The 144179-nt window shown below is 45.8% G+C and overlaps 4 protein-coding genes across 5 annotated transcripts; 3 read left to right on the top strand and 1 right to left on the bottom strand.

The window, feature by feature from the left end:
- Window positions 1–583: 583 nt before the first annotated feature.
- Window positions 584–27132, top strand: LOC119396738 (organic cation transporter protein). 2 transcript variants are annotated; one of them, XM_037664048.2, is made up of 11 exons: window positions 584–798; window positions 5177–5813; window positions 7157–7260; window positions 10588–10742; window positions 11311–11479; window positions 12425–12551; window positions 13378–13487; window positions 15167–15381; window positions 15707–15888; window positions 24559–24722; window positions 26840–27132. In XM_037664048.2, the coding sequence occupies exons 2-11, from the start codon at window positions 5400–5402 to the stop codon at window positions 26928–26930; spliced, it is 1731 nt and encodes a 576-aa protein (XP_037519976.1). In that variant the 5' UTR covers window positions 584–798; window positions 5177–5399; the 3' UTR covers window positions 26931–27132. The 2 variants fall into 2 exon arrangements, with proteins under 2 accessions (XP_037519976.1, XP_049273169.1); XM_049417212.1 differs by lacking the exon at window positions 584–798 and adding an exon at window positions 4593–4716.
- Window positions 27133–39166: 12034 nt separating this feature from the next.
- Window positions 39167–75744, top strand: LOC119397628 (glutamate receptor U1). The gene is made up of 10 exons (XM_049416626.1): window positions 39167–39182; window positions 43823–44013; window positions 49125–49295; window positions 51589–51695; window positions 56297–56384; window positions 60691–60849; window positions 62149–62302; window positions 63366–63595; window positions 73648–73907; window positions 75447–75744. The coding sequence occupies exons 1-10, from the start codon at window positions 39167–39169 to the stop codon at window positions 75721–75723; spliced, it is 1653 nt and encodes a 550-aa protein (XP_049272583.1). The 3' UTR covers window positions 75724–75744.
- A 448-nt stretch (window positions 75745–76192) lies between these two features.
- LOC119396736 (peroxisomal acyl-coenzyme A oxidase 1) lies at window positions 76193–93537 on the top strand. The gene is made up of 14 exons (XM_037664044.2): window positions 76193–76375; window positions 77428–77572; window positions 77791–77960; window positions 79487–79594; window positions 79671–79790; window positions 80577–80692; window positions 81407–81576; window positions 82331–82493; window positions 84025–84215; window positions 86084–86248; window positions 86881–86986; window positions 87431–87577; window positions 88634–88837; window positions 90240–93537. The coding sequence occupies exons 1-14, from the start codon at window positions 76252–76254 to the stop codon at window positions 90291–90293; spliced, it is 1983 nt and encodes a 660-aa protein (XP_037519972.1). The 5' UTR covers window positions 76193–76251; the 3' UTR covers window positions 90294–93537.
- Window positions 93538–96700: 3163 nt separating this feature from the next.
- LOC119396737 (inositol-pentakisphosphate 2-kinase) lies at window positions 96701–106162 on the bottom strand. Its single transcript, XM_037664046.2, has 14 exons — window positions 106012–106162; window positions 105430–105474; window positions 104981–105088; window positions 104770–104836; window positions 103937–104061; window positions 103756–103851; window positions 103515–103573; window positions 103078–103150; window positions 102682–102767; window positions 102073–102218; window positions 100335–100485; window positions 100127–100232; window positions 98923–98996; window positions 96701–98521 (listed from the first exon to the last, which is right to left on the bottom strand). Exons 1-14 carry the CDS (start codon window positions 106132–106134, stop codon window positions 98359–98361), a joined length of 1422 nt encoding a protein of 473 aa, XP_037519974.1. The 5' UTR covers window positions 106135–106162; the 3' UTR covers window positions 96701–98358.
- Between the last annotated feature and the right edge of the window lie 38017 nt (window positions 106163–144179).

Here is a 144179-nt window from a genome sequence, read left to right as displayed (position 1 = left end):
CGTTGTCATAACTGAATGTTTCGCTTGGGGGCAAGATTTTTTAAGAACCCTGTTTACTTGTAGACGTTTTCGAAGCGCCGTTTCAGCAATATCGTAACTGAAGCCATAACACAATACGTGCGTAATTCCACATTTTACGAATCCATGTTATATATTCTCAACCAAAATTTTTCGGTATACCACAAGCCAAAGCAGCGAACTGTATCTTGGTCGCAGCCAGTGAAGCTTTCTTTTTTAAAAAAAACCCACCCTGTATATGCAGAACCATCACTGACTCCCTTGGAGCAAGGGAGTCATCTATTTCATTCAGGAGCGTCGACCAGAGCATTGTGACTCCCCTTAGAAAAAAAGGTGGTCATCGGCTGCCACAAAGAGAGTCAAGCAGACGTGACTCCCTTTTGACTCTCTTTTTTTTAAGAGTGCACGTGCGCGGCACAAAAGCGCGACGAGAACGACGTTACGCTTGGGAACCTTGTAGTAACCGTCCGTGTCAAGTAGAGAGGCTGCAGCCACACGAACGAGATCAGAGGTCGACGTCAGGCTGGCGAACACGCAATTTCCTTATTCGAACGGCACAAGTGGGGGAGCCAATCGGCCACGACTCGGCCACAGTTTGCCCCGGAGGCGTACGTGCGTGCGCTCCCAAGACGGCATCGCCACGACCGTTTCTTTGTTTCTATACGGCACATTGGAGCCGCGTCCGGTGATGCAATCGTGGAGCAGTATTGGAAACCCCGGCTGAACGTCGGATCCGCCTGATCCGGCGTTTTGTGGATGAACATCTCAGCGACCCGACACGTAAGTTTTCTTTTGCTGCGTAACCCGCCGCGGTGGCCTAGCGGTTATGGCCCTTTACCGCTGACCCGAAGGTTGCGGGATCGAATCCCGGCCGCATTTCGATTGAGCGAAATGTTAGATGCCCGTGTGCTTAGATTTATGTGCACGTTGAAGAACCCTAGATGGTCGAAATTTCTGGAGCCCTTGACTAAGGCGTCTTTCATAATCATATCGTGGTTTTCGAACGTCAAAACCCTAACAATTAGTTTTTTTCTGTCTCGTGTTCTATTCGATAGTGAACGACCGTTTATTAGAAGTTACCCGGTTCACTGTAGAACGTGCGAACGTGACTGAACCATACGATGTAAGACACCGCACTGCAACTTCATCATAAGGTGTGTACCACCTGCAAAACAACCAGTAGTGAAAAGCAGGGTACTTCGCACCCGTGGCACGCGTGGAACTCTCTTGAAAGTGCGTCATTGCTAACTACACCGTAGTTAACGGGTATGCGATGCACGTGTCCATTAGTCAAAGCGCATAATTTACGGTTTACGCTCAGACAAGTGATGTTCGATCGCCACCCGCGTAAACTGTCAGTTCGCATCGTAGGACTTTCGCACACTCCTTCGAAAGACATCAGGGAGCATTAAAACATTATGCCCGCCAGATTTATAAATTACGCCTATCGGCTGTGCACGCAAAAGAAAGCAGGCTGGGTTTGGGATCTTCAGTAAGCTAAGCCGCCTCACCGAATATATTTCCTAAACTCACTTAAAAGATTGCTCCGCAGTGCGTCTTTTTATGCGCCCGCTTTTCCGTCGACAATTGCGGCACTAAATTAAAACAACGAAAATAAACGAGACGAACCACAGGGACGGGAGCAGCTGCTTGAACACATTTGCCAATAACATTTAAGATTCTACGTCTACATGTATCATGGCGGGTATCCACTCGTACCAGCCTTGTCCTTTTCTCAGGTGGTGCTTCATTATTGATGCGCTTTTAAATGAGAAGCATTTCCTAGCGAACCTTTGGAACTTTGAGCGTTTCTATCTATCTATATATCTATCTATCTATCTATCTATCTATCTATCTATCTATCTATCTATCTATCTATCTATCTATCTATCTATCTATCTATCCGCCTACGTCATGGTGCTCTCATGATTGCCTCCTTAACTTGGTGTAGACCAAAATCGGCATGGGATGGTAAGAGGATTTGACGAATATGACTATCGGGTCAGGACATGAATAACGTGAGCATCCTGTCGCGTACGTCGTCAGACCTTTTCCTCCAGATACCTGTGGCAAATACCCGTTTACCACGGGCCGCGGTGTACGGGTATGCGCCACAGGTGATTGACAGTTTATATCTAGTCAGGAACGATGATAACAGACATTGGTAATTTAAATGCGAGAGCGTTAAGAAAAACATGACATCAGCAGCGTTGACCAGACGAATGGAAATAATGAAAATTAGCATCCCAGCAGGAATCGAACCTAAGCATTCTGCGTGGAAATCAGGTACTCTACCACAGAGCCACGCCGGGTCTATAAACTGGTTTGGAAAAACAGCCTACGCAGGCGTAATGGCGATGCAACGTCAATTGTGGTTGTGGTGCTGGCTATCCAATTTTACCAGAAAGCAATTAACACTGCATATGTACGCCTACGATACAGGCATTGCATCAGATTAACGTCTGTGGTTCCAGTGTTCGCTCCGCTTTTAGAGCAGTGTAATAAACATCACACTTGTATTCCTGTGATTCAGCAAGCTATATAGAAGCATTGCTCGACCCCGGACAAATACATTAACGAAATTTACGTATGTTTTGGGACGTTAAACCCCAGATATTATTATTAAATTTACGTATGATATATTCACATGATTGCACCATAAAGCGCACATAGTTTCGATAATAATGACGTATGTACTCTAACGTGAGGGCTGACGTTAGGTCGTGCCATAAGTTACCCTTCAAAAGCCAGTGTTGTCGACGTGCCTGGTAAGCCCACGATGTGCGCACAGCTATTGCGCTTACAAAAACACGTCGATAAACCTCGTAACGCTTGGCTCAAAGCCATAAAATACAGCATAGAAGTACTCGCTGACTGCTTCGCATTGAAACCGATTCCCACAACGTGTGGGATCTGCCGAACCTTTTCGCTGAAGCAATGTTTTACGCAATGATTCACGCAATTAGACTGTCATATACGCAATCATTTGGGCGATAGAGGCCTTAACCTGGAGTGCGGCTCTCGAGTGCCGCCTCAGCTCTGTGTTGTATGTTCCCATAGCGCATTCCCACAAATAAAAATTTTATCCTGCCTTATTAGGCCGAGATCGTGCGGTTATACTACGGGATGAAAACAACTAAAAAACACGAGAGGAGACAAGGAAACTGTGAAGACTGGTTCAAGACATGCAATCGCTGCGTTTTATTGGCACTCAGGCATAAACTTTCCTCGTATTCGCAGTCTTTTTCGTTTGTGCCGCAATTCTAGCTTCAATGTTTACGCAAGTGGCAGGATGTCATCATCTAATCTCTAAATGTCGCTTTCTTAAAATGCTCTTTGAACGTGCAAACGCCGCGTTAAATCAGGAGAGGGGGGTATAGCATTCGCGCAGTAAATTAAGTACTAGATTTCACCTGATGGCCCCTCCCTGTGTGGTCCGACAAAAGTATAGCAATCCGCCGCATTTGAAGCACCTCGGGATTTTTACGTATCTAACCATTAGCACGCCCTGGGTAGTTGTCGCGCAATACCTCTAGCCGCCACAGTGGAGCAATGATTGTGGCATTTTTCCTTTTATGCACAAAACTCGATTCCCGACCACGGCGTTCGCATTCCGGTGAAGGAAGAGTACGTACAAGAACAGCAAGTGCAGTTGACAAGCATGAAATTCTATCGTCTGGTTAAGGGCTTAAGTCCACGTTAAAAAAAGCAGGTGATGTCAATATCCGTAGACCCAAACTCCACGGCGTACTTCACGGCCCTGTAGCGTTGGTTTGAGACGTTGAACCCCGTGAATCGAGCAAGTCGCAGCGTCAGCCGCCTAACCGGCACGCTTTAGTACAGTCTCAAACCTTGCTGGCTCAGCTGTCGATTATTTACTTCTGAATTCACTTGCGTCACCTTGAGTTAATACCCACGAGATTGTCAGAAACAACACTACAGAAAACAACCTCGACCTGACGCTCCCTCTACATTGCTTTTACTTAGTGACGCGTTATACGCGTGATTAACACTAATGCGCCAACTAACAGTTGCAGTGTTCACTCATATATTAGTGTCCAATGACTGCGTTCTGAACATCTCATATAAAGAGGCACTGTGCTCAAGCTGCAAGCCTTTCAGTGGCATTACCACACAAGAGCTTCTTTAAAAGGTTCGATAAGAGGTGTTTGTATGACTCCCACTCCGGAATACCTCATGAGAGATGCCCGGTGTCCTCGTTTCCTGATACGGACCTTTTGTAGACGATCATCTATCGGTGATTGAATATTTCCGAAGATCTCTCTCTCCCCTCTCTCTCTCTCTGTTTATTGATAACCGCAGCCAGAGCTTTTCGTTGAACGGCATGTTTAGAGACCAGAGTGATCATATCTCGACCTAGACAGCGCGTTCTTCTGTTGACTCTACCGCGAGGTTCGGCGACCATACGGTTCGTCAAAGCCACCTCTCACAGGGGACTCCAGGGAGAAGCAGAAAGAGCTCCGTACATCTTAAGTGGTCCGCTCCTTCTGAGCTAATCTCAGCGAGCGAGCTGTAATCGGACAGATACGAGCGCGCGTCAATAAGCGCTTGCCAACGGAGCGAGAGCTCAGCAGAGCCAAACTCAGTTTACGATGCGAGTCGCCAAGGCATTGCGGTACCCTTTCCGAGATCGCGAATGAATGTCACTGAGACGCATCTTATACTTCGCGGTGGCAAGTATAGATACTTTTTTTGTATAGAGCGCGTGCGGTGTTAACGTCCCTGTGTTTCGAGGTCATGTGATACATTTGTGCCCCGGAGACTCACTTAGAGTTGTCGCTACAGCGTCGGTACAGTGAAGAGAAGAGCGACCTTTCTGAACCTTCAAACCTTTTCAACCTGAGTTGTTCCCGGTGCAGTGACCTTGTTCTCTCCCTTTCCCGTTCTCTCACCCTCACACTAGCTCTTCGAAAAAGAAGAATATTTCACAACTGTTAGCCGTATGCGTACTTCTGAGCACGCAAACTGAACGTTCAATTACCCCTTCCTGATCGGTTCATGTTTTCAGTAAAGGCTCCCGTTTGACAGCTCGCTGCAACTAATCGACGAGTCATCTAAAACATCCCGTCCTCACTTTATTGTCATCTTCGACAGCTTTAGGCGCCTTCTGAGCTCAAAGGCACTTATCTGTTTCCAGCCCTTCCGAACACCTCCTGCGAATGGTACTGCCGCAACACGGCGACCGCACACAAGTCGTTGTCCTCCGTAGGCCTCTTCCAACAGGGCCGGTCTTTGAGTGCAAACGTCTGTTGCCGCTGGGCGTGAGACCACAAAATAAGAAATTTCCTGCCAAAATTGTGTCCCCCGTCGACATCCTGGGACTGCCTCGTGCTTTACGCTGTGTATAGTGTCGAATAGCCATGGAATTCGAAGACGTGATCGACAAGCTTGGAGGCTACGGCCGGTTCCAGCGGCTCCTCGTCTGGGTCTACCTGGCGCCGGCGTCCCTCCTGATGCCGGGCTACTTCATGAACCAGATCTTCATGCTCTCTGTACCCAAGCACTCGTGCGTGCTACCCGACCTGGCGCTCACGTTCAACTTTACGGACGCCCGCGAGCCGGATATACTTCGCAAGTTCCTTGTGACTGACGACGAATGCAGCTTGTACGCCTTGGACTCCATCAACGAGAGCCTGGCGCGCGGTCTCCTGTCGGCTGCGAGTGCCAGCGACACTGGCGCTAATGTCACCCGTCTGCTTCATGGTGTGGAGAAGATGGCCTGCACGGAGTTCGCCTACGATGACACCAACTATGAAAGCACAGCTTCCACGCAAGTAAGGAACCCCAAATTTCACCTATGGCATATTCCACAAGCTTTTTTGTACACAAGGCTTGGCACAATTGTCAACGTAATTACGGATTTTCTTATTATAGCACTCTGTAGCTTGTGCGCAGCCTTGAAGCGTTGAACCCTGCAATTCTCTAATGCTTACCACATTCATAGATTCAAGTGTGTTTTTATGTTGCACTAAAGCTACAAGCCGGAATAGTCCAGCAACTTTCTGAGATGCCCTTACATTGAGCTATGCTGCAGGCTTCAATTACCTGTGGGCAGTGGCGTAGCCAGAAATTATTTTCGGGGGGGGGGGGGGGGGGGGGGCGTTGGCGCGCCCTTGATCCGTCGTGGGGCGCGGGCAGGTAATTAAAGCATGGTCGAATGTCATTTTGTGCTTTGTATCCCATGGTAGAAAAAATTTCGGGGGGGGGGGGGGCACGAGCCCGGTGTGCCACCCCCTGGCTACGCCACTGCCTGTGGTACGTAACGTAAAATTTTGCAGTGAAAAGCGTCCATGACTGCCGAAGCCGTACAAACATGCGCCGAATGCCTATATTCCTGTTTCTACGTGGAGCACCAACTCTGGGCTGTCCAGCGAGCCGAGGAAGCCGCCAAGGGCCAGACACCCTTGGCCGAAGCTTAGGCGGCGTCCAGGCCCTTCCCACCAATTCGCAGGGTGCCTAATAGAGTTCTTTGATCCGATCTGTTGCTAGCCTTACATACAGTTATTGCTTACAATCATCGGTCCCACTGTGACGCAAGCACGAACGGTAACAAAGGCATCACGGCTTCCAACTACGCGCTTATAAGCTCTACCATTCTGTCAATGTGCTAACGCGACTGGTCTCATGACCATTCCCAAAACGAAAGGTCGACCAGCGCTTTGGGCTTAGTTGGCGCAGGAAGCAACGAAAGAGTTGCTGCAGTGTTTATAATGAAAAGGGAACGACATAGAGTGTCATATGCACTCCACTATTGGAGAGCAGCATGCCGTCCCGGTCCACTCGCATGGCTGGAAATAACAGTTGGTCAGAGACTCGGTGTACTGTGTCATGCGTGCACGAAGTTAGCGTTCTTCGTCCCTTTGTTTCTCTCAAGTTTACTACCGTTTCCTTCTCCCAGTGAAAAGCAGCAAACTACCCACGTCCGGTAAATTCCCTGCCTTTTGGTGTTTCTTTCTTTATCAAGACATTCTATTAATATACATCAAATTCTATGAAGTAACTGAACCTAGTCTAGTTTCTTCTTTGTCACTTGAAATCGGGTTGTGTTTCTGCGAGGTCCCACAGCTTACTGTCACTCCTTTTTCAATACGATTCAACATCAAACTCTTTACTTCAGTGGGACTTGGTGTGTGATCGAGCCCATCTCCCGAGCCTCGTCTTCACGCTTGGAAGTGTTGGCAGCGCCATAGGAACCGTCCTCTTAGGCACGTTATCCGACAGGTGAGTTCGCAGAGATCATTTTTTAAAATGAAGGGATTCACTATAGCGATACCGTTTTATTATTGTACGCCTTTTACGACACTTATTTACGACCCTGTGTCACAAACGAGCGCGTAATAAAGCGCGCGCGCGGCCGGTTTCAAACAGCAGCGCGCGAGCCGCTCGCCCAAGAAGCGCGAACGACGAAAAAATAAGCATCAAAAGACGCCGACGCGCCGCATCCTCCTCACCCACTCGAGCCAGACGCAGACAACGCGATCAAACGCCCGGCAAAGCCTGGAAGTTTCTAGAGAGAAGCGTGACGCATTGCCGAGCGACGCCGCCGCGATTCGAACCTACGAGAAAGCTCTCGCCCTTTCCCTAGCTTCGGCTGTGCTACACGCCGGAGAACGCTCCCGACGCTTCTAGAACCCTGGGGAGAGGAGATAAAAGCGTGCGACGACAATCAGGCAGACAGACAGAGAAGGAGTGAGTGAGTCAGTCGGCCCGGTGATGGTGAAGTTATGCTAAGTGTGGCTCCGTTAGCCAAAGAAGTCGTGTTTATGATGGTGTGCGGTCAGTCGATCGTCAGTCTGGAAGAAGTGGATGACGACGCCGTGTGAGCCGTGACAAGTTACGACGACGGTTGAGCTACGACGATCAACGCTGGAGCTGGCCTGAGTGTTTCCTAGAAGAGAAGCATTCGATTACCGTCCAAGAATTGTGGACTGGATACGCCGTTGTACGTTCGGGACTTCAACTGTGCTTCAATAGTTGTAATGCATGCAATTGCATCTGTAGCCTGTGATCTGTTTGTTTAGCTCCCGTTGTGTAAAGACCATCTGAGTTATATTGTGAAGTTGTAACTGGTACCAGCCGAGTGTACATGTGTTTGTAATATTTGTATTGCCTTAACTGATAATATATTTCATTTCCGTTTGTGTTATCGACTCTCGGCTCTGACTCGGTCTTTGGACCACAACCACCGTTCGCTGTCGCACCAAAAGGACCAACTCAAAATTGTCCGCGCTTTCGTGGTGCGTTTTCGGAGGGCCGAGACGCCAGCCCTTGTAATGCGCCCGGCGATTTCCAACCCGATTAACGGGATCAGTGACACCCTGTAACGATACAAAATATCGTTTGATTCAAGAATTCTATCAAATAACTATTAAGAAAAATGCAAGTACATCCTTTGCCGAGAAAAAGTTGGAACCGAATGCTTTCATTTTATTAGTTGTTTTTTTCCTCTGGTGCATTTCGCCTGTGTGTGCGTGTGGAACGGGGGGGGGGGGGGGGGGGTAGGACACTGGAATCGACAGAGTCGCGATCATGTCGAACGGTTTCAGTAATTGCCAAAAAGCAGTGTTTGAGCATTAAGTGCCTGACCAAATAAGCAGATGCCCAACTCACCCAACGATACCAGCTACTCTGAATTACGGAACCGGGAAGAGGAGATGATGCTAGTGGTGATAATGATTATGATAATGAAGAGGATGACGATCAATAATAACAAGATGTGTGACGATGACGACAGAGTGACGAAGCAAAGTACGCGCAATTATGGTTATAACCTTGACTTTATACTCGCACATATTTACATAATTTTACGTATGCCTTAAACGGTCATAGAACTAAATTTATAGTAGCTCCAAGGGCCCAACATAAACTACCTCTGAGAACGGTTGGCATGCGGTACCATCTAGGTAAACGTATCAGAAAACTTCGGTCCCTTTTCCATTTTATGAGGGCAATCACATCTCAATCAGGTCCTCAATAAAAGCCCAATAGGTCGTCTAACTTTAGAAACTTTCAGAACTTTAAGAGACCGTTTCGATAGCGATCAAGGTTCGAGACGTGAATAAATGTAGCGCGCCTAAGCACACGTGGTTGTACTTTGCTACGCGATAGAGGAAACATTCCCAGAAGGCAAGTCCCTGGTCAAACGACTAAGAGCCATGAAGTTATTACCAAGCGTAGAATCGGTTACCCGGAAAATTTGCAGAGTACACGTGGATTTCGGCCACCGCACGTTGCTGCTATGCTGTGCACTCGTGCTAGTGCGCGACCATATAGTCCCCCATCTTTACCGCAACACAGGCTCGAGTAAACATCAGCGTCTCTAATGATGCGAGAATCTTCGTCCGTCTTTGAGTCGTACTCTTTCTTTTCTTTATTTTCCTTCCTTTTATTCTTGGCTATTCCTTTAAAAGGAACCCGGGAACTTCGCCAGGCGCGACCCCGAATGGGATCTCAAAACTGCGCCGGGACGAAATTATTCAAATTCTCTCCCCGCGCATTTCAAACGGCGACGTCTTGGGCTTCCCGAAATGCATGCAAATACCAATCGATGGGAGGAACCAGGACATTCCTTAATAATCCCTGCAGTCTAAGAGACCCGAACATGGGAGCTCATGCAAATCAAATCCTTATGCAAAGTCAGACGTTGGTCCCGTTTTTCTTCAAATCTTTCGTGTTATCTTTTTTTCGTCCCTTGCTCACTAGGCTTCTGCGGCATTCAAAATATCAGGATATCGTTTTGCTTATCTTTTCAGTCGACTTCCTTACATTGTGCCTTGGCACGTGCAGTAAAACGACCGTATGATCCCTAGAAAATAGCCTGTAATAAGATGTAACTATCCCGTGGGGCAAGGGACCTACCGTAATATAACCCGCAAATACCAGGGCGGGCCACTTGGCATAATATTATTTAACATAATCCAAGCGCCAAGGGGTTCAGAATAAGGTTAATGAAGGCTTGGCTAGGATCCAGGGATCCACCGCTGGAGCTTCGACTTTTCTACGTTACAGAAACAGTACTGAGTGGCCTATCGGGGTAGTGGTACGGTTTAGTTGGTTTTCCACACTGATAAGGTGGTCCAACGTGAAGCAGGAAAAAAAGGAGATTGAAAAGACGAGAACGAGGCGTGGTGAAAGCGCTACATCACCCAAAGAAAACGCTGCAATTATTTGGAGCAACGTTGTAGGCGTGCGCAAGAAACCTGTTACATTCAATGATTTTCCTGCGAAGTTACTAGAGAAGACTGGCGTTGGTGTCTATGGAAGCAGCAAGCGGGAACTACAAGTTGATCGGATTCACTGCCCTGAATGCTTTGCCTAAGGTGCTCTCTTTTCCCTGCTTTTATATAGAGGTGGCCGATATTCACGATATACGTACCTTCTATAGTATATATGTCACATGCGCAACGCATACACTGTGAGGTTGCCAGTGTGGAACGGACGCGCACCGTACGTAGTGACGGCTAGAACCACCTGCTGCGTTAGTTTTGTACAAATACTTGACCTAACAGAACACTGAGAACCTGCCCGTCATCGCGTTGCTTATTCCAGAATCGGCCGGAAGCCGGTGTTTCTCCTGACCGTGTTCATCGCGACCGTGTTCGGACTCTCGTCCATCCTGGTGACAAACTTCATCGCCTTCGCCATGCTGCGTTTCATGAACGCCAGCGTCATGCCGCAGATATTTCAATTGCCCTACATCATTCGTGAGTTCACTTTTGCCTCCTAGCGTACCTTTTACAGACGTGTCTACAACTAAGTGAAAAAAAAAGATTTTTCTATCTAGCCACATTTACCTAGCCACCTTCGTCAACAAGACGCTTTAGCAAAAGCAGTCGCATAAAGAAGTTTGTCTCCGTTTACCGAACTCTTTGATGTTTCAAAAGCAACGGCAAGTGGACACCTGCAAGAGAACCCTTAAGCAGCGCGTTGACATATCTCGTAAAAGTATAGAAAACTAGACGAATTAGCAGGAATTCATTATGGAAAGTATTCAGCGCATCCACAAAAAAGACATTTTTCTGCCCAGGTGTTCGTTACGTCTTTGCCTGTTGCGTGCGCACTGAATACCTTACATAATGAATTCCTACCAATTCGCCCAGTTTTTTTATACTTTTACATTAGGAGTATGAGCACATCATCCAGAATTCGAGCGCGCTCAATCATGCCTCACCCCATGCACCATTGTCCAAGGTGGATGTGCAGTAAAGCCCGTGCATGCTAACATAGATGGCTACTTGTACAATCACTCCCTTACACTGCGCGCACGCGCAGTGCTGGAGCTTGTGGGTCCCGGGCAGCGTACCCTGATGCTGGGTGTCTGCTGCATCTCGTGGACCGTGGGCCTGTGCATACTGCCGCTCATCGCCTACCTGTCGCGCTCATGGATCCTGCTGGGCATCATCTGTTCATCGTGCGCCATACCGAACCTGTTCTATTACAAGTGAGCACGCCACATATCCTTGACAAGCTGCGCCGAGAAAATCTAGATTTTACTTAGGGTTAGTAATAGCGCCACGAAAGACAACTAACACAAGAGAGGAAGACAAGCGCAGTCTCTCATTCCGTTATGCTATAGTTGCCTTTTGTTATGCTATCCGCAACGGTGGCCTTGTGGTTGTGGTACTCGATTGCGGACACGAAGATCGTGGGTTCCAATCCCAGCCGCGACGACCGCATTTCGACAGAGGCGAAATGCTAGGGGCACGTGCACTTGGATTTAGGAACACCAGACGGTGAAACTTTCCGGAGCCCTCCACTACGGCGTCCCTCATAATCATATCGTTGTTTTGGGACGTAAAATCCTCAAAGTTAATATTTTGTTATGCTAGTTATTTGGTTACCTTTTGTTGTCAATCATACTATTTGCGGAACCCCCCATGGGCGCCATGTATCGAAATCCCGACACGCCATTGACCGAAACAGCGGAGACTGCTGATTGTCGCGCCAGCTGTAGGCGGTAAAACAAGCTAATAAATGACATTTTGGGGTGTTGCGTTGCACAAGCCCACAACGATGCCGCATTGGTGAAGCGAGCGGTGTGTTTACATTTGCGGCTTATATTTTGCAGATAATACTGCGGACATAGACCTCTCTTCCACCTCTCTTGAAAGCACTTCAAGCTATCTTGCCGCGGCAACTCGTGCAGTGACAGCGAAGTCTGCAGTGATCGCGGTGACGTAGCGTGTTTTTTGTCGTCGCTCTCAGGTGGCGCGTCAATTTGCTATCCTTCGCAAAGTTTTTCATGGGAATGTCCGGATTTCGGAACACCATTTCGCAACTGGAATTATATAAGAACTAAGGCGCTAACTTACTTCTTCCATCACACTTGCACACTAACTATATTAATTATTTTCTTACTCACCGTTACCCTTATTTCTCTCGACAGACTCATTCCCGAATCACCACGGTGGCTTTTATCCCAAAACAAAATCAAGGACACAACGGCCATTCTCAAGCGGATCGCGAAAACCAATGGCGTGGAAGTGCCGGAAGACCTCGCATCGGATCTCACGGTTAGCCAATAAACTTTATCCCGAGATCTCCACCACTCGTATATTCGCAGTGCCCAGCGTTGAAACAAACGCGCCATTTGTGAGAAGTATCTAACAAAAACAGTCACAGCTTTGGCGCAAGGCCGAAGCAATGAATGCGATAGCAACAAATTGGAATGTTGTACGAAGTAAGGCTAGCAGCTAACTCGTTTATGATTACGTCTCGCGTAACTCTATACGACTAGCGTGAAACGAATTTTGCTCAAGAAACAAGGGAAATGCCCTTCACAATAGATTAGCAGCTCGCCAACGCTCTGGCATAAGGGAACACGGCCGCTCCAGGGAGCGAAGCGGTTTTCGTGCTGCCTGTCGCCTCAACGCGAAGTAAGTGATAGGACCACGGCACGTGCAAAGATAGGAGCCGTCTACCAATATCTATCGAGATAGCGCGCGCGACCACACCCATTTGATCAAGGTTCACAGTTGCTGCCCACTGACGCAGCCCCCACCCCATTTCCCAACGGCACCCTTTCATGCTCCTTCGCCCGACGGAGTCGACCGGCGCGTTTCATCTGTGCTTGAGCCGCGCTCGTCTGCAGCCTCCGCAAGCTTTCGCTCGCATACAGAACATACGACGAGCGGGGCGATGTTATCAATTTGGACTTTGTACGGAACATGACGGCGACGGCAACAAGGCGCCTCGATTTTCCATATAATTGATATCGCAATAAAAATTTAAAGCTTCAATCGCCTATTTGACCTATTCATATATGTTGCTTTGTTCTGCTTCTTTCATTTACTTCTACTTTATACCTTAATGCGTTGTTCTTTTCTTCTTTCTTTCAAGAAAGTACAAAGAAAGATTGCCGAAGAGAAGGAAATCGCAGCCTCCAGGACTTTCGACCTTTTCCTGAAACCTCGCATCCGTAGGAACATTCTCATCATCACAGTGAGCTGGTAAGTGTGCACTTTAAAGTGATCGTTGTATTTTATCTCAGAACAATTTTTCGCGCCGCCATTCTAAATCAATTTCCACGCCCAGTTACTCTATCTTACGAACTTCACTCATAATATATTTTTTTCGCATATGTCACCCCTTGGAAGCGCTACGAGAGCTGTCGATTGATTCGCCCTAGCGCTGCAATCTGGGAGCCTCGTGGTTAGTTCAAATGGTACAGCTACGTCCCCGAAAAGGCATTGAAGGTCCCTGGTTCAAATCCCGGACGAGGACGAGTTTTTCCTCAACTGTGAAGCTTCCTTTCTGGGGAGCCTGTATATTGTTTTTTTTCGTAGCTTCAATCTACAAAACGGGTAGATACATGCATTCAAAGAACTTTATTATAGTCCTGAGGGACAAGATTAGAAGGGGATTTTTTAGGGGCGAAGCTCCTTATGCCGTGGGTCTGTCCATCCTCCGTTTGTTCATTTGTTTGTTTGTAGTAGCCACTTCTAGTTCGTGAGAGGCGCGCGCGCTCTGGTATGCAGTAGAAGAAGAAGACGACGTTGACAAGTGAGACTCTCGTGCGTGTTCGCCTGTGTGGCTTTCTTTCTTCTTTACTACGTCTCGCGTTTTCAACGACGCCCGAAGACAACATGTCAAGCTTGTAGACGATGTGAAACGGGACCCCACACTTACTGCGGTGGACGTTCTCTGTCATACCGAGACGTGGAACGCCAAAAGACCGTATATCAAAGGATACGTTCCAGTCGTGTGCATCGATCATGCAGAGCGTCCTGCAGGTGGTGTGGCCGCATACGTCAAACAAAAAGAAAAGGCACAAAATCTGAAACTACTACCAACGACACAGAGCCGCAACTGTGAATATGCTGCCATCGATTTTGATGGATGCATCATCATGACCATGTACCTTGCACCCAATTTGTCGAGTGGGAATATCAAGACATTCATTGACACGGCATTGTGTAATTATGACGAGTACAAGAATAGACCATTTGTGTTAGTTGGTGAACCGAATGTCGATATTACCGAAAAGAACAATGAGTGGTTAATACAACACACGGCAGCCGAACATGCTCTCACGTGCACGTCCTTTGATCATATGAAACCAACGACCATCCGACGGGCGTGTATAGACCTGGTATTTTCAAATTTCCAATTGCAACCCGTACAGGAACCGCTATCCCTTCATTTCACGGACCATAAAGCCGTGATAATGAAGGGACAACGCAAGCCAAGCATCATGTAATTAGGAAAAATAAAAGTTTGATATTTGTAATATACACACAGTGTTTCTCATTCTTTATATGATAATTGATGGGGCGTTACACAGAAGATTCACGGTTTACCGATGATTCCCTCCGGAGCTTCGCCCCACTCATCATTCACCACGTGGATATGCTGTGATTTTTTTCTTTCACGAACCTTCCTCTACTTTGCAGACTTACTGATTAACCATAACAATGCGAACTCTCACTTGTCCGATAAAACTTGTTTCTGGGCGAGTTTGTTCATACTTGAAAGGTAAATTGGCATGTACAAACTGTACACAAAGACGCAGTAAGAAAAAAAAATACGGACAAGCACCAACCATTCGCGCTTGTCCACGTTTCTTCTCACTGTATCCTTGCGTAGAATTTGAACACGCCAATTTACACCCCGCTTGCCACACACGCAGGGTGGCCAACAGTTGCGCCTACTACGGCTTGCACATTAACGTAACCAACATGAGCGGTAACGAGTTCCTGAACTTCTTCCTGCTGGGCCTGGTCGAGCTGCCGGCCTCGGTTGTGGGCTGGTGGACTATGGAGTATTTCGGCCGCCGATGGAGCAACGTGGCGCTACAGCTACTCGTCAGCGTCGCCTGCTTATCGTCCTGCTTCATACCAACCGGTGAGCATATTCCGGACGTTTCCTGTTCCTGATTATTAAAACGAGCACAAGATAATGTACCTGTCCTGTGGCCTTCTTTGTCTTGTCTCACGTTAGTTCGCGCTCTTTTAAATCCCCATGAATGACAAACTCGCCCAACAGTCCATTCTTCTAAGGTACATTTCTAGTCGCTTGGGCAACTTTCAGTGTTCGACGTTAACCGTTAACAAGTCCTGTTGTTGGTGGCCCCTTTCGTTGCATGTATTTTTCCTGTGGCCTTCTTTGTCTTATCTCGCGCTATTTGCGCTCTTTTCAATCACCATCATAACATCCGATTCCATTGCAGAGGCCGCGGTTGCCGGCGTCACAGCATCTCTGGTGGCTAAGTTCGCGTGCGCTGCCTCCTTCATGATCATGTACCAGCAGGCCGCCGAAGTGATGCCCACGCCGCTGCGCGCATTCGCGCTCGGCGCCTCTTCGGCCTTCTCCTCGGCGTTTAGCATCTGCATGCCCTACATCATATACCTCGTGAGTAACCCGCACCTTTTTGCCCCTATGCTCAATTCTCTGAACGTTGTACACCAAGACCCCTTGTCCCAAGGAGGATTGAGAAAATGCCGGAGGTGATATAAAGTCCCGGAAGTAAAGCCAGACCTCCGCCCTCTTATCATGGGCAAGCTAAAACGTTAGCTTACAGTGATTAAAATGTAGCTGATCCCTCACAGGCCCTATGACTTTGAGACAGCCCATTGTTCCAGACAGATACTGCTCAACGTGTCTATTTGTATTACTGGTTTCCTTAAGAAACCTCAGAGGCTTGGCAAATTTCATCAGCAATCACGGTACCCATACTCAACCGGATATATTACGTCGGGAACAGCGATCTCTTAATAATTAACTTAGCATCTGCGTTTGCACAAGAAAAGCACTTGATCTCTAATCGGTCTTCACACGCAAAGGCTACGTTTTGGAGGTTAACTACGGGCAAATGCTGACTTCACATTTGCCGCCAACAATTTGCGAGAGCTTCCACTCCAGTATTTCTTTAAACCTCCTTGGTTCAATCATGCATCGAAGAGTTCGACCTATAGTACGTATAGAACAAATGGTAAATGATTTAGAGAACTTTGTTATATGGGAAAGCCCTAAGCCATCCCGCTGGCCAACAAAAAAACTCACAGGGTCTCTTATGCACACACCTAAGACGACCAGAAGGCGAAAGCCATCTTTTCCTTCTCAGTCGATTTATCGTTCCTGCGCCGCCACCCTCCGAAAGCTTTCTGCACCTAATATGGATTTGCATTGCCTCCAGGATCGAAGGCACCTCACCTGTTTTCACACTGCCTCCGTGATCGGCCCAACGTTGACCAACTTAAGATGCGCGTGATGACGTCATCGTGTGAGGTCGCTATGGCATCATAATGACGTCCCAAACTGGCACCTCCTTGATCCGACATTGGGTCTGGGCAGGTCAGTGGGGTCGAGTGTCATTTTGTGCTTTGAATCCCATGGGAAAAAAAATTTCGGGGGGGGGGGGAGCACGGGCCCGGTGTACTCCCACCCACCCTGGCTCATGTGACGTCATGGTGACGTCATATGGCGAAGTCATCGCGTGACAATTCTTTTGCATCACTCGTGTGGACGCCGACGGGAGACGCCGACGCGGAACGCCGGTCAATTTTCGCGTTTGATGAGGCATCAATGGCTTTCGCCTTAAACAGGAGCAGCGATATTACAGTGCCATCGGTGATTGATACGAGCACAGTAAATCGCCGGAGGAATGACAGCAACTTCCTTTCTGCTCGTCTCCATATCTGTACCCCTTTTGCATACTCTTTCTCTACTTATTTCTCTCCCCTCTCCAGGACAGCCAACCGGAACTACATTTAGTTAACCTCCCTTCCTTTCTATACATACTCCCTTTATAAGTACACAAACCGAGGATTTATTTTATTCTTCCTCTCCTTTGCATTGCTTCAAACGGCGAAACTATACCCACTTGTCCCACGTGCCACAAGGAAACTCTTTCCATCGCCGCATCATTTATTCTTTTTCTTTCTTTTACTCATCCTTCTTCCTGCTCATCATTATCCACCTCCAAAAGAACTTGTTGCAACGTTCTTTTAGGGGCGAAGCTCCTTAAGGCGGCACCCGTTCGTCCCTCGTAGTTGTCGTAGTCGTAGTGAGTAACCAGTCGTAACGCTAGTACAAGATCTTGACCTCCAAGGTGGTGCCGGTGGGAGATCTTTCCTGTGCGTTGTTGAACAATAAAAAATTCGCAGCGTGCGCGTTAACTAAAAGCCGAATTCTTCTGTCTCTCATTCCCCATTAGCAGCCATTGGCATGTTCCAGTAGGAAACGTTAGTAGAAGTAGAAGTGTAAGTGTTAGCTCAAAGCCGACTTCTTCTGTCTCTCATTCCCATTAGCAGCCATTGTTTACCTCCAAGGTAGTGCCTGGTGAGATTTCTCCTGTGCGTGATTAAACAATAAAAATTTTGTTCAAAACGCCGTTGATTGATGAAATAAACCAACGAAAGACGCCAGATGTTTTGCTAAAAGCAAAACGAAAGAACGCCAGATGTTTCTAAAGCAAAACGAAAAGACGCCAGCTGCTTAACGAAAGACGCCAGATGTTTTCTAAAGCAATGGTTTTCTAAACAATGAAAATTCACAGCGTACATGTAAAATTAAAATGAGCTGCAAGTCGTCATAAGTCATCGAACCTTTAGTATAAACGCGCCCGATCTCACGTCGGTGATGATGTACTGGGCAGAATTCACGGAAGATTCACGGTTTACCGATGAACCTCCGCAGCTTCGCCCACTCATCATCATTCACTCCGTGGATATGCTGTGATTTTTTTTAGGGGCGAAGCTCCTTATAGCGGCACCCGTTCGTCCGTAGTTGTGTGTAACCAGTCTTAAAAACGGAGGGGGCGTGCACACATGAAGGCTCCCTAAAGACAATGCGCTGCGGACAGTACGTGATATGTATCGCCCTCTCCTCTCCTACGCTTCCCCCTCTTTCTCCTCTCCTACGTTCCCCCCCCCCTATCTTGCCTCGCGGCGCAGTGGCGCCGACGCAGGCAGCGTCGCGAGGCAGCGTCGCGGCAGCGTCTTGATTGAAAAAAAAATGACAGCATATCCACGGAGTGAATGATAATGAGTGGGCGAAGCTGCGGAGGTTCATCGGTAAACCGTGAATCTTCCGTGAATTCTGCCCAGTACATCATCACCGACGTGAGATCGGGCGCGTTTATACTAAAGGTTCGATGAGAGTTATGACGACTTGCAGCTCACTTTAATTTACATGTACGCTGTGAATTTTCATTGTTTAGAAAACCATTGCTATAGAAAACATCTGGCGTCTTTCATTAAGCAGCTGGCGTCTTTTCGTTTTGCTTTAGAAACATCTGGCGTTCTTTCGTTTTGCTTTTAGGAAACATCTGGCGTCTTTCTTTGGTTTATTTCATCAATCAACGGCGTTTTGAACAAAATTTTTTATTGTTTAATCACGCACAGGAGAAATCTCACCAGGCACTACCTTGGAGGTAACAATGGCTTGCTAATTGGAATGAGAACACAAGAAGTCGGCTTTTAGCTAACACTTACACTTCTACTAACGTTTCCTACTGGAACATGCCAATGGCTGCTAATGAGGAATGAGAGACAGAAGAATTCGGCGTTTAGTTATCGCGCACGCTGCGAAGTTTTTATTGTTCACAACGCACAGGAAAAATCTCCCACCGCACCACCTTGTAGGTCAAGATCTGGTACTAGCGTTTACGACTGGTTACGCACTACGACTACGAGGGACGAACGGGTGCCGCTTTAAGAGCTTCGCCCCTAAAAAACCGACCGCTCGCGCTGCACAACCGTTCACTGACCACCCCGTATATATAGGCACTGATTTTGACCTCCAGGTAGTGCGTGTGTGCGATTTCTCCTGTGCATGATTAAACAATGAAAAATTCACAGCGTACATGTAAAATTAAAGTGAGCTGCAAGTCGTCATAAACTCTCATCGAATCTTTAGTATAAAACGCGCCCCGATCTCACGTCAGTGATGATGTACTGGGCAGAATTCACGGAAGATTCACGGTTTACCGATGAACCTCCGCAGCTTCGCCCACTCATCATCATTCACTCCGTGGATATGCTGTGATTTTTTATGTAAACAAGTCTCATTCCCTTGACAGGCAATTGTTTTCATAAAAAACGAATAGCATGCGCACAGTCTGAAAATTGTGAAATTTTGCATGCCGGAATTGAGGTACGCCGTGTAAAGAAGTGTAACAAATTATTTTTAATCACCCTGGGGTCCTTTACGTGCACCTAAATTTACGTACACAGGTTTTAATGTACGTAACAGGATTCCCGGCCACTGCAGCCCCATCGAAATGCGACTGCAGTGGCCGAGAATCGCACCCGCGCTCTGGTGCTTAGAAGCGCAATGCCATAGCCCATAAGCCGCCAGGGCGGTTATGCACCGAGTGGGACGAACCGCATAATGATTTCAGTGTGTGGCACGATGACCGTAGCCGTCGCGGAATGGAAGACAAAGCCGTAAAGTGAAGGATGCTGCGAAAATATCACAGGAGGAGAGCACGTGCGCGCAAACCGCTCGAGTTGCGAAAGGTGCTCCTAAGTGTGAGATAGAAGGATAATGGGCAGAATGACAGATAGCCAGGCGAAGCTTGACGCGTTTCCTGGCTCCGCTCGCGCATTGAGTATTTGGAGTCGTCGCATAAGATATTGCGACAAAGGAGGAAATAAAGCATTGCGTCAAAAGGCCCCATATATGATAGCAAACATGCCGCATGGACACAGGAATGTTCGCGGAAGCACAACGCCGTTCAATAAAGTGCTGCTTATGACTGGCGCTGCAGGGTCAGCACGTCTCATAAAGCCGGTGTTGACGTGAAGCAGGAGAAACGCAGTGCGACGTCAAAGTATCTTGGGAGCTACCGTGAAATTTTGCCACAAAGAAGTGCTGGGACGACGCAAAATTTCTGCGACTTATTTGCAACATAATGACACTCCAAGCGCATGATTACATAAGCAGTCGGTGCAGATAGTTAACTCTGTTTTTCCTTCCAACGCTGCGATCTTAATCCAGGGCGTAGTCCTTGTAGTACTGTTCTTTGTTTAGCTTTACATCTGTTCCCCGCAGAATTACAACCCGGTCTCTTGAGGTGCTTAAACCTCTCTCTAAGCGCGGACTCGTATGTGCCCCTCATTACCCCCCCCCCTCCACATACACATCTAATGCTCATTTATACGGAGAAGACAAGAGCAAGCGTGCACACTTACGGGGTGGCTTCTGCCTCCTCTAATGAGTGAGCACAGTCTCGCCCATTTGTCTGCATGTACTGAGTTCACATGCAGGCTGCAGCTCAAGCATAAATGGTCGTTATGTATACGTATTATTATTCATTGGCCCTCGCTTCTGCTTACTGGACATTCGGTGCGACCTTTGCTCTTTTACAGCATTGTTGTGGCACATATTCGACAATATATCTATAGCTGAGAACGCTAGACGGAACATTTAAATCCTTATCAATGCCTAACACTAAAACGACGGCAACCGCGACCCCATTCGCGCACGCGGGTCGGCAGCAGATGCTGCGCCGCATCCTAAACAGCGTCAAGCAGATCGATGCATGTTTTACGCGAAACTTTAAGATGCAGATATGTTTCTTTACGCCTTGAAAGGTCTTTGAAGACGCGTATAAGCGTTCGCGAGTGCAATCTGCCCCGCGCCAGACATGCGGGCAATCGCGAGCGAGATACACGCAGGAACGGCCAGACGCTTTCGAAACGTAACGATCCATTTTGTCGAGACTGCCCCGCTATCGGATAAAAGAGAGAGGCGTCGCTGCACAAACAAAGACGAGTGGGCCAAGTTCTCGCGAAGAGCCAGAGACGGTGCGGAACAAAGAATAAAAGATAAAGCAAATGGCATCGTGATGGCCTCGGCTTATAAAAGCCTTTCAGGTCAAGAGGTCGGCACGAATGACATTCGGGACAGCATGGCATTCGCCATAAGTTTGTCCCTTTTATTTTAAACGAAGCTTTTATAACTCGCAGATTTCGGTAGCGGCGTCGTACGTTAAAAACCCGGCGCCGGCCAGCGCACAGATATGCGGCGCTCGAAGGTGCACCGGTCAAATGCGTTTGTATGCGCCGTTTTCCAATAACTGATGCTATCTCGATCGTGGTCTTATCGGCGATCGGCCGTTTCTGATATCGCAATCTAATCTTTTATCTAGGTGACTTGCCATTTCACGCTGCAACATAGCATTCTTGCCTGGATATGAACGCGTGACCATCGTTGTTGCCAGTAGCATCTAGAAGTGTTGCGCTGCTAAGAACGTGGATGATGGTCTGATTCCCGGCGTGGAGGAAGGAAAATTAGGAGGGAGCATTGCGCCATGAGAAAGAAAGAAAGAAAGAAAGAAAGAAAGAAAGAAAGAAAGAAAGAAAGAAAGAAAGAAAGAAAGAAAGAAAGAAAGAAAGAAAGAAAGAAAGAAAGAAAGAAAGAAAGAAAGAAAGTAGTACGTCAGGCACACACACGCAAAGCTTCGTTGGCCCCGTTTCCCCGATAGGGCAAGGGCTCCTGAACTTTAGCATTTAAATCGCGTCTAACTTTCTCTTTTCCTTCCCCTCGTGTTCTGTCGCAATCCCCACAACATGTGCTCTCACTTTAACACTGCCAGATAGGTATCCTACGTGCGATACACCCTGGCTCTCGTTAACTACCCAGCCACTCTTATAACCTTTACTGCGTGGCTTATCATGCAGAGACGCCATTATCCGCCCCGCCGTGTTCATACATGAAGACAGCCTGTCATTCGCATCGCACTGGTTGACTGTCCTTGCTTTCACAGCAAAACTTCGCCGTAGGTGACTACAAATAACATTTGCAGTAGGTGACAAATGCAGGAATACTATAATTATCGCGTCATACTGCGTGTTTATTTAAAGCACTCATCCTGATAATAAAAAAACGAGCTGTTAAATTAATAAAGTCCTGGGGTTTTAGGTGCCAAAATCACGTTGCGTTTAAGAGGCAAGCCGTAGCGAGGGACAGAAGATTCATTTCGATCACATAAAATTATTTAATCAGCGCTTTAACTATGCGGCCGTTCGTACATTTCATACTCCTTTTGAATGAGGTCGTCGTTGCAGGGAATCGAACACGCGACCTCGTGCCTAGTATCCCGACCGCGAAGCTGTTAATTGCCACCACGATGTATCATAACAGGCTCTCATCATTTAAATAATATTTATTATCATTACTGACATCTTTGTAGGGGCCATTCAAAGCGGTATATTGCTTTGAATGGCAACTGAGACTTGCCTTCAAACTCAGCTCTACAATAATAATAATTGTTGGGGTATTCCGTCCTAAAACCACGATGTAGTTATGAGAGACGCCGTAGTGGAGGGCCCCACAAATTTCGACCACCTGGGTTTCTTTAACGTTCACCTGAATCTAAGCACACGGGCCTCTAGCATTTAGTCTCCATCGAAATGCGGCCACCGCGGCCGGGATTCGCTCCCGAGACCTTCGTATCAGCAATCAAGCACCATAACCACTAGCCCACCGCTAAGGGGAAACTGATGTCTACATCTTTCTTTTTTAAGGTGGGGAGAGGAGGGTAAGAGTGTGAGGGAATGGTTCAAGGCTTTGCGTGCTGATACGGCGCCGATCTGTATGCATTGGCAGCGAGGGCGGGCGTAGTACGCCGTGTCGAGACCGGGTTACTGACGCTGGTGAAATGTAGGGCTTGCGTGTTGTGCCCAGCGCGCCCACTTCATTGCACGTGCAGGCGGAGAGCTTGTTTTTGTCAAGGCGAGACGAGATTGTGCGGCCATGCTGGAAGTTACACGGGACGCGAAAGCCAACGACACTGCTGCCCCGCGGCGCCAACCTTTCTTTTTTTTAACGAAAGTCGTAACGTCGCTCGCTTAGCTAACACCGCCTTTATGGCATCAGTAGTCGTGGCTTTGAAGCATTTCTTGCTGGCTTACAATCGTAAAGGTGTGAAGATTGTGTTCCGCAGTTTAACGGCCTTTATCATCTGCCTTCACGCCTGCCGCCGCCAAAGCAGAATTTTGCATTATTTTTTCCAGCGAGGCTGCTTCTGCGCACCCTGTGCCGTCGGCATCGTTGACTTGGTCACGCTAAAGAAGGTCACCTGATCAGGGTGCAGAGAAGGGGTCTTATGAGGGCTGGAAAGGAAAGGTGGTCACGTGACAAAGCTTACGTAAGGCGGGTGAATGAGATTGTGGTCTGAAAGGTGGGTCACGTGATGAAGCTTACGTAAAGCGGGTGATTCCTGAAGTGGACTGAAAGGTGGGTCACGTGATGAGGCTTACGCAAGGCGGGCGATTCAAAATGTAGATTGAGAGTGGGTCACGTGATGAAGCTTAAGTAAGGCGGGCGATTCACAGAGTGGATTGAGATGGGGCCAAGTGACGCAGCTTGCGTAATCCTGAAGGAGAGTGAGTGCAACAAAAGGGGGATCACGGGTACGATGGATGGTGAAGGGTGGCTTGACTTGATGATGATGGGATGGTGAAGGGCGGCTTGACTAGTGAGAACGAAAGAAAAGACTTGAAGATCGAATGAAAGGTGCAACAGCCTCGCTGTCCAACAGTTTTCACGGCGCGTAACTAGTTATACTATTTAAAGGACTATGTTCTTCGGAGGGTGGTATCAAGTGCACAACGCTGGTCAACTGACTTACGTTTAGCCAAGCAAAACTCAGTAGAATGAGGTCGACTCAAAAAACTCCAGTAATTTACACCAGTAAGGATGCGCTGAGGGCACAAAAAGCAAGCCCTTTGAGAACATCATACTACGTACAAAACTTCGCCAGCTATGATGAGTTCCTGTAGCTGTACTTCAGGCACACTTCAGGAACAATACATCAGAAAAATGTGTAGTTAACAGCTCGTTCGGAACACTAAGTGATGATGATGCTTCTCTCGTAGTACAGATATGATCCAATGGGGTGATTACGTAATATTTGATCACAATGAAACAATGGGTGACAGCTAGAACAGCTTTTGGTAGAGGAGCTCCACCATATACTGGCACACTGCATGTCCTGCCCTGCCTCATTATAATTACCTTTTTTCCCCCTTTACCATAACCTACAAGTTCATTAGTTCTTGCATATTTTTACAGGGCCGCTACGGCAACTGGATTCCCTTCTTATTTCTCGGTTTACTGGCGGCCGCCGCTGGCATATCGGCCGCGTGGCTCCCCGAAACCAACGGCTACGCGTTGTGTCAGACTATTGAAGACGCCGAGGAGTTCGGCAAGGATCAGCAGTTCTTCTCGCTCAACAGGTCAGTTTAGAGCAATCTGTAAATCGCCTGTATCTCATAATATCTTTATTGCGATAGCAATTATATGGACACTCGAAGCGCACTTTAGCCGTCGCTGTCGCCGTCATGTTTCGTATAAAGTCAAAATCGATAACATCAGCCCAGGTGTCGTAGGCACTATGTGCTAGCTTAAACTTACGAAGGCTGCAGACGTGCGCATTTTGTAGAGTTACGCCTGATTGGATTCTAATGGAGTTGGCTGCTAGCTTTACTTCGTATAAAATTCCAATTTGCTGCTATCGCACTCATTGTTTCACCATTGCGGCTAGACAGACTTTTAGATGCGAAGTATCTTAAGGCGGAGCTCAATCCGGTGGTGGTGGTGGTTGTGGTGGTGATGGTGGTGTGCGGCGTGACCACCCTTACTGCGCATGCGCATACCCTCTCCACACACCTCCTCTCCACTCACCCTCTCCCCTACCCCTCTCCTCATTCACTCTCCCATTCCCCTCTCCACTTTCCCTTTCCCCTCCCCCTCTACCCTCCCCCTTTCCACTCTTCCTCTGAAACGCGGGCTAGACATGCCGAAATTCTCTCCTGCGCAACGCCGCGATGAGCTCGAGCGCATGCGCGTCCCCTCCCCTTCTCCCTCCTCTCCTACGCTGCCCCCTCTCGCCCGCCTGTCGACCGCGTTCCCCGCTCGCCCTGTGAGAATTAACGGCCAGGCTAAATGGAAGATACGACGCGAGTAGCGTCCCTCTTCGCGTTCCACGACGCGAGGTCGGTAGCATGCCCAAGGAACGCCAACGGAACGCGATCGTGCAAGTGCTCCGGCTTCGCATCGCCTCATGGTCCCCTTTAGCGGGAGATGGTGTAATTTTTTATGTATATAGACCCCAGAGAAGACGCTAAAACCCTTTTTAGGCTGAAAAAGTATTTTTTCAGAACTTTTTCTTTGTATGTAGTATTGTGGTAACATATATATTGTGAGATGTACCACGGTTCCGGGGTGGTACATTGTGCGAAGTCCCAATTTTCGAATTATCTTGTGTTTAGCCCACTCTCCATGACGAAGAAAACGTTCTAAATACTTGCTTGGTTCATTCAGAATAAATGTTAGCTAAAAGAGAGACCACCATGACTCGAACCCGCTACCTCGTACACATCATGGGCATGTCGCAGCACTTGTACAAAGCCCCGAGCAGCTCTTTTTTTTTTCGGAAAAAACTGGTCTCCAACAGACGCCATCATAATGCCCGACGTCACGCGCCTAAATGGGAAAACTTGACGACGGCGTCGCCACCACTCCTTCGCTTTTGAATGACGTAGTCCCTTATGAAATATGGTGCTGCAGAAGCTCCACAATTACCCACGACACCTGGTTGCGAGTTAAAATTTCTGAGGGATGACATGCATACCCTAATGTTCCTTTAAGTTGCAAATGACATTTCATTTTCCCGGTGTCGATCATCTGAATTGCACTATGTGGAGCGAACCGCGAACTTCGAAACTGTAAACGTTTAATCACGTCAAGTCCTAAACCAATCGGTGCATCTGTGAAACTGCGAAACCAAAAAAGTCACGGGGTCCCTCATGCATTTGCCTAAGAAGACTCGAAGGCGAAGGCCATCCTCTTCTCTTTTTTTTTCTCACTCGATTGTATTGGTTCCCCCCCCCCCTCCTCGCCACACTCACGATATCTCTGAATCCAACGTGGTTTTGCACTGCCTCCGGGATCGGGGGTGTTGGAAGCCTTCGGCACTTCACGTGGTTTTGCGGAGCCTCCGGGATCGCGCCACCTTTGACCGAGCGACGATGTAATGTGATGACTTTAGGTTATGCGACGTCATAGTGGCATTATAGTGACGTCATGATGACGTCATAGGGCGACGTCATTACAGCATTTTTTTTCATAACTCGTGTTGACGCCTACTGCCACTTTTTGCGTTTGATGAGGCATCTAAGGCTTTCGACTTAATATGACCATGTTTCTGCAAACATAGTTTCTTGATGCAAACATAGTTGCATGTTCTGCATAGTTGCATAGTTTCCTGTCATCCCCGGTTACTAGTTAGTTGATCATGTTATTTTCCGTTCTTGTCGGAAGCGCCTTATTATTTTCCGTCTCTTTCTTACAGGTTGGAAGGCAAAAAGAAGGGCTACGACAACACCGCCCCCAAGGAAAAAGAAATGGAGCCCATGGCGAAGTCCTCAGACGTCAAAGCCTGATCGCATTTCATCGTCACCACAGTTTCCTTTTCGTGCAAGGTCCACAAGCTGAGCTGTGTACCATTGCACTTCGACTGGACATTGCGACACATCTGGTCATCTGGCTAACATCGACGCCTTCATAAGCGCACAATGCGGGACATGCGCTAGCATTTCGATGACACCATCGCAGCTTCATAAAACATATATATATATTCTTTTAGCGAACGACTGTCGATATGCGAATAAGAATTCAATGCGAGAAAAATGCGAACGAAATCATCCTCCCTAGCATAAAATACACCAACACATGCTTGAATCTACAAAAACAAAACAAAGAAGTTTCGGAGAACCCGCAGGGTAGCTTAGCGGCTGTGGTTTGGCATGCAGTATCTCAGCTAAGCTCGAGGACTGCTAAGTTCAATGAAACGGGTTCGATTCTTGGTCTTTAATAATAATAAAAATAATAATAATAATAATAATAATAATAATAATAATAATAATAATAATAATAATAATAATAATAATAATAACAATAATAATAATAATAATAATAATAATAAAATAATAATAATAATGATAATAATAATAATAATAGGTCCTTTATTTTTCATTGTGAAGATCAGAGAGGCTGGTAGAAAAAGCTGAGAAGCAGCTTCACTAGCTCCGGACCCTTCAAAGTACACTTTGGCGCGTTTACAGCAAACTGTGCTGCACGCAGTGAAGAATCAAAAATAGAATGATACAAAATGCAAAAAACGCCCGTGTACTTAGATTTAGGTGCACGTCAAAGAGCTCCGGGTGTTCAAAATTAATCTGAAGTTCCCACCTACTCCCAGTCCTCATAATTGTGTGGTCGTTTTTGCACGTGAAATCCCAGAATTATGTTGTTTTTAGTGGCTCAAACACCGAGTGACTCGTGTTTCTCTTGCAAGCACTTCCGGTCGAGCACATACTTCCGGTTTTCATAATATTCATAAACGGTCTTCTAAAAATAAAACTGGTACGAAATCGATTGTTGTTGTTCAGGTTAAGAGTTACATAGAATGCATATGATATTGGGGCACAAGTTTACATAAGATAAGCTCCAATTTACTGTCAGGATAATTAATCATTAATAAATGAACGAGGTCATTGAACGAGCAGACGGTTTTCGTGTGAGAAGCTTGGATCGTTGCGGCATCTGGCGGAGCAGACCTCAACCACGCGCTTCTTTCTTCGTGGCCTCTGAGATCCACTGCGGCAGCACGACGAAAGACAAAGTCAAACCAAGGAATACTCTAGCGCACACGAACGGCGACGCGTGAGTACCTCTAGGAGACTCCTAAGTCAAGAATTAGCATCGCCGCCTCCATATTTTTCGTACCTGCTGTTTTGATCGACACACGCTTTATTTTATTTACCTCATACTGCAGGGACAAACTGTCCAGTGGTATTCACCAAAAAGAAAATTCTCAACTATAGGACAACCGTGCGCCACAATCCGAATCAACTCTAAGGCAAGTTAGGTCACTTGTGGCCTCCTGCGTAACTAATTTTCATTACTTTGCATTTATTGCGATAGCAATTATATGGACACTCTCGGCTGGTTTCTGCCGTCGGCGTCGCCGTCATGTCCCATGTATGTATGTATGCGTATGTATATATATATATATATATATATATATATATATATATATATATATATATATATTAAGAAAAGCTATTGAGAAATACTGTCCGACGCGCGGAATCGAACGGGCGACCTCTCGCTACGCAGCGGGCGGCACTAGACGGCTAGGCCACGAAGAGCACCGTCTTTCGGCATGCTAACGGCGAGCTATTTATATACGCCATTCAGCGTGCTTTCTTGCTCACCAGCGAGAAGTGCGCGAGGGGCGCGCTTTAAAGGTCATCGCCCTGCTCGTAGCGTTGCGCACGGGCGCGCCTCCGTGCACTTCGCCCTACAGGGCGTGGTCACCTGCGTGCGCGCTTATCTCGTGGAGGGAGGAGGGGGGTTGTATGTCTTGTGCTTTCACCGCGATGTCCACGCTGAAGTTACAGAGCGTACGAAGGTCATTTCGCTCGCTGCAGCGGCCGCGTTTGGGAAACGAGCACGCTGTTCAAATTTAAATAAGAAACAACTTTGTCACTTGGTAGTTTGCGCTCTCCCTGTGTGTATTCTTTTCGTGCTGCTTTCCGTTCTTCGCGTTACATTTCAATTTGTTGCTGTCGCATTCATTGCTTCGCCGTTGCGGCGAAACTGACTTTTCTGCTCAACTCATTTTCACAACGTTTCTGTATTCTTTCATGTCGATTTTCAAGCAAAGGCACGAAATATTCTATTACATCTTGATTACACAGGCCATTAACATTATTCTCATAGCACAAGCATATTTAGCCGCTCATAGTTTGCTGCAGTACAGCAGTTTTTATCGTACGAAAGTTTTCTTGTTAAGTATTTACGGTCAGTCGAAATGTAATCCATGAAGACGTGTCAGTACTACTCCAACAACGCAAACAAGGTGTTGATATTCTGTGTCAAATACTTGGATTCAAAGTACGGCCTCCCACTTGACGTTCTCGTAATTTTTACTGGAACGAAATCCTCACAGAGAACAAAGAGTGAAATGTAAATTTCTGCTTAACCGACACCTGTCTCAAACGTATCTTTTTGCATTTGTGCACGAGAAACGTTTGTTTTTCACCACAAATATGACTTTTAAAAATTATCAGATTTCGGCTACTTTTATTGCTCACATGTCGTTTAGTTACAGCCGCAACTACTGCTGCAGTGTCGTCAGATTCATCAAGCATGTAAGCAGTAAGCTTCTGGGTGCTGTTGGCGGAATAGCGAACACATTGAATAGTTAATGATAGTTAGTGATAAGTGAAGTGCTACACAACCTTCACTATGTGTTCCTTAACGGTCACAACAGAAATTGAATGATAGCGACAGTCTAGAATCTTATCGCTTATTTTGTGCGAATATATGGCTTGCTTACGTGGAAAATTGCCACAATGCCTCACCGGTGCTACTCAATTGAATCTCCCGCGGCAAACTAGTTGAGATAATCCACCTATGACTAGCTTGGTTGGCGACTTAGTTTAGACTGCGGTAGGGTTAACTCTCGGTGAATCAGCCAGTGATGGCTCTATCTTTGTCTCTCTCACTATTCACGAATCTCCTATACGAAATGCCCATAAGTTTAATGTCGCGTTGATATTTGAGTATAAGGCGTAAAATATATTTGTGCACTATTTGTGGTCCTTATAGGAACGTTGTCTGCTGCCGCAGACACGTCAGATTCAAGCGAGCTTCAATGATTATACCCCTGTCACACGGCAATAATGTCTTTACAGCTAGTCATTTGCATTCATTTGTTTGCTGTCACACGGGAAACTAATATTATTTGTCGAATGAGTTCCCGAACACATCATTCGATTTCAGACCGAATGCGTAACGACGAGGGATTTTTAGGGAGATGACGTTATTATGTATACAACTTTTGTAATTCGTAAATCCTATTCTTCACTAGATTAAGTTATTACATAATCTTTCAACCTACAGCGGCTGCGCCGGCCATGTTTCATGTGCTTTGTAGATGCCTGATCGCGGGTTTCATCCGACGTTATAGTTTTCTACTGATAGTCCGCCGTCTGAAACCATTTGAAGCGAACAGGCAGTGAACCACAGAAGAAGGGAGGTTAGTTTGTGTCTGCAGCTGTGGCATTGTGTAAAACGGCTGCGTTTAATTTTCTTGGAGAAATGCAGAAAAGGATTTTCGAATAACGCTTGTTAACGCAAGTTTTATTAGGCAAGGGCTAAGGTCATGGTCAATTTTAAATGATATTTGTTTTCGTCGTGTGAAAGGCAGAAAATGACAATAAGTTCACTGCGCTTTTGGCGTTAGATTGCGTGTGACGGGTGATTACAGTTTCGTTGGTTGTGGTGGTGGCGGCGGCGTCGGCGTTGTACGCGAAACCTCCAGCGCCGGTGAGCGTACGATCGGCCCTCGAAGGTGCGCCGGTCACATGCTCATTGTACGAATTTCGGTGTGATACGAATTTTTCCTGTTGGTCCCGTCGCCAAGGTCCATTGGCCTCATGCACCGCACCGTGTAATGGAGTATGGTTGTTCAAGCGAACGAACGATTTTCACCGCAGCGACGTTTGATACGAACGTACGCTACCGCACAGATACGAAGAGGTGCTGTCCGCGCACTCGCGGAAGACGCACCAAGCTCGTGCGAGCGCGGGAACGCAAACGTGGGCATGCGCGCCGCACCGCCAAATTGTCAAAACCACGGTGTAAGAAAAACAGTTTTCTTACGGTCAGAATGAACCTTCAGGAGACACGTCGTGGCCTCCAAGATTGTGTGCGCGAATCTTTGAGGCTCTTATGTGACTCCGTGTGCCTTCGCGTTTAGATTGCGAAGGCGAAGGAGTCAGGCCTCACAACGTCAACATGCGCGACCGTTGAGGTCGCACTTGTGCGGGCACGGCCGTAAATCTCCCAAAAAACATTCCCAACACCTCCGGGATAATAAAAACATAACACAGGACCATGGTTCTGTAATTTTGTGGCCTTGATCCATCGCATCAAAGCGCTTCTTTTGTTACTTTCGCTGCAGTACTTTGTTGTGATGCAAGAAAGCATACTAAAATTTGGAAGGGGCTACTGCTGTCACGGGTCAGAACGCACCTGGTTCGTTAATTAAGTACGCGCGTACGGGCCGTATATTTACGAGTGCTGGTATGATTGCCGACATCTAAAAACTTAACTGACAATCATTCAGGGTTCTTCCTGACGTTGATGCGGCCCTGAAAAACAATAAATGAAAATGTACGCCAGCTTTCTTTTGTCGCATGCTAATTTTCCATGCTTTCTGGTGATACGAATTTCGGATGATACGAATATTTTAGGTTGTTCTCTGAGATTCGTATCAACGAGGTTTTACTGTAATTGCCATTCCCAAAGCTGACATTCCTACTAAAATCAACCGGGCTAAGTGGTCTATTGTAGGCACGTCATGGACAGGCACTCATGTTCCCTCCTGATGGCACATTGGTATTTCTCCTTTCTTTTCATCCCTTAAGCCCTTGTTCCTTGAAAAGGGGTACCAAACCGGAAGCTCGTCTAGTTGACCACTTCCTTCCTTCCTTCCTTCCTTCCTTCCTTCCTTCCTTCCTTCCTTCCTCCTCCTCCTCCTCCTCCTCTGCTTCGACTAGCGTCCCCAAGTAGCGCATCCCTTTTGCGTTCTCTCAAATATCGGTGCGCTCGACTGCTGACCCGAAGGTCGCGGGATCAAATCCCGGCCTCGGTGGCTGCATTTTCGATGGAGGCGAAAATGTGTGAGGCCCGTGTACGTTAAATTTAAGTGCACGTTAAAGAACCCCAGATGGTCGAAACTTCCGGAGCCCACCACTACGGCGTCTCCCATAATCATATCGTGGTTTTGGGAAGCTACACCCCAGATATTATTATTATTATTATTATTATTATTATTATTATTGCGTTCTCTCAAATATCAGTGGAGAGGGAGTCCCGTCCTCTCTCTGCATCCGGGTCATAGTTCGCGCTCCGGTCCCCTCGTCAGGAAGTACGTCATTCTGACGTAACAAACTCGGTGTCCCTTTTCATTTTCCTTTCCCTTCTGCTCCCCAGTACACCTGCGGTCGAGGCACCGAGCGCTCCTCATAAGAACAGAAGTCACGTGACAAGATCAGTGACGTTTCACGGCCGGTCTAGACCAATCTGCGCACGGGGACGCGTGACACCAGACCAGACGTAGACACTCCATGGAAGGAGCGCCTGCGACGTAGGCATATACGTCCGTGTGACCTTTCGCTGCCCCTCAAATCGCAGCTCCCGCAAAGGAAGGGCGCGCAGCTTTCTGTTTTAAACTTCAGCCGGGTGCGCGCCACGCAGGCGTTTCGTGGAATTTGATTACGCTATCGCTATTCTATTCTAATTCTGTCGCTATTCTAATGATCTATTCTGCATGCTTGGTGTTTGCCATATCAAAACCCTGCGAAGAGCCCTTGAGGTCATTTGGTCAGTGTCGCACAACAGCGTAACTTGCGGCCCTGCCAGCCGCTTCCGTCCTGGGGGAAAGCTTTTTAGTGTGAGCACTTTTAATGTACTTTATTTGTACGCATTCATCATTATTCGTTCGTTTTCGTCGCTTGCTTGACTGAAGTTTCCTGGATGTGGTTTCGTTTTTAATACAGGAACATTATCTCGCAAAAGGATTCTTATTTGAGGTACAATAGAGCTTAGAGTAAACTGTACGAGGAGAGCACTAGAGAGGACGAGAAATGTGACAAACACTTTATCTTGCCTGGGCGTCACTCGTACTCGGAGAATAATGAGCACCGACTGCCTATTGAACAACAGAATTTCAATATGTATAACAGAAAGGCCTCGTATAAATGTGAAATCAATAAAAGGGGAAAACAAAGAACGCGCGCGTATTCGGTTTCCTCCAACCACTTATCTCAGCTTCCAACGCCGCGGCACAAAAAGTAATGAATTCTTATCCTTCAAAAACCACCGTTAAAGTGACACGCCCCGCTGCCACTCCCCACAGGCATCGAGTGCTCGGCTTTCCTTCATTTGAAACACTGAGCTCCGATTCCTCGGCCTAATGATCTTGAACTAACGGACTCCGTGAATTAGACACGACTGCGGTACCTACTCCTTCCGCTATGGTCATTAAGACGAAAGAAGCGCTGTACAGTGCAGCCGCACTTGTTTCGCAAACTAACATTCATACAATATTCCGGAAACCAAAACGTACGACCCTGCCTTGTGCACGCTTCACTGCGGAGCTGCGTGATTTAAGCATATCCTCGCGGACCATCATTAATACTGGGGCCGTAGCAACACCCCGGTATTGCGAGAAGCCTCGTCTTACAAGGCTTTCCAGAGTCTACGAGTCTTGAGATCGTTCGCCGAAGTAAACAGTGGTCAGACCTAATAGCTGGGTGTATAGTCTATCGCGCCGCTAAATATTTAATTACAATACGCCGGGCATCGGGTATACCTGCTTGGTTTAACGAGCTCATTTAAAGTTTGCATCGCGACAGCCAATCGCAGGACGAGGCAATAATTAGTGATGCAAATACGAACACCCTTATCCCGGTTCGTTATAAAGTGTTCGGGCGGCACTCTTATTCCATATTTGAGTTGGACGTTGAGGAAGTTTGGCAGGTAGAGCACACCGAAACCTCATTGTCCTTATGTCCATACAATGAACGCATTCGCGTTATTTCTGCTGCTAATCATCAAGGCGTCGCGGGGGTTGGAAGGTAACACGTCTTTTCTTTTTTGTCATTATTATTCTGCACGTTCAATCTGTGCGTAGGGGCACTTACGCAGACGGCGGCCAATTGCTTTTCATTGACCGATGTACAACAAAGTTTCAAGAGTGCCAAACCGAAATTCCTGACAATTACGCGGAGTTACCGTACACGCACGCAACATACTAAAGCAAGTATTCCTGAGCAACTTCGTAAGCGTGTTTCGTTTATGTATCTATGACAACGCACGTTAAAGAACCCCAGACGGTCGAAATTATTCGGAGCCTATCAATACGGCGTGCCTCATGATCATATTGTGGTTTTCGCGCGTAAAATCCTTCAGATTATTAATTATATTTCATGTATCTCCGTTACGCAGTGAAAAACCTTTGATGTGTCAGTCTTATATGAGGTACAGTTCTCACGACATCGTTTTCGAATGCGACATCGTTTTCCTTTTTTTTATTTTAGTATAACGATTGCTGTGACAACCACGTCATATCGCGCAAAATCTGGCCTCTAAGGGTAATGTTGGCTCTGACGTGGATGGTCGAGTCAAAAATACTCCGACGTGACACCTACTGTAGACGCTGTAAACGAAAGTACAGACGGAACCATACATGTCTAGAGCGGTGGCGCGCGGGGCTATGGACACTGTTGTCCGCAGCTGCTACTTCACGTTAGTTACAACCTTCCGTTCATGCTTGAATTATAACGCAAAGACGGAGCATGTAGTATGACTATGTTAGTTGTCATTACGGCGTCTGTCTTTGTATATTGCTGCAGAAAACGGCAGCTGAAACGGCCGGCTGGGCGCTCTAGACAAGTGTGATTCCGTCCGTACGTGTATTGCTCAGCCCTAAATTTTCGCGCTTTAATCCGTGAGTACTGCACATCCTGCAATACCCTTTCTTTTCGTCCACAGCTGTTCACGGAGGGAAGGTTGCGCAAAACTGCGCTTTTCCGGCTAGCCTGGTCAGAGATGTTACCCTGAACATACTGCAAGCTTCGCACGTGGTGCTCTATGTCGGCCAAGACGCTCGTAAGACGTTCTTTCAAGCATGAAACGCCCATACGCAGCATCAACGAGGTTTGAGCCGAACTTCGCACGTATAGCGTTCTGGGTCTCATTATCTTTACTCTTTTTTTAATTATATGAGTTTAAAGGGGTCATAAACCGCTTTTCCAATTAATCATCGAATAACTTCAGTATCGCAGTTCATTGCCTTGCAAATCGATCTCCGCAAAAATTTCTCGAATCCATCAAGAACGAGCAGAGTTACGAGGTTCGTCGCGCGCCTTAAGTGCTTTCTCTCTCCTCTCGTCCCGACGAGCGCACTGAAAGCAAGGCAAGGAGGGATGACGCGGAGTGAAGTTACGTCATCGCGCATTTTGACCTTGAGCTCCCGTCATGAAACGCGGTCGCTCTCTCCCGTTATTTTTGGGCGCGAGTGTGGCTCACTGTGTAATATGTTGGTAGACTATGGAACCCTGCGCCGGCAAGTGGCGGCACCACGGGGCAAGAAGCGCATCTGATCCAAACGCCGCACGTGATTTATGCCGGCTATTGGCCATTGGCATGCTACCCGCTGTTCGACGTTAAACAGCGGCCGCCGGCAGCTCCTAAACGAGTGAGGAAGGGCCTCTCTATGAAAAGAGGACGCCTGAGAGGCAACTTCGCGCTCTGACTGTATGCTCTCCTTGCAGCGCACGACTGCAAGATTTGGCTGAGATGTCCATAACAGTGTCTGCTATCCGCAGGATGTGTTTTCTCACCAAGCCCGAGGAGTGGTTCATGATCCCTTTAAGCGCTAGGATCGGCGCCTTGTCGATTACTCAAGGCAAGGCAAGCAAGAGTGACTGAATAGGCAAAAAAAAATTACGAGAAACATTGCATAGTTACAGTATGAGGAACAAGATTACATGCAAATTACTGCACACGAGCGATGTAAGTCACTCAAAATAGCGTACAAGGTGTACGCTCATTTGCATACAAGGTGCGGTGCGTACAATGTGCGTACAAAGACTAACACAATGATGGTGACGACTGGCAGAAGGGGGACTAGCAGATTAGGCCAACTGCGGACAAGGACCCTTTACGATATATCAAGTCACCCGCATTCTGCATCAAACTATACCACTTCATTAACTGAACTTTTTCGTAAGCACACCCTACTGTATAGTTCTCTATGCACGTTCAAACTTTTGCAAATGGCCCTGTCTCTTCCGCAACCCTCCTTACAGTTGGGCCTTTTTTAAGAGGCGGAAATGAAATGTAAAATTTGAGCAAACGCCCATCAGGCGCACTTGCAACATATAAATGAAAGAACAAGAAAAAAAAACATGTCTGTGAAACATTTGACACTTCGCTAAACTATAGATATTCAATTCCATTGATTCGGAAGCATACGGATAATAGCTGTGTGCGACGTAATTACACGTAATTAAGAAATTGCCATTTCAGCGTATTTCGAGCCGCCGTCTGCGGCTGCCATTCTTCTAGTAACTGTCCCTGCATGGTTTCAAGGAATTCACGGGGTTTCTTTTTTTATTTTTTATTATCCCAACGAAAAGAAAGTAATTACTATGTTGAAGCGCACCAGACCATTTCTAACGCACGCACAAGCGCCGTTCCAGATATCGAGCCTACGCTTCTGAAGCAAACAAGCTCGAAAGACACGGACCGCGCACTCCAATCGAAGAATTCACGCCCCTCAATAGCAGCCCTGGATCGGAGCAAGAAGAAAATATGTCGATATGCCCCGCTCGTTGGAAGCAATACAAAAACGCCCTTACAGTTCGATAAGAGCGCTCGGTTCGTCGCTAGTTGCGGGCGTATGGTGATAAGAGGCCGTGCATCGAAAGATGATGGCCCTTTACGTAAACATCTTAGTCTTTCTGAGGGGTAAACGTTATCTGAGTCTTATCGTTCTGTTTGTGCGAACCAGAACCCGTGCATAGAAGGGAACAGTGGGGTCAGTTCGTATTTAGGCTATAAAGGCAGATACAGAGACAAATAAATGAAGGATTGGACTGGCAGAGTGGTTACTTTGATAACTCACTCCGTGTGCAGTACAAACAAGAACAGAAAGAAAGGGAGAGGGGGGAACATTGCGTTGAAGATTGTTCCCCCCGTCTCAGGAAATGTTCTGGAGTATAATAACCAGCTTTAGAACTGCATTGTACGAAGCACAGCACCAACAAAAAACAACACGAGACGACAGAACACAAAGTCCGTGTTGTCCTATTCTATGGTCCTCTCTTGCTTTCGAACTTTTTTTTTCTGCGACATAACGGTAAGTCACAAACAGAAATGACGTAGTGCTGTGGAACTGTCGACGCAAGCGTTTCAACAGCAACCAGGTAAACTCCTCACTTTTCATATGAGAGTGGTCGTGCCATCTGACGCGTTTCAGAATGATGAAATGGTCTTCTTGAATTAGTAAATCAATTAATCACAACTGATCTTTGTTAAACGATTCAAGAAGCGCGAGCGCAATACTTGTTCATCTTAGAAACGTCGAGCGCGAACTTTCACAGAGACAACGAGGGAGATGCATATGAACCAGCTAGCTCGTCTTTCGGTCGTATACGCAATACTTGAATGATTATAACCTGTGTGGCCAGTAACAAAATCACTATGGCTGCTGCATACGTCAGCGTTCTGTCTATAACCACATCCGAAAACAGTGAGGGTAAAGATATCAACAGACGTATACGAGCTTTGCAATAATATTACGTCGTAGATTTCGTGTTTGCGTTGGTTGCAACCTGTTCCAGATTCAAGAAGTAGCAGGCGTCACATATGTGCACCAACGTCTCATTATATCACACAAATATATTTAAGAAATACCAAACAAAATTGGCGAAGCTTGCACTAATCCACGCAAGGCTTGAAACAGCGAAACTGGACGATTCTGAAGACTAAATCTAGTTGCTTCTAGGTTGTTTATAAGCCTTAGCTAGGTGATGCAGGTTGCCTCTAGGTCGCTTCTGGGTCGTTGCTAGGATTTAGCTAGGTGATGCTAGGTTGCTTCTACGTTGATTATCACCGCAGGGAAGTTCGAGTTAAACCACAGACAGCCACAGACACGACACGGATGTCCAAACTGCAGAGACAGAACCTCGCCTGAAACCAAGCGTTCGCAGCTCTCGTAGATCTACGGGCAAGTCGTCGTTGGCATAGGCCTTCCATCACTTCGGGGTCTTTTCGCAGCCGCCGTTGCCCTCCCCGTTCCCCAGTATTCTCTCGTTTACGTACTAGGGGTCTTCGGCTCGCCGCCATCGCTTCGCAGCCATTTGTTGGGCGTACTGCTGCCTTCTTCATTTTTAGTGGACCAGTGGTGAGTAGAGGGATTTGCCCAATTTCTGTGGCAAGTATCCGTTTATGATGATGATAGTTGTTTGGTTCGCCGGATAAGGAACGAGTTGCTGAACAGCTTGGCTGTTAAAAGGCGAGGCTTGAGAACCGATAGACCACGTTTGAGCTTAAATTTGTTTAAACACGCTATCACGTGAACCAGATATCTTTCAGACGTTCTCTGAGATATTGCAGTCTTAGTATGCTTCGTTACAAGTCTACAATTACTCCATTTATGTCCTCGTGCGTGTATCCTTTATAATCTATTTTTCGAAATTACATGACGAATTTAGGTTAGAAATTTCGGTGGCGGCGGTAGCATCGTACGCGAAAAACCCTGCGCTGGCGAGTGTACAGAAATGCGGCCCACGAAGGGGCTCAGATCACACGCGCTTTTGTATATATGAACCGTCTTCCAATAATTCATGCTCTCTCGATCGTGAACTTGTCGGCAATCAGTCGTTTCCGATACCGCAGTTTGATCTTTTATAGAGGTCCCTTCACGTTGACACATTTCATTGTTGCCTGGACATTAACGCATGACAGTCGTTGTTGCCTGTATCATCTGAAGCGTTGCGCTGTTAAGCACGTGGGTGAAGATCCAACAGCTGGCATGGAAGAACGAAAAGGTCAGGAGGGAGTATTTCGCAATGCGATAGAAAGAAATAAAGAAAAAACAGCATATCCACGGAGTGAATGATGATGAGTGGGCGAAGCTACGGAGGTTCATCGGTAAACCATGAATCTTCCGTGAATTCTGCCCAGTACATCATCACCGACGTGAGATCGGGCGCGTTTATACTAAAGGTTCGATGAGTTATGACGACTTGCAGCTCACTTTATTTTACATGTACGCTGTGAATTTTCATTGTTTAGAAAACCATTGCTTTAGAAAACATGTGGCGTCTTTCGTTAAGCAGCTGGCGTCTTTTCGTTTTGCTTTAGAAACATCTGGCGTTCTTTCGTTTTGCTTTTAGAAATCATCTGGCGTCTTTCGTTGGTTTATTTCATCAATCAACGGCGTTTTGAACAAAATTTTTACTGTTTAATCACGCACAGGAGAAATCTCACCAGGCACTACCTTGGAGGTAAACAATGGCTGCTAATGGGAATGAGAGAAAGAAGAAGTCGGCTTTTAGCTAACACTTACACTTCTACTTCTACTAACGTTTCCTACTGGAACATGCCAACGGCTGCTAATGGGGAATGAGAGACAGAAGAATTCGGCTTTTAGTTAACGCGCACGCTGCGAATTTTTTATGGTTCAACAACGCACAGGAAAAATCTCCCACCGGCACCACCTTGGAGGTCAAGATCTGGTACTAGCGTTACGACTGGTTACGCACTACGCCCGAGCTGCGCTTGCCCTCATTTTCCCGATAGGAGAAGGGGTCCTACTTTTTTTTTCTATTCTTTCTTTCGATACGCTCATGTATTCACGCTTCGGGCACAATCTCCAAGTGCAAATGCTCATCCCGCGCGCCTTACAGGTACCTCTTCCCGATATTCTTCTAAATAAAACGCACCTTTCACGCTTGCTGCGACTGCAAGATATCAGCGTCGGCCCTGACAGCTTGACAAGGTAATCTGACTTCCCGATCTCATTGCGACAGCTTTGTCTACAACTCGGGATAGCGTCGTCACTTATTCATGCCACAGACCATGCACGTTATCCTATTCGACTCGCTATTGTGAAGCAGCCTTCTTCATTTCACGTCAGTGCGGGAGAGATAATGGAGAATTTATTATTCAGTTCTCTATCAACGTCATTCCTTCATTCCTGTTGGGCATTGTAAGAATGTCTTTTTAAGCACTGATGTATGGGAGAAGGCCATAAAGGCTACATACAGGTAGAAGAAAGGGGCTCAATTTCCTCCTCGAGTGAATGATTCAACCCTCATCAACAGCAGTGCATGGGTTCTATTTTTATTATTACTTTCCTTCTTTTTATTTATAGAGAGAAGCGTTCCTGTAATTACACGATAGCTGCGCTTGCTTGCACATTCACGGGTACAGAGCATCCTGAATGCGGATGAGAGCGAAGTGTCATTCGAGCAAAACCAAGATTATCTATGTGGCGATCCGCTCTTGTTGAGAGAATCGACAGAGGCAAATAAATTGATTTTCACACTAGAAACGAAGTATCGTTTATATACAGGCGCCAAAAGAGCAGTACGTACGGGATAGCACTGCAGGAGTTAACTCTTACAAGATCGTGGCGTCGTGCCAATATTTTTTTGATTCGCCTCTATTTTATACAGCGTGGAGAAGTCGCTAACTTATCACGTGACCACCTCTGTGACAACGCGCAGGAACAAACGACTCGTACGTCCATAGGTCGGCAAAAAATGTGGAGTTCACTGACACTCACTGAAGAAACATATTTTGAGCTCAGGGCTCACTCGGACTCAAACTCACCAATGTTTTCCTCAACCGGGCTCACTCAAACTCACAAAATTTTGTAACCGGACTCACTCCTACTCAAACTCACCAGAATACAACACGGACTCACCCAGACTCATGGCTCGGTGTGAACCTGAGTGAGTTGACTCATGAGTCAGTTTGCCGACCTATGGTCGCGAGTGCAGAAGAATGGACAAAGAAAATCAGTGCGAACGATGACAGCAGAGCGAGATCTCAGTGCTGGACTGCGGCGTTAAGACGATGCAAAATAAAATTGTTAGTGTACTGTGGCGGCTACTTCCTTGTTCGAACACAGCCTTGGCTACAACACCATTTCAAGTAATGCTCTCCTTTATTTGAGCAATTGTTTTCTTGTGTATTTTACATTGCGGACAATTTTTACAATGTTACTCGAGAAATTTTTTTGCGACACATATAGGCCAAAATTTAGCAAAATGGCACCACATATATTGGTGTAGCCTTATGTCATGCAGGCCCGGCAGAAATGAATGAATGTTTTTAGGGGCGAAGCTCCTTAAGGCGGCACCCGTTCGTCCCTCGTAGTCGTAGTCGTAGTGCGTAACCAGTCTTACGCTTTGACCTCCAAGGTGGTGCCGGTGGGAGATTTTTCCTGTGCGTTGTTGAACAATAAAAAATTCGCAGCGTGCGCGTTAACTAAAAGCCGAATTCTTCTGTCTCTCATTCCCCATTAGCAGCCATTGGCATGTTCCAGTAGGAAACGTTAGTAGAAGTAGAAATTTAGTGTTAGCTAAAAGCCGACTTCTTCTGTCTCTCATTCCCATTAGCAGCCATTGTTTACCTCCAAGGTAGTGCCTGGTGAGATTTCTCCTGTGCGTGATTAAACAATCAAAATTTTGTTCAAAACGCCGTTGATTGATGAAATAAACCAACGAAAGACGCCAGATGTTTTGTAAAAGCAAAACGAAAGAACGCCAGATGTTTCTAAAGCAAAATTAAAAGACGCCAGCTGCTTAACGAAAGACGCCAGATGTTTTCTAAAGCAATGGTTTTCTAAACAATGAAAATTCACAACGTACATGTAAAATTAAAGTGAGCTGCAAGTCGTCATAACTCATCGAACCTTTAGTATAAACGCGCCCGATCTCACGTCGGTGATGGTGTACTGGGCAGAATTCACGGAAGATTCACGGTTTACCGATGAACCTCCGCAGCTTCGCCCACTCATCATCATTCACTCCGTGGATATGCTGTGATTCTTTTTTCCTGTGCGTTGTTGAACAATAAAAAATTCGCAGCGTGCGCGTTAACTAAAAGCCGAATTCTTCTGTCTCTCATTCCCCATTAGCAGCCATTGGAATGTTCCAGTAGGAAACGTTAGTAGAAGTAGAAATGTAAGCGTTAGCTAAAAGCCGACTTCTTCTGTCTCTCATTCCCATTAGTAGCCATTGTTTACCTCCAAGGTAGTGCCTGGTGAGATTTCTCCTGCGCGTGATTAAACAATAAAAATTTTGTTCAAAACGCCGTTGATTGATGAAATAAACCAACGAAAGACGCCAGATGTTTTCTAAAGCAATGGTTTTCTAAACAATGAAAATTCACAGCGTACATGTAAAATTAAAGTGAGCTGCAAGTCGTCATAACTCATCGAACCTTTAGTATAAACGCGCCCGATCTCACGTCGGTGATGATGTACTGGGCAGAATTCACGGAAGATTCACGGTTTACCGATGAACCTCCGCAGCTTCGCCCACTCATCATCATTCACTCCGTGGATATGCCGTTTTTTTTTGTACGTTATCAAACATATAAAGGCATTCGGAATACGCCGTTTTAGTTCGCCCTACTTCACGATATTGCACCTAATATCTCTGTATAAAACCTGTGAACAGCTTTTGCTAGTTTCCAAATGCCCTATATATCCAACTCTATATGGCAGGCCTCCCGCGGTACAGTGGCACCCTACAAACGGACAAGGGGCTGTGAGGACTCCCATCACTGGACAGTCGCTCAGAGATGTCGGCCCTAATGGCGTGTCGATGATTACCACTGCGACCAAAATGTTCCCGAGTCAACGTGCCGATAGAAACGCTACAGTATATGTACACAAATCCGGGGCAAAACATATTGTAGGATTCCCACTAGCAGAAAGAGTTAGGGAAAGAGTTTAGAATGAACAGCTCGCGAAGGTGGCCAGCTTCTCCGCTCAGCAGTCAGTGGTCCCCCCCCCCCCTTCCCCCTCCCCCAGTGCAGTGCAGTGGCCTTCGCTGCCTTCCTCTCGGTAGACTGCTTTGAGCTGGGCAGTCGGGTCAGATCTGGACAGTACTGCCACCCACTGCCGTGAGAGGTTGTGTGTTATGGTTATTCCTACGTGTAGTGATGGCGTTACACTCACATGCATTACCCTTCTCAGAGGAATATGTTCAGTGCTGGAGCTTATAATAGATCGCGAACTCTGAACGATGCAGAGTAACTTGCTACTTGCAAAGTGTTTGTCAAAACATCGAAACTAGCAGTCCTTAAATTATGCACTTTTTTTTGTTCGCGTGGGCTGCAATATGTATTTTTTTCGTAGTTTTAATTCTTAACTGAGATCTACTGCATTTTCTGCTGGCCTCTACCTCGCAGCTGCGACATTTACCAAGGAGCACGTGTGTCATCTTTCATCATCAAAATGTTTTTCTGTTGCGCGTATACTCATTAATACGGTAGGCTGAAACCGACGTTTATTTGCTCGAATGCACCCAGTGACGCTATAAAACACCTTTTATTTTTTTCTTTATTTGCCTAATCGCTCGATTACGCCGACACCAAAATCGATGTGTCATTGAAATCGAGACAACCCTATAGAAAACGTTACTTTTGAATCTCTCGAACTTTATTTCAGATGCCGAGTGCACCTCCAACGTTTCGCATGCCCTGCACGGTGCCGGGGTGACAATTCTGTCGATGAAGCACGTCACTACAGAGGATGCCGGTCTGTCGTTGTCGAGCACACTCGACGCCCACGCCTTCGAACTGTCGAGGCTTGACATCCTGTGCTTTGTTCCCTCTCTTCAGTCGCCCGAAATGATACAGGTATACGTAAACTGTGCGATATCAGTATATCCACATAATAATGCGTACAGTATTGATACGCTTCAGTAACACAAAGTGGGGCGAGTTGCTCACTGTTCATGTTTAAAGGGACACTAAAGTTAAACAATGAATCCGTTTATACTGCTTAAGTGCACCCTTAAAACTCTATTCTCGTTAATTTCACCACAATAGGTTCATTAATAGAAGAGAAAATCAAGGTCAAAGTTTCATTTTTAATCCTTGCGCCGAAATCTCCGCATGTGGCGTCACGGATTTCCAAATGTTTCATTCGTATTTAGGCCACGCTGGCTCAACGAACTTTTTTGAAACCTGGTAGGCTAAGTCTCTAGCCCCCTCAGAAGACAATGTACTACATATTGAATGATTAGGAGCTAAGTAGGCTCTAGTAGACGCCTTCAAAATTTATGACGTCACGGCGACAAGTGCTGGAACTTCAAGGATGTGTCGTCAACCGCATTTTTTTTTTTTGCGTGTTTTCTCGCTTACCAAGCGTCTTCTCGCGACAACCGTAAGGATTTTGGTATTCCAACTAAAACGAGAAAAATCGTTTTTTCTCTTTAGTGTCCCTTCAAAACCTTCAGGGCGCACTGCAGTTTGAAGATCAACTGGCAGATTTCTTGCCCCCATAAATCAACTTCGGATATTCAATTTCTAGGTTTCCCTGTAATCTCAAAAACAGGACTCGCTGAATATTCATTTTTTGTTTCTATGCAAGTAAATGATTTAACGAGATACAATTTAATAAAAATTACCTCAAGAGCGTGAGCACGAACTTCTGTAATTCCTCTCATCGCATTTCATTTCGCGTCGTTCTCGTCTATTAAAATTTAATTATATGTTTTTTTTTCTTATCCTGAAACAATAGCTGCACAAAGCCGTCAACTCGTCAGTACTTTACCGCTTCTTTCGATACATCGTATTCCTGCCAGCGACTTCTGAGCCATTGAAGAACAGCTTGGGGGCTTGCAGACTGTTGGTCGTCACCTCCCTTCAAGGGGACCAGGTAAGCCAGCTTCGCGTTCAGGGTCATATATTAAAGGGAAAGTCTTGAATTAGTAAAGTGTCAGCCTCGGTGGTACAGTGATTACGGTGCTCGGCTGCTGACCCGAAGGTCGCGGGTTCGATTGCGGCGGCCGCATTACGATAGAGGCGAAATGCTAGAGACCCGTCTACTGTTCCGTGTCAGTGCACGTTAAAGAACAGCTGACGTTCAACATTTGCGGAGCGGACACAATGGCGTGCCCCATAATCACATCGTGTTTGTTGCACGCAAAAGCCACCATGGCGTGGTTCATGATCATATCGTGGCTTTGGCACGTAAAAGCCCATATATTTTTATTACTGTATTAGTAGAGTGCTCTTCGGCAACCATGGTCTCATTATTCTGACAAAAAAAGAAAATGGACTGGTTAATATACCAGAACAAATGAAGGCCGTATTTCTTTTTGAACTTCGCTCCGACACTTCAGCGAAGATCCGTTAATGGGACTTCAAGCGTTCCAAAAGTTCCTCTCACACATAAATTGGCAATTCTGAGACATTAAAAGTTCTGAAATTTCGCTATAAGTTGAGTTTTTTGTTCCTTTAGAATGTAATGCGGGGTGTGTCCAGATAAGATCGAACACGAGGTCCCGGTCACCATTCCCGATCGTGATGAAATTTACTGTAGGCCTAGGCATTACACCCAGAACAATGGTTTCGCAGTTAGTTTTACGAAAAAAAAAATTTGTTCGTCTGAAAAAAAATATATACAAATTTTGGCCGCAAAAAAACGCTTTCCCGCCAATTTCACGATTTCTGAATTTTGAGCGCACCTAGGGAAAAAACGGTGCATTCCTTCGTCACAATATTTATTCCCCTTGAAGAACGAGTGAAATACAGTCTTATTAATCTATTATTTCCCTTGCTTATCGAAGCACTTTTGAAGAAAAAAATCACAAACTAGGCAAATCGCACAAAATACCTGTATTTCAGGAATTTATTCCTGCAAGCAAGTTAAAGTGAGGATAATAAAAATCGGTACATATTAACTTTGATACTTTCGCTCTCATATAAAATAATTTTCGTGCTTTTATCGCGCTCCGTTTTACTTGATAATTGGGACGAAACGTAAGTGATTTACCAAAAACGCCGAACTTTGAAAATGATTTTCTCAAAAAGGGCATTTTTAATTTTTTTAAAAATCCCTCTGATTGAAGTCAAGGACGTCATCTACCATTGTGTAGAAAAAAATGTTGCATTATTATGATTGGTAACAAGTTATAGTGCGTCAAATGTGACCATGCCAGCCTAGCGGCCGCGTCGTTCGTTATGAGCTGAAACTCGGACATCAGTTGCTAAAAATACTTGTACGTGACATAATCACAAATTAGCAGCTCCACACCAACAAATGCGTAGCCCGGTGTCATGGCTCAGCAAGCTTTGTCTTGGGATCAGCCGCTTGACAAACCCGCAGCAGCGGCCGCTCGATGCTGCGGGCACTCACATTACATGAGTGCCACTTCGACTGCGGATTAGCTCCGCTTGCGCGCCAAACTACGCTCAGAGGACGAACGAGAGAAGGAATGCATCACTGTGAATGGAAAGGCCGTTAAGTGCCAACAAATGTCATAGTATGCAACAAAAGCTCTGCCGGATATTTCCCAGTGACCGCCTCCAGTAGTGCGCTCATGTGTTGCTTTCTCTCTTCTGATGGCCTAAAGATAATTAGGTTCATTCTATGAGCAACATATGACACAAAAGAAAGCCATTGACATCTAAAGAAAGCTGTCATACGTGCTTCCGATGGTTGAGCAACTCGAACTGCAGTTGTTCATCTCGTGCCAGAACACTTGTGTCAGACGGCTGTGAAAAGAAGTGTGTCCAAGTCCTTTACTTCATTAAAGAACCGCTTTTACAATACTGTATTGTTGTGCCTCCGCAGATAGAATATTCAACGCAAGTCGAGCGTTTCTCACGATATTATGCGGCTTCGGGCATAATAGCAGGGGAAAGAAATACATCCGTGCTGTATTGAAGGCGCTCACTGGGAAATTCACGGCAGAGTTTTCGTTGCATATTATGTCATTTGTTGGCACTTAACGGCCTTTAACTTTCACAGTGATGCATTCATTCTCTCGTTTGTCCTCTGAGCGTAGTTTGGCGCTCAAGCGGAGCTCATCCGCAGTCGAAGCGGCACTCATGTAATGTGAGTGCCCACAGCATCGAGCGGCCGCTGCTGCGGGTTTGTCAAGCGGCTGATCCCAAGACAAAGCTTGCTGAACCATGACACCGGGCTACGCATTTGTTGGTGTGGAGCTGCTATTTTGTGATTATGACAGGTACAAGTATTTTTAGCAACTTATATCCGAGTTTCAGCCCATAACGAACGACGCGGCCGCTGGGCTGACATGGTCACATTTGACGCACTATAACTTGTTAGCAACAAAAATAATGCGACGTTTTTTTCTGCACTTTGGTAGACGACGTCCTTGACTTTAATCAGAGGGATTTTAAAAAAAATTAAAAATGGCCTTTTTGAGAAAATCATTTTCAAAGTTCGGCGTTTTTGGTAAATTACTTACGTTTCAGCCCAATTATCAAGTAAAACAGAGCGCGATAAAACCACAAAAATTATTTTAAAAGAGAGCGAAAGTATCAAAGTTAATATGGAGTGATTTTTATTATCCTCACTTTAACTTGCTTGCAGCAATAAATTCCTGAAATACAGGTATTTTGTGCGATTTGCCAAGTTTGTGATTTTTTTTCTTCAAAAGTGCTTCGACAAGCAAGGAAAATAATAGACTAATAAGATTGTATTTCACTTATTCTTTAAGGAGAATAAATATTGTGACGAAGGAGTGCACCGTTTTTTCCCTAGGTGCGCTCAAAATTCAGAAATCGCGAAATTGGCGGAAAAGCGTTTTTTGCGGCCAAAATTTGTATATTTTTTTTTCAGGCCAACAAAATTTTTTTTCGCAAAACTAACTGCGAAACCATTGTTCTGGGTGTAATGCCTAGGCCTACAGTAAATTTCATCACAATCGGGAATGGTGACCGGGACCTCGTGTTCGATCTTATCTGGACACACCCTGCGGTCTTTTTTAAGTTTTGTGCCTGGAAATTGTAAAATAAAGAGTACAGCTGTTCAAAGCTGGTAAGACACCGTGAGCTCGAGCTTGGTATTGCTGGGTCCCAAATATTTTTTTATTTCTTGCAAAATCTGCTGTTTTCATTAATGCAGCAGCGTAGTGTACTATAGCACCACTGAACTCATTCATATTTCGTATCAAAGTGGCGAGTGTACTCGGTACTCAGAGAGATAGATAGATAGAAAGAAAGGAGAGAGAGTCAATTGTTAGGAAAGTAATGGTGATGAGTAAAGATAAACAGCAAACGACCTTCCATTCATTGTTTCAAGTTGTGTCCATTCTCGTGCAAGGATTCGAAGAGCACCTTTAGAACACCACGCCGAACACAGTGTTCTAAAGTCCAAACTCCTTATAGAACCCTTTCAGATAAACGTTGAAGGATGAATTTAGACGCACGTCCCGTTTTGAAACTGCAACATTACTGCACTAACGGCTAGATAAACTGAAAGCAGTCACGAATGCACGGACGTAGTAATAGCACAAAGCTTTGCACTAAGGTCTGTTTGGACAGTATGTGTGAATGCTACGCCCTTTAAGGAAAGGCCTATTGCGCACATGTCTTCGTATGTACCACAAGGGTTCCACTGTTGAAGTGAATACTTTTATGTAGGCAACGTCTAGATCTTGTTCTCTCACAAGAACACAGTCGGCTAGATTTGCAGCAGATAACTTATGTTTGGTAGTTCCGAATGCTTTCGACGCACATGTGCAATGCATGGGCACTGTTTCCACAGCCAGTTGCAGTTAGGGCGCCAGCAATATGAGATGCGCCAATTTGAATGCGCCCCTTGTTAGTGGATAGCAGTTCACTGGTCCCCTCATATTTCCTGCTTCGTCCACAGATGAAAAAAAAGCTCATGCACAGGCATGAAGAGTGCTGTGCGAGATAAAAGACGACGCTTTGGAATTGTTATCTGTAAAGCGTGTTACAGAAACCATCGTGTTCATAAAACGTTTCAGGTGGTGTTCGGCGTGAAGCGAACTGACCTTCTCTCGGAAAACTGCACTCAGCTGGACACTTATGCCCAGTGGAACGACAAGACGGGATTCGATAGGCCTGTGTCGCAGCTAGAGCTGTCGCCCATCGTACGAAATTATTGGCGAAAGCAGCTGCTAGTCGGATACGTAGAGGTAAGTGCAAGGAAGGCTAAGCTTTACGAGGCCAGCGCCGTTGTATGTTACCATGTCCTGTCCCTGTTCGCTCCTTCAGCTCGCGTTAAAGGGTCCCTAAACCACCCAGAAGTCGGAATTAAATTGTGTTGCAGTTGTGCGCGAAACACGCAGCCGACAGAATTTTTCGAAACGGTGCCGTAATATCGGAGTTACACGCGTTGGATGATCCAAGAGCGGCCCTCGCTCGCCTCGCTATTTCATTCGCTAAGCTCCGTTCATCGGCTCGTCTCTCCTCCTGGCCCAGTGCTCCTCCTCGCACGGCGAGGAGGAAGAGCGGCAAGCAAGCGCATTTGCGAGCAGACTAACAGGTTCCTTTTGTGGATGACATGACCAGACGCGAATTGTGACATCACGGCCAACGTTGGGGATACCGAAATGCCCGGAGCTAGGGCGAGGGTTTGTTTCTTGGAATTTGTGGCGCGCCCACAAAACGCGATTTAGGGGCCCTTTAAGATTTGTAGAGTATTAAAATCAGTCGTGACTATGTAAAGCAAAGCACTTTATGTATAGTTTCCATAGAGAAAGCAATAAAAAACAGAGCGGACGTTTACACGGTCTGTGGAACGGCAGTGTGAACGCTCAGTGTGCGGGGCGGTATGATGGAGGGCGGACGTGTACTGACAGAGATGCGATGCCGCTTTAGGGCCTATTCATCCTCAAGCCGCATACAAAGGGTGGTCACGCCGCACACCACCACCACCGGATTGAAGTCCGCCATAAGCTGCTTCGCATCTAAAAATATCTAAGAGCGTACTGATTCTCTATTGTCGACACTTGCAGCGCGTTGCTCAAGCACAAAGACGTAACAACTGTTACACTTGTTAGTTCCCGCTTGTCCTGTGTATGCCTGTGCGTTCTTTTCGGGCGTCCTTTGTGCTTCAGCGGCGCGCTGCAAGTATCGAGCTGCTTGTCGATCTTCGTATCGCATTAACTGCTTCGCCCTTGCGGTGAAAATGTGACATTTTAACCTTCTTGAAGTATTAGCTGCAACCTTCTGAAAATTTCACTAAAGGAAATGTTCTCCTACAGAATCAGTGTAGGTGTGCTCAATAGTCAGCATAGCGTCAAGTGACATTTTCACTAAATAACACAAAATGTATCCGGTTTACCTTGGTCATGTTTCTGGGCTATATAATGTGAATAGAAAAGCAAGGCATCCAGATAGAGACACATTTAATCGCTATGAATTCAGGTAGTCTAATCGTTGGGCATTTGTTCTAAACCAAGGAGTGTTCTAAACACACTCAACATTGCCACGGTAGAGTATGTACTATAAATAGTACTCGAGTTGAACTTTCTCCCCCCCCCCTTGCAGGGTTTCGGTTTGTGCCCACATTTTTCGACGGGATTTGAATAGTCATCCATTTTTCAAGCGAAGGTTGCTACGAGCAATACATCGCGGCCCTCGACGATTTCACTGTTGCCTGGATATGGACGCATGACCCCCCGTTCCGAAGCAGGACCGTGATTCACTTGGCAGGATGCCAAATGCGTAGGCGCGCCCTCACCCCACGCCCGCAACCAATTAGAGCCGTCTCGCTTCCACCGGGGATAGAAAGAAATACAGAAAGAAGCAATGATAGAAAGAAAGAAATTATTTCAAAACTGTTTTAAAAGTACGAACTACTATTGTGCACTCAATATAAAAGTCAAGCACGCACACGTCAAAGCATCGCTTGCCCCATTTTCCCAATACGGGAAGGGCTCCCGAATTTTTTTTTTCTAAATACAGCAAGACATATTCTCTCCAAAACTCCGAATGAATAGCGTGGTTACATTGCGGACCATAATGGAAACATGATCAGCATACGTGAGCTGGAGAGCGAATCTTGACAGGAATTACGTGCGTGGTTCTTTAATGAAAGCCAGCAGGTAATGAAGCCAAGGAAAGTATAGGGGACGTTAATTGTGCTTTTTTAAGTGTATGGTAGTAATTGTAATACAGATGGGAAGAAACTGAAGTGGACGAAAAAGGAACTTGCCGCCGGCAGGGACCGAACATGCAACCTTCGAATCCTAAAGGTTGCAGTTTCGGTCTCTGCTAGCGTCAAGTTGTCTTTCCGTCCATTTTACTTTCTTCAGATCTGTATCACAATTACTACAATACACTTAAAACAGCACAATTAACGTCGCCTACACTTTTCTTGGCTTCATTACCTGCTGGCCTTTCATTAACGTTGTGCCAAACAAAGAAACGAGCCCTAAATATTATCTTCCTTCATTCATGCGCGTGGTTCTTGTTCTGTTGCAGTACTCCCCCTTCTCGGTTTCAAGACGGCAGAAGCCGAACGGCACACTCGTTTATGAAGGCGTGGACTTCTCGCTCATCTCCAACCTTGCCCGTGCCTTCAACATGAGGTGACAGCAGCCTAATGTGTTATTATATTTTGGGTTTTTGCGTCTCAAAACCACGACATGATTATGAGACGCCATAGTGGCGGGCTCCGAAAATTTCGACCGCATGGAGGTCTTTAACGTGCACCTAAGTCTACACGCACGGGCCTCTCGCACTTTGCCTCCATCTAAATGCGGCCGCTGCGGCCGGGATTCCATCCCGCGACCTCCGGCTCAGCAGTCAAGCACCATAACCCCTTGAAAACCGCTGCGGGTGTGACAGTAGCTTCCAGTGTTACCATATGGTTCGAGTGTAATTCATATAGTAATATAAGTGGAGGATCGAATCAGCAATTCTATGTTCAGAAGAGACGAAGGGGCGATTTGGTATGATAAATGCCAAATAAGCATGGCAAATAAGATGTGCGATTTTGTCATGCCAAGCGTTATTTCTTTTCTGATGTTACTGCGGGGACGTTGATTGACATGTTTTGTTTGTTTGTTTGTTTGTTTGTTTGTTTGTTTGTTTGTTTGTTTGTTTGTTTGTTTGTTTGTTTGTTTGTTTGTTTGTTTGTTTGTTTGTTTGTTTGTTTGTTTGTTTGTTTGTTTGTTTGTTTGTTTGTTTGTTTGTTTGTTTGTTTGTTATCGTCCTGGCACTCCTTGTCTCATTGTGAGAAACGTGTCGGATATATAATCTTAAGCCCTGCATGTTAGTGTGCTCGATCCCTTCAAAAGCTAAGGAGTAGCCGGCGCCTTGTTTGTGCGCCAACACCTCCTTATATCATATCAATAAAAAACGGAGATAACTAACACAACACAAGCGAATGCACAAACAAACAAGTCGATTATTTACCACGTACATCTTATGTTTTTCGAAAAGCTTTGAAATAACAAGCGGTTGTTTTCACAAATAATGTAGAACTTGGTAATACGGAGCATCTCACTATTCATATTGGTAGCAACTTTCTGTAGTCACACTGATGCTTAGGTTTACAAAGCGTAGTTTTATTTAAAAGGACGAATTGAGTCTTATGCATAAGAAGATTGTTTTTTTTTTTGTTTTTTGTATGCACTGGATGCTTCAAGAAGTGAGGATGATCGCTCTGTAGGCGGTAACGTTCGGTAACCTAGGCGACTTAGTAATCATCTTCACTACGGAAGTTCCCATGCCCTGTGTCCATACGATATGTCTACGGATATGGAATTGATACACTACGCTGAGTTGGCGTTTTAAGTTGTTAAGAAGCTACTTCAATTTCTTTAGTTAAGGTCCCAATGTGTGAGAAATAGGCGAGGAACGCTCTCTTTTAAACTCTATAAAAAGAGCTGGAGAGCGCGCTTTCCATTTGAAACGGTGGAACGTGCGGTGATACCCACAAACCGTCGAACCCGACGTTTCCTGGCGCCATCTCTTGCTAAAGTGCGCTAACGATTTCAGAAGTCTACGGCCTCCGAGACTTTCGCGAGGTATTCTCGGAGTCCGGTAAAAAAGCAGTTTCCCTCAGCGCGCCAATTACAATCTGTCGTATGCTGTTTGCGCAGTTTCTTCGTCCTTGCTTGGAACCGAGAAGTAGAGAGGATTTTACTCGATACATGTGGGCGCGCCGCCACCTTGGTCCCTTCAACGAATGTTTTCCTACTTTTGTACATCGCGACGTGAAATAATGTCATGAAACGTCGAATGCACCAATCCAACCGTTTTCGTGCGTATGCGTCTGCCGTAGCACAGTTCCACTAGCTGTTTAAGATACAAAACGGCGGGGTTAACAGCCAAATATGGCAGCACCGCGAAACCCACCCGTAAAATAGTCTACACGCTTTTGATGAATAGAACGAGTGAGCAAGCTGTAACGTGAACGTCAGCCGATCTTGCCTTAACTGTAAGTGCGCGAACTTAATATAATATATATATATATTACTTTTTAATTTCTACTCCGGCGTCTTGACGTGCCAAAATGACGACATGGCTCTGAGGCAAGCCGCAATGGGAGGATTTCCAGTTTAATATTGACTACCTGGGATTTCTTAACATCCACCTAAATCTAGGTACACTGGTATTCTCAAATTTTAATACGGTCACTGCAGCTGCCGTGGGCCTTACACATACCACGGAAAGCAGTGTGCAGTTCTTAAAAGAGACGCCTCATCAAACCCGAAGAGTGACCGTTGGGGTTAGCGTCAACACAAATGCAGAAAATCATGTGATGACCTCACCCTACGATGTCACATGTCGTCAAGATTGTGACGTCACAATATGACGTCATCACAAGACATCGTCGCTTGGTCAAACGTGCGCCGATCGCGGAGGCACTGCAAAACCACGTTGAGTGCAGAAAGTTTTCGAGGCTGGAGGGATCAGTACAATTAACTAACTTAGAAGAAAAAGATGGCTTCGCTTTCGAGTCGTCTACGGTAAATGCGTAAGAGACCGTGCGACTTGTTAGCATCGGTTACGTTATGTTAGGTTGTTAGGTTACGTAAGGCTAGGCTAGCTAAGGTTAGTCAGTGCGCGCGTGCTTGCTCTTCCTGCCATCTTGTAACTAACGCTGCATTCTTCGCAATATTATACTCAGACGTTTCCCTTCTTTATCATTAATATTCCAAGTTCAGAAAAAAAAAAGCGACGTCACATTATACGTCACGTGTTGATCTGTTCACGTCAACGCCCTGCTGTAGGAAGTTGTCATTAGTACACCTGAAGCGTGGCATGAACGACGAGAATAAATGTTTTTTATTTGCCACATTCTCGTCTTTGAAAACAGCTCTCTATGGGTGTCTAAACGTTAATGTCTTGACTCTTTCACGCCATTCAGCCGCATCGGCCTCGGCATCCCTAACACTGTCCACCGCGGTAGTTGTGTTGATATGGCCTTAAGTTGCTGAGCTAGAGGTAGCGGGTTCGATTTCGGCGGGGCGTGTATCGTGCGCTGAGTGCACGTTTATGACGGTCTAAATTAATCCACGGCAGACTTGGCAGTAATGAAATTGCAGTAAGGGCATTACGGTAATTAAATTATTTTTCGCTGTAATGAGTAACGTAATGAATTACATTTGTGGACTGGTAATTTAGTAATGTAATGACCAGAACATTACTCATATTCCAATTACTTTCGACTAAAATATAGCATGTCCACTTCCCGATGGCACCAAAAAATGAAAGATAAATAACAAAGACGAGTTAATCTGGAAAAGCTCATTTGTAGGAGCGATGCAGCAAAGATCTGTGAGATTTCAATGTATATCATCATCAGCCTGTCTACGTCCACTGCAGGGCAAGGGCCTCTCCCATGTTCGGCCAATCAACCCGGTCCTGTGCTTTCTGCTGCCACGTTATACCTACAAACTTCTTAATCTCATCTACCCACCTAATTTTTTGTCTCCCCCTCATGCGTTTGCCATCTCTTGGAATCCAGTCAGTTACCCTTAATGACCACCGGTTATCCTGCCGACGTGCTACGTGTAAAAAAGGCCTGGGGTGCAGCCTCACTGGCGACCACAGCCAGCAATGCATTCTTTCACCAGAGCAGGATTGGCCACCCTGGTGTAGTACTTGGCCACTACCTCCCACATGAATACACCAATTAACCTCAATGTATATGTGCAGTGAATAAAACGTACAGGGGTGTTCAAAAGCTGCCAGGCCGCAACGCCCGGCCGAGGAGCAGCAGCTCGCGGCTATCGGGGCGCAGCTCACAATCACGCCTTTGCGCACGCTGGCGTCGAGCGTGTGAGTGGAGGGGGGGGGGGGGTTGCATCTCTCTCCCTTTCTTGCTCTCCTTGATAAGAAAGCGATGTATAAACTTGGTGCGTCATGTTGCCCTCACTGTCCGCTCTTCGATCCTTTACTACTGCGCAGCGTGTAGCCAGGCGGCAGTCTTCCGGAAAACTGACGAATCATGCTTGCGGCCACATTTAGCTCGACACCATGTACGTATTACCGTGGTTTCGGGCTTCATGGTGAACAGTTTAGTGCGTTTAACTTTCCATTGGCACTGCGGTGGCTCTCTCAGCCGTCTGCGCAGGCCAATTTCGCTGCAGTACAAACATGGTCGGAGCCCGAAATGTATTCAGAAGAGCTTGTGTTGGGGCTAGTAGGAACCTGTTAGTGGAATAAGCAGCGCTGCACGGTAGTAGTTTACACCTCGCTTTCTTATCAAAAGAGAGATAGAGAGAGAGATACACTATCCCCCCCCCCCCCTTGACGCACACGCTCGACGCCAGCGTGCGCCAAGGCGTGATTGCGATTGCGATAACAGCGCCCCGATAGCAGCGAGCTGCTGCTCCGCGGCCGGGCGTTGCGGCCTGGGAACTTTTGACCATCCCCTGTACATCAATTAGTGCAAGAATGATAAACTTTTGTAAAAGTAATTTCATTATACTTTTCGAAAGTAATACTAATGTAATGTCATTATTTTCGACCAGCTGTAATTCGGGATTTAATCTGGTTACATTGAACAAATTTTGGAAAAGTAATCAGTAATTAAGATTAATTATTTTAGGAGTAATTTTAGCCATCTCTGATCCACGGTGACGTACTACGATGTGCATCATAATCAGATCGTTGTTTTGGTGCGTAAAATTTAAATTGAATCATCACTGACACGCGATGCACTTGTTGAATGCAGCCTTGTTCCGGTACGCGACCCGGAAGCCACGTGGGGCGCAAAGAGACACGGACGTTGGACTGGAATTGCAGGAATGGTATCCAGAAGAGTGCGTACCAATTTTTCTAAAAATAAATACGTCAAATATCAATATGTTAGACAAACACACATTACGCCGTCTAGTTAAATACATCAGCACGAGTGATAGGGGCAAACGAGTGAGTGAGTGACAATCTTTATTCATCAAGGGGTGTGGGGGTAAAAAAAATATACAACGCCGCGCTGTGTTTGGCTTTCTTGGTTTGTCCTTGTATGTCGCGCAGTTATATTCAACATGAACCACATATATGTCAAGTCTCAACGCTTCACATGCTGCACAGACAGTAAAAGCTGCGGCGCGGGTCGTTCAAAGGAACACGCGAACTAATGAACAATGAACCAGATTACGCTGATAGAAAATCTTTTCATAACCTTGTTTTGTTTTTGTTTGTTTGTTTTTTTAGGGAAACAGCGCGAAAGACGAACGACCAGGTAGAGAAGGACACAAACAACAGCGCTGACTTACAACAAAATTTTATTCGTCAAACCACGCATTTGTTGTAAGTCAGCGCTGTTTCCCTCCAGTATGTCGTACCAACTCGCCCAAGCAACCACTTTGGCTGTTTGTTTATAATTTTATTGAAAACTTCTTTTCAATTATTTTTAAGTAAGTAGATCGGAAGGTATAGGCCACCTTGAGTCGGCGGTCCCAACGTAATGTGTAAAGTACCAAAAAAAAAAAATCTCACTGCGGACTCGACACACAGTCACAAAACACAAGCGCCAATACATGGTCACCATTTTAAAACACCATTAGAGAATGTGGTTGCAGTTGCTGCTGTTGTTGTGGTAGTCGTCGCCACCGCGTCGTAACCTTGTCACGGATAGGTCAGTGTGACGTCACCGATTTTACCGTATTTCTTTTTTAATTTGAGCGGTTTTGATCGTGAAATGTTTTATAAACGTTCCATATTGTCTCAGTCTTTCGCTCCTTCAGAATGCAGTCAATAAGCAACTAATTAGACGCGAGCATAATCCGTCAAAAATTTGTAGCATCATCGCGAATTGATGCGGAAGCTTCAAGGCGACATTGCCACCCCATGTGTCATTCTTACGTCTTGATGATGATGGTTATGATTGCCTCGATGAGCGACTTCTCATTTTGTTTGCTCTGTCCCGTTGTTTGCTCTGTCCCTTTTAGTTGAGTTTTACTACGTCTGTCACAGTTAAGCGTCTTGCCTGTATTTCCAAGGCCGCTTACAGGAGCGCGTGATTTGCCGGCGCTTCATATTCCGTCTGCCTGTCTCTGTAAAGAGCGCACAAGGGCGTGGCTCAGTGACGTAATCGCATTTCGAACGCCGTGAATAGACACGGAAACCAATAATGAAGCTCACGAATCCTCTCCGAGCCGTTTAGCTTCTGTCGCTTTTTTTTTTTTTCGTTAGTGTCTCCTTTTTATACGATATCTTTCTTTCTTTATTGTTTATTCATCGGAGAGTACGTTTTTCCTTACGCGACACTGTTTTTATCCCCCGTCGTACAACTCAGTTTCCTTCTGACAAAGTCGGCTTCTGAGACGTTTTCCTTGTACGCACCTAAACTCGCACGTATTGTTTTGTTCCGTGAGTAACTAGAACCGGTCGAGCAGGGCGACTTGGTCAGGTTAGCCTACTACAGCGATAGCCATCTCTCCGACCCTCTAGAGTTGTAAGACATGCGCCGTTGCGAGTGCGAGGTCATTTGTGTGTAAGTTTGGTTGTATACTGATGGCTTCCGCAAGCATGACAGATATATAAATTTGAGGGGGAAAAAATAGACGACAATCGCCGCACAAGGATAAACATCGCCAGACATGCGCCGAACGCGCAGAACAGTCACGTCGAAAGCTGGAAGAGTAGGCCTTTCTAGAGCTTGTTAACGCGATAGCGTTAAGAGCTCGTCTCGCAGAAATTCCGGTGTCGGCGTCGGCGTTGTTGGTTGTGAGCGAAAAATCAGCGTTGTCCGTGACCGAAAAATCGAGAAAGATGCATATAAAATAAATAATAAAAATCTCCGGCTTGAGTGAGATTCCAACCCAGGCCTTCTGCATGGCAATCAGGTGTTCTACCACAGAGCCAAGCCAGTGCTTGAAACTGCTTCGGAAAAAAAAACGCTATATGAATACCATGTAGTGGGAGGAGTCTCCTTAAAGCATGTAATATTGCGTGGCAGTAGCGTAGAATCGCGCCAGGCGCCAGAACATGTGAATGGCGCAACGAGTGGGTGTTTCAAAGGCACATCCATTACAAAGCTCTCAAACATATTTATTCATCATCAGCTCCAAAAGCATCAACAAAGTGAGCAGCTGCGTAGGTTCGTGCGTTGCCTTACGGACGCGTAGCGGACTCTTCGCTTATTCAAAATGTTGAATTATGGCGTAGTAGGCACCTCGCAAGTGTACCTGCAGTAGGTATTTAGGGTAGTTTGAAACGGCCAATGTTACGCGCACAGACGTTCGCTTCCTTGTGGCACGTTGAGGCATACACCGAGAACCGAAGTTAGGCTAGCAATTGAGAAGGCGATGCGCGTTCTACTTGAAGGCGAAGCTCAAACGTCCTCCAGGTTTTTGTAAACTCTCTTGGGGCGACTAATCAAGCCCACTTGCAAGGTATCCACTACGCCATAATTTTTATGAAGTAGGGAAGCACCCACTATGCCATTATTCGCCATTCTGCGGAGAAGCGTGGTGCCCGCTACACACCTGTATGGCATTCTGTGGACTTTGTGCTGTGGTTGATGACGATGAAGAATTATGGCTGAGCCCTTTGTAATGGGTTGGAAGCTTTCAACGACCCACCCGTTGCGCGATTCGCATTGTGTGACACCTGGTTGCTATCTTACTTTTCTACCCCGCTATATTACATATGTTGACGCGATTCGTTCTGCGACATGACGCTTGTATAGGGTCTTTTTGCGAAGGGATTTCAAGCACTGGCGTGGTTCTGTACTAGAATACTCGAGTGCCACGCAGAGGGCCCGGCTTCAAGTCCCATCTGATCCTGGATATGTTTCTTCTTCGCACAACAGCGGTTACGGACACCGGCGGCGGACAGCTACTGCACCAAAATCGGCTGCTGTTGTGATCGCATAACAGCTTTCGCTGTAAAACACAAAATCGTAGAATGTCAAATACCGCACCAGCCAAAACAGGAACTAGCCGCTTCGCACACGCGCAGTGAGTGAGCAAAAATAGATGGTCAGGCTATCTGGCACGCGTTCAACTCTGTGTGCTCAGATGGACAGGCGACAGGGGAGCAGGAAAACAGTCAGCGCTGATTTTGCTGCCTTGTCCGTCAAGTGTCCAGCTCACCAGGCCGATAATAATCAGAGGGCTATTTCGGCGAACGAATCTCACGGCAGGCTTCGACACGGCTAAATGTTCGTTATCATGTGTTGATCAACACTATGGGCAAACAATGCAGGCATCAAACAGGAATCGACTTCTCGACGATGGCGTCTGCAAGTGCCCTCGTCAGAACGTTGACAGACTAAGGCTTTCCTTGTTCACATACTGTCGATAACTGCAAGACTCCGTGCATAATTATTATTTCCACTTGCGAACATCCTACGGCCGTTCCATTACAGAATGTATAAATTACAGTTAATTATTACAGAGCACACAGTTGACACTGTCGCGATGAATCATCCTAGATAGAATTGGTCGGGCGCCCGAAAGTAGTTTTCCGCAGCGGAACCAAAATGGTATGTATATACGGCAGCTTTCGCTCAGAAACTTTTCATACGTGCAACATGACTGCTTATCAGTAAGAAAGCAAAAAATAATAATACTAAAGTATGAAAATCCTGACAGCCACTTCACAAGAGCCTACAAAATACTGCGCGCAATTTCGGAGCTGGAAATACAAACGCACTCGAATCTGTTTGTGCTGTCTAACTAATAGGTTATGTTTCGGTCTCACCCATAGCGAAGCGTTGGTGTCACGGTACAGCGCATATGCACTTATGTTTTGCCACGACTTCATAATGCAGAGCACGCGAACGCGCCAAAAATCTGCGACTGCCGCATGCGCGCGCCTGTTGTGGAAATTTAACTTATACGGAACTCGTATAGATGCGGGCTCTGTATGACTATAATTTTATAACCTATTTGGTGCGGAAAACAGCACATATATACAATCCGTATCATGCGGACTCCGCAATGCCATAATTCAGCATCCACGGGACCCTTATATATGGAGATTCGTTTTATACAGATGCCCTATATATAGACTCCGTATCATGCAGATTCCGTAGTATACCGTAATTGCGTATGTACGGATCCGTATCCTCCGCACATGCGAAATGTTTCACTATATGGTTACCTTGTCACCGCGCAGGAAGTGGACCTGGCGGTGAGTGCCTCGTTCCAGACTCCGTACCGCGAGGGAGTGCTGGACTACACGCACTACTATTACATCCAAGTGGTCAAGTTCATCGTGCGGGCACCGGCAGAGAAGCCGCGAGCCCTCGTCATCGTCAGGCCTTTCGCCGTCGAGGTGCGATTCACACGTTGCAACATAGCGAGCATTCGTTGCCTCTCGTTCATCGTGCCGGTTAAAATACACTAAGTACACTAAGAAAAAAAAGTCATTTGACTTTTTTGAGAGTCCTGACTTGCCACGTATATGACTCTCTTTAAAAAGACACGTGAACTCTCTTTGGAGATTAATGTACTCTCATCGGAGAGTCGTGTGACCCACAAAACAGTTAACATGTCTCTTTAAAGAGAGTCATATACGTGGGAAGTCGGGACTCACCGAAAGGAGTCACGCATGCTCCTTTCTTTTCTTAGAGTGCATAGCACACGCTGTTGAGCTAGTTGGTGCATGTTTAGTACCAACAGTAAACTTTGGCATCACTTGTGCGCGTCCTGTCTGTGTGTTCCTTTGTGTTCCTGCGTGGTCATGTTTTTGGCGCCAAGTTTACTGTCGATACTAAATCGGTTAACATAGGCGTGCGCACAGGGGGCGGGATGCGGCTGCCCCCCAATCATCTAAGGGGGCCTCCAAGTGTGTCCCATACCTTTACTGCTGGACCGGTCCCGCCATTATTTATAGGGCAGAGTTATCGTCATGTACCTTTATTGCGGTGATGGCCGCCTCGTGATATTTCATTCCAATAACTGTTTACTTTCCATTGCCACGGATTCTCCTGGGGAACACGATGTCTTCGAAGATCGAGTGTGCGAAATATTTCTTTTGCAGGCTGTGTACCGCCGCGTTTGTTTCCGTGATAGGCCACAGAAAGTCTAGGGGCATTGTCAGATGACACTTTCTACGTCACCGACGTGACCACCGATATCAGCGCAATAGTCCAGACCTAAACAACTAAGCATGGGGGTACGCCGAGTTCAATTCCACTCTGCAGTTGAAGGAAATGAAAAGGTAGACACGCGCGAAACGCTGTCATGCGCCTTAAAATTGAGAACCCCAAACCTTTTGCAGGACACTATCAAAGGACGCAATGGCTTTAGCACGCCGAATTTGCAAGCCGACGTTGCTTTCTACTGATTGAGAAAGGGACACTACAAAATAATTGCTGTGACCGAAATCTGAAGTTTAGTTAAGAAACTGGTTCGTTCTACTAATATACCACTTACCTAGAAAAATTCAACCGGTAATTAATGGAGTTTTCAGTCGGGGGAGGTGAGCGCACCCTTGTCGCTTTATAACTGCTCTTGGGTGAATATATAAGTGAACGGCCTCCACACAGGCGTTTGCCACCACCACAAAGTCCCACGTGTGTGCCCGTTCCTGTTAAGGACAAGCTCCAGTAACGGCTTGTCCTTGATGCAGGTGTGGCTCGGTGTGCTGGTTGCCTACCTGGTGTCCTTGGCGCTGCTCTTGGTCGTGATGCGCTTCGAACGCCGCCATGATCGAACCGGGAAACTAAGCTTCTTGCCGACCGGGGACGTTGCTCTGTCCCTCTACTTGGGAGTCATTTGGCAAGGCACGCACTACCGTGTTATCATATTCCGCACGTTTACCGCCAATCACGGCGAGGTCTTCTTCGTCGATTAGCCACGGGGAGCATCGTCGTTACATGTAGTTACGACACAAACATTGCGAGGGGCAAATGGAGAATTCTTAGCAAAGCGCCGCCTGCGCCATTATGTATAAATATAATTGCGTGCGTGCTGGAGACGGTATAGATATTTCTGCGAGCGTTCCTTTTCCCGCGTTTTCAGAAGCATAGCGTATACACTACGACAGGGGCTTCAGTTGAGTGGCACAAATGCGGGAAGTCTACGATTCATTAGTCGGGGCACGCTACACTCCGAACAGCGATTGTAAACGGATACATTGAAGCACACGTGAAATTGGCGACGATAGAACGGTCTTCTTTCTTGTAACACATCACACTTGAAAAACAAAACAAAACAAAGTTTCCGATTGGTTTTCTTTCTTCGCAGCTTCGCACTATGAAAGACAGTCGCTTCGCAGAGTGAACTGCGCAGGTCGATGAGGAATATTGGCGGAAATACAGCGCGAAAGTATACGAATACGTAAGCAACAAAGAAGAACAAATGATCAGACATGTAAATGTCAGCGGATCTAAAACATTGGACATCGAAGAATTCGAATGTCATCGCACACTAGAAAAACGCGCGTCGGTGCTGTTCTGGCCGACACGGGGAATGAATAAAGCATACCATTTAGGTGGCGGAGTAAATGGCTGATGCTGGCAGGCAGGCAGATGACGAACTTGTAGGGTCAAGAAAGTGCTTCACGTAGACGAAATTGCACCCGCAATGAACTCGGCATGGACAGAACGGCACTGGCGGCGCAGTTTAAGGCATCGTCAGGTCCACAGTCTAGAAAGGCGGTACGAGTCTTACGCGTTAAAGTTCCAGAACCGTAGACGGTGCTCCTACACGAGGGCCGTAGAACATCATTCGTGGTGCGCGCACGTTCAGAAAGAAACCCAGCGCTCGGGACGTTACCGCGCTCCGTTTGAGCCACGGATCGCTTCGAGTGTTGCTTTGCCTAAAATGCGCTGACTCTGAATGCAGGCTGCGACTGGCGCTTCTCGGCCAGCCCGAAGCGACGCCTGGTTGCCGCCGGTTGGTGGCTGTTGTGCACCGTCATCTCGTGCGCCTACTGCAGCTTGCTCATCTCGTTCATGAGCCACCCGGGCATGGAACAGGCGCTGGACACGCTGCCCAGGCTGCGCCGGGAGCTACTGAAAGGCCGCATGTTCGTCGGCACTACGCGTCACACAGAGATGGAGCTCGCATTCACCGTGAGTTGCTAGCCCAACGGCCGGCACGGCGCATGCGCTTTTTAGCGCGACACCACTGTGTTGCATGGCTCAACTACTTCCCAAGTGGATAATATCCGAAGCGCGCAAAGAAGAGCGTCCAAGGAAGAGTGACTACGTTCCCCAATGCCCACCCCCATTTTGAAAGATGCGCTGCGGAAAAGCAAAGGCATGTCGACCTGTAGTCAATAGATTTTGAGCTGTCTCGCTCACGCGTTTAGACAGGCAGAAACCGCGGGGAACATGCTTGCTACATTGTTTGACGTCAAAAGCGCAAGTCTGGTGTATGTTTCATGGAGAGGTTTGGTGTTGTTCTTGTCTAAACCGCGTACAACACTTATAATAGTTGTGTGCAGTGGCAGGAATACAGTGAATAGAGAGCGTTAGAATTAGGGAACCGAAACTCTGGGAAGTTCCTAGCCGCGTTGGGTATGCTATACATGGGCTGAGTAGCAGCGGAGTTTGAGAATTTGGTCAAACGCAAGCAGCGTTGGGCCGAGCGCTGGAATCTCGTTAATATTCTTTCAAGCGGTGATCACTTTACACTCGTTCGTTTGTTGCCCACAGAGCGTGGTGTCACAGAGGCGTGATTACAGCGGTTCACAGGCGGGCAAGTATATACAAGTTACCTCAGCGTCTGCAGCAATACACGCGGTAGAGGAAGCGGCCTTGCGTTGCTCTGGCAAGATTGCGGACCTAGTGCGTCGAAGGTCACTATAATCGAAGGCTAATAGCTTTGCATATGTCGTAATGACAATGCGTTAGCTAACCTACGCCAGCAACCGAAGAGGGACACGGGTTCTGCGCATGCGCATTTTAGGCGTGCAGTTATCTTGAGTCCCCAAGACGCTTGGGCAGCCTTGGATCCCCATCTCTCTTATGACTTCCGTATGTGACTCGTTTACAGGAAATATGGATTGATCCGCAAGATCTAGAGATGAGGAAAAGCGTACACTTCTTTAAGATGTTTTTGGTTTGTTGTAGTTTGTGATTGTGGGATTGTCCGCGCATCCTTGTTGCGTTGTGGTGAAGAGCGGTGAAATATGCATGGTTTCACGACGTTAGGTGCAGGGGCGGATACAGGATTTTTCCGAAAGGGGGGGGGGTCATATTATGGGAGGACCCGATAGGTGCTTTTTTTGGGGGTGTACATGGGTCAGGATATCCGGACCCCCCTCTGGTTAAGTGCACTTGAGGAAAAGTGCATTGTGAGCGCAATACAGTGAACAGGGGGAGGAGAGAAAGAAGAATAGGAAGTACTAGTAGTAGTAGTAGTAGTATTAGTATTAGTAGTAGTAGTAGTAGTAGTAGTAGTAGTAGTAGTAGTAGTAGTAGTAGTAGTATGACTATAGTAGCAGTAGTGGTGGTGGTAGTAGTAGTAGTAGTAGTAGTAGTAGTAGTAGTAGTAGTAGTAGTAGTAGTGCTAGGAGATGTAATATTTGCAGAGTAATAGTAGTAGTAGTGGTGGTGGTGGTGGTGGTAGTAGTAGTGGTTAGTAGTAGTAGTAGTAGTGCTAGGAGATGTAATATTTGCAGAGTAATAGTAGTAGTGGTGGTGGTGGTGGTGGTGGTAGTGGTGGTGGTGGTGGTGGTGGTGGTGGTAGTAGTAGTAGTAGTAGTAGTAGTAGTAGTAGTAGTAGTAGTAGTAGTAGTAGTAGTAGTAGTAGTAGTAGTAGTAGTAGTAGTGCTAGGAGATGTAATATTTGTAGAGTAATAGTAGTAGTAGTGGTGGTGGTGGTGGTGGTGGTAGTAGTAGTAGTAGTAGTAGTAGTAGTAGTAGTAGTAGTAGTAGTAGTAGTAGTAGTAGTAGTAGTAGTAGTAGTAGTATACATTCGTAGTAGCAAGCTTCTATCGCCCTCTCGTTATGACGTACGAGTGTGCACGGGCGAACCTGTGCAAATACAAGGAAGACCTGAGCTTCCTCTCCGCAGTCCACGCACATGCTCCTTCTTGCTACGAGATTTGAACTTTTTTATATTTATTTCTCTGCTCAGAATAAAAGTGCACGTACGTGTTGCAAGCAAACCAGTCGTTGTGCTCACGAACAAAGCTCACCAAGGGGGAAACGCTTTGCGCGAGTGGTTTTCCTCGAAACCTCGTGAAAGCAAGTCTCAAGAAAGAAAAATACAAGATGCAAATAATTTTTTTTTTTAAGTCCGCGTCACCAAGCCGCTTGTTCTGCGTCACTGAGGTATCCAGACTAACTACCAATTTTACCGGTACTAATGGAGGTTGCAAGAATGTGAGCTGTATTGTGTAACGAAAATTGTACTCTCATGTTGTCTGTAATCTCCCTTGCTGTATATTGTTCGTTTTTTGTATATGTGACATTCCTGATTTATTTTTCTGCTCATAGTTTCATATTTTGCGTGAAGATGTAGTTTGTTATCCGTATTTATAAATCGCAGAGTTCGTTGTGATAATGTATGCAAGTTTCTCTATGCCGTTCACCTTATGTTGTATTTTTCTTGCGCCTACTATATTTCTGGCTGCTGTTCTTGTGTCACTATGACGCTATAGGATCATAGTCAGGCGTGTTTCTTGGCCTTCAGTTCCAGCGCCACGTGCATCATGGAGTTTCGTGTATTGTTAGAAAAAGTAAGTAAATAACATGTGACGGCCGAGGCCTTTCGTACTTGGAAGAGATAAATGCATTTAGTAACAGGGGCAACAATTTGTAGGATTGTCTTCGATATAGCTCTAAATTGTACATTTTGTGTCTGAAATGCAGTGCTGAAGCTAGTCTGCGTAGTACATAGCTTTTGGCTTGAACAAAGTCTTTCCAGGCACTTGCGGAGGTTCAGAATTTCGGACTAGCTAATAACAAGTACGGTGTAATACGCCAAATTTCCCAAGGCTTGAAAAAAATATTTTAAAAAACTCGCAGGTTACTTTATGCATTCGCCTGAGGAGACTCGAAGACCCATCTTATTCTTTTTTTTCTCAGCCGCTGTACTGATCCTTACCCGCCACCCTCTGAAAGCTTCCTGCACGTAACGCGGTTTCACACTGCCTCCAGGATCGGAGGCATCACAAGCTTCTTGCACCTCACCTGCTTTTGCACTGCCTCCGTGATCGGCTCGCTTTTGACCAAGCGACGGTGTCATGTGATGACGTCATCATTTGACGTGGCATTACGTGACGTCATGATGACGTTAGACATTTCGTCAATCTGTGACGCCATGCTGACGTCATATTTTGGCGTCATCACGTGATGATTTCTTGCATCACTCGTGTTGACGCCGACGCTGTGGGACGCCGACGGTCAATTTTTGGGTTTGATGAGGCATCTAAGGCTTTCGCCTAGATAAATAAGTAAATGAAGTTATAATCCGTAACTTTAATAAAGCCCGAAAAAATGGTATCCGGCGTTCTAAAGGTGACACATACAGGTGACATCTGGGCATGCGTCGTGTGACATAGCACATCAGGGAGAGTTTTTTTTTTTTATTGCGATAGCAATTGTATGGACAATCTCGACGGGTTTTTGCCGTCGCCGTTGCCGTCATGTCCTTCCAGTATGTCGTCATGTCCATCCCCCCGCGCATTGTATGTTCTACCACGGATAAAAGCTCGCGAGCGAGGGCGACGAACCCGGCCGAAGCAGAGATCAAACGAGCCGGCCCATATCCGTCGCTCGGAGGGTGCATGAGATAACATCACCCCGCTCGGGAGGCCTGCAGTCGAAGCAGACAGGAAACGCCCCGCCCGTCTTTAACGACCATGAAAAGACACGAGGTGGGAGGCGGAGGGGGGTTGTCACGCGAGCAGCCACTTTGAACTTTGAATATAAGGGCGCGGTCGCGATCACTGGCGCGCGCGTTATCTCGAAAGCCATCACAGCGGGCGGCTCGTATACCTTTCTACATGCTGCGCTCTCAACGCGAAGTGACTATGCGGAGAGCATCTCTCCCTGGAGCGGCCGTATTCTCTTACACCAGAGTTTTTATAGTTACGCGAGATCGGATACAAAACAGTTAGCTGCCAGTTTCACTTCGTGTAACACTACAATTTGTTGCTATCGCATTCATTGATTCGCCCTTGCGGTGAAAGTGTGACTTTTTTTCCTCGGCTGACTTTCTCCGCTTACTTTCGCGCATTAACAAGTGCCTCTATTCGTGAATGAGAGCTAAGCGTGTGAATGTGTATCCGTGCTCCAAACAAACGAAGAAGAAAGCGCTTAGGCAGCAAGCACCTCGAGGAAGCTTATAGCGCGTCCGCGATTCCACGTTCACCATCGTTCATTGTTTGCGCGAATGAGGAAAATAAACGTGCTACTCCGTACAATTGCGGAACGCAGTAGGCAAAGAGCTGCCTCTTAATAGCCCGTTGCCGGACGCATCTTCTCTCGCAGTCACTGCTTTCTCCGCAATCAGGAAAAGGGAACTTCTCGCCTCTTGCCTTCCATGATCTCGCGGCTGCGTAGTAAGCGGGAGAATTCAGCGGTTGTATACCGAGCGAGCGCTGCAGGTTGCATGCGCCTAGGATGCGCCAAGCACTTCCCATAGACAAGTTGTCCGGAATGCATTGGCTCAGCACGTCAGTGACGCACGGTTGCTATTTATATACGTGTGGTGCCGCAGAAAGATACCTGATGTACATGACAATCTGTTTAGAAACACAGGACATCACATGTATTACGGATTGGTTCAGTAGCGACGGCAGTTACCGGGGCGCTCGGCAAGCCCCCCTCCCCCCCCCCCCTCCCCCCCCCCCCGGGGCCCTCTTCCTACCTCACCTCAGGTCGCAATTCTTAGCAGATCTAATTACAGGCCACAATATTTTGCTCTAGATATATGTGGATATAACGCTGGATTGAACATTGCCTGCATAAAATTCCAAACTGTGAATTGTGTATTTGGTATATTTGCGGTGCTTGATCAGCTTCTTGTTAGAAAAACCGGACCGATTTCACGAAGGGCAGAATAAAATGCGAGCCGATCTAGGAGGCAGCTAGGCCAATTCCCGATCGCCTGAATCGTGTTTCCCCGTCTGCTTATCACCGTAAGCGCAGATATAGTGCTTCACAAATATGGCATCCAGTCACACAAGCAAACCTCTTGTAATGTCGAGATATTTAGAGTACAGAAAGAAACGCGGGCAGAATTAAGAGAAGACACAACAGACGAAGCGCTTCGTCTATCACGTCTTCTCTTATGAACAACCATCTTGCCCAACGAATCACACCTGTTTTGTAACATTTTAACAAGACAAAAATATACAAAAACAGAGATATCTATATCGCACCAGTCGTTTTCTTCGCATTGTTCCGACGTCTACTTTTATCTATCTATCTATCTATCTATCTATCTATCTATCTATCTATCTATCTATCTATCTATCTATCTATCTATCTATCTATCTATCTATCTATCTAGCTATCTATCTAGCTATCTGATCTGTCTGTCTGTCTGTCTAGTCTATCTATCTATCATCTATCTAATCTATCTATCTATCTATCTATCTATCTATCTATCTATCTATCTATCTATCTATCTATCTATCTATCTATCTATCATTCGCTCTCGCTCGCTCTCTGTTTCCTTCGTGATTCTCTGCCATTGTTTAACTCTCGCGCATACAGGATGTCGCTATCAACGTTCGCCAAATTGCATGGCCCCCTTGCGGTGGCGTGGACACGTAATGAAGCCGAGAAGAATGACAGGAAACTTGTAAACAGGTCGTCGCGGAGGAAAAGAGAGAACTTGAACTTTCGTGCGGCCACAGACGAGGCCTTGGAAACAACGAGGGTATACCCCGTGCATGTCATTGTCGTTCTCTTGCGCACACTTTCCGGCGCATGCAAGAGATGCACGTCGTTGCCCGACTTCAGCCGCACAAAAGAGACGCCCGAGGAGGCTTTGTTCTGGCAGCTCAAAATGTGTGCCATGTGTGTTCTGCGTCAAAGTAACGTTTGTACGTAGCATGCTAACTCGAGTCATATTACTCATTTACACGTATTAAAGGAGCTAAAACAGGCTCCCTCTCTCTCGCTCTCTATACCGTGAGTCCACACCTGGTCAGGAAAAAAAAACTCATAGGGCTCCTTATGCATTCGTCTAAGACGACTCGGACGCTAAAGCCATCTTTTTAATCTCAGGCGATGCACTAATCCTCCTCCTCCCCCCTTCTCCCCACCCTGCGAAATGAACGTGACTTTGGACTGCCTCCAGGATCGGAGGCATTGCAAGCTTTCTTCCACTCAAGTGGCCTGGCAGTGCCTCCGGGATCGGCCCACCTTTGGTCCCGCTACTATCTCATGCGATGACATCATCATGTGACGTCACGTTATATGCGACACCATAGTGGCGTCACAATTACTTAATGATGACGCCACAAACTTCGGCGATCTGTGACGTCATTGCGTGATGATTTTTTGCGTCACTTGTGCTGACGCTGCCGACAGTCAATTTTAGTTCATACTGAAATATTGGCAGCGCAAACTAATGGGACACAGAAGGGGAACACAAACAAGCGCAGTCTGCGCTTGTTTGTGTTCCCCTTCTGTGTCCCGTTAGTTTGCGCTGCCAATATTTCAGTATGAACCTATACCAACTTGCCCGCCTTTCAACACTTCTGCAAGTCAGTTTTAGATTTTGATGAGGCATCTAAGGCTTTCGCCTTAATAATTCATATAGCTTACAGTTACAGCGCCTGTAGTAGTTTTCTTTGAGACGTTATACAACAAGCCCCATCAATCAATTAGCCCATCATTCGCCATTCGCAGCGTTTTTGCAAGCAGTTGTGAGTATCGTAGGCGCAGTCAGCTACACACGCACATGCACATAGTGGGGTCGGACCCCCACCCCACGAAAATATAAAATCCTGGCTACGCCCCTAGTGTATATACATTGCATACAACCCAGCGGCTTCGGTGGGAAGCTCGAAACACTGCCGCGCCTTCACGTGAAACATGCTCTCGCGCCCTGTGCGCGACGTGCAATGAGACGCTCTTCAAAGGCAGCCAGGCGTTTAGGAAAGAGGTAGCGCCGTCGAAGTAGCTTCGAACAATCGACATATACCGGCTTCATGGCGCCTGAGGGGTTCAGCCGCGCATGGCCGGCAAAGAAGGCTAACAGCACTCGAAATCGCATGCGTCAGCGCATTTTAAGCGAGGCACGATGCGTGCATCGTGTTACGATAGCGGAAACCTCCGAGGTCTTGTATAGTAGTCGCAAGGCAACCGAGCACCCTTCGGCGCTCGAGGGCACTAGCGCAACGAGTTACGTGCAGCCCTACACGCGGCACGCGCGTTGGTTGATGTATCCGGTTCAAGATAGGCGTGCGCAGGGTTCCCCATCAGGGAGAGAGGGGGGGGGGGAGGGCAAAGTTTCATCGCAGCCCCACATGCCCCCCCCCCCCCCCCGCCTTCGTTGGTCGAGTCCAAAGGACAACAGGATTTACAATTAATGAAAAAAAAAAGAAAATGAAGCGATGACGTGCTTCCCCCAATGGCCTGATATTTGTTCCATCTTTCCTGAGGGGAAGATGGGAAGTAAACAGTTTTTGGAATGCAACATCAGTGGTCCTCAGCCGCCGCTATCGTCAAAAACCTGTGTGGCCATAACGCTGCTCTTTAAACAATGACAGGGCAAGTCCGAATGAGTAAATGAGCAGACTTCGACTCCCCCCCCCCCCTTAGGTCATTAGGGGGGAGGTGGCTGCCCCTCCTCCCCGTCCTGCCCCCTTCGAGAGCACGTCTATGCGCTTCAGTCAGCGGCTGCTGTACAGTCTTTGTCGAAAGTTTAGATGCCACTGCGCGCATACTTGAGCGGATATTCCTGCCGTGCTTCGCGTTATGGGGACTCGCTATACATACCACTTATTACCCAAAAGCTCCAGAGATGGAGGGACAGTACCTCCTTATTTGTCATCCAATGCAATGACCTCGAAATTCCACGACGAAACAGGTTCGAGTGTGACAGACCGCGGCGCTGTGCTGCGTGTAGTCACTGGGTATAAACGCCTTTCGCGGTGTATTGATACAGTGGCCAATACACAAACGTGTATTGGCCACTGAGGCGCTGTACACTAACAAAAATATATATGTATTTTGCTTTTTTTGGTGAGTTCTGTCTTGTCGCACATAACTCTCTTTAAAGATGTACGTTAAGTCTCTTTTGGAGAATCACGCCTCCCACGACTCTCGAAAGAGAGTATAATCATCTCCAAAAGAGAAATAACGTGCGTCTTTATAAAGGGAGTTTTAAATATGTGCCAAGCGTACTCACCAAATAGAGTAATAGGTACTCATCTTTTTCTTAGACTATAGGTTGGAATAGTGCGTCGCGGCATATTTTTTGTCCAGTTAGCTTTTGTTTAGACGAAATTGGAGATGTTTACAACTATAACATCGAAGGTCGTACGTCGCCACTTTCGCAACCCTATACATGACGGAATAAAGAACGCACTACAGGAAATAGATGCAGTTTTCGGCGCGAATGATTAGAAGTAAAAATAAAGCATACTGCGTAACGTTTGCTAGTGAAACCACAAAGAAATGTCATGATTGGCCCTTTCAACGGACCGCTTGCAATTTCGAGGCGCTGCACGGAATTGCGGAAGCGAGACGCAGCGGGGGTAACCTTGCTTTCCTAAAAGCGGGCGCAGTTTGCGCTAGCGTGCGATATACATCTCAATTTGCGCTTCACGGTCGCATAGGGAGCGTTTTCATACTATTCGCCCGCTGCCCAGCAATTCCGCTTACGACGGGCGACTGCACCGATCCCTACTTCAGAAAAAGAGAGGTACCGAACTTTTCTATACACCGATTACTCCAGACAGTTTTAAAGGCTGCCATTTTGTTGTACAGCCAGCTTGAAAAGTTGCGCTTTACGTCAATGTGTTGATCTACGGAAGCACAGTGGCAGCTGCGCTTCGCGCCTCAAAATGGTGTATAGGCGTATGCACTGACGTCACGTAAATACGCCTATTAAAAACGCAGAAACTCGAAATGCAGAAACAGGAAGGCAATGTAGCGGAAATAAAACAAACCCTGGGAATTGAAGACAGGACATTTCGAGTGCCATATTCACAACTGGTTTATTTCTTGAAGTCTTCTTTAGATGACTGTAGTAATGTCCCAGCCTTTGAGAGTCTTCCAGCACACAGCTGTGAGGGTAGCACCCACCATGATGTCGTGTCAAGTTCTTCGTGTTTTATTTACGCTACTGCGGCTTTCGCAAGTACCAAGCAACCTGTTGGAAAACAAGCTGTTTTGCATTGTGCATTATAATAAGTTTTCGAAACTCTTGTCGGAGATTCTAAAAAATATTATACACTGTCCGCCAGTTCAATTTCATCAACATGTTACGCACTATCCAACACGTTCCTCTTTGTTAACGTTGTTAACAGTTTCACGTGCACGCACAAATTATGGAGCATTTTCTTTTATAAATACCGCAGCCAATCTTCGAATGCACTTCCTAAAGAAATAACTTCATCACCATCCATTCAGCATTTTTCTAACTCACTGCGCCAGTACTTCCTGTGCAATGCCTAAATTTACAAAAGCTTAGTTTCCTTTCGTGTATTGTGTACGGTTCAGCCTTTTTTTCTGTTCCTTTTCTAATCTTTTCTTTTACGTTTTGCATACTTTCGTTTCCTTTTACGCATTGTATAACGTTTTGTTTTGTTTTGTATACACCTATGTATAAGATCTTTTCACACGGATACAAATAGCACCACCTGTCATAGGGACCCCTTCCACAACTCACGTCGAGTTCTGGAGTCCCAAAAACTGTATAAATATTATGCACTGTACTCAATTTTGTTATGAATAAAACCTGATTGATTGATTGATTGATTGATTGATTGATTGATTGATTGATTGATTGATTGATTGATTGATTGATTGATTGATTGATTGATTGATTGATTGATTGATTGAGAACTTCCGGGGTGGCGATGAGATTGCGACGACGATGACGATCGAAAGAGACGTTGCATGATGTCTCTGCTGTCTCGCAGTTTTTTTGTTTTTTTTTTGTACACAACACGACGATAACGCACACAAACGTCCGACAACATACGCAGAGCGCCAAGGCGGGCATCATGCGCGACATCGGACGTCAGATGCTGGAGCATCCCCAGCAGACCCTGGTGGCGACTGACCGCGAGGGTTACCGCCGCTGCCTGAACTCCCGGTACGCCTACATGTTCCCGGAGACGGTGCTCAAGGTCGAGGAGGCCCGCACCGACGGCCGCCTGCTGGTCTCCCGCGACGCCTTCTACCACGCAATGGCCGTGTACACCTTCCCCAAGGGGTCGCCGCATGTGGCCACCTTCAGCTACGGGTCAATACAGTCGCCATTCTGCCTAACACTACGGTTCGAGTACACAGAGGCGTAGCCAGGGAGCCAGGATCTTACTTCAAAAATGGAGGGCGATCGTGATGATTATATTTGTATTGACCAAAAAAAAAACTATGGTCAATTAGCGCAAAACGACGAAAAAATGGAGGGAAGAGGAGCAATGCTAGCGCTAACTTTCGGCTGATTTATTGCAACATGGTACACAGGCTATAAACAACTATGCTCCTGCGCAAAGTGCCAAACAACATACATTCACGCATCACAACACCGTCAACATTATACATGGCGTTCGATGGCACAAAGGCCAACTGTGGACCTTTATGTGTACAAACACCTTTTCACAAAAGGCTCCCTGTGCGCCGCCATAATCCCCTCTTGGCTTTGGTAAATAGGCGTATGAGACCCCCAAAAATGCACTGCCGAGGCAGTGATGTCCGCCTTTGTACTCCCGTACCCCAGCCCAGAATGGAGGTGTTCTTTGTCTTCTGTGAAAAGGTCAACAGTAGATATGTCGAAGAAAGGGGGTGTTCTTTTCTCCATTTCGGTGATTTAAGTGCTTCGCTTCCGTGTCCCAAAAAAAAAGAATACCGGCAAGACATGTTCGATTCCTTTTTTTCATTAATGTTTAGAGGGACATCAAAAGGAATTATGTTATTTCTTATTCGACCTGTGTTCGTAAATTACCTTTTGCAATACTAAAAACACCATTGCATAATTGCGAAAAAACGCTTGATAAGCCACAGAAATGCACAAGAAGGAAACGACGCAGCTTCGAAGTGTGGTTCCTATTCGAATTCCCGCACCAGCTCGTCATATGACGTCATGGATATTGAAGGGGTTTGCTAGGGGTTAATTAATTCTTTATCAATGAAGATGTATTATATTGTGCTCTTACGGAGCCAAAGACTGCGTATGCCAGGTTCCTGGAACGTTTACCGATTCAACGCAGCCCATGTGCGGAAAAGAAGAAAGGAGATACACCGAGGTAACGTCACAGTTGCATATCGGCACTCTGTCCTCCACTTTCTTTTCTGATAACCGAGCTGTTAACACGCGGACTTAACGGCCACAGTACTTTGAAAGAACACTTTATCTATCTAAACTGGCTCAAGTTTAAATGAAGGTTCATAAGCTTCTAAATCTCAGACAAAAATGCCAGCCAGAGCATCCTAAACGATCTGTCGTATAGAGCAAGAAAAACATGCGCTATACTTTCATCTGTTATGAGCAACGACATATCGTACTCAGCAATGCGGCGCGACATTAACAAATTTTCCTGTGTCACGACGTCACGACAACATTCTTAGCTGCTAAATGTCATCCTCCATCGTACGCAGCATGTGGTCAGAGAATTTCTAACACCTAAAAAAACACGTGTCATTATTCAACTGACGCATCGCGTTTGCTGCTCATAATCTGATGTTCAGAGATTTAGAACCAACGTCTGAATTTGCATTTGGGCCTATATATCCTTCGCCCCGAATCAAACCTGTTACCTGTCTATGTCTTTTCGTCTTGCAGAATGAAGAATTACATGTTCATGGGCCTCGTCGAAAAGTGGTTGAACGACTTCTTGTGGCAGCTCCGCATGAACACCAAGCGTGATGAAGCCGAAGGAAACGCAGAGAGGCCAATCAGCGTCGTCGATCTCCAGGGAGCATTCTTTATCGTTGTCATGGGATACACCGGCGGCCTGCTAGCGCTGCTGACTGAGTCATGCTGCGCGTTTCTTACCAGGCTGTTCACTTCGACCATCAAACCGTACTATTCGCGAAGTCGTTCCGAGATCACGGGCTAAGAAAACGATGAGCCATTGAGACATGGCATGATATTACGCTTCTTTTCCTGCTATCATATATATCAGAGACGCGGCAGTTGGGCAACTAGGTGCAACTTCCTAACTCCACATCGTAGAGATTGCACGCACTTCGGCGTTAATTTAGCGCTTTGGGCCATGCGTAGTTGCCGAAGCGAGAGAGCAACACCCTCCGTTATGAGCACAATCAAAGCAATAACCGGTTTCCTCCAGCTGGCACAGAGAGTGGTCTATCACAGATAAAAAACTGCTGATCTCCACATGTTGTCTGTCTTTTTTTTCCTCTCCGACGCGATGTTGTCACCTTCGACTACTTTGTGTGCACAAACTGCCCCTTTCACTTGGCTGAGTACGTGACGAAACGCGTGCGCGTTCCTCCCTGGTGACCTCAACAGGGAAGGAGGAACGTCGGCCTCGAAATAAAACAAAAACGAAACAAGAACCACCTGGACAAGCAAGCGCCATCGCTCGTCGCAAACGCGCTCTAGCGCGTCGTCAGTCGTATCCAAGATGGCTTCAGGCAGCGTCAACCCGGAGTTAGTGCGCGAACGAGCGGCGGCCAGTTTTAATATTCGCGAATTGACACACCTCCTGGACGGCGGCAGCGAAAAGACTGAACGCAGGAAGGAACTAGGTGAGTGCTTATACTGGTCGCGACTGTTTTATTAACCGCTGAGCACGCGAAAGCACACGTGGCCTACTTTGACGGTGCAAGGAAGTTTTGTGCATACCCGCGCGGCGATGCATTTCTCGTGACACGTCGAGGTTTCGTCAGCTGATCTCCGCGGCTCCATCGCACCGATGACGAGATCGAATCGAAGCATACGCCGAGTTTCTACTTGGCTGCTGACAGTGGCCTTCGGCAGCGTAAGCGCTAGAAAGCTTGCGTGATAACTCCCCTGTCAACAGCGGTCCGATTTCGGTTTCGGCTGCTGCTCTGCGCCTGCGTTTTATTTGATTTTTCTAGCACGGCCATGGAATAGCGAGTGTCGATCGGCCGTTATTCAGCGAGCCTATGCATTTACGCATCCAGAACCAAGGCCACAAGGTCACCACGCTGCGAGCTGCGAGTTTTTCCTTGAACGCCGGTTTGCTCAGTACACCGTGCCACCCGAACTTCTGACACTTTCTGGTCGCGCCCTGCTCAATTCGTACTGGTACTTTTAAACTCGCGTCGGTGCTGTCAAAACAGTGTTACCGTTTCCCTGCGTTGTTCGGGATAAATTTTAATTTGCGCGCCTACTTCTGTGAGGGGCTCCGTGGAAACTTGTATGGGTGCATCATTCTTCTGTGCGATCCCACACGCGTAAGCATATTTCTTTATGAAAAGCCAGTGTCACGAAGCAGTGCATAATTACGACTGGTTTCGTGAGTGAACATGCGATCGTAGGTAATCTATGTAATGTTAGGGGGCTTCGTTTGTATTCCTTCCTTCGGGGAAGTGCGGCGGAGCGATGATCGTATGAATTGAGAGCTTGTATCATGCTCTTTTTTTTTCTCTCTTTCTCTCTCTGTCTCTCCACTTCCTGCATAACGCGGGAACATACTTGAGGCATCTAGAGTAACCTTTTTTTTTTTTTTTACGACTGTGCTACTGTAAATGTTGAAGCACCTATCCAAATTCATCTGCTTACCCACGGGCGACAAAGAAATGATTATAAACAAAAAGTTTATGCTTGATTTCAGAGAAACTCTTTCATGAGGACCCAGAGTTCAGAAGCGATGTCCCACAGTGCTACCTTACCTACTCAGAGGCATATGCAGATGCACTGCAAAAATGTCTCAAGATTTACCAAAAGGCTATGGTACTCTCCGATCCAAGGGAAATCTTGTAAGTTCACTTACATATGCTTATCTACTACTTGTAGTAAAGAATTTGCCTCAGCTTAAGTGTTTAACTATACTAAAATTGGTTGTTTGGACTTCTTACTTATCTTCTTTAGATTTTTGAGGTGAAATTCCAATTCAGTTTAATGCGTTTTTATCAGACACCAACTCACTGTTTTCTATCAGTTATAAAATCATACAACATTTTTGTTCATTTTGTAGGACTGTTGCTGATGCAATCCTGCATGACTCAACTCCCGTGCATGTGCATTTTGTCATGTTTGTTCCGGCTCTTATGGGTCATGCAAACGAGGAACAGCAAGCGAAGTGGCTCTCCGATGCCCTCACCATGAAAATCATCGGTTCCTACGCACAGACCGAACTCGGTCATGGTAAGTTACTCAAAACCGTGGAATCTCTGCTGCTCTTTCCTTGTGACATTTCATAGAGGTCGGCGTGCGAGTTAAAAAAACTTGTTACCCAAATGTGCCACTCTTTCCTCGACGAATTCCACAAGGGTCAACATCTGAACAACACATAAGTTATTTGAATTTGTTCACTCTCTGCAGCTCTTTCCTTGTCAGATTCCATGCAGGCGAGCACTTCAAGCATAAACATTGAAAAGCCGTGGTTTTGGGCATTTGGGTAGTCCAAGCTGTCTTTGTTTTACAGATACATAAAGTGTTCTTTCATACCAATCCTTACTTGTTTTGAACTGCTCCTTCATATGAAAGTACATTTATATAAGCAAATTGTCACCTGCCTTAGCCTTTCAGATGCAACCTATGAAGAACTGTCCCTAAAGGTGTCAGATTTCCACAACTGTATTTCAAGGCACTTCATATTCTCTTGCAACAATAATAATGTCATAATATGTTGATTTATGTGTTTTATAGTAATTAATCTCAATTAAATTGTAATTAAATGTCTTGAAGTCATTCATGTTCTGTTCTTGCATAAATATGATCGAACCACAAGGTAGGAATATAGTGCAATTTTGTTTTCTGATATGTTCGTTTTGAGCAAAGAAAAATTATACTTTTGACGTGGCTTGCAGAAAGTGGCACGTCAAATGACTTGTCGAACCTAGTAGTGCCTTCAGAAAAGTAATCATATGCGACAGTACACTGCAAAATGAAGTTAAATGAAGGCGCACTTATTACATAGGCTGTTCAATTCATCCGAACCTCAAAAATCCTTGCTCTTTCTTAGCCACTAGTCGACACAACTAGCACAAACAAGATATGTGTACAAAGCATCTCAAAGGGTTAATTTGAACAAAATGCCAGCCTATGTGCTGTATGTATGGCTGACAGAAACAGTGATTCTAGCCTAATTTAGCAATCCAGACGGCCTGTTTTCTTGTTTTTGGGTAACCTGGTGGAGCGTATGACGATGACTGTGTGCTGAAATATTTGCGACGTGCTCTTGACAAGAAGCATTTTCACTTTTGTACGTAGCTGCTAAAAGGCAGGTCTGTCATTTCTTTATCTCTGTCGAAATAAACTAAGCACTTAAGAGTGTAAATATGACACTGTTTTCACACATTAAAGTGTCTAAGACTGCAGAAATGGCCTCGAGGTAGAATTCACCTCGTATGTGTAAGGCACTCTCATTGAATCCTGGTGCCCCAGGGAACCCATTGGTTTTCCTAATGGGTTGGGCACCCCTTCACTTTCTACATATAAGCTGTCCCTTGCCCTTTCTGTCAAAAAGTTCAAGTGTCCACGCACATCTGAGGCAGTTATGCCCATGATCTTTTTTTCTTTTCCATTCCAAAGACAACACATCTGAACACTTCAACAATATGAAACGAATCTCATAATGTGTTGCTGCAGGTCTATGCAAAGTGCTTAGGCACATTCTGTGTGCATGTGGTGGCTATGGTAGTCGGTACGAAAGTCTTTTTATCTTTTAGGAACATTCATTCGTGGCCTTGAAACACGAGCCACCTACGACCCCGAACGTGAGGAGTTTGTCCTGCACACACCGAACTTGTCCTCAATAAAATGGTGGCCCGGAAGCTGTAAGCATTGCTTATGCTGTCGCCACTCATGGATAGGTGTACCTGTGTTCTGACCTGAAGCTGCATTGCCTTTTAGTGGGAAAGACGGCGAACCATGCAATAGTGCTCGCCCAGCTGTACACCAAGGGAAAGTGCTATGGCATTCATCCGTTCATGGTGCAGATCCGTAGCATGGAGGACCACACTCCCCTTCCAGGCAAGTGACTTTTGTTTGTGGTAGACATGCACCATTTTGTCATGCGTGCTTTTACTTTTTGCTAGTGACTGTTTTTCACAGGATTGTCAGCGATATCAAGTTGCTTGCATTGCATTTTGCGTTGCTTTTGATTCTTCACTGTGGCTACAACACAGAAATATGTAGATGCAGATGTGATGTATGTAGAATAGGATGTTGAACTGTGTGGGTTTAATGTCTCAGTGCAACTCATCGGCTATGAGGGACATTGTGGTAGCGTTCTAGGTTACTTTTGGCCACCTGTACTTATTAAAGCGCAGTTCACAAGAGCACATGAGTCAACATCAGTATCTTAATTGTTGAGAACTTATTGGCAGCTGTTCTTGCATGTCTGTGAGAGTTATTGTGCGAATTGTAAAAAAAAATTTCTTTTGGGGCTATCTGACAGGCATAGGAATGTTGCATTTCTTCTCAACTTGTTTCTGTGACCTCTTGTTAAACAAGTTCGGTGCATCTTTTTTACGGTTATTAAAACATCTCTGCACTCCCTTTGACAGCTTAGGAGCTAACATTGCACTGCTAACTTCAATGACACGGGTTCAATTCCCAGCCATGGCAGCTGCAATTCCACACAAAAACAGCAGTGTGTTCAGATTCGGGTGCTCACACCCGACAGGCAGTCAAAACTAGTCAAGTGCTTCTCACTGCGGTGTGCCTTGTAATCAATCACATTGTAGTTCTGCATGTAACACCCCAGAATTTTATAATGTGTTTACTTCATTTTCATCAATATTGTTTTTCGTGCAGGTATCACGGTGGGCGAAATTGGACCAAAGATGGGAATGAGGGCTGCTGACAATGGTTTTCTGAAATTGGACAATGTCCGCATTCCCAGGGAAAACATGCTCATGAAGAATGCCCAGGTTAGGACGGCAATGCAAACTCAGCTGTGGCATAAACTAATGAAACTTCCTGGAACAACCAACAGTGTTACTTTTCGACCCCAACAAATGTATCATAATGTGTGCTTCGGCTAGGTTTTAAAAAAAATCGTGCACGTCTCTGGTCAAATTGACTGTGGCTGACTGCAGCGTTATTATCAGTTCACGATATTCAGACAGGACAAACGATGCTTAAAGATAAAGGAAGGAAAAAAATGCCATTGCTGGCTTTTCAAAGGTGCTTCATTATTCACTTTATAATATAATGTTGAACGTTCTCTATTTGAGCGTCTTCATAGCGCAGTAGCTACAGCAAACTCTGTATTTAATAGGCATGCAATGTCTAATTGAGCTTTTTTTTAGCTTTCTTTCAAGAATCTCCATTTAGTGCACAGGGTAACTAGAAACTTACGCGTGCATTAACAAGCTTGGCAAAGAAGCGTACTGCTGATGTATGCATGTAGCCTTTTTTATTAAATGTGTGTCACAGTGCTCCCTTCGTTCTGAAAAGCTCAACTTGTCTATCAATGAGAGGAAAATGTGCATGGATTAGCAGCATTGTATAGCTAACGATTAAGATAAAACAGGCAGGTTGGTAGTGTCAGGCATCGATTTAGGTGCTTACTGTACACACCAGGAAGCTGTGTAGAATCTCATTGCCTTTTTGTTTACCTCACTTTGCTCTCTCCTGTGCAGGTAACAAAAGAAGGCGACTACGTCAAACCAGCAAGCGACAAGCTCAACTATGGCACCATGGTGTTTGTGCGAGTGCTTCTTTTGGACATGTTTGCCTTCAACATTGCCCGGGCATGTACAATTGCCATACGATACAGCGCGGTGCGCAGGCAGTCTGAGATTACACCAGGGTGAGTGTGCTCTGTTGCAGCTGTTGATGAGAGAACCAGGCGTGAGTCAAAATGACGAAGAGCATTGTTTTGTTTCACTCATATTTGGTACCAAGCAGCGTGCTTGATCGGGCTGTTTGGTGCATAGTGGATGAAGAAGCAGCAGCGCCGTGTCTGTGTCTTTTTTCTCGTGCCGTCCTAAGCGCTGTTTTATTCTTGGTACCAAGCTATCTTCTTTAATTGAGACGTTGAGAAAGATTGCTATGACCCTCTTTCAATGTATAGAGGGCAATGGAAAGGTTAGTGGCAATACTTTGTATTGGCAGACAAATTTCTAATTAAAGGTATTATGTAACGCTTTTCTTTAAGAAGTGTGAAGTGTGTTCGGTAATAGAGGCACCTCTCAAGTCTTATCTGCTCTTGAATGAGCATCATTGCTTGCAATAAAATTTTGCATATTATCGTCGTTACTGTTCCTTTCACCTGCTTCTGGCAAAAGTTGGAACAGTGTAGACTTGCTCACCAAGTGCCTCGATTTTGTCCTAATGAAGCAATACCAAAAACAGCATCTCATGTGATACTTGATCTTTTATACGACTGGAAAATTTAGATTTAGTGACGTCCATCTTTAATGATAATTCTCCAGTTTTCCTACGCTTTCTCTTGCTGCCGTGGCTTTCTTGCTTCTTTGTAGTTGTGTTGTTGTTCTGTAGTTGTTTGTTCGAGTGCCCGTGTTCCCTGAAAGTTCAACTCCTCTCATGCATGTGTTTTGCAGGCAGGGCGAGTGCCAGATTCTGGACTATCAGGCACAGCAGTACAAGCTGTTCCCTCTGTTGGGCCTGTGCCACGCCCTGCGTGGCATGTTTGCCAACCTCATGGAGCTTTACAAGCAGGCCAACCAAGACCTCGAACAGGGAAACCTGCAGGCACTGCCTGAGGTATGGAAGACCGTCTTTAAAGTGACACTAAAGAGAAAAACGATTTTTCTCGTATTAGTAAATCACTCTTTCAAGATACCAAAAATGCCTCCCTTGCTGCGAGAAGACGCTTGGTAACCGAGAAAACGCGATAAAAGAAAATGTGGCTGGCAGCGCCACCTTGAAGTTCCTGCACCTGTCATCATGACTTCATAAAATTTGGATGTTGTCTACTTGGGTCTACGCAGTTCCTAATCGACACAAATGAAGTAGATTGTCTTCTGAGGGAGCTAGAGACCTAACATACCAAGGTTTAGGAAATTTTGTTTTGCCAAAATACGGAAAAACACTTTGAAATCTATGATGTCACAATCGAAAATTTCAATGGGAAATTCGAAAGTGAAACTTTTGACATTGATTTTCTCATCTATTAATAAACCAAAGGTGGTGAAATTAATAAGACTATGGTTTTCAGAGTATAATTTATCAGTCTAAACTAATTCATTGTTTTGCTTCAGTGTCTCCTTAACTAAAAGGGAGGTTGTGCTCTTTTGCATTAAACTCTCGAAGACAGCGTCCTCCGAGGCTCCTTCCACCCACATCCTGTAACAAAGCATGAGATGTGATGTCCGATTTCTCACAAGAAAAGCAAAACAAGTGAGCAAAATTATAAATGATTAAAACACAAATTTAGATAGGAAGACGTGCAGGAACTTTAAAAGACAAATAAAAAGAATAAACTTTATAAATTAGAAATAGGGCACGACAGCCAACACATTAAAGACTAATGAGTGCAAGCACTGTCTTCATTCATCCTCGGTCTGTGGATTCCGTTGTCTGCCATTATATATATATTTTTTCATGCAAGCTCGCATGCTGACTATGTTTAAAAATTCTTTTTTTTTTTCACCACTCCAATGAGGGAACTTCATTTTTTTGATACTGGTAGAGCTTTAGATAAAATGTGACATGAAAGTTGACAATGCAGCTGTAATTGACTACTGTGTCGTGATACAGACTGAGAAAACTAATGACACCATAATCCTCCATAGCTTCAAATAGAGAAAGTGTAGATATCTAGGAATGTACGTGAACCAAAGGTGTGATGAGTAGGTGAAGATGGGAAGACGCTATCAGATTTGTGAAGAAGTGTGATAGAATAGAATTCACATCTGTCTTCGTTATGAAACGTTGACACCTGCAACTGTCCCGATGTAGGAGCCTCCCAGGTATCTGTTTGAAAACAATGATATGTGCATTCGTGAGCTACAGCGCAGAGAGATGACCACGTGCACTCTATCCGAAAAGTTTTACACTCTTTACAGGAGCCATAGAAGTAAGAGACACAGCATGAAGGAAAAAAAAAATGCAATGAAAGCAGATAGACATGGGGATATATCTTAAACTACTGATCTTTTTTTCATAGTATGTGTGTACGAACCATTTATGCTGCTTGCTTCTTTTTTTGCTAATTAGAAGGACTAGCATCGCTAAACACCCTGTTATCATTGCCTTTGGACTACATAATTCTGCTCTACTTTTTCCTTCTCAGCTGCATGCCATCTCATCTGGCCTGAAGGCATTCTGCTCAGAAATGGCAGCTAAGGGCATCGAGACTTGCCGCCTGGCCTGTGGTGGACACGGTTTCCTCCTCATCAGTGGCCTTCCAAGACTTTACGCTACCACAGTGGCCGCCTGCACGTACGAAGGAGAGAACACGGTCATGTACCTCCAGCTGGCGAGGTGTGTTCGCATAGCCAGTTTTACACTGATCGCTACTCAAAGCAACTTCACCAATTTTTGTGGCATCTTGTAACTGTGATCCTCCGCATGTTGTCATGAAACAAGTCCAGTGGCATTTGAATGAGCGCTAAAACGTCATTGGCCGTGGCCGTCCTTCGAGGGACAGTGTTTCATACTTTTGCATGTAGGATTTCGTGCGGGAAATCAATAAAACATGCAACATTTTAGTGTAGCAGCTGTTGAGAGCTCAGAACGATGCCTGCACCATCATGCTGTTCTAAGCTCATTGCTGTTGTTATTGTTTATGTATCATTTATCAGTAGAGCTGTGCAAATAGCAAAATTTTAGGTGCGAAGCGAATTCGAATAATAAAGATTGAGTGCGAATCGAATCGAATAATTTTCGAGTATTTCTCAAACATTTTTCGAATACTTCGAAGTGAAATTACAGAAAAAAGTTGCAGAGAATCCCTAAGTATGTTCTCATGAGACAGCAACATGAAAGTGTTTCTTTTTGCTAGGTTGATGAAGCGCTGGTGGGGTGGTGTTTCATAGTTGTCTTATCAAGAATGAGGCAATGTAGAGGCCAAATTGTATTTATGTACATGATTTGGTGCAACCAAAGTGTTGCTGACAACACTTTACACGTGACAGGCAAAGATGCCATTTTCTCAGCCTCTCCTCCTCTTTCAACTTCTCTGGAAGCCCAACTGATGTGGCGGACAAGGGTGTGCTCCCTTCAAATCCGGGGCTCCAAATCTGCCTCGTAGACATCGATATATAAGAACATCTGAAATTTTGGATGCTAAAAAGCTTCGGCTTCCGATTTTTTGGACTTCCTGCCCAAATTTCAGGTCCTAAAACACCATTAATTGAGCCCTCACCTCTGCCGCATCTTTCATCTCCATGTTGGAACCAGCGTTTTCTTGAGTTAATACATTTGCGACCGTAGCAGAGCTTGAAAGGCAGCTTTGCCGCAATACCGGGGTGTGATGAGGTGAAGCATATTGAAAATCTAGGGACCACTTCCAATCGGACGTTGACTGTGCCTTGGCCAAGTTCGACCATAACGGATCTTGAAAGGCAGCTTTGCCGCAATACCGGGGTGTGATGAGGTGAAGCATATTGAAAATCTAGGGACCACTTCCAATCGGACGACTGTCTCTTAACAAAGTTCGACCGTAACGGAGCTTGAAAGGCAGCTTTGCCGCAATACGGAGGTGTGATGAGGTGAAGCATATTGAAAATCTAGGGACCACTTCCAATCGGACGTTGACTGTGTCTTGGCAAAGTTCGACCGTAACGGAGCTTAAAAGGCAGCTTTGCCGCAATACGAGAATGTAATGAGGTGAAGCATATTGAAAATCTGAAGGGGTCACTTTCAATCAGACGTTGACTGTTTTGGGGAAGTTCGAATAGTTCGAATAGTAAAATTCCAGTGTGAATCGAATCGAATAGCAAACACTATTCGAAAAATATTCGAAATTTTGAATATTCGCACACCCCTATTTATCAGTCTAAACTGGTTCAGCGTTTCACTCTTATGTCCCTATAAGGGGCTGGACATTAAAGAGAACTAGCAGACAATCAAGCCAAGGAAAGTATAGGGGATGTTATTTGTAGCAATTATGATGTAATTGTGAAGAAATTAAAGTGTACGAAAAGACAGCTTGCCGCCGGCAGGGACTGAACCTGCAACCTTCGAATAACGCGTCCGATGCTCTACCAATTGAGCTACGGCGGCGGTCATCCTCCCGTCCGCTTTATTGAGTACATTTGTACACTACTCTTGCATTAAATGAGTTCAGAGCTGGAAATATTGCTGGAGTTTCCTGACTGCGATTTTTATGTTTTGCGTTGGTAACGCAGGTATCTGCTGAAGTGCTTGGCCCAGCCCCATCTGGCTTCAAACAGATCGGCCTTCCACTTTCTGCTTGAGCCAAGTACACTGAACGTGACTCCTTTTAATGCCAAGCTCAAAGGGCAGGAAGCCATCCGACAGCTCATTCCGTTCTACCGGGCAGCTGCGTATAAGTGAGTGGTGGCATTGCCTTGCCTTCCCTTGGATGCCACGTAGAAACAGGCACTGCTAACATTGAACTGTACCCGGTGTTTGCTTGACAAAGAGTTGCGGAATGCAAAAGATCATAAACTGTACATCTTGAGGCAGCAAGATGTAACATCATGCAGGGGTTCGTTAAAAATGCCTATTTCAAGACCAAATGCCATTAACAAATTGCTGTAGTGACCGAATAACCGAAAGTCAAGAGAACAGTGCATTCTGATTTCCTTACAAGACTGCTTTGTTTAAATTTGCCTCACAGTCTAATGTGCCCTTTGGTGCACTAGAATAAATGTGCACAATTGAGTTCTATTTGGTTTACGTCCTGGCTGCAATTGACGATTCATGCAAAATTGCAATCATTACCTGTAAAACAAAACTGTGCTGTCAGTATTTGCTTGAGCACGTGATATACTAAATGAAAATCATGTTTTCATATGCTCCATTAACAACCTCAAAATGTTGGCAGCCTTTCTTTCTACCTTATCTGACACTTTGTAATGTGCAGTTGCCAGTTCAAAGTGCACTCAAAGTGCACTCAGTCAAGTGCTTCATGTGTAACAATATGAAATAATGAAGGTTTCATTGTTTTTCTCTTGAATAGGCATGTTCACCGAGCTCACAAAAAAGTGAGGAGCCTGGTGAGCACGGGTCTGACCCAGGAGGTAGCATGGAACCAGAGTCAGGTCGACCTCATCATTGCCTCCAGGGTGAGTGAAGGCGCTAAGTCTTGATTAGCAATTTACTGCATGATAAATGTTGTGAATGCAGGTTCGAATGATAATGATTGAGGTCATTCAAAATACCAGTAATGTTTGTGACAGTTCATTCCTTCTCATTATGCAGATGTCCAGTCAAAACGACATTCATGCATCTTACCAGCATGTCTTGCATGTGGCGTTCATGTCTTACATTTGCTTATTATCTCAATTACTAAGAAGCTGTTGTCAATAATAAAGACATTTTTCGGTGGACTCAAGCATTAACTAGCCTAAATTGTTTGCTTTTAGTGAATTTTTAGGAATGTTATTGAAATTCCTTGTATCGTGTTTTCCAGGATATGCGCAAATTTCTCACGAATGATTAATATTGCTTCAGCAGAGTTCCTGCAAGAATACAAACTGGCAACGCTGATAATCATTCCTTTCATCCAGGCCACCATATACTACTACATGGGCCTGAACTACCTCGACTGGCTGGAGCATGCAGCCATATCTGAACAGCTCAGGGATGTTCTGATGAGGGTGTGCCACCTGTACCTGCTGCATGGCATCTACGAGCAGCCAGGCCTCTTCCTTGTGGTGAGCCAGTCGTGTTTGCGACTCCATTCATTGTCTCCGAGCAAGGCTTAAGAACACCCTCGTTGCTTGCAAAGCACTACCAGCGCCGGTCCAACGTTGCCACATGAATGCAGAGATCTTACGAGTGACTTAATTAAGCCTTTCTTCTACAAATTTCTAACCATTCTTATCATCGTGATATTACCATTGCCAGGTGGTGCTTACTTTTGACAACCATGATTCAGCGAAACACCTACCTCCCCTTCTACCTTTCACTAACAATACGCCCCCCCCCCCCCCCCGCTTTCTTTTTTTTTGTGTGTTTCCTCTTTCCTTTTGACTCACCTAATTTGGTATGCTAGCCCCCTTTTTGCACTTGCCCTTTCCTCCTCTTTTGTTTGAGTTAGAGGAGAGGGTACGAAGCATATGCACGCGCAGGCTAAGGTAGGCAGTTGCAGCCTTGAAGAAGGCAAGTCCGCTTCTCGAAACGTTGGCTTCAGCGACACCCCGAGATCAGGAATTCTTTATCCCTTCAAGCTTCCATCTTTCTCTGAACTTCTGCCTTACTTGGCATGTGCCGGTGCATAAAACACGATTAATTTCATTGACCTCGTTGAATACATTGCACTATGGCAGATCCCTTGCTGTTTATGCAAAAGATAGTTTGTATATGAGCAGCATAACTGAATACTACAGTGTAAAAAGCATACTGTTGTGGTTTCTAAATTTACACGGCATGATTTGAGGTCCACTCTTGGCGTGTATTGTCACTCTGCATTACACCAGTTGGCATGCCAAGTGCGCAGCACAATGTTGTTTGACACATTTATGCTGTTTAGTTGTGGTCTTTGCTTCATCCTGCCAGACATCATCATCATCAGCCTAACTACACCTTCTGCAGTGCAAAGGCCTCTGCTATGTTCCGTGAATCAACCCGGTCCTGTGCTCGCTGTGGCCATGTTATACCCGCAAACTTCTAAATCTCATCTGCCCACCTAACTTTCTGTCGACTCAGCAATGTTTCTGTGAACGCCGACTCAGCAGAGCTTTTCTTTTTTGTATCCGTTTGGTTTGCAGGCAGGCCTGCGGGAAGAAAACCTCGAGGAAATGTCGGGCATCATCACAGAGCTGCTGAAGAGCCTGCGGCCCAACGCTGTAGCCCTGGTAGACGCCTTCGACCACCACGACATGGTGCTGTGCAGTGCCCTCGGCTCCTACGACGGCCGAGTGTACGAGCGCATGTACGAGAGTGCCCTCAAGGCTCCTCTCAACAAGACCCAGGTGAGTTGCTCGTTCGGTGAGCTTGCCCCCCAATGTTTCACACTCGCTTGGTCTGAGAACAGCAATATCTGCTTGTTGTCAGTTTCAGATAGCACAAGCCCAGCCTTCGCTACGGTGTTTAATTATTTTACAGCAAAAGCTGTTATGAGATCACAGCAGCAGCCAATTTTGGTGGCGTAGTTGTACACCGCCACTGCCAGTGTCCGTAACCACTACCGTGCACAATGAGCAAAAAATATCTAGGATCGAGTGGAATTTGAACCCAGGCTCTCTGCGTGGCAGTCGAGCATTCTACCACAGAGCCAAAATAACCAGGCATCACACAATGTGAATTGCGTAACAAGTGGGTGGTTTAAAGCTTCCCACCCATTACAGAGGGCTCAGCCATAATTCTTCATCATCATCGGCCACAGCACCAACGAAGTGCACATAATGCCTTACAGATGTGTAGCGGGTACCTCGCTTCTCCACAGATTGATGAATGGGTGCTTCCCTGCTTCGCAAAATTCTTATGATTTATGAGGTAGTGGGTACCTTGCAACTCTACTTGTAGTAGTAGTTGCCCCAAGCGTTTACAACAGGATCTAGAAAGGCTGCTCCTCTCGCTTTCACTGTGACTGTGCTGCATGTTCTGCACAGGCCTGGTGTCTTTTTTTTTTTTTTATTGCGGCAGCACTTTGAGGAACGGCTTGCTTCATGTGTCACACCACAGCGTACGGTGTGGGCGCCATCATTGTGGCATTGTTTTCATCTTAGGACACAGTTTAGGCAGTTTCCACAGGGTTGCAAAGGTTTGGCATAAAGTTAGGGCTGCGCAAGTGACTGCTGTGGACATAAGCAAGTTACAAGTGCAACAAATAACTACAGTCAGCCGTTTCCTCTTGTTAGTACTATATCATACAATCATGCATACATAATTACTTGTGCTCAGTTATCATGCATTCAACAGCAACACAGTGTATGAAAGGAGGGTTTTGCAATCGTCCAGGATGCACAAAATTATTAAAAGCAACCCGTATATGCTGTGTCTCCACAAGTAAAGCTTGTGCAAAATATTTAAGAAATTGCGTATATGTTTCCTATACGTACGATTTATGACAGCATGGTTATGAAGCTGCATTACACGTAAGCAGATGGCTTATTTGAAAAGTTGACAGGGACTGAAAATGTGAAACAAGATTTCTCTGAAGCTTCCATTTGTGCTGATGCTCATGTGAAGTCACTTTTATAACTTTTGATTGTTGTCTTTTGTTTTTGTTTTTTCATGTTTATCAGGGTCCTTTCATTAAAGTAATTTTTGATGGCTTAACTAGCGCTGCTGCTTATATTTAGGGGCATGTTATAGGCAAGAGGACACGTTATGCTGTAATCATGATTCTCGTCTTTGTTGCTGTCTTCCTAGGTGCACGAGTCTTACCACCGATTCCTGGGCCCTCTAATGAAATCGAGCCTTTGAAAGGGACTGTTCACGTTGCAAGATGCTTTCCTCTCCCGTTCCCATTTCTCTTGTACATTATGTGCAGCTCCTTCTCAATTTTAACCTTTAGGTCATGTGTTTTGTGACAACTCCTTGGTTCGGTTGCTGTACGCTTTTAGTATTTTATTTTTTTCATGTACACTTTTTTTAAGCAAAGCAGATCCTTATTCTTGGTTATTGGCAAAGGAGCATTGCATTTCATAGACGTGCGTTGAAAATGTGCTGTTGACTGAAATTATTTACCATTTGCAATCCACAGGTATGTGCAGGAAAGTTAAACTTCCTTGCAGTCAGAGCAAGTGTGGCTGAAGTAATCTGCATTTATGTGTCTAAGCCTAACAGCAATTTTCACTTTTTACACGTTGTGTAAGTGTTTGCAATGGCTTGATGTGTATGCATACAAGGTGACAAGTTGGATTACAGCTGAGATTGCATTCATTATATCACATCGGTCGAATAACATTTTCTTAGCTTGTTAGGCATGTACAGCTATGCCACATCGTGATTTCAACAAGCTGGGCAAAGCACACAGGAACTTGAAATCATGCTGGCAAAAGCTTGCAACGTGCACATGTACCATTGCAATGTTAGAGTATGCCAGAAACGTCAAGTTTCTTGTACTACACCTGTGCACTATGCTGTGCACGGCCTATTGAGTCTGCCTTGCTATTGAGTGCTTTTCTTTAGTTTATTGTAAACTGTAAAAGTAACCAGCAAGATTTTTTTTTTGTGCCTGGGAACCATTCAGGAGAGAGATTGATTGATTGATTAACCACAGTTGCAAGTGAATCTCACATTCAAACTAGCAAACACAGAAATTGACATTCAAATAGCGCTGTATGAACGTAGAAAACTATCATGTCGACAGCAGCGTCAAGTAACATGCTGCCTTCTTAAAACCTCACAGTTGGTTGGTTGAAACGAAATGTTATTGCTGAAGCATTAGCAGCAAGGTTCAGCCTTTGTACACGAATCTGCTGGCCGTGTCGTAAATGGCCGTTTGCAGACGATTGCCTTGTCTTACACAATTGAGACAGTCACCACTCCACCTTGTACGCATGTACATTCATACTTTTGCCCCCAAGGAATATGATAAGTACTTCTGACTGTTCAAGGTCTCTACTCCAGGGCTTTGTTCATGCACATTTTTATTTCCTGGCCACTTTTGCTACTGTGCTAGAAACTATCTTAGGATATCAGTTTTATAATGGAACAAATTACTACTACCACTGTGTGAAGAATGTGCTATCAACAAAACAAACAGTAAATGTTATGCAATCATCGATGGGTGAAACGTGATAATGCCGTGTTGTGGCCTTAGGTACACGCCTCAGTGCAGTGGAAAATATTTTTTTCTTTTGTGCACAGACTTAATGTGGAGGGCACAGGGACAGCTCGGGAAGGCTGTTGGCGCTTTGCAATTACAGAAGGTTCTCTGGGGGCCTACATGGTCTACAGGGAAGCCTCGCTGTTCTTAGCTCTCTGTTCAGATATCTATGACCCAGAAATGCACTTGTTAGGCATCCGCTGATATGATATGAATCAAAATTGTCATATTTGAAGGTGAAAGTGAAACATTAGTGCCAACTAGGACTGTTAGTCACCACAAAATGCTGAAGCATCATATGGCAACACTAAAATGAAAAATTTTAGTTCATTAAACGTCATGTGGCAGGGCATATAACGGCAGATTTATCACTTCAATTTACACAATCACTTTTTATGCTTGTTTTACAAAACAGCAGTAGTCTACCATAATGTGAAATATGAAACTATTGTCACCTTTGTCACTTAGTCTTTACATAATTACCACTACATCTGTTTGTGTTGCAGTGTTAACTACTGCTGTGCTTCCCTTTACCAAAGCTTATTTCTCAATAAAAAAAAAGGTGAGGCTTGAGGACAAGGTACACATGGTTGTCTCCTCAGCATTATTTTGCCTTTTTAAGTTTCATCTAGCTTTATTCTAATTGGTTCAATGGATGCCTAAGAAGTGCATTTCGAGGTTTTATACATTTGAGTAGGAAATGCAAGAGCTGAAGTTTATTTATCAAGGTCTGTGCAGAACGCAGTAAAGGTCACACACCGACACCGTCGCATTTCATTCACTACCAAGTGTACATCCCAGCAATAAAATGTTGCCCAAACAGAACTGCCTTTCACGCTAGCTGCCACACGTGCAGGGCATGACAGCTTTTATACCGAGCGATGTTTTTTTGCGACGTGTAACATTCCAAGAGCTTCTCGTAACATGTTTTTATAATACGTGCAATTTTTAAGGTTTGTGATACTGTATTATGAATACAAAATAAAATGGGTATTTTACACAACACATTTGTGGTTGAAGTGCATCATTGCTTGATGGATCTGGCAAACAATGCAGACAAGGGGCATGCATTTGTCAAACACCGAAAAATATTGTTTTTCTCACCTGTTAGCACGTGTGATGCAATTATGTGACGTAGAAATTTGCGTATGTCGAGCATGTGCGCACACAGAAAGCAGATTCTAATTCTAAAATCTAATTGGTGCCATTAGATTTACACAAAATGAAAAAAGGAGGATCATATGCTTGAGTTAATGGTCAATGACAAGTGAGATAGGGCTAAGTAATGCATTTGTTTAACTGGAATAAAAGGATATACTTGTTCGATCTGAATAATTCTTTGTACTCGGTGCAGTAGAACGAAATTGTGTGCTTGTTTTGCACTTGACTGCCAACCAAATTTGCATCTTCTTTTGAACTTTCAATACAGTTTACGCTTGAAACTGTTATGTCTACTAACATACTACCTTACATTTTGGATGCAAGTGCTCATAGTCGAGGGAATTTCAACATCTCAGTCCAAGACACAGATACTGGCTGTTTGTACTTTATTTTACAATGGTACTACAACAATAAGTATCTCTGGGATCACAATCATGTGGCAATGACGATCACAGATACTACCATGATAATACTTCAACATATAATTACATCACGTTCAGAGACTAGGGCCAATAACCATGACAATTTTACTTCAATTATACATCACGCTTGACTTGGTGAAAACATGCTGCATTACATTTTTCTGTTTGTACTCCACAAAATAACACACATGTCATTTGTAAGCAGCAGCTTCGTTCTAACCTATTAACTTATGGTCCCATTTTCCTGGGGAAGACCCAGTCGCGAGACACTTCCTTCACCTACATAACATTCACTCTCCGAAGACAAAAGCAGGACTTAAAACTCCTAATGCAAAACGGCTTCGACAGTAAAAAAAAAAAGAAAAGAAAAGCAGAGTAACGCACACTGGTTAAAGCTGTTATAAGTTCTGCCAACATAGCACAGCAAGTTCATTAAATATGCAAACAAGAACATATTAAAAAAAAACTAGATTATCAGAAAGGTAGCTTGAAAGACTAAATAAATTACAAAGCAAATGAACACTGAAAAGTCCAGACAGCAGTGCACATAAAACCAGCTTATGGTGCTAAAGCTCTTATGAGACTGCAAAGCACATAGATGCTTACAGCCCAGAAAAATGTAGCCTTTGTCAAAAGTTCAGATGCTGCACTGAAGATGCCATGTCTTGCCAGGCCTTTATATAGCCGTTGTGTTTCACCTTATGCTCTGAATCTCAAGAGAATGGAGAGCCACTTGCATACTCAGAACTCGCAAAGTTGCTGGTAAACATTTGAAATGTGTAACTGCAGTACGCTGCCCAGCAAGCTGATGTGTGCAGTGGCTTCAAAACTTTCGAAAGAGACTGTATATGGAGTGAAATGTGGTACAAGGAAACTGCAGTAGCCACAAAGACATTGGGAAGCACTGTTTTTACAATGACATATGATTCAGAGTACCATGGCAGTTTTAACACATGCAGCCATTAACAACTGAGCGGTAGCTATGGTAAACTATCTTCACTATCTGAAATGCTAAGAAAGACTGCCCTCTCCAAAAAGATGTTGAGCGCATGTAGCACTCTTTAACCTTTAGGTTGTACTACTTTGCATCTTGCACAAATGTTTCCAAAGACAATTTTAATCATCCAGGCATCCTTTAGGCTCTGCCTGCCAGTAAGTAACACAGGTCAGCTCGTGTTGTACAGCTGTGTTTAATCACTTGCACTTTTCACTTTTATCGGTGCAGACAATTATATTCAAGAGTTGCAAATGTGACACGTCAAAGGCATTCTTTTTATTTTGAGAAGGCTTAGAAATTAAATGGTAATGCAAGCCCCCTGGTCTTGGTATGTGAATGTTCTTCGCGACCACATTACGTCATACCACCCTCTAAACACTGTAGCTGTAACCAGGAATCAAACCCACAACCTACTTTCTAAGCTCAACAAATACATGTATGACAGCAGTTTAGTGCATATTAAAACAGCAAAGGATAAAATGCATTTAGTGCATGCTTATGGGGAACATCAGTACAAGTAACTATGCTAAATTCTGTTGCAGCTAAATCTCAAGACTGCTTGACAGTGCATCATGAAGTCTGGATGAAAGACACTATGCCCCGCACTCATTCTGAAGTTAAACCAACTTCAATCACACAGCAAACATTTTTTAACTGCGCGAGTGAATGACCGCAAAGAGAATACGAGACAAGGACAGGCGCAAGGACAGGCAAGGACTACACCTGTCCTTGTCTGATGTTCTCTTAGTGGTCATTCACTTACACAGTTAAAAAATGTTTGCTAACCGCACCAACAAGTTCTAGAATTCAATCGCACATTTCAACTGAGACACCATCCCTTCATCGGGCCTTCTAAAACACCATTACCTTACCTTGCTCGGTTAAAGCGTAACCAGTGGACCAAAGCTACATGCCAAAATTGAACACGAAAGAACACTCATACCTTTTAAAATACATATAAATTTTTTGTAGGTAGCTATACAGGTGACAACTGGTTTTAAAAATCTCCAGTTAAGAATTCTCATGTTCAACTTGGATTGGTTGGATGTAGTGCACACCGCTAAACCAAAGTGCTCGAAAATTAACACTAATTTACTATTAGGCTCCCGGGCAACTACACGCAAACCCCCATTCATTCCCGTTTCCTCGTATAGGAGCCCAAATAGAGATGCAAAGTAGCCAAGTGGCTCAGAACCTGAACAAGCTTGTACATCAGGTTGAAATGACTTATTTCAATGACAGCATTGGCAAGTGTATCAGTCTTCTGCTGTTTAAGCAGAACCACGCTGCTTGAGAGATCATTTGTATGACAAAACAACACCTTCAACAAACACAATGAATAAATGCATGAGAAGGTTGCTAGTATTGTATCACAAACAGAAAAAAAAAAGATTGAAATACTGTGTAAAAGGAAATACAACAGGTTATCTGGAAAAATTGGTGTAACCCATTTAACGTGCCTTGCATGGAGTGGCAAACAATACAAAATGACCCTGTTACTTGTAATGCGGCAAAAAAACCAATACAGCAACAATATCCAACTCGGAGAAGTAGCACTGAGCATGTCGTGAAAAGAAGGGGGGGGGGGAGTGCGTCCAACAATTATGGGTTTCAGATTCCTTAAACAATGACATAGTCATGAGGTGCACCATAGTGTAGAACTGCAGGTTAGCTTTAACTATCTGGTGTTTTAGCACGAACCTAAATCTATGTCTTTGCGTTTTGCCCCCATTTAAATGAGGTTGCCAGAGCCAGGATCGAACCTAGGACCTTGAGCTCGGTAACACCACGCCATAGCCACTGGGCAACCACAGCAAGCACTTTTACATTTGCAAACTCTCGCATGTAGCGGAGTGTGATGCTAGAAATGCACAATTTGGAGAGTTACACGTATAAGCAACCTCGCACAGTCTGCCACGTCTTGTATTTCTGCAGCTTTTGAATCACTTGAAGTCGGAGATCTTTCGGTTGATGGCTGAATGTTGCACTTTCAATAGTCTTTCTATTAGGTTGAAATGAGCTCTCGTGATGCGAGGCACGATATTCCAGTGCATGTGGTTAGGCGCCCAGTTTCTTTTTAAAAAAAGAAAAGTGTACACTCACCAGATAAACCTGCAGTGCTAATTTGAGTTCAAGGTCATATCACTATTCCTCACAGACCACACACTGATATAAGAGGAAGTGTCTCTTCAATAGTGTCTTAAAGAAAAGTGGAATGCAATAAACTGTTGCACTTAGCATCCAGCTTTGACATTTCCGGCATACAGAAGGACCAAGTTAAGTTTGATCAGCTGATAGGAATCGAGTGTTTATTAAGGGTATTGAATGCTTTTACAAGACTTGCCAGAATTCTTAATGCAACTCGACGTTGACAGTACATACCACAGTAAACTGCACTATGATGTACAACATCAACAATACCCTGGTAAATAAGTGCAACATTCATGTACGCTGTGCACTAATATTGCTGCTTTACACAATTCTACTATCTCCTATTGGCAAGGAGTTGCAAAATTCAGAACATTGTGTCGATTTTGAAATTTTTGGCAGACTCTTGTAAAAGATTCAATATCCAACTCGTACTCTACTTCAACTTGTTGGTAGAGTTGAACCCATACTGATTTTGCAGTTGCCAAAAGGATGTTTGCACATTTCACATGTTCTTTTAACAGTAAGAATAGACCTGGCCCTGAGCACCTTTAAAGTACGCTGTCCTGTTTTTTTTGCAATAACAGAAGCTTTTGTTCTGAAACTCGCGAGCAATATTGCTAGGTAGAGAAAGAGAAAAAAAATTCCCTTCGCAATACTGATATCAAGATTGAGTGATGCTTCGTGAAAGCATCACTAATACATTGATAAGCAGGGAACAACTTAAGAAAGGCAACACATAACATTACGCTTACAACAAAATAATACAATCCTCAAGGGCTGGGAAACATCATTAAGTATAGAACAACATTTAGGAACAACATAGAAGAAAATGCCTTTTTTGACAGTGTCGATCAGAACTGCCAACTTCTGATGACAGTCCAGAATGCCTCAAAGGCACTGAAGTAAAAGAAAAAAATTCAGCTGTATAGTAAAGTAAAAAGAAGTATGGTAAGTGAAAGAATAGTAAAAATGAGACCAACTGCAACACTGCCTTCAAGTTTTCACGACAGCTCACATCACACTATGGATTTTGACGGCTTCTTTTCAGGCTTAGTTTATCATTAAAGATGGAATAACTGCATTAAAAAGGACGAAGAGGCTGTACGTAGAAAGCTCTCAGAACTAATTTCACCACAACAGGACAAATATACAAGAAAATGTACTTTGAAATCCAAGATGTTGCACTTGACATACCTGTGCTGGAGCTTTCTGTACAATGTATTTTAAAAAATGAAGTTTGGTTTTCGTATTTTCTTCTACTAATCATCCTCCCACCACTAAACTAACAAAAAAATATTTTTGAAGCAATACGTCTTCAGTCTAAATTGATTTTTATCTTTTTGGTGTCGCTATTAATGCAGTCACTGGCCTAGTGAAACAAGCAGTGTAACGACTAGACATGGAAATACAGATGAGAAGGTTGACATAGAGGCATGGATCTTAACAAAAGATCCACCTTCACTATGTCATTTGGAGCAAAGACTTTTTTTTAAAGTTAGCCTAGGAAAAATGTTGTGAACACAGTCAACATACTAGCAACTGCCACACTTGGCAAGCAATGTCATTCCAACAAAAGCAAAGGCTTTTAAACCTCAGCTAGAGTGCGAACAGTACAGACATCCCTTTAAGGTAAGCTACGCTTCATACATTATGCAATCTTTCACATCACCATGGAGATGGCGCGATGGCTATAAATGTGGAAATTTTTATCCAACAAACCGTAATCTCTGATGGCAGCTAATATTCTGAACCTTAAAACGTCCTAGGAAGTGATAAGAGGAAGCAAATGTGCTGGCACGAAGCAGCATAAAAATTTTCACTGATAAGACCTCAATAAAACCTTGATTGTCTTGCCCTCTTCACCGAGCGTTCAAGCACCACCCTGCCACCATGCAGAATTTTCATTCATGCCTACAGCACAGAACATCACCTATAACGGCGAGAACTATTGACTGGTACACCTGGCTTCACCGAGCCTTCAAAAGGTCACGAACAGGCAGTCCTAATCATGCTGCAGTCATCAAAGTAGACCTTCTCGAGTTTGTCGACCGACTTGGGATCTAAGTCTACGACAGCTAGGGAGAAGAGATAGGCCTGTCCGTAGGCGTCTTCTACGACATAGTCCTCTTCCCAGGTGAGGACCTTAGCTCTGCAAAGCGTTTGATACAGAAAAGAATATTGTTAAGGCAAAGCATATGCGAACAATTACGCTTGAGGTAAATCGCAGGGCTTAATTGCAGTTGACAACAAAGGATGCAGCTATGGAGAGCTGCTTCTAATTAATTTTGACCACTTTAACTTCTTTATAACTTCCAAAACCCTGCCAAAGCAGCAGAGGGCAGCAGAGGAAAATGAAAAAGGTGGATTATAAGACTAAAATGAAAGCAAACTGCACCGGCGCTACAAATTTTAAAAAGTTTAATTTTCTCACTGCGAACGATAGGTGGTTAGTTGTCAGTAATATGAATAGAGTACCGCCCTAGTACTAGCTATACCTAGTTACAGCCAGTCATCTAAAGCAAACAAAGAAAAAACAACAGAGTAGCTTACGCAGATGACAACCTCTGCAGGGAGAGCATGATGGAGCAGTCACGAGCTGTTAGTGCGACTAAGAATTCCCAGATCTGGAAGCAGTAATGGCAAAAATGAAAAACAACAATAAGCAGCTGATAATCATAAGCATGAAACATCAGCGTTTTGAGACTGGAAAAGCAACCAGCTGCATTAAAGAATTACTACATCACATAAATAAAAAAAGAACATGCAAGAATGGTGCAAGAGTAACGTCATCAGAGCCTTGGCGTTTTGTGCTAGAGTTGTAGTAGTGCATCAGGAAAGACATTTCCTCAGTGCTAACCTTGCTTCACCTAATTATTAACATAACCTCTCTCTCTCTCTCTCTCTATACCTGCTATTGTGACATAGAAACCTGCAGCGTTACGTTTGGGTGATGACAGTAAATAATGATCAAGTTTCAGTATATATCCTGTTCCTGTCTTGCATTCATTTTAATGTTGATTAGTTTCGCAATCTGCAGGGCAAATGTTCAATGTAGGGCACACTATCAAACAAAAGAAAAAACTAAGAAGGCACGACAAAACGAGAAAAAATGTGCATCGCATGCAGCTACCAACAGAATGTGTGCCAGGAAAATGATTGCATGGCAGCATTGAAGTGCTTGGGTTATGGGAGTACTCTTTGCAAGCGCTTTGCAGACAAAGGAGACCTATGAGAGTGACCATTTCTGTAGCATCCGAACAAGGCAGATAAGTTTTATCATATGTGTGATTCACACGCAATTTGCACTTGTCCAGTAATGGTAGACAATTCACGTTCAAGTGTCTACAGTGTGCATGAAGTCTGCAGTTACGGAATGCTGCCAACTCGCCCAAGGCAGTTACCCTACTCTGTTGTGCTCATCAGCGTATAGTACTAGAGGGTTGTATGCGAAGCTCGCAAAGCCAAAGTCAAACATGAAGTTGTGCAGCACCACACATGCTCTGTTAACGCCCTGGGTTTTGCACAGTGTGATACGACCAAGCGTCCACATAGTACTATACAGGAATTACTCAGATCGAACTCCAGTGCCGTCAGGAAAACCAGACACCCAATCAAGGGAGTGCTCATACCTGTCTTATAAACAAATGGATGTCCGATGATGGCGAAAGAACTGCCCACCTTCAGCAACTCAGCCGAGCGTCTTATTCCCTGAACAATGTACAGTGAAACATGGAAATACCGCAGTGACACGTACCTTCCGGCAGGCAAATGTGTGGTCAGTCTCGTAGTTCTGGCGGTCATGGCAGCCCATAGCTTTGGGCAGAAATGGCGCAGGGTACCCATCCTTCAAGTACTCGAGCCTGAGTAACAAGATACAAGAAATAGATATCAGTAGCCGTGCCAGCTTTATTCCTGCCAGGAAAATGGACTGAAAGCCAACAACCACACAGCAGTGAACCTACAGAGGTGGTTTCTCTCCGGCACAGTGGAGGGTGTCCTTGAGACTGAGGTAGAGTGGATAGGCCGTAGAGACGTCGATGGATCCCAGGCGCTGAGCCTGCAGCACTCGGTCCAAGATACATCCACGAGGAAGCCGGTGGTCGGCCTTCATTCCTGAAAACAAGGGAGATCACAGTCAGAGCCACAAACGCTGAAGGTGCTTTTGTGTGAGTTGAGCAGATGGCAAATGCAAAATCATTCACTCTTTCGAATACTGCCACAAACAGATTGTATTTCTTCACACTCTTTGTTTAAACCTATTAGCATTAACTTATTTTTATTTATGCATGAGATGCACTTACATCGCTCGATTATTGTCCATGTTTCATGCCCCAAATGTAAAAATGAAAAGCAAGAGATAATGAAGCAAACGAAGGTTTAGGGGACATTGTTTATTGTCTTTTAACTGTATTGTAGTAATTACAATATAAACGTCAAGAAATTAAGAGTGAACAAAAAGACAACTGATAATTATCACAATTACTATATAATATCATAACTACAATACAGTTAAAAAGCTACAAATAAAGTCCTCTATAGATTCCTTAGCCTCATTGTCTGTTGCTTTTCTTTAAGGTTGTTTCAAACAAAAAAAAAAGATTCTTTGATAAAGTCTCGTTCTTTCATTCAAACGGAAAATGGGCTCTCAGAGGTGCCACAGTGGATGGCCTTTAGGTTATTGCATTCCATTTCCATGGGAAGGTACCCAAGACGGCTAGGAATTGATCCTATGAATTACTGTGCAGCAGCACAATGCCACTCTCGCTGAGCCACCATTGTATGTGTCAAACTAGATCTTTGCTTTATCATGAGTGTTACAAAAGCACAGCCCGCTTCAGAAAGATGAACGTATCTAGTCGACTCATACACGACTAATGTGGTAACTTGAATTATGCAATGGCCTAATTGATCTAGCATCATAGGTGCGTCCCTATCAATAGGGCCAAACTGCAACCTGCTTTAATCTGTTAAACGAATGCTGCATGTTCTGCTCATTCTTTGGACCACTGAACTATTATTCACTTTCTTTTGCCCAGCACATGTCTGCCTGAATATACAGTTTTGGCTTTAACAACATCTTTAACACGTCTATTTGCATGCACCCAAGTGTGCATCCAAGCGTGCTCAATGTTCCCGAGCCATTTGCCACTTAATGTACTAATAAAAGAGTGACAAAATGTGCTGTTCAGTACTTTAAACAAAGATCTTATTTACAAGAATAAAAATTTCACCCACAAAACATTCTTCTTTTCAACTCTTGTCAAACATAGTGGCCCAGAAAAAAAAAAAGGGCAGACAGAAAGAATGGCATTTTTGTCTTCCCTTTCCTATTGTAACCACTGCACTTACTAACTTTGAGAGCTATGCATCAACTAACCCAACAATATACTTTCCTATGACTCTCTTAACACTGGCTTGCCACAGTACAGAAGTTACACAAGCTTTTCCTATTCTTTAAGCCAGAACTTTTCAAAATGGAACATTACCTTTCTTAGCCTGTTAAGCAGTCTTCAAGGCTCTGAGACAGCTAATGCAAAACAGGTCACCATTTCAAATGCTTGTGCCCACAGCCACCTTCAAAAGACTACGAATTTACGACGACACTTCCGTAAACTCGCAAAAATAAAATTACTTCCTGAGAATGACCTCACATTTGAATAGGGAGAACACTTACACAAAAGCATAAATGGGCCCACTCACTAGTTGTGCAAGTGCACGGATGTGAAGACGGGCAGGACTGTGGCATGGCGACGTCCCAGACGCCACTGGCTGCACTGACTGCCCCAGTTTCAGGATACGAGTGCCGCAAGATTTTCGTGACCAGGTGGCACAAGTTGTCATCTCGACTGAAGAAGAAATCCAAGAACTTAAGGAAAAAGCTAAAGAAACTGAACGCAGTATGGTACGATCATAATACGTCAGCCAACGATTACATCCTTGAACAAACACAGTCACAATCATTAGCAGCATCCTCACCAGAAATCTACAAAACCTGTCAAACACAAAGTACAACAGGGCATTCTCAATTCAGACATACCATAGCGTGACATTAACTTATGGGACTATAAAGAGACTGGTTCGCTGTGATGCGCTGTGACTATACAGGAAGCTTAATATGTCTCAGTAAAAAAAGCTCGCTACAAAGATGGGTGAAGCTATCTCACATGCAAAACAACTGCATGCAGTCAAGCTTGCTTTCCCACCTAGTTATGAAGCCATGCAATGGATAATAATAATAATTTTGGGGGTTTAAGGTCCCAAAGCCATGCAGTGGAGATGTGACAAACCTCCGGGCAGCAGCTTACCTACCTGACTAGACTGGACTCAAGAAAGAAATCCTTCAGTGCGTCTTCTAGGTTGGTTCTTGATTCTTCACTAAATACAAGTTTCTTGTTCTGCAAGAGACCAAGTTAAAATGAACACAGGTGAGTGCGACTGGAAAATGTTCAAACAAATCATGACTGCTTGATTAAACCAGGGCCAGGATAATTCGATTCTGCACAAATCCTTTTCTTCTTCAAACTTAGTCAACTGCCCAAGCTGCACTACATATTTTATCGCCATCACTGGCTGGGTAAAACCGGTTAATGATTACAAAAAAAATAGGATTATTATGCTAGCCCAAGCAATTTCAATTGCCATTCCTGAATAAATAAAGAACTGTGACGTAGAGACATTGATATTGAAATGCCCAATGACACTTACCTTAAAGACCCTCAGATTATTTTGCGGGTGGTAGAGGAGCTCCCTCAGAGCACTCTTCATTCTTTTAGGACACCTGTTAATTAATCCGAGAATTATGGAAAACGTCACCATAAATAATATCATTCAGAATGCGTAAGTATGTTTCCTGTACTTGTGCCACTTAATGATTTTTAGCATGTTTTTTTCTTAATGCTCAGACGAAATGAAAAAAAAAATAATAAAAAGAGAGAAAGAAGGACATAGATGAATGTGTTATCAGGCATGCCTTTATTCCTTGCAGCAGGAAAATGATAAGGCAATTAAGTTCATTTAACTAAGTTCTTTTAAATGCAAATAATACGTCCATTACATCAGACAAAACTAGCTGCTTTCAGTCAGTCAGTCAGTGTTTATTTTTCACCAACCAAACACAACGGGACAAGAACGCAAGAACTTACCCACTGAAGAGATCCAGGGGGCAGTACATGCTGACTGACGATATACGCCCTTTGCTGACCTGAAACAACAGTTTTAGTTCTGCTATCGAGTACACTCAAAGGAAGACAAGAGGCATCCTAATGCTAAAGCTACTTTCACGAGGTGACATTAACACTTTTTAGCCTGCCTTTCATGCAGTGCAGTTTAATCAATGCGCAAACACAGGCCCAGTATCTTCCACAACTTCAATACTCGGCATACCTTGGACGTCTGGGAAAGGTGAAATCTGCAGACTGATGACCGAACCTTGTGCTCGAAGGGGAGGTCATGGGGACTAGGCAGAAATCCCTGCTTTGGCTGAAGGAGTAAGTATGGATGTGAAGTTAGGCAAGTTCAAACAGGTATCTGCCCACGATTTTTAAAGTGTGCCTCTGAGACATACCTTTATTTCAATGGAGATCACGGGACCTTCGGCATATTTTCGGAGGTGGCTCGGCAATGTGCAGTGGTCGGGAAACAAGAGTCCCACAGTGGCAACTTCCTTGACATTCTTTTTTAACCTGTGCACTGTTAGAAAAACAGTGACAGCATGAGAATGTTTCAAGCACATACCACTGCTCTAAGCACTGGCACTTTCAATAATGGTGCTGCTTAATGCATTCGCTCCTGTGCACATCTTGCTAAGCATGTTATTGTGGGAACACCTAAAAACATTCTACAGAAATGCTTGGCTCCTGCGCAAGTAAATAAGGTAAACAAAAGAAGTCAAGGAAAGCTGCAGTTATGCATTAGACCGTATTGACAAGGATACTAGTTATGCATTAGACAGTATTGACAAGGATATACAAGGAGGAAGGAGCAGTGATGCACAATAGGTGAGCCTCCACCTATCATAAATCACATGTCATAGCTCATGACATATCATAACTGACAGACTAACATGTTCACTAATTGGTTTATACGTGCAGTGTCCCTCACTGCAAAGGATGGAGTTGGCAAGATGAAATACGGAGCTTGTGAAGCATAAGACATACATTCTCAAGTAAACTGTATAAACGTATGCACAAACAAAGTAGACATGCTTTAAATGGAACGTGGTGCTGCACAGTCTTTGAAACACAAACTTATGCAGGGTCTTAACTACACCAATCCTCAACAATTCTCACTGCAAACACAAGCGCATTCAAAGCTTTTTGGTGAAGCATACATGCTCAGAAGCCACTGCAGAACCATTACAGTGAAACAAAAGCCCTGCTTGCTGTAAATTGTTCTTACGTGGTCTTTCTAAGTGCACGGCCTTGTTGATGAGCCTCACATTTTCAGCAGTCAAGCGAACGAGAACCTGTTGAGAGACAAAATAATTATCAGACACATTTTTTCTATGTAGCAAAGCAAAGCAGCCTCCCGACTTTCGAGTCGACATGCAATACTCGACAGAATAGCATTATTTCGTCACACGCTCGTAGCAATGAGAAATAAAACTTGCTGGTGGATGGACGAATCGACTTCCAAAGAGAGGTTTCATGACATTCTCGATGAAGTCTGCCTCCATATGACATTTCTGTAGACTCTCTCCTATCAGTGATATTGTGTCCTGCAAGGAATGTCAAGAAGCTTTACAAACAATCATAACAGCAAGAGCCCTAGACTAATCTTGAGGTGACAGTTTTGTAGAGCTCCTGTCGCAAGCAGTACCATTTTTTGCACAGCCATATCACAGCCTTTTACTACGTTTACTTAAGGTTAATAGTGCAATGACCTTCCCAGTAACCTTCTGTGAATGCGTTATAAACGAGAACAAAACAAAAGAATACAAGGTATGCGACACAAAGTAGGCAGTGGCTCACTGTTCTTCAAAAGAAAGGGTGCGTGTTCTGTTACTTCCGATCTAGATAAGACAGAAATAAAGGCGTGTCCTCGGTCGTTAATCATTACCTCGGTGAATGCGGCGCTCTTACGAAGCCGAAGAACTCTGTCCTCCTGCGAAAGAGATAAGAGGAAAAACGTAAGCATTTTTTCTGGATGGCTAAGAGACAATCGAACGAAGGTCACATCGCACACGGTAAACATCTCACGTCTTGTAAACACCTTCGGAATGGCATTTGCTGCTATTGTCTCCTCGGATTGCGTAGCCGGTATCTTGCCTGGCTGCATCTCAAGAATTCTTCGAATGAAACCGTACGTTCAGGGTGTCCTGTATTACTACATTAAGCAAGCGTAACACTAAGGTAACGCGCAGTCAGCTCGAAAAACCTACCAACCGGCAACTTCGCGACCACACATACTGAACGTACTGAACAGTTTCGCGTAGTGAAGGACGTGAATGAGCAAGCACGGCGGATGGTACTGCAGACGTTCAGCGACAATTTCGACGAATACGAGTGGAATGCCGGTAGTTTAGATCAAACAAGCCGACACACAACGCGGACATGCTTGCTTCCTGCCTGTATTGCGCGCATTGGAGAAACATTCGTAACAAGGATCAAAAAAGAAAAGATGTATGAGACGACGGCTCACATTTTTCAGTGTGACGACAATGTTGGCGTTCCCTTCGCCGCGGAAGGCGCAGTTTTCGGGCGAAATGAGCAATTTCTCCGCAGGATCGCAACCCGACCGGTCTCTTCCCGTCGGAGCCGCCATATCAACTGCGGCAATCAAAAATACAACAGCTGGCTCATGGCCGGCTAGCTCGCCTCCCGGGGTGATCACTTTCGTATCCAATTTCCCAGCTGTCACGATATGGGCGATGGCGCGGAATTATAGCAAACACATTCAGCATGCTAGGCGTCAACTTCCCGGTACGCGTAGGGGAAACTGCTGAATGAAATGTTTGTTTTTCGTTCGCAGTCATTCCCAGTGCCGCGTCGTCTGCTACGATTGTGAGTCATGTCTCATCGAAATAATATCATAGCGGAAAATCATTTTTAAAAATCTAGATGAGCTCCAATTACATCACCTACGTACAGGCTCACTAGGTGTCATATTGACTATTCACGAAGCTTGTGAATAAGAAGAGAATGCAGTTTTATACGACTTCAAACTTGCCAGCATATAAGAACTTACGCAAGGTATAAGACCACTTGGAAACTATTGAACTGTTTCTGATCATACCGGAGTCTCTGTAAAGTTCCTGCTGCTTACTCTGCGTAAGTATCTCATAAATACATTTAAGTAGCAAACCTGACAATCACAAAACGTTTCAAAAGTTACAATTTTGAGAAAGACAAAATGGGCTTTACACTTACATAGGACGGAAGCATAAATGGCGCGAGTTTCAACTTCAAGTTCCTCGTGAGCTGGTATGGTGGCGCAGTGGTTGGCGATGCAGGCAGTAAAATTAAAAATAGAAGCGTGGGTAGAACAAAATGATATTTTGGGAGAACTTGAGAATGGATTTCGAATCGACAGGCGGTTAGACGATAATCTGTTTGTTCTTACCCAGTGTATAGAAATATCGAAAATAGAAAACAGGCCCTTATACGTAGCTTATCTAGATATTACCGGGGCGTATGACAACGTTAATCAGGAAATTTTGTGGGATATACTGAAAGAAGTGGGCATAGGTGACGACTGTATACAGCTTTTGAGGGAAATATAACGAGAAAATACAGTTTGTATAGAATGGGAAGGAATAAGTAGCGAGGACAGCGTTGAAATTAGCAAGGGGCTGAGACAGGGATGCCCTTTGTCCCCGCTGTTATTCATGCTGTACATGGTGAGGATGGAAAAAGCGCTAGAAGGTAGCAACATTGGATTTAATTTGTCACACAAACAGGTCGGCACGATGGTTGAGCAGAAGCTTCCAGGTCTATTTTATGCTGATGATATTGTCTTATTTGCGGACAGTCAAGATGATATACAGCGACTGGCAGATATATGCGGAAGGGAATGTGAGGCTCTAGGACTAGGATTTAGTGCAACAAAATGTGGATTGATGGTATTCAATGATCATGAAGACCATGCGGTCTTTATACAGGGCCGAAAAATACCGAGGGTAAGCGAGTACAACTACCTCGGAGTATGGGTAAATGAGGGGGATAGATATATGGAGGTACAAGAGAAAGCATCGGTAGCAAAGGGAAAGAGGAATGCTGCAATTATGAAGCACAGAGCTTTATGGGGTACAATAGGTACGAGGTGCTTCGAGGGCTGTGGAAGGGTGTGATGGTCCCGGGGCTTACATTTGGGAACTCAGTGGTGTGCATGAAGTCAGAGGTACAATCAGGAATGGATGTAAATCAAAGGACGGTGGGCCGCCTCGCGTTGGGCGCTCACGGGAAGACGACAAATGAGGCTGTAAAGGGTGATATGGGATGGACAGGCTTTGAAGTGCGGGAAGCTCAGAGCAAAATGAGATTCGAAGAGAGGCTGAGGAAAATGAGTAGATGGGCAGAGAAGGTTTTCAGGTATTTGTATAGAAAAAGCGTTGACACGCAGTGGAGAAAAAGAACTAGGAGGCTCACCAGTAAATATACGGCTAACAGTGCGGGCGATATGGCAACAAGGAGCATTAAGCGGAAGGTCAGAGAGGCGGAGAGGACTTATTGGATGACAGCGATGGAAAAGAAGCCGGCTCTGAGTAACTACCGAAAAGGAAAAAACGAAATAAGGAGGGAAAGGTTTTATGATAATTCAAGGGGAAGCGCTTTACTGTTTGAAGCAAGGTCGGGCTGCCTTAGAACGCGTAGTTATAAAGCGAGATTCAGTAACGAAGAAGAACAATGTACATGCTGCGGGGGAACTAAGGAAACGATGGAACATGTACTGATTGAATGTGGCGATATTCACCCAGGTATACGTGTGGGCACGAGTCTACATGAAGCCTTGGGTTTTAGGGACATCAATGGAAAGCTGAACACGTCCGCGATAGAAATAAGTAAGAGACGGTTAGAGTATTGGTGGCAGAAAAGTAAAGATAAAGAACAAAAATAAATAATGGGGGAAAAATACGGTCATTCTGCCTTAAGAGGCAGAGAGATAGACCGTGAATTTATATTTTTTTGGTATAATAACATAGATTTAATCAATGCAGATAAGTATTAGGCCAACATGAAACAAGGAAGCTTTTTTTTTTTTTTTTTCTCTTCGAGCCTGGTGGCAGACATGTCACCACCCCGTTATAAAGGGGACGCTCATAGCATCCATCCATCCATCCATCCATCCAACCGTCGATGGGCATATGGGGAGAGTCTGGCGAATGGGCGGGGCAGTGACGTCGCGGCGCGGCGATGACGCGTTTCACGTCACCGCCACGCATCCGCTCCGGCGCCGTCCGCCATATACAGGGTGTTTCAAGAAATGTGTCCAACCTTCTAAAAAAATCAGGAAAATGCGATATTTGATTGCTGCCTTCAGAATTGGTTTTTGTGTAGTGGCATACATTTTAAGACGGTTAAAGAAATTATTTGCGACTGTAATTAAAAAAGTTAAATTAATTAACTTTTTAATTACTGGAGTTAGGTGTTTGTGTCAAATGGGAGAATTGAAGTTCTTCATGCCAAAAACCCAACCCAACTTTGAGATTTCGAAAAAGTGGCATCTAGTAATAATTACGAAGTAATGAAACTCAACCAAAATCAATGGCGATACCTAAACAGAAACATGGAAGAACGCAACTGCGATATTCTTCTGAGACGTCCAAAATGAGTGAATGGCTTTTTCTGTAGCGCTACGCATCTTAAGATGGTTAAACACATCAATTGAGACAGTAATTAAGAAAGTTTAATTAATTAATATTTTAATTAGTGGAGTTAGGTGACTGTGTGAAATTGAGGAATTGAAGTTCTTCGTGCGAGAAACCCATCCCAACATTGATATTTCGAAAAAGCGGCCTCCAGTAATAATTACGACGTAATGAAATTCAACCGAATTCGATGGCTTTCGCTGTTGAAAGCCGTTGCATTTGGTTGAATTTCATTACGCCACAACAATTACAAGAGGACGCTTTTTTGAAATCTCAAAGCTCGGATGGGTTCCTCGCATGAAGAACTTCAATTCTCCCATTTGACACAATCACCTAACTCCAATAATTAAAAAGTTAATTAATGTAACTTTCTTAATTGCTGTCCTAAATCATGTCCTTAACTACCTTAAGATTCGTGCCGCTACAGAAAAATCAATTCTGAAAGCCCAGAAAAAATATCACATTTTCCTGATTCTTTGAGAAAGTTCGACACATTTCTTGAAACACCCTGTATAGTCTTTCCGCGCGACGGGCGCACGGCTGAGGCTGTGCGCGCTGTTCGTTCATGAAATCTAGCGCTCCTAAACAAATTGCGAAAGCCAAATTGTGCTAGAACATTGTTATACAAGTTTAATTAAGAATATGGAGTGAATTAGACGCGTCCAAATCATCGTGAAACTGAGTTGTGTACGCCGATTCGAGTCCACGATGTTCTACGATACGCGCTGTGCTTTTAGAGCGCAGCTCTTAGGCGCCTGTTCCTGCGTTGTTCGGCATCGCCGTTGGCGTCGTCTCGATGTGTGCGCCCCCCTTAGGGTGTTGCCATTCTTTGAAGGGGCTGATGCCGCCACGACGCCATTTTTTGCCCCGCGTCTCGTGCCTCTCAAAACGCGCAACAAAACGCGCATCAAGGCACCCTATAGCGTCGTCGGCGCGGCCGCGCCGCATGTCGGGTGATGCTCCGACGGGCGAAGCTGTGGAGAGCGTCTGCATTTGGCGCGCGGGCGTCGCAGCCTAAGAAAGCGTGTAATTGCGTGTTTTGAGGGCGTTTAATGCATTACTGAGCTTTAATCGGTGTCTCAACGCTTGCACGCGCCATGGAGCACGAGTGAATATGCAGTCGTGCCGAAATTGCGCCGAGATATTCCCTGTTTTTGGAGCCTGCCGCCCCCCAAAGAAGGCGACAATCGATATGTTGCACCTATAGCTGCTCAGTGATTGCTGTGCGGTTTGCAAGCAACACTTCGAGCCGCGCTACACTATAAGTGACTACGAAGAAATAAAAAACCAGCGACGAATGCCTACCATTCTTCTGCCGGCCGTCTCTACGATATCCAAAGCATTGATCCTTGTATGAGCTCCACTGCGCTGGACTGTTTCATGAGTAACCTGAGTACAAATAACTCTATTACAGCATTTATATTAGTGACGGCTGAATTCTGCCAGTTTTGCTCTGTTTCTTTAATGTCGAAAGGCTATCTTGTTTGTACAGCGTGCTTCCGCGCATAGGCGTGCGTAGGGTCCCGCTTCAGGGGGAGGGGTCGAAGTCGGGCGAATGTTCGTCGCAGCGCCCCCCCCCCCCCCATCCCTATTAAGTCAATGTATGGAGTAGACTGCGCCCCCCCCCCCCTCCTTGCGCACGCCTACGCTTCCGCGGTTACTACGCATCGTTTATGCGACCTCTGAGTGCTTAAAATACCAGGAAGCCGAGCCAGCTGCAGGAGCCGAGCCGAAGGCGCGCTCCGAGGCGCAAACTTCATGCATCAGGGCTTATCTCAAGCATCTTAAAATGCGAAGATGTAAATATAGCCCGTCGGTTATTCTGCCTAAATTCACTACAACCAGTTCTCCTTTTCAATGGACAGCTTATATTGCACTTTTCCTGACCTATCGATGCCATTGCAAAAACTTGTTTTTCACAATGCACGTTTTGTATTATATTATAATTTCGTTGCTTTATCTGTAAAGTGTCAAAAGTCAAGCCAGGAGGGGCGGTGGTGCTCTACCCTTTGCGATATTTTGTTTTTATATATATGTGCATATATATTGACACGCACAAATACAGGCAGTAAAGTCTCACCTCCCCACCCGACGCCAATAACAATATCCATGCAACGCCCCTAAGGACGACCGTTATTTGTACATGTCGAGTTACCACTGACTTCTTATACCTTTGAGCCCTCGTAATGTCGCAAAAGTCACATTTACACAGGGCATTTGTAAAGATACGCACCGTACACACAGCTTCGCCAACGCGCGGTAAATGTTCGGCGTGCTTTCGGCAGAATATCAGCACACAGCTTTCTGAGCACAGTTAAATTTCAATAGAGCAGCTCAGTTACTCTGAATAAACTAGACGCCGAATCACCACCAGAAGAAAGCATTGAAACAAAGAAATCGGAATAAGGTACGCCCTTTCTGTTTCCTCTGTCTCTTTCTTCTGGCGGTCGTTCGGCGTCTAGTTAATTGACAGTAACGTAACTTGCCCAGCAATGAGTTCGGCTCAATTACACCGAGATCGTAAATCTTCACGGTCGGTATCAGCCCATTTTCATTTTTATATTTTTCGTACCTTCCAGCAGTCACTTCGGCTACAAGAACTGATTTGCAGTATCTCTCAAAAGCATTTATGAAGCAAGCATTCATTAAAAGCTTTGAAGTTTCGTGCATCATGGCTTACGAAGACAAGTCCTACGCTTAAAGGGGTCATGAACCACTTTTCCAAGTAATGATCTAATGGCCTCAGTATCGGAGTGTACTGCCTCCCGAATCGATTGCCGCAAAAATTTCTCGAATCCGTCAAGAATCAGCGGAGTTACGGGGGTTTGGCGCACGCTCCCAGCGCTTTCTCTCTTTTCTCGTGCCGACGAGCGCACTGGAAGCTAGACAGGGAGGGATGGCATGGGGGAAAGAAGTTACGCCAGCGCGCGTCATGAAACGCGATCGCTCTCCCGCTGTGATTCGCTTGCGCGAGTGCGGCTACCGTGTACTGAGGAGGGCGCCGGCAAGTGACGGCACCCCGCGGCAAGAAGCGCATCTGATCCGAACGCCGCTCTCGATTTACGTCGGCTATCGGCCAATAAGCGTGCTATGTCTCTGCGACGTACAGCGGACAGACGCCCCGCCCACCGACGAGAGTGAGAACCGGCCTCTGTTTGAAAAGAGGGTGCCTGGGGAAACGGCAACTTCGCGCTCCGCTTGTGGCCATTACGCGGCGCGCACGACTGTAATATTTGGCAGAGCAGTTCATAGCCGTGTCAGCTTTCCGCAGGATGTGTTTTTTCAATCAGCCCAAGGGGTGCTTCATGACCCCTTTAATAATGATAGACACGCAACGAAAGCCGCATTAGTAATAGTACCGATTAGCCGGTGCCGCCGACGCGCCCAGCAGGCACTCTAAGTACCGAGCGACTGCAGCGCCGCCGCTACGGTCGACGCGGAAGGCATCAGGCGACGAGGCGCGTTCACGCCACTCGACAGTTCTAGTACACTCTACCGATAGAGCGAACGAGGACGAAAGACAGCGAACGCGGATTCTGTCGATATCACAAGCGACTGGCCTCAAACACCGCTTTCTTCCTCCGTCATGCGGGCTCGCCCTTCGGTCGGAGCTCGTGCGCATGCAGGGCTGGCGGGTGCGCTTCTACTTCTACTGTCTCGCTTGTCGTTACGGGGATGTCGATGACGCCTGCAATGCACAGAGTGACGAGCGTAACACTCGAGCACTGGCAGTTTCTGTGGCAATATGTAACGAATGTTCCAATGCGGATAGCCAGAAATTCAAACACAGTTCGCGTTGCCTCAACAGAAAGCTGCGCTCAGAATTCGCATGAGGGAGTAGTGATCATCGGTGAAATTTCCAGCTATGAAGATCTGTGGGCTTGGGTCTATTTTGTTTGTTTTTTTCTTGATTAATTTTTTAAAGCTGAAGTTCTATAATAACGACGCTTGATAATGTTTCTGTCGCTGAAGATGTTTAGTACGGTGCGGTTGGCGCTTCTCTGCGCAATGATCTCGTGAGAAGTTTTTTGACCCAGCAATGATGCTCGCTCCGAACTGCGCATTATACTCTCCTGAACTGTGTACTATATATATAACATTGATTTCTTTATTTGCTTCGGTAGCGGAGTACCGGCGAGTTCGCAAGGTCACTATACAGTCAGAAATCGGATCTCCCATGCTCGCGCTTTCAACAGTATGGGGGTGTTCATGCAAACAGAATTCGCGCTGTTGAATGTCATGGTCATTAAAACATTGCTTTTAGGGCGAACGCCTTAGATGCCTCATGAAACGCGCGAATTGACTGGAGTCCCAGGCTTCGGCGCCAACACGAGTGAGGCAAAAAATCCTGTGATGACCCAGGACGTCGTAGATAGCTCAAATTTGTGACGTGTCAACGACGTCATGCTGACGTTGGATTACGTTACGTCATCTGTTATTGTCATCACATGACATCGGCGCTTTGCACAGCCTCCGTGATCGCCCGCCGATCACGGAGGCAATGCAAGACCTGGGGACGAGCAGAAGGCTTGCAACGCCTCCGATCTTGGAGGCAGTAAAAATCATGTGATCACTTCACTAGGACATCGTAGATAGCTAAACTTTGTGACGTCACAATGACGTCATGTCGACGTCAGCTTACGTTACGTCACCTGATAACGCCATCACACGACATCGGCGCTTTGCACAGCCTCCGTGATCCGTGGGCCAATAAATGAGCAGTGCAAATCGGCGAAGTCATGTGATGACGTCATCGCGTGAAGTCATGTTATTCGATATCATCATGACGTCACAAGCTTTGGTCGTATGGTGACGTCATTACGTGATGATTTTTAACATCCCTCGTGTTGACGCCTCCGACGCGGGACGCCGACCCGCGGACGCCGGCGATCAATTTTCGCGTTTGCTGAGGCATCTAAGGTTTTCGCCTGAGCAGGTGCAGGGCCCCTAGAAAGCAAGTCTTAGATGAAAACACTACTTCGTACTGCTAGCCTGTTGGTTTACTTTAGAAAACCATTTTTCTGCTCAACTTATCGCTCTATACTTCCTAATCACGAAATTTCATCGAGTATATGAGGGCCCCTTGCTATAGTAGAAGAGCTTCCTGCACGAGCACAGACATCGCGCACATACGTGAATGAATAAAAAGCGCAATGCACATTCGCTTAACACAGAGGCGCGGATTAAATTATCTGCGCGAATTAAGCGTAAAACTGGTAGCATGTGCACAAGCGGCCACACACTGCGGTAAATGACACCATAGGCTGAAAGTCACAGACGCGCAGAGCACATAACGTGCAACACAAGCCAGATAACGTTGCAGCTGACGCGCGGCGGCACTAACCCGCGATATCGAAATAAATCTTCCCCTCACATCATCACGGTAACATTCCAAGCTCGTGCTCAGAACGCGCGATAAATTAGTAAACGCAACACATCAGGCTTGACACTTATAGCGTGATCGCTCAAAATTTCAATGTGCCCAAGCGTTCGATACGCAAACCATAAAACTCCTTTTTTCAGCGTGGCAAAATGATTTTTAAAGTTTGTGCGCTTGAAAGGGCCCCATTGCACAACGAATAATAAGGTTGTGTTAATGGTACGCTGTTTACAATACCAGCAATATTCAAGCGAAATCCTCAAGTACGTATCTCGCATAACACGGAGCAGTAGGGTTGGGGTCCAATTTGCTGCGTCTGATGTTTTAATCAAAAGGCGTTGAGAGGTCGACCAGCCATCGATTGTTCGATCTTACGTGGAATCACCCACCTGTGATCGGGCGATCGAGGCGGCCGCATCGTGAGGTTGTGCCGCTGAAAGGGTTCGCACGGAACCACGGCATTTTTCAGCCGTATAAGGGGTATTCAGACGGGGGAGAAATGGTCGGGGGATAAAGGCGGAGCCTAGTGACGTCAGCTCGCGAGGAGAAGCCTGCACAAATGCCCCCCACTCACACGGACGAGGCGAACGGAGGGGGAGACCAGTGTTACTAGACTACTCTGGTGGCTTGCACCACCCGTTTGACGAGCTGCTGACGACGAGTTGCAGACGACCATGCAGCTGCAGACTGTACACCCGCTGCTGCTCTCTGCAGGAGCAAGTGCAACAATGTGGCCAAACAAGAGCCCGAAATACCGCCATATCCCCCACCGCCGGGGGATTGTTTGTCCTTTCGGAGAAAAGGTCCCCGTCTCCTCCGAGGAGGCGCGGGGGGTCACGCCCACTCGCTAATCCGTGACGTCGTGGTCACGTGGTCCGCAATCCCCCCGTCTCCCCCGAGCATTTCTCCCCCGTCTGAATACCCCTATATTGTCGGGAAAAGGTCGCCCAAGCGTGGGACTAATACGTTTACTCTGGGTGGGGCCGTTGTGACACCATTGGACATCGTTCGCGGCCATGCTCCTCTCCATGTGTATTGTGTGGCCCTTTCATGCCATTTAGGGTCGTAGCCCCGGCACGGCAAGTCATCGTATTGGCGGGAGATGCTGACACCGGTTTTCAAGTGCCTCAGTATTGTCAGACTCGGGGCTATAAAAGCCGAATACTTTTGTGGTTCGTTAGTTCTTTCCCTTTCGTGTAAAAAGATGTAAGTAAACCTCTCTCTTCTCGTACGAGCGCTTCTCCTATCTGCAAGGGACGGGTACGGCGACAGGGGTCAGCTACCAAATGAGACCGGCCGGACCCGGGCCACAACAAAGGGTAAACAAGTGTAACCAAATGTAGCAATCTTCCACTTGCATAACCAGACCTATAGCTGAGCTAAGCCCCAGCCAATTTTTTAAACAACGTTTTGTAGGCACAAGCCACCCTTGTTGTACAGCAGTTTGCTATTTTCACTATTTTACAGCGAAAGCTGTTATGAGATCATTTCACCGGCCGTTTTTGGCGCCGTAGTTGTCCGCCGCCGCCGCCGCCGCCGGTGTCCGTAACCAGTATCGCTCGAAATAAGAAAAAAAACTAAATAAGAAAAAAATTCCAGGATGGAACGAGGTTCGAACCTGGGTCCTCTGCGTGGGAGCCCAGTATTCAACCTCTGAGCCATACCGGTGCTTGAAACTGCTTTGCTAAAAGGTCCTATACAGGCTTCATGTCGGGAAGGAACCACATTAGCATACGCAATATAGCGTGGTAGAAGAGTAAAATAAGCACCAAGCGTAGCACAACGCGAATTCTGTAACCAGGCGTCACACAATGCGAATTGCGCAACGAGCAGGTTGTTGAATGCTTCCAACCCATTACAAAGGACCCTGCCATAATTCTTCATCATCAGGCACAGCATCAACAAAGTGCGCATAATGCCTTACATGGGTTTAGCAGGTACCAACGCTCTCCGTAGAATGACAAAAAATGGCAGAGTGCCTGCTGGCCTACTTCTCAAAATTACAATTATTTATAGCGTAGTGGTTTCCTCGCAAGTGCACTTGGATTGGTTGCCAAGGAAGCCCATAAGCGCATGATACACTTCCTCTGGGTCTCAGTAAAATTACAATGATTTATAGCGTAGTGGGTTCCTCGCAAGGGCACTTGTATTGGTTGCCAAGGAAGCCCATAAGCGTATGATCCATTTCCTCGGGGTCTCAGTAAAGTTCTTCGCTCCCCCCACCCGTCTCTTTCCCACGTCAACGTATGTTATACAGCATGACGGGAGAGGGAAATAGCGACCGGGCGTCACCCAATGCAAATTACATAACTGGTGGGCCGTTTAAAGATTCCAACCCATTACAAAGGGCTGAGCCATAATTCTTCATCGTCATCAGTCGTCGCGTGAACAAAGTGCACATAATGCCTTACAGACGTGTAGCTGGTGCCTCGCTTCTCCGCAGAATGAAGAATAATGGCTTAGTAGGTGCTTCCAAACTTCACAAAAATTGTGATTTATGGCGTAGTGGGTACCTTTCTAGTGTACTTGTATTGTAGCCCCAAGAGAGCTTAACGGGCTCTAGAAACGCCGCTCTTCCAGCTTTCGCTGTGACTGTGCTGCGGTTTTAGCGCAGGCCTGGCGTTTTTTATTTATTCTTTCTTTCTGCGTTGCACATTAAAAAAAAGGAGATGGGTCATTAAGTTTTGATCCTTTCTTATTGTTTTGCCACAAAACCGAATTAAACTTAGATACTGTGTAACAAATCTACAGCCCATTGAAATAGGTCAGTTCTAAAAGATTCACCCTGTACATTTGTCACATGTAAGAGGTGACAGCAAAGACGCGGGAAAAGAAGGGGAAGATTCCAAGGGTAGCGTGACGTAAAACCAAGAGGATGGAAGAAGATGAAAACGAAGCGGGACATATAAAAATAAAGGTGACGTGGCCAGAGGGCCCTGGAGTGTTCGAACGGCAGCGCGTGAGCTTGGAAAGCTGGGGACGAGCGTCGCCGGCCTGTGTTCCGGGCGCTTCGGCTCTTCCTCGTGCTACGGCATCGTACCGTAGCCACTGCCTGTTCGAGGACACGTCCACGGACCTGGGACTACCAGCAACGCCCAGGACGCGCCATCGGCTTGTGCACCGAGCGCACCGTCCTACGGCACCGCTCCGTATAGGCTTCGACCGAGCCAGTTGCTCCTCCCGGGAGACGCTGAACATCTCAAGGACCTGCGACGCCCATGTCACTGAACCCGGCCCTCATTATAACGCCAGCCCGCATTCTGCCTCCGTTAAAGCCTGCAGCATTGACTCGGACGCCGACTTCAACGCCTGTGTCTCCGCAACGCCTCGCCTCTGGGATAGAACGCCGTGAGTGGTGCAAGCGATGAACGCTTCGTACTTTTAACTCTTTATTTCCATTACTCAACGGATAACTGAGTTTAGTGCTAGTTTTATTTAGCGTGGTCCTTTTTTAATGTTTGCTGTGGCTGGGGATACCATGTGTGTTTTTCTTTTTTTGTGTGTGTGTAATTAAATAGTTGTGTGTAACGCTCTCGCCTCATCCGTTCTTTCTGGCCAGCTGTTGTCCGAGGATCCGTGACAAAAATAAGTGGCGAGCCTGCCAGGATCCTTTTTCTTATTTTTTGTTGTGGATCGCACGGATTTCAGTGAGGCGGAAGGAATGGACTTGAAGAAGATATTGGAGTCGGCTGCGAAGCTTGGTATGTCGAGTGAGGAAGCGATGAGTCTATACGATCGCGAGGAAAAGAGGCTGAGGGATGAGCGAGCGGAGAGGCGCGAGGAGAGGCGTGAAGAGGAAGAACGCGACAAGAGGAGAATTGAGCGCGAGAAAGAGTTCTTCCTGTGGAAACAGCGGACTTTGGAGGGAGGTAGCGAGATGAGCACAGGTGATAGGGTCTCCACAGTAGAACGAGAACCTCAGAGAGCGACGCGAGTCTGCGCCAAAAAGTTAATGGCTCCATTTGACGACAGAAGAGACGACCTAGATGCATACTTGCACCGGTTTGAACGAATAGCCCTAGGTCAAGGCTGGGAGCGTAGTGAGTGGGCGACAGCGTTAAGCATGTGCTTAGTCGGGGAGGCCCTAAACCTCTTTGGTAGGATGACCGCCAGTGACTCAATGGACTACGACAAAGTCAAGAGGGCTCCCCTGCAGAGATTTAGGCTCACTGCTGAGGGTTTTCGCGAGAAATTTCGCAGCGCGAAACCCGAGGACCCCGAGACGGCTAAGCAGTTTTCTTGCCGTTTGGCAAACTATTTTGACAGGTGGCTAGACATGTCAAATACGGGGAAAACCTTTGAAGAGGTGCGTGACAAGATGGTCACAGAGCAGTTTTTGGCTTGTTGTGGTCCAAAATTAGTAATCTTCCTGAAAGAAAGAAAGCTAAATGGTTTAGACGAATTTGCCGAGGCGGCAGATCAATTTGTAGAAGCGCAAGGGCTCAGTAACCTAAGTAAGGTTAGATATGAGGAACCAACGGTCCCGGAACTGAATCGAACTGTACAAAAGATGTACGGTGGCGCACCTAAAGCAACCATAAGATGTTTTCCTTGCGACAAGGTCGGGCACCGTGCAGCTGACTGTCGTACTAGTGGTGCAGCCCACGAGACGCAGACCGTATGTCAAGGTTGCAAAAGGATAGGACATACGTTGGAAGAATGCAGATATCGAGCGCAGGACAAGGTGGCGTGTGTTGGTGACTTGCACGCATCAGCTGCAGTTTCTCAGTCCAAGAAAGAAGGGACGCTTCGGCAGAGTAGTGTGGTAGATGGAACGCCTGATTTCAAAGCAGCAATGCCGGTTGTTGTTGGACGAATAGGGGATCGGCATATCTTGGTCTTAAGAGACAGCGGGGCAAATACAGTACTGGTTCGCAGAAGTCTGGTGAAGGATGAGGACCTGACAGGAACATTGTCCTCTGTAACTCTTGTAGACGGCACGGTCAGGCACCTTCCCGAAGCCAAGATTTTTGTATCCACGCCATACTACACAGGGCAGCTATTGGCGAAGTGTGTCGAACAACCGCTGTATGATATTATCTTGGGCAATGCACCAGGAGTAAGAGACGTTAATGAGCCTGATGTGGAGTGGAGCCGGCGTGAAACAGCACAGGAAAGAATATGCGCGGTCAGTTTTGCAGCGGCCGTAGAGACGAGGGCGGAAGACAAGGGCAATGCACAGCAGCGTCTGCTTCACGCGTCAACTACGTCGGTTTTAGGTGTACCACCGGCAGGGATTGCGAAGGAGCAAAAGCATGGCCCTAGCCTGCAGAGATGCTTTGAGAAGGTAGGGCAGGTACTAAAAAGGGGACGCAGTCGCACATCGTGGCAATTTCAAGTAGTCGATGGTCTTCTGGTTAGGAAACGCACATTAAGGTGCGGACGCGTGGTCCAGCAGTTAGTGGTACCAGAGCGTCTTCGAGAGACAGTCTTGAGCTGGGGACATTATAGTATTATGTCCGGACACCAGTGTGTGCAGCAGACACTGTCGCGAATCAAATTCTTTTGGCCAGGGGTCCAGAGCGACATTAAACGCTATGTGAGGTCAGGTGCGTTATGTAAGCGCACATTTCGAAATGACATACTGGAGCCAACTTGATCAGTAGAGTCAAATGGTTGAACCTTCGGACTCCCTCGTCTGTACAATTTGGTTGGTGTTTCGAAGATCCCGGTGTTGTGTTTGGGGTATCGTGCTGTCCATGAACATCGACAGCGATTGTAGAAATACGAATAAGTGTTTTGTGTGACCGATGGCGGCGACTGTGCACCAGTGAGGTGCTGTGAGTGCATTCAAGGAAATGGCACTGATCTCCACTAGGAGGAGCTGGATGGCGCATCGAGCGCGCGGGCGTGAAGCCACCGGAAGCCGCTATTTTTGTCCCGGAAGAGAGTTTTTCTCTTCTTTTTTTGAAGAAATACCTGCCTGTAGCGCAGTAAACTGTACGAATAGACCGGAAAAGTCGCCAGGAAAGACATTTCACGCTAAGTACCTCAATGTTGCATTACATTTTACGCATTTTGTACGTTGCCGCGCTCCGCTGTATTCGGACGGCGTCGGCACGGCGTTCGTCATCTTTCGTGTAGCGTTCGTCGGCGTCTACAGTGAGGCGTAATCGCAGAGTTTGAAAAAATAAAAAAAGAAAAAATCGCAGCATATCCACGGAGTGAATGATGATGAGTGGGCGAAGCTGCGGAGCTTCATCGGTAAACCGTGAATCTTCCGTGAATTCTGCCCAGTACATCATCACCGACGTGAGATCGGGCGCGTTTATACTAAAGGTTCGATGAGTTATGACGACTTGCAGCTCACTTTAATTTTACATGTACGCTGTGAATTTTCATTGTTTAGAAAACCATTGCTTTAGAAAACATCTGGCATCTTTCGTTAAGCAGCTGGCGTCTTTACGTTTTGCTTTAGAAACATCTGGCGTTCTTTCGTTTTGCTTTTCTGGCATCTTTCGTTGGTTTATTTCATCAATCAACGGCGTTTTGAACAAAATTTTTATTGTTTAATCACGCACAGGAGAAATCTCACCAGGCACTACCTTGGAGGTAAACAATGGCTGCTAATGGGAATGAGAAACAGAAGTCGGCTTTTAGCTAACACTTACACTTCTACTTCTACTAACGTTTCCTACTGGAACATGCCCATGGCTGCTAATGGGGAATGAGAGACAGAAGAATTCGGCTTTTAGTTAACGCGCACGCTGCGAATTTTTTATTGTTCAACAACGCACAGGAAAAATCTCCCACCGGCACCACCTTGGAGGTCAAAGCGTAAGACTGGTTACGCACTACGACTACTACTACGACTACGAGGGACGAACGGGTGCCGCCTTAAGGAGCTTCGCCCCTAAAACGATCATAACAACAGCTGCCACAGCCACCCGAGAATACTTGAATTGCGCGACTGAGACGGACAGAAGACGCCAGCTTCCGGGACAAACAGGGGACCTTCCGGTGGCTTCACAAGCGCCCGCCTCGCAGAGCGGGGATGCGCCGTCCAGCCTTTTTAATGGAGGTCAGTGGGAAATGGTGGCACTGGAGGAAGAGTGTGAGCAGTTTTCTTCCCAAGAAAATTACACCATTTCCCGCTAAAGGGGACCATGAGGCGATGCGAAGCCGGAGCACTTGCACGATCGCGTTCCATTGGCGTTCTTTGGGCATGCTACCGACCTCGCGTCGTGGAACGTGAAGAGGAACGCTACGCGCGTCTTGTCTTCCCTCTAGCCTGGCCGTTAATTCTCACAGGGCGAGCGGGGGAACGCAGTCGGCAGGTGTGCGAGAGGGGGGAGCGTAGGAGTGCAGAGAGAGGGGGAGGGGACGCGCATGCACTGGTGCTCATCGCGGCGTTGCGCAGAAGAGGAGTTCGGCATGTCTAGCCCGCGTTTCAGAAGAAGAGTGGAAAGGGGAAGGGGAGATGGGAAGTGGAGAGGGAGAGGGGAGAGGGAAAGTGGAGAGGGGGAATGGAGAAGGTATGCGCATGCGCAGTAAGGGTGGTCACGCCGCACACCACCACCACCGGATTCAACTCCGCCATAAGACACTTCGCATCTAAAAACTCTTGAAGGAGGGGGCCATTGTCACATGTAAGAGGTGACAGCAAAGACGCGGGAAAAGAAGGGGAAGGTTCCAAGGGTAGCGTGACGTAAAACCAAGAGGATGGAAGAAGATGAAAACGAAGTGGGACATATAAAAAAGGTGACGTGGCCAGAGGGGCCCGGAGTGTTCGAACGGCAGCGCGTGAGCTTGGAAAGCTGGGAACGAGCGTCGCCGGCCTGTGTTCCGGGCGCTTCGGCTCTTCCTCGTGCTACGGCATCGTACCGTAGCCACTGCCTGTTCGAGGACACGTCCACGGACCTGGGACTACCAGCAACGCCCAGGACGCGCCATCGGCTTGTGCACCGAGCGCACCGTCCTACGGCACCGCTCCGTAGGCTTCGACCGAGCCAGTTTCTCCTCCCGGGAGACGCTGAACATCTCAAGGACCTGCGACGCCCAGGTCACTGAACCCGGCCCTCATCTATAACGCCAGCCCGCATTCTGCCTCCGTTAAAGCCTGCAGCATTGACTCGGACGCCGACTTCAACGCCTGTGTCTCCGCAACGCCTCGCCTCTGGGATAGAACGCCGTGAGTGGTGCAAGCGATGAACGCTTCGTACTTTTAACTCTTTATTTCCATTACTCAACGGATAACTGAGTTTAGTGCTAGTTTTATTTAGCGTGTTCCTTTTTTAATGTTTGCTGTGGCTGGGGATACCAAAGTGTGTTTTTCTTTTTTTTTTTGTGTGTAATTAAATAGTTGTGTGTAACGCTCTCGCCTCGTCCGTTCTTTCTGGCCAGCTGTTGTCCGAGGATCCGTGACAATATTAGAAGCTAGAAGTGCCTGAAATTGCATTGTGTGTCAAAGAAATGGCAATACTAACAATACAATTTTTGTTGTTGCAGTACGTCAAAAGGGAGTGCGGAGTATCATGGGCAGCGATCCATTGCTTGCTGCATGCCGAGTTGAAGGGTGTGCTTCAGCCTGCTGTTGTCATCAGTGAAGGACTCCGCAACTTCTACGCAGCAGTGCGTCTTGCTGCAAACGATGCCAACACTGGAGCTTATTCTTTCATGCAGGAAGCCTTGCAAGTTGTCGAAGAGTTTTCCTCTGTGCACCCTGAGCTCTTCAGTGATACGGCTGCTTTAGATGCCTCAGTTACTTCAGTCACACACATGCACAGATTGGTGACGCGTCTTCACGAAGCCATCAACACGGCTAATGGAGCAGTACGTGTCGATTACATCTTCAAGTACAGCATGATGAATCCAACGAACGACCCAAACGTCACCCTTGACCATGCGATCCGAAGCTTCGCTCAACCCTCTTGGCATGAGCTAAGCCTCTCACAGACTTCAAATGTGCTCGATAATTACATGTTGCAGCAAGCAGATGTTTTAAAATGTCGGATTTGTCATACAAAGATAATAGAGATCTCACATTTTGTTATGCTCAATCTGGCCAACATAGAGCCAAATCTCTCCATCGAAGAGTTATATAATATAGAGTTGAATAAGTCTCACAGACTTGAGATAGAACAGTCGATGTGTCACCACGATGAGTTTTGGAAAAGGAAAGTGCTCACCAGGCTACCCAAGTATATTCTGGTGTCGGTACCGCGCCGAATAAGGAAGTACGGTGGCTTTTTCAAAGACTGGACAGCTGTCTCTGTGAAGCATTCACTTTCACTAAGAGACTGGTCGAACAATCGACACGCGTATGTGCTGCTTGCTGTAACAGCGAATCAGGGAGAAGTCATCCCTCTCAACGCAAACTATTGTGCCACGGTGAAGGATTCGACCGGGAAGTGGAAAGAAATTTCAGGGGAAGGTGAAGCCAGCATCGATAACATTGGCAGTGTTTTTGAGGACCTCAAGTTTCAGCAGAGTGTTGAAACCTTCGTCTACAGGAAAGTCGCCATAAACTGCAAACTAGTATAAGTTTCATTTGGCGAAAAGTGCTGCTAAAAGAATGTGTAGATTCTTCGACGATGTGGCTGAAGAAAGAAGTAGGAGAGCCTGGGATCTGCTTTTTGCTACTCTGCCGAAAAAAGAAAACAGAAAGACAGACCACGAGGCTACGGTTGTTAACCTGACCTCAAAGGATATCCCGCAAAGTGTTTTGTCGACTTTGGACAAGGGACCTAAGTATGCAGTCGATCTAAAAAGTGACGCGGCTGACTTAGTGGCTATGGTGTACAATATAGCAGAAAAGGCTCCGGAGAGCAAAAAAGAGGCGTGTATTACAGAAGGAATGCGACACGTATCGAAAGCAAGCCGTGGAAAAAAGAACAGTGAACCTCATGCCGTACTAAGGTTCCTAAGGGAAAATGACTTGCGCCTTCTAATTTCGGACAAGACAGGCGCATTCGTAGTAATAGATAAAGAAATGTATCTAAACAAGGCAGATGAAGCCATGACCAAGAACTTCGAAAGGAAAGAAGAATTTAACAAAAAGTTTCTGGAAGAAGCGAGACAATTAGCGATAAAGCGAGTGGAAGACGCGCGGCTTCCTGCCTTGGCGAAAGAAATGAAGTCCAGTGATGGGCTGAGCCTGGACCCCTTCTTTAGTGTGAAGGCGCATAAAGAGGGCAACCCTTTCAGGGTCATGCTGGAAGACAAAAGGTCTTGGCAACACAACGTGTCGGTCTTCCTCCAAGTGCATCTGAAGCGACTACCAGTACGAGACCCATTCCATGTGCGCAATTCTGCTGAAGTTGCCGCATACTTCAGTGATAGGGAACCGGTGAAGTGCATATCAGTAGACGCTAAAGACCTCTTCTACAACATTCCACAGGACGAAGTCGTGTCGGCAGCTGAGGAAAGTATTGACTGCTATGGAAACATCAAGTTCCAGAGTGAGTGTGGTATAAGTGTCAGAGACTTCCTTGAACTTTTAAAACTGTACTTGAGATCCCTGTTTGTTTACTTCCAAGGACACATTTACACGCAAAAAGCAGGAATATGCATTGGATCGAATGTTGCACCCGTTTTGTCGGATATCTTTCTAGGGAAAAGAAATAGAAAGCTTACGAATGCATTGGGGCAATTGGGAACAGTGAAATGCTTCAGATATGTCGACGATTTCCTTATATGCTTCAGCTAAGACCAATTTAATGCTATAAATGTCGAAGAAGTGTTGAACCTGTTTCACGAAGCGCACAAAGGTTTGGAATTCACAATTGAACTGCCGGATAATGATAAGCTACAATTCTTAGATTTGTGCTTACTATTTTCGAGACACTACACGTGCTGGGAATACAAAACCAGGTCAGAGAAGGGACTTTTGAGCTACGAATCCGGGCACTCAAAGGTGGTCAAGAGAGGGATTGTAACTTTGTGTGTAGAGCAGGCAATCAAAAAATCTTGTGACCACAATAAAGATAGCGCACTTGCTATGCAGGTCAAGAAACTGCTGAAATGTGGATACCCAAAGACACTAATCGTCTCGGTCTGCGAAAAAGTGCTTTCGAATATTTGTGGCAAAGCAAAACGGGACAAAGAAAACAGCAAAAAATACAAAAAGATGGCTGTCATTCCGTACATACATGGGGTATCACACGGGCTCAAAAAAACAGGGGAAAGGAACGGGGTCAAAGTAATTTTTTCAGCTCCGTACAAATTGCGCGGACTATGTAAGAAAGCAAATGATGAGCAGGTGTCGCGGAAAAAGTGCGAGGTAAAGCACAAGTATAAATATGTAGAGTGCTCAAATGGTGTAGTTTATGAAATACCCCTTACATGTGGCAAGACATACGTCGGCCAAACCGGCCAATGCCTTAACAAAAGGCTGCGGCAGCATGAAAATATGGTAGGTAAGCTGACGATTTCTGGCAATTTAGCAGCACACTGTTCTAACTGTAAGTGCACACCATGTTTTAAGAATACAAAGAAGCTAGCACACGTGGGAAATAACAGAAAAAAGAGAGAAGTGGTTGAGGCGTTCCTAATGAATGAGAACGGGCCGCGATTGTGTAAGCGCACCATCGGTAGCGCTAGATTCTGACACAGTTAAGTTTTTAAATCACTGGTTTGGCACACGTCAATGAATTGCTTGATGTCTTGAAGGCACGTGCTCACTGGAGCTGTTGCGTCACACTTTCTTGTTGATTCTTTGCTCCTTCTTGTGTCATTGCACACGTCACCTTTCATAATCTGTGTATATATTTGACGAGCGAAAGCGATTGAATAAAAGTTGTTAGAGCGCAAGGTCCTTGTCCGTTTCATGTTCATCTGTCTTACGTCTAAGTTCATCTATGCAGCGCATCGTTTCACTTCGCAATGCCATACCAACTAGTCCCAGTGGAAGCACTACTAAGCGAAGCAGTGTTCCGGCATGTAGAGCCCGCGTTTCAGAGGTGGAGTGGTGAGGGGGAAAGTGTAGGGGGAGGGGAGAGGTCCTCGTTCCTTCCCTTTCTTTCTCTCTCTTTCTTTGTTTCTCTTGAGTTCTCTTTTTATTTCTGTTTCTGTCTTGCTCTCTGCTTTTTCTCTCATTTTCGTGTCTTTTTATTTTCTATCTATTTCTATGGTTTTCCATGTCTCTCTGCATTTTTGTGTCTTTATTATCTTAATTTCTCTCTATTTATCTCTCCCTCTTTCTTTCTTCTCTCTCTCTCTCTCATTTTCACGTGTTCGTTTTCGCTTGACACTCACACCTGCTCTACACGGTTCGCTCGGTTAAGCCATCGGTAAACTCGTTCGCTCGGTTAAGCCACCGACGCCGACGGCGACGCCGCTCAACGCAGGAACGGCCGCCAAAGGCCTGAACACACGTACGCGTTGCAGCGTGTCAGCGCGATTTTTTGACGCGGCTCCGCGCCCTCTCCCTATGGAGAGAGAGGGCGCGCAGCTTCGTGTAGCCGCGCAGCCTCTCTCCCCATAGGGAGAGAGCGCGGCGCCGCGTCAAAAGGTCACAAGCTGACACGCTGCAACGCCTACGTGTGTTCAGGCCTTAAGAGCTGCGCTCTAAAAAAAAAAAATCACAGCATATCCACGGGGTGAATGATGATGAGTGGGGCGAAGCTACGGAGGGAATCATCTGTAAACCGTGAAACTCTTCCGTGAAATGCGCCCAGTACATAATATAAAGAGTGTGAAACATCGTGTATATATTAAACATCAAACTTTTATTGTACTGTTGGTTTACGTGGTCCCTTCATTATCACTTGTGATCGGTGAAATGCAAGGAAGAAGTCCGCTCCCGAGCGAAAGAGCGCCAAGAGCGACCGCATTCCCCGCTCGCCCTGTGCGAATTAAAGGCAAGGCTAGAGGGAAGACAGGACGCGCGTTCCACGACGCGAGGTCGGTAGCATGCCCAACGAAAGCCAACGGAACGCGATCGTGCAAGTGCTCCGGCTTCGCATCGCCTCATGGTTCCATTTAGCGTCCCAAAACCAAATATATTGCTCAAGGTGTGCCTTGCGTTTTTCGTAGAAATAATTTCTTTATCATGTACATTAAGACGAAAAGTTGAAAATTCACTAGAGTGTATCGCCCGCAAAGTATGTCTTTTAGTGTGATTTAACTCTCGTACGGCAGGGTCCTCGCGCCGTTGCCGGTCCACCTCGCCCGTTGACGATCGGGCGAGGTGGCTACATACAACTACTACTACTACAGTTTAAGAAAAACATCTGGCGTTCTTTCGTTCTGCTTTTACAAAACATCTGGCGTCTTTCGTTGGTTTATTTCATCAATCAACGGCGTTTTGAACAAAATTTTTATTGTTTAATCACGCACAGGAGAAATCTCACCAGGCACTACCTTGGAGGTAAACAATGGCTGCTAATGGGAATGAGAGACAGAAGAAGTCGGCTTCTAGCTAACACTTACACTTCTACTTCTACTAACGTTTCCTACTGGAACATGCCAATGGCTGCTAATGGGGAATGAGAGACAGAAGAATTCGGCTTTTAGTTAACGCGCACGCTGCGAATTTTTTATTGTTCAACAACGCACAGGAGAAATCTCCCACCGGCACCACCTTGGAGGTCAAAGCGTAAGACTTGTTACGGACTACTACGATGACGACGACTACGAGGGACGAACGGGTGCCGCCTAAGGAGCTTCGCCCCTAAAAAATTCAGCCAGTTCCACTCCGGGAGAGCCGTCGACCGGGCTAGGGTTCATCATTACAGCAGCGATGCTGTAATGATGATGATGACTTTCGGTACAAAATGCCATAAACAACATTATTTTCGCTTTATTGATTTATTTATTCAATCTCCCCTCTGGTCACGTGACCTGCGTGACTGCTACTACTACTGCTACTACTACTACTACTACTACTACTACTACTACTACTACTACTACTACTACTACTACTACTACTACTACTACTGCTGCTGCTGCTGCGACGACGACTACGGCACAGGATAGACTAAAGCCCTAACCACACGTACGCGTTACAACGCGTCAGCGCGTGGCGTGTAGAGTGGGATTCGCGTCGCGTTCCTATCGAGGGAGAGGGCAAGCCACGCGCTGACACGTTGTAACGCGTGGTTAGGGCTTAAGACAGCTTAGCTGTAAAAAGATTAAACTACTAAAACGAATGAGCAAGACCAGCATGTTGCAAAAAGAGCCGTCAGCGTCAGTGCACCACTGAAAGTTGCCATCATCAAAGTGGCACGAGAACACGAGTGGTTAATATCACCATCATCATCACTACACGGTAGCGGGTGAGAGTTATACTGATTTCGAATGTAGGCCGGATGTTGTCGATGGTCTGTCTGTAGACACCTGCCCCGTACTCGGCGTCCCTCATTGACCGGTACACTGACAGCCATGCTGATTGCTCTCACACTCGTCACCGTCTGCATCGCCATCCTGCTGGAGAAGGCCGCACGCATTCTGCTGAACACAACGACGAGGCTCCTGCTTCGACAGTACTACCATCACTACCACATCGAGACACGCGCAAATGGAACGGCTGTCGCAGTCGTGCATAAGGTAAAGCGAATCAATTATATATTATCTTGAACCCCAGTTACCCCACCACTCCACCCGAAAAAAGAAACTCACAGGGTTTCTTAAACGTTCGCCTCAGACGACTCGAAGACGGAAGCCATCTTTTCTTCTCAGTCGCTGTATTTATCCTCCCCCGACCACCTCCGAAAGCTTTCCGCACCTAACGTGGTTTTTCACTGCCTCCGTGATCGGCCCATATTTTGACCAATCTACATCATGTGATGACGTCATCACGTGACGGCAGGTTATGTGACGTCATAGTGACGTCACGGTGACCATAGGCTTGCGCAAGGTTCTCCATTGGGGGGGGGGGGGATGGGGCAAGTTTCACCGCAGCCCCCCCCCCCCTCCTCTGTTGGTCGAGTGCGAAAGAAAACGAGCTCCGCAATGGATGCAAAAAGATGGTTGGTTGATCCCTCCGTCATAGGAATCGGTATAACACGAAAGTGAAACGTGTCATCACAGAAGTAGTTTATTGTTTATAGAGCTTGTACAATGTCTACTGTTGTTTGGCAGATATAGCACCGCGTGATGTGGACGCATCGCACTCACCTTGACGCCTAGTGGCACATCTCCGTACCGACGACAAACGCCCATGATCATGATTTAACCCTTGCGGTAGCTGAAGTTCTTAACATATATGTGGACTCCGCATATGGTGAATCCCGCGCAAAGATGGCATCAACAAGCACATAATAAATACTAATGCTCGATGTGCACTCCTTCAAAGCGTCGTGAAATGCGAAGAGAAACGCTGCGCGCGTCGTGTCTTTCCTCTAGCCTGGCCGTTACTTCTCACAGGGCGAGCAGGGAACGCGGTGCGACAGCCAGGCGAGCGTCGGAGAGCTATTTGTCGATATAGATGGATGCTATGAGCGAGGCTTTAGGGAGCCTTCATGTGTGCGCGCCCCCTGCACACATGAAGGCTCCCTACGAGGCTTGTGCTCAAACCGCCACCTCACGGTGTGTTAAAGCGTTGACGAAGTTAAACTTGTATTGGAAACGCGCCGAATGGGACAGTCGTTGCAACGGCGCGTTTTTTTTTTTTCGAGCCTGGTGGCACAGATGTCACCGTCCCGTTATAAAGAGGACGCTCATAACATCCATCCGTCCAAGATCACTCTGAAAGGCAAGTGTGAAAGATAAAAGGCGCGTTCATGTCGTCTCCGTAATGTGTTTGGCGGTAGCTCGGTCTGTGACCGTGGCGCAGGAGTGGCCACTTTCGGCTTCCGTGGGAGACGGACGCGTGATGGCTCGCTCCGTGCGAGGTGATTCGGCGGCCGCTGCCGGCCGCGGTGACAGGCTTTCTTCTGCATCTTCGGAATACCGGTTTTTGTTACCGACGTTGCCTTCGGGTGATAGTATGCAGCAGTGTGTGTTTCTGCATGGTGATTTGGCAAAACAACCATACCGGTTGGAAGACTTTCGGGCACCGTTAGAAGAAGTAGGAGTCATCAAGGCAATCACTGGCATTGGTGCCTTCCAGATGAATCACATCTGGCTGGTGAAGTTGCGAAGCAAAGCTGACAAGGATGCGTTACTTAAAACGGGTGGACTTCAAGTCAAGGGTGGCTTCTGTGCTGTCATATCGACCCTATCCAACAGGACGTCACCTTGAAGATTCACTGGGTTGACTTTGCTGTCTCAAATGAGAGCATTCGACATGTGTTGAGTGAATTTGGTGCAGTCCTGGAGGTTTCGAACGACAACTGGACTGTCGCTGGCTTTGAACATGCGACGTCGACGACGAGGGTTGTGAGAATGAAACTGAAGAAAGGTGTAGTGCTTGACGACTTGCCGCATCTTTTCAAGTTTGGAGGGGGCACTGTCCTTCTGGTGGCCCCTGGTCGAGCGCCACTCTGTCTAAGGTGCCGCATGCAAGGACACATAAGACGAGACTGCCAGACTCCGCGCTGCGGGGTATGCCGAGCGTTCGGACATGAAAGTCAGGATTGCGCCAGGAGCTATGCCAGAGTAACGAAGACTGCTCTGCCCACAGACGACGCCCAAGAGAATTTAATGGACGCCGAGGAAGCCGAGAAGTCTGCCCCCGGCAGCAACGCCACGGGACGCGACGCAAAGGTTCAGGCGACTGATGAAAAGACAGCCGACGTACCAACGCAAGACAGGCAGGACTCGACGAAGGCAGCAGAGGAGCTTACCGAAACAGGAGGCCGGCAAGATAGTCAAGAAATCTTCGAGGAAGCTATCAGTGACAGTGCCGAGATCGCTACAGCAGAAGCCAACGCAGAGGATACGGGAGCGACCGCGGGACGCGGAAAGCGTCCCCGAGCGGAGAGCACGGAACGCATCCTGAAACGCCCGGAGCGTCTGTGGCATCGTGTCACGGGCGCTAAGGGTAAAAAATATGTCCTCGAAACCCGGTCGGCGTCACCGTCGCCGGTCCGGGGGCAGGGACTCTGGTATTCCCACTGCACGGTACGAGTCACGGTAAGCGTAGTATTGTGCTTTCACTCTTGCCATCAACATGGCTAGCATAGCTTCGCCTTTGCGCATTGGAACGCTGAACGTACGCGGTTTAGGAGCGCGTCGCAAACAGTATACCAGGTGAAGCGCCTGATGCAAGAGAAGGACCTTGACGTGCTCGCTCTTCAGGAGACTAAGGTTAGCACTGAGAACGCGACTGATAGCCTGGTATCGCAATTTTCATTGCGGTACAATGTCTGTGTGAGCCATGCGGTCGGAACATCAGCTGGGTCTATTATTTTTCTCGAGAACTCTCTTGGCATTGTCGTAGAAGAAGTTATAAGTTGCTTGCATGGGCGTTTTGTTTTGTGTGACTTTTCTTACGGGAGCACGAAATTTAGAACTATCTGTGTATATGCACCTACACATTTGCGTGAAAGATGTTTGTTTTTCAGTGAGTTGCACGCGTACCTTGATTGTCAGAGGTGTGTGATCGTGTTGGGCGACTTCAATTGTGTTCTTACCCAAGAAGATCGTAGCACTAATGCCAGGATAGGCGATGAAAGCGCTGATTTGCTTAGAGATAGCTTGAGCGAGTTTTCCTTACACGATGTGACTCTGTTTGCGAAGGGTGGTAGTCGGCAACACTTCACACATTTTCAAGGCACTAGTCATGCACGACTAGATAGAGTATATGAGCGTTCTGAGATTGCGCCTTTGTGCCAGAACTATGATGTGGATGCTGTTTCTTTCAGTGATCATTGCTTAGTGTCGTTTGAGCTTGGGCATAAGTGCAAGAAAAAGATTGTGTGGGAAAGGTGGAAATTGAATACTAAGTTAATCACACATGAAGGGTTTGTTGATAAGACCAAGATGGAAATCGAAAAATTTTTTAATGACAGAAAGCGCAGTGCGGCAGAAAAATGGGAATTATTTAAGCAAAGGATAAAAATGATGGCAATAGAGAAGGGCTGCAATATGCAGTATCAAGCTCGAAAACAGGAACGCGACCTCCGGTTGGAGCTAAAGGATTTGGTGAAACTCGAAACAGAAAACCCGGAATTATTGACACATCAACTCCAGGTCGTTAAAAACAAAATTGAATGTCTAGAAAAGGATAAATATAGAGGGGCAATTATACGTGCAAGAGCCGAGAAATACCTCGTGGGTGAAGCCCCATCAAAGCGAGCTTTATCAGATGAAAAAGCATACGCTCGAGGAACGAAATACTAGAAATAGAAATGAATGGTAAGATATTGCGAGAACATAATGATATCATGAAAGCTTTTGAAAGTTACTATCAAGAATTGTTTTCTTATCGGGAGCCAAAGGAGTCGAACTATGCAGATGAGTTCTTGTCAGAAATGCCGATACTTAATGACGAGGAAACAAAATTATTAGAAATGACTATTACAATAGGGGAAATTGAGAGGGCGATAGACGATCTTAGCACGGGCAAGTCACCTGGTCCAGATAGGATTAATGCCGCTTTTTACAAGGCGTTCAAGTCGGATATGGCCGCAGCATTGCACGAGGTATTTTCAGAGTCTTTAGATCGGGGGACCTTGCACCCATCGTTCAATCGCGCGCATACTGTACTTATTCTTAAAGGAGAAGGAAAACATGTTTTACGTAAAGTGACAGGATACAGGCCAATCACGTTGACGAACATGGATTACAAGGTATTAATGAAAGTGCTGGCGAGGAGGTTGCAGGGGGTTATACATAAAGTCCCTGAAACTTCGTAAAGTAGCGACATACGTGCATGAAAGCGCGCCTCCTCTCTTTTCTCCCCCCTCTGCCCTCTCCGAGGCTGACGCCGCGTCGGCATTGGCCAACTGCAGTCACGTGGGACCGCTCGGAGCGTTCGTTTGTTTACAGTCGCTCGCGACTGCCACTGACTGCCATCTTCGCTCTTGAAGCGCGGGTTCGCTGGTTCTCAGCGCATGTGTTTTATGGATACGCGCTTTCCATTCCGCGTGCGTTGTGCTCCGAGATACCTTGCACACAAGACCGACGTCACGGTTGGTTGCCATGGGCTTCTGCTGCGCTTTCGGATGCCGAAACAAATCAAGTGAAGGCAAAAAGCTGTTTATGATACCGTCCGGGAAGCGCAACGAGTTGCGAAGGAAGGCTTGGTTACACCGAATCGGAAGATAGAACTTTCGGCCGACGTTTTCGACGCGACTATGCGATGTAAGTTGCTATCCTCTCACTATAAGTACTCGTCGAGGTTCGCGCAAATCGCTGCGTGCTATAACGCCGCAGACACGTCTCAGTTATTTGGGCAGTACGTCGCTTTTCCTCACACGTTTTATTGCTGCTTCTGCGGGGTCTGTACTAAGTGTTTTGTTTTGTTTTTTTCGAAAATGTGATTGCGAAACTTCAGAGATTCGGCGCAGTTCTTTTGAAGAAACACAGTTACCGTGTGAAAGCTCACATTAGGTGTGGTACTCTCTGTTTTTGTTGCGTACTCGTTTTTTTTTCTGTTTTTTTTTCCCCAAAGCAAATAGCTTTCTCTGGCTCTGACGCCGACAGATCCGCCGGTGGACTTGCGATAAAAGGCAGGTAGGCAAAGCGTGCGTGTCCAACCGAGTCGCAGGGTGCATTCATCGTTTAGGAACCTCACGTACACGTGTTATTTAGCGCGAAGGTTTACGTGCGTTTCGTGTGGAGGTTTATATCCGCGAGTGGCTTTCCGCCGCGGTGGAGCAGAGGTTGCGGTGCTCGGCTACTGACCCGAAGGTCGCGGTCGACCTCGGCGGTCACATTTCGACAGAGGCGAATAGCTTGAAGCCAGTGTGCCGTGCGATTTCAGTTTTCGTTAAAGAACATCAGATGGTCAAAATTTCCAGAGCCCTCCACTACGGCGTCTCTCATAATCATATCGTGGTAGTGGGACGTAAAACCCCAAATGATATAAATATCCGCGAGTGGAGCTCTCGCGAAGAAAACGTTTACGGTGGCAGGCTAGTTTATTCGTTCGCTTGCTCGTTCATTGAGCAGCGAGTATAGTTCGTATGTCAAGTACGTCTACGAGGCACACTTGCGCACTATGGTTGGTGCGTCTAATCTCTTAACGAATCAACCAACGCTGTCTAAATGTATCGACTGGAAATGATGTACGCCTTCTGGCGCATTCTTCTTTCAATGAAGCTCCGAGCTGCTGCTTGCACGACAGTCATTTTCTAAATAAATAATAGTCGGCACTCTTAATACAGCCAACACCCATTGCCCATGTGTTTCTTCCACTCTAAAAACTGTCCGCACCTTTTGTGAAGTCTTCTTGCCCCTCACCAATAACCGTCCTCTGGCTAGTTTGCGCTTCCTTTCTTGAAAACTCGGCGCTCGGCACTTTCCCATCAAGGATGCTTTTTATTAACACGCACGTCATTCGTGACTTGAAAGTACGACGCGCCCGGCGATTATGCAAGGAAAGGCACGCGAGATTGATAGTTATTGTTTCGGGACAGAAATACGCCCATAGCACGCCCTTTTTGTGAGGTTGCTAAACAGTTAACAGAAAATAGCGAGCGCAGAGATTTGGTGAAAAAGAAAAAAACAAGTGAGCCAGATGCTGGATATTGTTTTGTAGGAAAGAGACGTCTCAAATACGCCCTTTTGTATTGCAGTGTGCAGTGTTACATGATACAGGCACGTATAGCGGCGTTAACTATATTTACCCAACCGATACTTCGGAACGGCTACCTCTAGTGCGTACTGGCAGCCTCAGTGCGTCATTGGTATGCGCAGCGAATTCGCCTCGCGAGGACGACGTGTACAATGTATAGGTTTCAGAAGGCTTCATGTAGAGCGGGACATTAACGTTCAACATCACACATGTCCTTTACAAACGTGTCCTAACATCTCCTAAACGACATAAAATAAAAAAAAGGATACAAAGATCTAGACGGCTAGTGCGAATGCTTAAAGCGCGCCGCCTGGCAAGCGCGCGCTCCCTTTGCGAAGCGTCGTCTGCTACGCAAGAGCAAGGTAGGTGGCGCCATGCTCGAAAAGAGAGTGCGAAGGAGAGGAGAACGAGGAGGAACGCGAGCGGAGGAGGAAAGTGTCGCTACTTTACGAAGTTTCAGGGACTTTAGTTATACACAAGTTGGTCGGGCCGCATCAGACCTGCGGCATTAGGGGTAGGAGCATATTCACGAATATTCACGTAGCCAGGAGCATTTTGGAGTATTGTGATAGTGCACTTCTTAAAGTAGCTATGTTACAAATAGATCTAGCCAAAGCTTTTGACATGGTGCCACACAATATTCTGTTTATGTTAACTGAATACGTTGGTCTTGGTTCGGTCATGTGTAAAGGTATTAGGATGGCATACAAAAGCTCAACTACAAATCTGATTGTGAACGGAGAATTTCACAGCGCATACAAGTCCTTTCCTCTGTGCGCCAGGGGTGTCCGTTAAGTCCTTTACTTTTTGCTTTATTTTTGTAACCACTCTGTAGGAAAGTTATTAGCAGTGCTGGAATTAAAGGGTTTAGGTTACAGGCATGTGAAGTGCGTGTTTTGGCATACGCCGACGATATTGCCTTTTTTGCTGTTGATGGAGAGAGCGTCAATTCGTTATTAAGAATCACTGAAAGGTTTTGCGACACAAGTGGAAGTTTGATGAATAAGGATAAGTGTGGGTTTGTGGCATGGCAACTGGGATCACACGCCCAATTCTTTTGGAAATATTCGGTGGCTCACGACACCTAGCCATTATCTCGGGGTACCACTGGACAGATATAAAGACAGCGAATCGCTTTGGCTTAGCAAGGCGGAGGAACTGCGTGCGACAGCTGAAGCATAGGGTGGTCGAGGATTATCGATTTTCTCTCGGTCCGCAATATGTAACGTTTTTCTGGCTGCTAAAATTATGTACCTTTCATTCAAAAAATCATTAAAAAAATCCACAGGATATTTGCCACATTCATCTGGAGATCTACATGGGAGTGCTCAGCAAGAACTAATTTGTTTCGTCGAGTTAAGCAAGGAGGGCTTTCTCTGTGCCATCTGTTTCTCAACCAAGTAGTATCACGTTTCATGCTGATAAGATATCAAAGAGATTCCTTTTTATGTTGTTTATTTCGAAGAATGTTATTACATCATATGGCTGACTTCTTTGTATCGTCAGAGAGGGGGGAACGATACTCCTTGTCGCCATTCTTCCGCGAAGTTGTGTTGTCCTATCGATTTCTAAGAGCAAGGTTTCCTATGGATTACTTATCTAACGTGAGAAGAAAGCGCCTTATGAAGGACCTAATTCAAGATGTATTCCCTGTCCCCGTTTATCAGTTAATGTTTAAAAAAGCACACGGCCAAGACATTCTAAAACGACATAAAAACATGTGGATACCGCCTAACGTAAAGACATCCTTCTTCAAGCTTCATACAGGAACCTTGCCAGTGAAAACGTGGCTGGAGGATAGAGGGATTTATGTACCATGGGGAAGCAAGTGTTTCCTGTGTAATCGGCCTGAAACTATTGAACATGTATTTATCTTTTTACTGGGTCTCCATTCGGTCCGGCGCAGCATGTTAGCGTACAGACACTGTGATGTTAAAGTTCCATCTGTTCATGAGTGTTTCGTGGGAATTGTTGTCAAAGTTCGTTGAGGTGTATAAGACGACTGACTGTGATGAAGATGTGATAGCTTTGTTTGATGCATTAACGCACATGAAACGGATATGATGTGCGCTTGTTAGACGATCTTGACATGTAGTCAAGAAGGCAATAAAGAAAAAAAAAGTTTGGCGGTAGCTCAGTGGGCTAAACGCCCGTCAGCCATCGTCGCGGACCGAGAAGTCATGGGTTCGATTCCCGTCAACGGGACCTTTTTCTGAGTTTTTTTTCTTTGCCATCTGATGACATTCATTTTGCTGACGAACTTCCGTGACGGAAATACGTCATGAGAGTCTTGGTGGACCCCGGCATAAAACACTTTCGTGTTAAAATGAAAATGAACCGATGACGTGCTTCTCACAAAGGCCTGCCATTGGTTCCCGGCTTTCCTGGGGTAAAAGTGGGAAGTAAACAGTTCTTTGAATGCAACATCGTGGGTGCTTGGTCGCCATTATTTTCAAAAATCATGCGTATCAACAACCCTGCACATTAAAAATAACGTGAAAGGTCCGACTGAGTACTGGGCATAATTGGCGCCCCCTCTGAATGATTGGGAGGGGGGGGGGGTGGCGCCCCCTCTGCACACCTCATGCGCACAACTATGATGATGACGTCATAAATTTTGAGAATATGTGACGTAGCGATGACGTCACATGCTGACGTCATCACGTGATGATTTTTTTTCATCACTGGTGTTGAGGCCGCTGACGCGGGACGCCGACGGTCCATTTCCGCGTTTGATGAGACATCTAAGGCCTTCGCCTTGAAATTTCTGGCTGCGCCCTTGCCAGAATATGTCTTACGATTAAGTAGTCCTCGATTCCTATTAGCTAACGGCGTTTCGTTTGCCGACACCTGGAAATTAGACGTGAATTTAGCGGCAGTTGCGACTGTCCTAGGCGAGGTTTGTTTAAAGAAAGACGTGCGACGTTCTTTCAACTTCGTATACCTATATTTGCTAACAAATTATGTTCACCACCACATCCTCGACAGTATTCAGTCGAGGATGTGGCGGTGAATGAATCGAGTGGGCCGAGAACTGGGCCAAAACGTCATTTCCATGATAAGTGAAATCACAACTGTATAGCCTTTAATGTCGTCGTCGTCGTCATCATGGTCATCATAAGCTTCCTAATCCATAACTTTTGCGTGCATCTGTACAAGATAAACGTGCAATCCGAGGTTCCAACGTGAAAAATTCTCATGGGGACCTAATGCCGACAGTAAGCAACAAGGCTGTAAAGAGGAAGGTAAATTTAAACTGACATGGATTCTTTCAAAACGTCACTGTCGTTATTTTCACGGCTAAGATCGAGAAGGGTTGTATCAGTATAGGCTGTGTTGTCAAAAAACGATGCTAGTGTGTGAACAAGAGTGATTCGATCAATCGCTGTTGAGTGGCCTTTTCTGAAACTGTGCTTAAGGCTAGTCAGGGAGAAATGCTCGCCAATTAATTTATTAATAACCTGTGACAGAACATGTAAGAAAATTTACATCAACATAAGAGGGAAAGCGGACAGTAACTTCAAATAAAAATTCTGACTCACTTTTTTCTAAACGGGAGCTACTCGCCGTTGGTCCTCCAGTCAGCAGGAAATTTTCCAGCAGGCGAAATATTATGCACAGCAAGTAATTTAGAAATTCATTCAGTGTAACAAGCAGGAACACATTTAGAATATCGCGTGGACCGCAAGATTTATTAGTTCATAAAAATCAGAAACGTCAGGGCCCCTTGTGGCGGAAGTGACGTCAGATATATGGGGCTAACAAACCGGTATGGGGCAAACAAAACAGCAGACGCCTCGCGGCGTGCTCTCCGCGGTGGTTCGCTTCTGCTCGGATTTGTAGTCCCAGCGTAAACTTAGCGCGTATTGTGCGGTTCGCACGCAGTAGAATGTTGCAAGCAGACGTTTACCAGGCTGTTCGTGCGTGGCAGGCCCGAGCGCTGCGTGCTGAAATTCTTCGCGGAGCGTTTTTGTGAAACAGTACAGAAAGCACCGGTACGTGCCGTAATCAAAAACATTCAGCCTCTGCCTCATCGTATTCGAACTCACCTCGCAGTGACTTACGCGTTCTGCTGGGCCTTAGGCCTTTCTTTTCCTTTCTCGTAGCCCGATTTCCAGATCTATTGCCCGATTAGCGGTGCTTTGCTCGTGTATATGGAGTGAGCGCAGTAGCTATTCGGCGCAACGCCAACCTATAGTTGACGTAACTTCACGTCGAAAAGAAGACACCGCTGTATTGTATACGCGATCGTGCACGTAAAGTGCACACAACACAAGCACGCAGCGAGCGCACACCGCACAATACATACAACACGTAGTCCGATAACAAGAAAAGTTTATTGACCTTTCATTTGAACGACACAGCCTCTAAAACGTACGATGCCTTCAGCGCATGGTATGTACGGCGCGTCAGACGCCAAAAACAAAATTTCACGTGTGTTCCGAGTTGACACAACGAGTAAGAAGCAGCAGAGCGCACATCCGAGAGCTCCGCATGCAAATACCATGCCTTAGTAATCAGTAATTAGCGAATGTATACGTACACATGAAAAGCGACACCCGGTACTGCCCGCCGTGCACGCAATTTGCACAGGGTATACGCAACAGCTGGGCATTGCGTAGCTTTCCTAACGAACACACAGAAGGAGCAGCATGCGTGAATCGACTACGCCGCTTGCACGGCGAAAAAATTCGGCAGATCCCACGCACTCTGGGAATCGATGTAATGCGAAGCAGCCAGCAAGGAGCTGCATACATCGCCTTGTTTGTCTTTGAGCCAAATGAAATCATTCATGCCATGGCATCTAGTCCACCATATATCGCATGTTTGCCATGCACACATGCATGCACAATCTAGTGTACACCATGCCATTGAAACGCATATTCTGGTATATAAATGCATGACCTGTCGTTTATGTTCATCACGCACTCGTGTCATGCCATACCAATTTTTGTATATATCACGTTAACAAAACGGCCGGAAGCGCGCCATGACAGTGGCATGTAAATCATACCGTACATGACATGCATAACATGATTCGCATGTTAAGACCTCTCATTTATGTTCGTCATACAGTCACATCGCGCAATACCGATTTTGGTGTATATCAAAGGAGCAAAATGGCCGCGAGTGCACCATGAGTAGAGCATGTAAATCATGCCATACATGACATGAATATTATGGTTTTTCATGTTACCACCTGTCACTAATGTTCATCATACAGTCACATCGCGCAGTACCAGTTTTGGTGTATATCAAGCTATCGAAACGGCCGCGAATGCACCATGAGCGTGGCATGTAAGTCATGACATACATGGCATGCGTGTCATAGTTTTCATGTTACCACCTGTTATTCATGTTCTTCATACAGTCACATCGCGCAATACCAATTTTGGTGCATGTCAATCTAGCGAAACGGCCACGAGTGCGCCACGAGCATGGCATGTAAATCATGACGTACATTTCATGGATGTCATGATTATCATGTTACCACCTTTCATTTACGTTCGTCATACAGTGGCGTCGCGCAATGCCAATTTTGGTGTATACCAAGCTAGCGAACCGGCCGGGATGCACAATGAGCGCGGCATGTAAATCATGACATACATAACCTGCATGTCATGATTTCCATGTTACCACCTCTCATTTACGTTCGTCATGCAGTCGCGTCGCGCAATACCAATTTTGGTGTATCAAGCAAGTGAAACGGCAGGAGTGCGTCATGAGCATGACATGTAAATCATGTCGTGCATGTCATGCATGTCATGCATGTCATGATTTTCATGTTACCACGTCTCATTCACCGTCGTCGTACAGTCGCTTCGCGCAATAGCAATTTTGGTGTACATCGAGCTAGCGAAGCGGCCGCGAATGCATCATGAGCGTGGCAATTAAATCATGACATACATGACATGCATGTCATGGTTTTCATCTTACCAACTGTCATTCATGTTCTTCATACAGTCACATCGCGCAATACCAATTTTGGTGTATATCAATCTACTGAAACTGCCGCTAGCGCATCATGAGCGTGGCATGTAAATCAGGTCGTACATGACTTGCATGTCATGATTTTTATGTTACCACGTCTTACTTACGTTCGTCATACAGTCGTGTCGCGTAACACCAATTTTGGTGTATATCACGCAAGCGAAACGGACGCGAATGCACCATGAGCGTGGCATGTAAATCATGACATACACGTCATGGATGTCATGGTTTTCGTGCTACCACCTGTTATTCATGTTCTTGATATAGTCACATCGCACAATACCAATTTTGGTGTATATCAATATAGCGAAACGGCCGCGAGTGTGCCATGAGCGTGGCCTGTAAATCATGTCATACATGACATGCATATCATGATTTTCATGTTACCACGTGTCAGTTATGTTCGTCATACAGAAATGTCTCGTCATACCAGTTTTCGTATGTATCCCTTCATTTAAACGGCCGCGAGCGCCCCGAGACCATGTCATGTAAATCATGCTGCACATGACATGCGCGTCATGATTTGCATGTTAGGACCTGTCGTTATGTTCGTCATGAACTCTTGTCACGCCGTGCCATTTTTGGTATATATGAAATTAGCGGAACGGCCGCAAGAGCCCAAAGGCCGTGGAATGTAAATCATGCTGTTCATGACATGCGTGTCATGATTTTCATGATATGACCTGTCATTTATGTTCGTGATAAGGCCATGTTATGACACACAAATTTTGGTATACATCCGATTAACGGAACGGCCAGGGAGCCCAAAGGCCGTGGAATGTAAATCATGCTGTTCATGACATGCGTGTCATGATTTTCATGATATGACCTGTCATTCATGTTCGTAATAAGGCCATGTTATGACACACCAATTTTGGTATACATCCGATTAACGGAACGGCCAGGGAGCCCAAAGGCCGTGGAATGTAAATCATGCTGTTAATGACATGCGTGTCATGTTTTTCATGATATGACCTGTCATTTATGATCGTAATAAGGCCATGTTATGACACACCAATTTTGGTACACATCCGTTTAACGAAACGGCCAGGAGAGCACAAAGTCGTAGGCGGCTAGATAGATAGATAGATAGATACGCTCAAAGTCGCAGAAGTTCGCTAAGAAATGCTTCGCATTTAAAACAAACACAAAAGGCTGCAAAAGTTTCTCGACTCGCTCAATGCGCGCATGCGCTTGCAAACGACGAAATCGCAAAATGTTTCGCTGCTCCTTCGCTAGGAGGCAATGCGGGCGTTTGCGATGCGGAGGCTTCACGAATGTGACGTCAGGGCCTCTCCTTAGTTTTTCCTTCCTCCATGACCTAACGTCATTAGAACTAGCCAGACTGCTGCGTGAAGTCACCAGAATTTGTACTGTAGCCTGACGTCAAGCTAGTGTCGATGTCAGTAGGTGCGCCTTGGAAAAATTGACTTTAATATGAAATTAAATTATCTTGACATCATTTGCTGAGCGTCATACTTGCTCAGAGCTGTCTCTGTATACAGGAGATTTGTATGGCAGAGTAAACTCGCCTTCGAAAAAAGGTGTGCGTCGCGATAAGCACCTTAACGTGCCGTGCCCTAAAGCAAGTTGAAACTGAGCCTTTGCTGTAGCGTAAGACCGTCGTTGAAAATCCCACTGAAACGACGTGATTTCTCTGCATGTTCAGATGACAACCAGTGCATTTTCTTCTTTTCAAGTATTCAGACTTCTGGATGTCTGTCAGTGAATAATATTTAGGATCATTCAAACAGAAAATGCAAATTTTGTTGAAAGAAATAGGAAAACATCAATATATTGACACAAGAACACTTGGCACGATCACACACTATAGTTCTAAGTATAGTGGCTTTGACTTATGAAAAGGAAAACGTATCTTTATTAAAACACACTTGCCACGAGCATTCGAATATCACACAAGTTTGGCCTTTTTTCTTTCTCTCTGTGCTTTGATGGCACTGCCATTGTCTTGACACTTTTGTCTTGCAAAGAAATGCATCCTAGTTACAATGTAGACGTGAATCAACTCTGCAGTAAATTCACTGAGTGTTGTTCGCAACCAACAAAGCTGATGCCTTTCTGGCATCCAAGACTCTCCAAAAGAGGTCACCAAAGGAATCATGTTTCGTTTCTTGGCTGATGACGTACTCCACACTCCTCACACATTCGAAAAGCTTTTCGGAGGGGTAAACAAGGCTGCCGCTCACGTACTCCCTCTCCAACACCAACAATTGTTTCAGCAGGTACCTTTTTCGGTACCTGCTGGCCTTTTAATAAAAAATCAATTCAATCCTGCCTGCATTTTATACACTTGCTGGGCAAGAAGTCGGAATTGCCAATCCTTGCCCAAGGGTCTCATTAGGGGGGTCATAACTATTAGTGCAACGACATTATGCAACATGTTTTCAATGATTATGAAAGCTGATGTGGAGGACAATAAGTGGACAAAGTTTAAGAAATATGAAAAATGTTTTTTTTTTTAATTTTCGTCAGAAGTTTTCATTGTCCGGTGTTTTCTTTAACTTAGCCCGATCATATCTCTGTACTGAAAAGCTATATAGATATAAGATTCGGCAGTGTGGTAGATAAGCATACGAAGAACGTAATGCGCAATTTTTGTCGCTCCGCTACAAGGATTTTTCGAGATAAAGACCTTCAAAGTAAAGAAAATAACGTCTCCTGGGCCAATTTTGAGGTTTTTTATTAAAAAAAACATCTGCACTACACATCAAAACTAAAAATACCTGAGCAGAAGCAAAAACATGCATATATTTAGTTAAAGAAATCTCAGCTACCTAACTTTAATATATTTTGTGCAATGCATAACGAAAGTTGGCCAAAACAGCAGAGCGGATGAGCGCTCTACTCCACCTCTTCGTCATTATTGATTTCCTGTGCTTCGAAAAAATTTTTGGCGGCAAAACAAATTGCGAATCTCTTCTTTCCACTCATCAGGCAATAATATATAAAATGTTGAAATAAATTTGAGAGGTCGACCAGCCATCGATTGTTCGATCTTACGTGGAATCACCCACCTGTGATCGGGCGATCGAGGCGGCCGCTTCGTG

This window comes from Rhipicephalus sanguineus, chromosome 6 (assembly GCF_013339695.2).
Source record: "Rhipicephalus sanguineus isolate Rsan-2018 chromosome 6, BIME_Rsan_1.4, whole genome shotgun sequence".
Classification (NCBI taxonomy): Eukaryota; Metazoa; Arthropoda; class Arachnida; order Ixodida; family Ixodidae; genus Rhipicephalus; species Rhipicephalus sanguineus.
This window is presented reverse-complemented; position numbering and strand designations above follow the sequence as displayed.

Coding starts and splice junctions, on each gene's coding strand:
- LOC119396737 (XM_037664046.2), bottom strand. CDS start 106,134: ATGGCGGCTCCGACGGGAAGAGACCGGTCGGGTTGCGATCCTGCGGAG. Junction 102,219..102,681: donor CTTGAGTCCAGTCTAGTCAG/GTAGGTAAGCTG, acceptor TTTCTTCTTCAG/TCGAGATGACAACTTGTGCC. Junction 100,233..100,334: donor GCCGGAGAGAAACCACCTCT/GTAGGTTCACTG, acceptor CTTGTTACTCAG/GCTCGAGTACTTGAAGGATG.
- LOC119396736 (XM_037664044.2), top strand. CDS start 76,252: ATGGCTTCAGGCAGCGTCAACCCGGAGTTAGTGCGCGAACGAGCGGCG. Junction 76,376..77,427: donor TGAACGCAGGAAGGAACTAG/GTGAGTGCTTAT, acceptor GCTTGATTTCAG/AGAAACTCTTTCATGAGGAC. Junction 80,693..81,406: donor TGCTCATGAAGAATGCCCAG/GTTAGGACGGCA, acceptor TCTCCTGTGCAG/GTAACAAAAGAAGGCGACTA.
- LOC119397628 (XM_049416626.1), top strand. Junction 44,014..49,124: donor AGTCGCCCGAAATGATACAG/GTATACGTAAAC, acceptor AAAACGTTTCAG/GTGGTGTTCGGCGTGAAGCG. Junction 62,303..63,365: donor CTTGGGAGTCATTTGGCAAG/GCACGCACTACC, acceptor CTCTGAATGCAG/GCTGCGACTGGCGCTTCTCG.
- LOC119396738 (XM_037664048.2), top strand. CDS start 5,400: ATGGAATTCGAAGACGTGATCGACAAGCTTGGAGGCTACGGCCGGTTC. Junction 12,552..13,377: donor ACCTCGCATCGGATCTCACG/GTTAGCCAATAA, acceptor CTTTCTTTCAAG/AAAGTACAAAGAAAGATTGC. Junction 13,488..15,166: donor CTCATCATCACAGTGAGCTG/GTAAGTGTGCAC, acceptor CCACACACGCAG/GGTGGCCAACAGTTGCGCCT.